Below are 144179 nucleotides of genomic sequence, written 5' to 3'. Positions count from 1 at the left end.
TTTTGTGCATCAGCACTTCCAATGTCTTTTCACTTATTTGGTGCCAAACGGAGTCCAAAGCCGCAATAAAACAGAGGCAAGTGGCACCTCAGCGCCACCCACAGGGAGTGCGGGGCCGGCCTAGTGCGAAGCACGGCCCGCGAGGGCCGTTCGATGCCGCTTGCGGCTTTAATTTATTATTATTAGGCCCGAGCCCCTACAGGGCGTAGGGCCTATTGCTTCCGCAACGATGAGTGCGAAGCACTCATCGTTGCAAACTGTCTTCACGAAGTTGCGCGCGAAGCGCGCAACTTCGTGGCAGCACCGCGACCTTGCACAGACTCCTGTGTCCTAGCAACCCATGCCGTAGGCATGGGACATGCATATTTGTTCTTGCTAGCATGTCAGCGTCAACATTGAGTCAATGGGCGAAGCCCATTGACTCAATGTTGACGCTGACGCAGCGCGAAGCGCTCATATTCCCAAACACACTCCTGGCATCGAGCCCTATCCAAGCCCCCATGCCGCAGGCATGGGCCATACTTATAACTGCTAAAATGAATGGAAGTCAATGGGAGGTCAATGGCGGACCCCGACGTCATGGCGAATGACGAGCGCTAACGCGCTCGTCATTCGCCATTGACCCCACGGTGACGTGGGGAAAGTTGAGAGCTTTCAAAAAACGTATAATATGCCATTGTAATGTTTTCGGATATATTGTTTTTGCTAAAAATATTATTATTATTTTTTTTTTTTATTCTTCTGCTCTTTGAGCAGTAATTTGACCCCCTGAACATTTTCAAAAACTCACCAAATTTTGCCCAAAATTCAGGTCTGGCGAAAAAATTATTTTTTTATGTGGTGCATCATTGGGCATAAAAAAATGGCGCGACAGCGCCCCCTGCAAAAGTCAAAATACATTGCGTCAATGGGAGACGTCCCGACGTCAACTTTGCCATAGAGCCACGAAATTCGGTACACGCATTCTTCAAGTGATGCCAAACAAAAAAGATTATTATGGCCACGCCCTCTGACACACCGGAAGTCGGCCATCTTGGATTGAAAATTCCAAAATGCCGACTCAGCGTTTTCGCTGACCTCGCATTTTCGTCAACTCCTCTGAAGGCGCTTCACCTGCAGGGCTGAAATTCACTGTACATCATCTAGACAAGTGGGGCATCAAAAGTTATCCAATTTATGATGATCCCTATTACGGTTTCCGTGCGGCGAAGCCGCAAAATTCCATCGGAATTTTTGCAATTTTCACATGTCAAAATTTGCTCCCGTTTGCGCAAGCAAAGTCCGATTTGCCTCAAATTCGAATCAGTTGTAAAACCTTCGGGCCTAAAGCTACTCATTATGATAGAAACTAAATTGGCGTGATAGCGCCCCCTACAGAACATCTAATATATTTGTATGGAAGGCCGAACATTTAGTTTTCCCAAATGTTACCAAATTTGACACAAAATTCCATTGGGTCATCCCAATCAATAAAGTCAATCAGACCTATGGCGTCTTTTGCACCGTGTTGCCATAGCGATGCGCCAAACTGCCAATGTTATCCTAATGGGAAACCTCCAAATTTTTCCCATTCATGGGAAAAATATTAGTTTCATGGAATAATGTGAAATTTGGCACCATGACTCTTCATGTCATCCTGATCAAAAAAGTCAATCAGACCCATGTCGTATTTTTCACTGGGTTGCCATGGCGATGCGCGAAAGCGCCCATGTTATCCTAATGGGAAAATTTCCAAAATTTAATGCATTTCAAAGTCTTATAACGACATATTACCGTCAACGACGAACATGAAATTTGGCACAGTGATTCTTCAGGTTGTCCCCGTCAAAAAAGTTCAGGGGGCCAAGTTTGTATTTTGCACGGTGTTGCCATGGCGATGCCTGGAAAAACCCAAATTTTTGCCTTTTTGTGCATCAGCACTTCCGATGTGTTTTGACTTGTTTGGTGACAAGTGCAGCCCAAAGCCGCAATAAAAAAGGGACAAGTGGCGCGTTAGCGCCACCCACAGGGAGTGCCGGGTCGGCCGAGTGCGAAGCACGGCCCGCGAGGGCCGTTCGATGCCGCTTGCGGCTTTAATTTCTTCTTTCTTCTGCACTTTGAGCAGGAATTTGACCCCCTGAACATATTCAAAAACTCACCAAATTTTGCCCAAAATTCAGGTCTGCCGAAAAATTTATTTTTTTATATGGTGCATCATTGGGCATAAAAAAATGGCGCGACAGCGCCCCCTGCAAAAGTCAAAATACATTGCGTCAATGGGAGACGTCCCGACGTCAACTTTGGCGTAGAGCCACGAAATTCGGTACACGCATTCTTCAAGTGATGCCAAAAAAAAAAGATTATTATAGCCACGCCCTCGGATGCACCGGAAGTCGGCCATCTTGGATTGAAAATTACAAAATGCCGAGTCAGCGTTTTCGCTGACCTCGCATTTTCGTCAACTCCTCTGAAGGCGCTTCACCGGCTGGGCTGAAAATCACTGTACATCATCTAGACAAGTGGGGCATCAAAAGTTATCCAATTTATGATGATCCCATTTACGGTTTCCGTGCGGTGAAGCCGCAAAATTCCATCGGAATTTTTGCAATTTTCAAAAGTCAAAATTTGCTCCCGTTTGCGCATGCAAAGTCCGATTTTGCTCAAATTCGAATCAGTTGTAAAACTTTCCGGCCTAAAGCTACTCATTGTGAAAAAAAATAAATTGGCGCGATAGCGCCCCCTACAGAACATTTAATAAATTTGTATGGAAGGCCGAAAATTTAGTTTTCCCAAATGTTACCAAATTTGACACAAAATTCCATTGGGTCATCCCAATCAATAAAGCCAATCAGACCTATGTCGTCTTTTGCACCGTGTTGCCATGGCGATGCGCCAAACTGCCAATGTTATCCTAATGGGAAACCTCACAATTTTTCCCATTCATGGGAAAAATATTAGTTTCATGGAATAATGTGAAATTTGGCACCGTGACTCTTCATGTCATCTTGATCAAAAAAGTCAATCAGACCCATGTCATATTTTTCACTGGGTTGCCATGGTGATGCGCGAAAGCACCCATGTTATCCTAATGGGAAAATTTCCAAAATTTCATGCATTTCAAAGTCTTATAATGACTTATTACCGTCAACGACGGACATAAAATTTGGCACAGTGATTCTTCAGGTCGACCCCGTCAAAAAAGTCTGGGGGGCCAAGTTTGTATTTTGCACGGTATTGCCATGGCGATGCCTGGAAAACCCATGTTTTTGCATTTTGTGCATCAGCACTTCCAATGTGTTTTGACTTGTTTGGTGCCAAATGGAGTACAAAGCCGCAATAAAACAGAGGCAAGTGGCGCGTCAGCGCCACCCACAGGGAGTGCGGGGCCGGCCGAGTGCGAAGCACGGCCCGCGAGGGCCGTTCGATGCCGCTTGCGGCTTTAATATTATTATTATTATTTTTATTTCTTCTTCTGCTCTTTGAGCAGTAATTTGACCCCCTGAACATTTTCAAAAACTCACCAAATTTTGCCCAAAATTCAGGTCTGCCGACAAATTTATTTTTTTATGTGGTGCATCATTGGGCATAAAAAAATGGCGCGACAGCGCCCCCTGCAAAAGTCAAAATACATTGCGTCAATGGGAGACGTCGCAACGTCAAATTTGGCGTAGAGCCACGAAATTTGGTACACGCATTCTTCAAATGATGCCAAACAAAAAAGATTATTATGGCCACGCCCCCTGACGCACTGGAAGTCGGCCATCTTGGATTGAAAATTCCAAAATGCCGAGTCAGCGTTTTTGCTGACGTCACATTTTCGTCAACTCCTCTGAAGGCGCTTCACCTGCAGGGCTGAAATTCACTGTACGTCATCTAGACAAGTGAGGTATCTAAAGTTATCCAATTTATGATGATCCCTTTTACGGTTTCCGTGCGGCGAAGCCGCAAAATTCCATCGGAATTTTTGCAATTTTCAAATTTCAAAATTTGCTCCCGTTTGCGCATGCAAAGTCCGATTTTGGTCAAATTCGAATCAGTTGTAAAACTTTCATGCCTAATTCTCCTGATTGTGAAACAAATAAATTTGGCGCGACAGCGCCCCCTATAGAATAACAAATAAATTTGTATGGAAGGCTGAAAATTTAGTTTTCCCAAATGTTACCAAATTTGACACAAAATTCCATTGGGTCATCCCAATCAATAAAGTCAATCAGACCTATGTCGTCTTTTGCACCGTGTTGCCATGGCGATGCGCCAAACTGCCAATGTTATCCTAATGGGAAACCTCCCAATTTTTCCCATTCATGGGAAAAATATTAGTTTCATGGAATAATGTGAAATTTGGCACCATGACTCTTCATGTCATCCTGATCAAAAAAGTCAATCAGACCCAAGTCATATTTTTCACTGGGTTGCCATGGCGATGCGCGAAAGCGCCCATGTTATCCTAATGGGAAAATTTCAACATTTTCGTACATTTTAAAGTCTTATAGCGACTTATTCGCTTCATTGAGGAATGTGAAATTTGGCACAGTGATTCTTCAGGTCAACCCCATCAAAAAAGTCCAACGGGCCAAGTTTGTATTTTGCACGGTGTCGCCATGGCGATGCCTGGAAAACCCATGTTTTCTCATTTTGTGCATCAGCACTTCAAATGTGTTTTGACTTGTTTGGTGACAAGTGCAGCCCAAAGCCGCAATAAAAAAGGGACAAGTGGCGCGTTAGCGCCACCCACAGGGAGTGCGGGGCCGGCCTAGTGCGAAGCACGGCCCGCGAGGGCCGTTCGATGCCGCTTGCGGCTTTAATTTTTTTTATTTCTTCTTCTTCTGCTTTTTGAGCAGGAATTTGACCCCCTGAACATTTTCAAAAACTCACCAAATTTGGCCCATAATTCAGGTCTGGCGAAAAATTTATTTTTTTATGTGGTGCATCATTGGACATAAAAAAATGGCACGACAGCGCCCCCTGCAAAAGTCTAATTTTTTATGTCAATGGGAGACGTCGACGTCAACTTTTTCATACAGCCACGAAATTCGGTACACGCATTCTTCAAACGATGCCAAACAAAAAATATTATTATGGCCACGCCCTCGGACGCACCGGAAGTCAGCCATCTTGGATTGAAAATTCCAAAATGCCGAGTCAGCGTTTTCGCTGACCTCGCATTTTCGTCAACTCCTCTGAAGGCGCTTCACCTGCAGGGCTGAAATTCACTGTACATCATCTAGACAAGTGGGGCATCAAAAGTTATCCAATTCATGATGATCCCTTTTACCGTTTCCGTGCGGCGAAGCCGCAAAATTCCATCGGAATTTTTGCAATTTTCAATAGTCAAAATTTGCTCCCGTTTGCGCATGCAAAGTCCGATTTGGCTCAAATTCAAATCAGTTGTAAAACTTTCGGGCCTAAAGCTACTCATTATGACAGAATTTAAATTGGCGCGATAGTGCCCCCTACAGAACATCTAATATATTTGTATGGAGGTCCGAAAATTTAGTTTTCCCAAATGTTACCAAATTTGACACAAAATTCCATTGGGTCATCCCAATCAATAAAGCCAATCAGACCTATGTCGTCTTTTGCACCGTGTTGCCATGGCGATGCGCCAAACTGCCAATGTTATCCTAATGGGAAATCTCCAAATTTTTCCCATTCATGGGAAAAATATTAGTTTCATGGAATAATGTGAAATTTGGCACCATGACTCTTCATGTCATCCTGATCAAAAAAGTCAATCAGACCCATGTCATATTTTTTACTGGGTTGCCATGGCGATGCGCGAAAGCGCCCATGTTATCGTAATGGGAAAATTTCCAAATTTTCCTACATTTTAAAGTCTTATAACGACATATTACCGTCAACGACGAACACAAAATTTGGCACAGTGATTCTTCAGGTCGTCCCCGACAAAAAAGTCCAGCGGGCCAAGTTTGTATTTTGCACGGTGTTGCCATGGCGATGCCTGGAAAACCCATGTTTTTGCATTTTGTGCATCAGCACTTCAAATGTGTTTTTTGACTTGTTTGGTGACAAGTGCACCCCAAAGCCGCAATAAAAAAGGGACAAGTGGCGCGTCAGCGCCACCCACAAGGAGTGCCGGGTCGGCCGAGTGCGAAGCACGGCCCGCGAGGGCCGTTCGATGCCGCTTGCGGCTTTAATTATTATTTTTTTTTCTTCCTCTTCTGCTCTTTGAGCAGGAATTTGACCCCCTGAACATTTTCAAAAACTCACCAAATTTTGCCCAAAATTCAGGTCTGGCGAAAAATTTATTTTTTTATGTGGTGCATCATTGGGCATAAAAAAATGGCGCGACAGCGCCCCCTGCAAAAGTCAAAATACATTGCGTCAATGGGAGACGTCCCGACGTCAACTTTGCCGTAGAGCCACGAAATTCGGTACACGCATTCTTCAAGTGATGCCAAAAAAAAAAGATTATTATGGCCACGCCCCCTGACGCACCGGAAGTCGGCCATCTTGGATTGAAAATTCCAAAATGCAAAGTCAGCGTTTTCGCTGACGTCGCATTTTCGTCAACTCCTCTGAAGGCGCTTCACCTACAGGGCTGAAATTCACTGTACATCATCTAGACAAGTGGGGCATCAAAAGTTATCCAATTTATGATGATCCCTTTTACCGTTTCCGTGCGGCGAAGCCGCAAAATTCCATCGGAATTTTTGCAATTTTCAATAGTCAAAATTTGCTCCCGTTTGCGCATGCAAAGTCCGATTTGGCTCAAATTCAAATCAGTTGTAAAACTTTCGGGCCTAAAGCTACTCATTATGACAGAATTTAAATTGGCGCGATAGCGCCCCCTACAGAACATCTAATATATTTGTATGGAGGTCCAAAAATTTAGTTTTCCCAAATGTTACCAAATTTGACACAAAATTCCATTGGGTCATCCCAATCAATAAAGCCAATCAGACCTATGTCGTCTTTTGCACCGTGTTGCCATGGCGATGTGCCAAACTGCCAATGTTATCCTAATGGGAAACCTCCGAATTTTTCCCATTGATGGGAAAAATATTAGTTTCATGGAATAATGTGAAATTTGGCACCATGACTCTTCATGTCATCCTGATCAAAAAAGTCAATCAGACCCAAGTCATATTTTTCACTGGGTTGCCATGGCGATGCGCGAAAGCGCCCATGTTATCCTAATGGGAAAATTTCCAAATTTTCGTACATTTCAAAGTCTTATAACGACTTATTACCGTCAACGACGGACATAAAATTTGGCACAGTGATTCTTCAGGTTGTCCCCGTCAAAAAAGTCCAGCGGGCCAAGTTTGTATTTTGCACGGTGTTGCCATGGCGATGCCTGCAAAACCCATGTTTTTGCATTTTGTGCATCAGCACTTCCCATGTGTTTTGACTTGTTTGGTGACAAGTGCAGCCCAAAGCCGCAATAAAAAAGGGACAAGTGGCGCGTTAGCGCCACCCACAGGGAGTGCCGGGTCGGCCGAGTGCGAAGCACGGCCCGCGAGGGCCGTTCGATGCCGCTTGCGGCTTTAATTTTATTCTTCTTCTGCTCTTTGAGCAGTAATTTGACCCCCTGAACATATTCAAAAACTCACCAAATTTTGCCCAAAATTCAGGTCTGCCGAAATTTTTTTTTTTTTATGTGGTGCATCATTGGGCATAAAAAAATGGCGCGACAGCGCCCCCTGCAAAAGTCAAAATACATTGCGTCAATGGGAGACGTCCCGACGTCAACTTTGCCATAGAGCCACGAAATTCGGTACACGCATTCTTCAAGTGATGCCAAACAAAAAATGTTATTATGGCCACGCCCTCTGACGCACCGAAAGTCGGCCATCTTGGATTGAAAATTCCAAAATGCCGAGTCAGCGTTTTCGCTGACCTCGCATTTTCGTCAACTCCTCTGAAGGCGCTTCACATGCTGGGCTGAAATTCACTGTACATCATCTAGACAAGTGGGGTATCAAAAGTTATCCAATTTATGATGATCCCTATTACGGTTTCCGTGCGGCGAAGCCGCAAAATTCCATCGGAATTTTTGCAATTTTCAAAAGTCAAAATTTGCTCCCGTTTGCGCAAACAAAGTCCGATTTGGCTCAAATTCAAATCAGTTGTAAAACTTTCAGGTCTAAAGCTACTCATTATCACAGAAAGTAAATTGGCGCGATAGCGCCCCCTACAGAACATCTAATACATTTGTATGGAGGACCGAAAATTTAGTTTTCCCAAATGTTACCAAATTTGACACAAAATTCCATTGGGTCATCCCAATCAATAAAGTCAATCAGACCTATGTCGTCTTTTGCACCGTGTTGCCATGGCGATGCGCCAAAATGCCAATGTTATCCTAATGGGAAACCTCCCAATTTTTCCCATTCATGGGAAAAATATTAGTTTCATGGAATAATGTGAAATTTGGCACCATGACTCGTCATGTCATCCTGATGAAAATAAGTCAATCAGACCCAAGTCATATTTTTCACTGGGTTGCCATGGCGATGCGCGAAAGCGCCCCATGTTATCCTAATGGGAAAATTTCCAAATTTTCGTACATTTCAAAGTCTTATAACGACTTATTTTCGTCAACGACGAACATAAAATTTGGCACTGTGATTCTTCAGGTCGTCCCCGTCAAAAAAGTCTAGGGGGCCAAGTTTGTATTTTGCACGGTGTTGCCATGGCGATGCCTGGAAAAAACTAATTTTGCCATTTTATGCATCAGCACTTCACATGTGTTTTGACTTGTTTGGTGACAAGTGCAGCCCAAAGCCGCAATAAAGAAGGGACAAGTGGCGCGTTAGCGCCACCCACAGGGAGTGCGGGGTCGGCCTAGTGCGAAGCACGGCCCGCGAGGGCCGTTCGATGCCGCTTGCGGCTTTAATTTTCTTTTATTTTTGTATACCCCCCTGGCATTATATATTCTGTGTTCTTTTGTTGTTCTGTACTTTCTATTGTTAACTTTTAATCTAATTGTATAATAATAATAAAAAAACAACAAAAAAAAACGCTCAGTTTTGTTAAGTAAAAGTCCACATATAGGAGCAAAGAAAGTACCTGTTCAAGATATACCTAAAGAGTAAGAAGTTATTTTGCGCATATGTTGAGGTCCTGCAAGTCTTCAAATGTATTGATTTTGATTGATAAAGATTTGTGCTGAATTTTGTTCAATAAAAACGACTCCATCTAGTTGTTTTTATTTGTATATTTTTGTTTGCTCAAATTATGAACGTGTTCAAAATAAACCCTCAACCTTTTCAGCAGGGCTCAAACAATAGTAAGCATACTTTTACTTTTCAGCTCAAATGTAGTAGAGTAGAAAGTACAGATACCTGCTCTCAAAGTGAAGTACAGGTAAAAAGTATGTACTTTAAACTTTACTTACTTATTTTCCACCAGTGTATATAACCCAAAGCCTGTTAAATATGATCAATAGCTCCTATTACATGGCATCATAGGCCGACCTGTCTCGATGTCGGGACAGCAGACTCTTTTTGACAATTTGCTGAATGTCCCTCTCTGTTCAAAGTCCACTAGCTTAAAATATCCAGGCTGAAATTAATAAATGTGTCAGATTTCTAATGTGGCCTGTTCATCTTTGTTTCCCAAACTAAAATAATCTAAGTTCCCTGTTAATACTACTGACGGATTGTACTTTGCTCCAGTAGAGGTGACAGCTGTGCAGATACCTGCTCTGATGTCCTCTGTGCTGTGGACACCTGTGCAGATGAACATGTGGACAAAGTTGTTGGTTCCCTTCGATAAGGAAGGTTGTCCAGACTTCTTATATACGTTTATTTTTTTAAATAGTTCTGTTGAAGCATGGTTGAAAACGCCCTTCGGGACAACTGTTGTTGTGATTTTGGGCGTTACAAAAATAAATGAATTGAATTGAATTGAATTGAAAAGTAATGTCTGACTTTCATTGGTTAAATTTCATAGAATTTTTATTTATTATTACTTTTGTCAGATTCAAGTTATTTTTGTGACCATTGTGAGTTTTTCTTTCATTAACTGCACCTTTCATTAACTTTCATTTTCATTAGAAAATGACAAAAGACCATTTTAGAAAACAAATACATTTCATTTAAATTTGAGAAAATACACAAAGAAACCATGTACAATCTATATAGTAGTAGATTTTTATTTTATTTTTTGTTTGTATCAAAATTACTATGTGTATCACTGATTAAGAAAATAAAATTGAAGGTTGAAGTAAGTACAGAGCAGTGGGTGTAAGCCAGTAGCGGTGAAAACGAGAGTTGATTGGCAAGATGGTGACAATAAATAATGAAAGTAAGAGATTAAAGACATGCACAAACCACTTCAAAAACAAATTTGAGAGGGGAAATGAGAAGGGGAAACAACTATAACATGATTAGAAGCTCTGAAAAAACTATTTTGCAGAATAGGTCTACTTTAAAGAACACTTTATTGTCCCCATAGAGAAATTTGTCCTCTACCTCTAACCCATCCATCTACACCTCTTATGCAAGCTTCCAGGAGCAGTGGGCGCACAGTGCAGCACTTGGTGAGCCATTTCCAGATCTCCAGAGTTAGTTTTCGTCAGGGCCTTAGCTGTGCATGTGTGTGCTCTGTGCTGATAGTCGAAACCAGAATCAAACCCATAACCTTCTTGTTGTGAGGCATGAGTGCGAGCCACTCAGCCACCATGACACACTACAGTTTGTCAGGCCGTGCTGTCAGAAACAGTCTATCTACAACAAGGGAATGTTCTGTCACTGGTGCAGATGTTAAAGAGGGGGTATTTTACTTCTGGAGAGTATTAACTGCTAACAGACGACATATTTAGATCACAATGTTACCTTTTATTGTTTTGAAAATGCTATATTCACAGAAAACAATGTATTAACATGTTAAATAAGTTTCAGTTTTGTTTGTGACGCTCAGAGTCTCCCCTCTCTTTGCTCTCTGCATCAAGTCATTCCCCCTTCAGAGCACTATCACAGCACAATCAGTGTGCACCCCGCTATGAAACTACACATCACATCAGGTTTGTCAAGTTATTGTGTACTGTTTGGTATCATGTTTTTGTATATTTGTGGACGGAGCATTGGACAGAATCGTTCAGCTAACTGTAAGGAGGGTTTGAACGGACTCAAACATACATGGATGACATTTAAAACCACTTGAGGCATGTTTTTGATGAGGGAACAACATTATAACAAGAAAACTCCAAAAAAGTCGATTTTGTATAATACCCCTCTTTAAGTAAATACATAATTACACACATAGACATAGATATTCTGATTATTTCAGTGAAATTCTATCATTGAAGAAACAAGGCCTGTTAGTTGTGTAGTTTTGAATCACCATACATTTTACCGTTCCACCATTCACCTGCATTAGTGAAGTGAATTCACAAACTAGGAGCTTGCATGGGTGAGGTGCAACATCAACACTATCTGACACTTTTCTAATGATACAGGCTCACAGACCTAAAGGCTGAATGTCACTCTGATTTTTACTGTCTTAAAAATGTGAAAAAACAAACTAGTTCATTTTAAATGATTTACAGCAGTCCAAAGTTATTCCTCATTGACTTTAAGCAGAGCATCCTAACTACTCACCACAATGAGTAATGTATGAAGTTTTGCAGTGATGGCAAAGCTAACAACTTGCATTTTTTTCTGATTCTCTGACAATAAAACACTATTATTAGAGCTTTTTGACCTCAAAGCCTGCTAAATCAACTTGCTTTTTTCTACTAAATTGTATATAAGGTGTTCTAATAGCATGGTCTACTGTTCTGACTCCTTTTTTCTATCTGACATCATACATCACTGCCCTGATAACAGCCAACAAAGTTTGAAGTGTGGAAGCCTGTTTGATGAATCATAGGCAGTGTCCCAGTTCGCCAAATGCACCATTCGAAGTACTCCCCCAAGTACCGATCGAAGTACCCGGCCGAAAATGTGTACTCCTCAGTGTAACCGCCATCTTGTCGAAATGGGACATGCCTACACCACGGACCGTACTTCCACCGGTGTCTTTGCGCGTACGTTACATACATTACGTACATTATTTTTTAATTATTTCGTCGCACCCGTTAATTTCTGTTTAGATTGAATATCAATGGGCAAATATAACGTTCGAGGTGATTTTTTTCTCAATTGTAGCTACTTCATAACTTTAACAAAATACACCTTGTGAAAACGTAATAACAGAGACCATTTTTACATTCATAGTCTATAAACCAGAGAACACTGATTAGTTGTACATAAAGTTGGGATATTGCAGTTTAAGATAACTCCTAAAAAGATTTACAGCTCAATTTAAGCGTGTTGAGTGCCTTCATGAAAAGCTCATCACTGTATTTGTCAGTTTGAATGGCTTGAAGTTACTTACGGTTCACTGGGATATGGTGGCAGCTCGAGGCTGAACTCTAAAGAAAGCTTTAGAGCAGTCGCTAGACACTGCTCTCACCCTGGAACAAAAGACATTTTTCTTAAAAGTTAAAGATAAAAAACAAAATCAGCCTGTAAATAATATTATTACATCCAGTTAAAAATCAAACCATGATATCAACTGAACCAATATCATTGAATCTGCACTGATACTGAATCACCTAATTCAGTATCAATGCAGATATTTGATACCAGTATCAGTAGCAAAAGACAAAGTTTACATCTGTTAACTGGACAAATCGTTGTAGGAGTGAAGAAATTTCTCTGCTCATCCATGCCGCTTCTTCAGTTCAGTTCAAAACTGATCTGCAGAGAGGAAATCAACTATACAGACTATACAGATCACATCTGGCACTAAAACTAAATCTTTTAAACAGTGTATTAATGCTAAATGGTGACATTTGTTTGGTTAGGAGTTTCATTGATTTATTCATTAATTTTGTGCATTTTTGCGCACACTCTGTTAATGGTAAAATCAATACTTATATCACAGCGTACGTAATATACCATAATAACACTATGGTTTTCCATTTTAGTCTTGGTTTTGCCTTTGTTAAGTTTTTATTTCTCTAGTGAATTAAAAAATGTACTGAAAATATTGATACCATAATCCTTTCGTGTATGCCATGGAAGAAATTCGTCTGAAATTTGTTTGAGAGGGAGGTCACATGCTTTAACCGATTTTAATATTGAGCCAACCTGGAATTTCCCCACTGCGGGACTAATAAAGGCATATCTTATAAAGGCATATCTTAACATATCAATATTTAAAATATCACATTAACACTGATATCACTGTTCTTAACAGTCATATCGCAAAATTTTCCAATATCATCCAGCCCTTTTTAAAGAATGTACTTCACAGGTCACATTTTAAAAAAAGTTCACAACTGAACTTTAAACTAATCCAAGAATCCAGCCTACAAAGTTAGCAGTTTTTACACAGAGTCAGACCCTATGGAAACATGGCGACAGCATCTGACACACAGGGACAGCATCTGATGTATAGCGATGTTAGGTGAAACACAGGGAGGGCATCTGACATACACAGGGAGGGTATCGGATACACAGTGAGGGCATCACAGGGACATTTCAAAACTTGTTTGTCCGTTAAAGTCCATCTAATTTTTTGGTACTCACTGTTTTTGAGTGCACTCTGTCTTGGAGCAAACAGGAGCTGCCTTCACTAGCCCTGTAACAAGTATGAGATCATCACGACCAGCTCAGGTGTCACCTTGTAGACCGTTCTTCATGACCAGCTCAGTTGTAGAACGTTCATCATGAGCAGCTCAGGTAGATCATTCATCATGACCAGCTCAGGTAGAACGTTCATCATAAACAGCTCAAGTGTAGAATGTTCATCACGAGCAGCTCAAGCAGAACATTCATCATGAGCAGCTCAGGTAGAACGTTCATCATGAAGAGCTAAGGTAAAACGTTCATAGTGATCATTCATGTGTAGAACATTCATCATGAGCAGTCAGGTAGATCGTTCATCATGAGCAGCTCAGGTAGAACGTTCATCATGAGCAGCTCAGGTAGAACGTTCACCATGAGCAGCTCAGGTAGAACGTTCATCATGAGCAGCTCAGGTAGAACGTTCATCATGAGCAGCTCAGGTAGAAGGTTCATCATAAGCAGCTCAAGTGTAGAATGTTCATCACGAGCAGCTCAGGTAGAACGTTCATCATGAGCAGCTCAGGTAGAACGTTCACCATGAGCAGCTCAGGTAGAACGTTCATCATAAGCAGCTCACTTAGAATGTTCATCATGAGGAGCTCAAGTGTAGAACATCTGTGTAATCCTTCAGTCATCCAGGTCTGATCTATAGCAAAAGATGAAGTTTAAATCTGTCAACTGGACAAAATGTTGTAGGAGTGAAGATGTTTTGCTGCTCATCGAAGCCACTTCTTCAGTTCTGGTCAGATTGCTGGAGGACACTGCCTTATATCTATCTAAAGGAAGGGGCGAACCACACTGGAACTGCAAATATATATTGTCTCCAGTTTCAGCTGAAACTACCCTAATCAGCCCTCAATGAACCTGCTATTTTTCTCATTGTTCTGGGTCTGAGGATGGAGTTGTAGATGGGGGAGAGATTATGTCTCAGGCCCCATTCATGTTTAAGGAAGGATTGTCTTTCCTAACAAAAATAGCTTCCTTAATTCCCATCTCAAACCATTTCTTTTCTCTGGCTAATATCTAAACTTCACTATCTTCAAAGGAGTGGTTAGTGGCTTTAAGTTGGAGATGTACGGCGGACTGTGGTTCAGAGGAACTCTCCCGCCGGTGTTGGTACATCCTCTTATGGAGTAGCTGTTTTGTTTCTCCAATATAATGCTCACTGCACTCTTCACTACACTGAATGTCTGAAAGTTTTTCAGACACACTCACTGTGTAAGGAATAGTTATGCCTCTCCTTCTAGGTTCAAATTCCCTGTTGTCCTGTTTTTTAGCTCGTTTAGATCTATTGAAGGCCCACTTTGGATCCACAAGCCAAGAGGACTTTCTCCATGTGTTGTTCCTCCTTCACTTTTCCCTCTGTGTTTGTGGGCACCACTTGAGCTCTGTGTTGTAGTGTACTGATCACTCTGAGTTTGTGCTGAAGTGGATGGTGTGAATTAAACAGCAGCTATTGGTCAGTGTGTGTGGGCTCCCTGAAGACTTCTACTAATTTGGATGTTCTGAATGCATAAGGTAAGTGAGGAATAACTTTGGACCACTGCAAACCGGTTAAAATTAACTAGTTCTGTTTTTGACAATTTTAACAGTAAAAAATCAGTTACAGCAAGTACAACAGTCTATATTTTTTTATTTGTGGTGTCACTTAATTTCAAATATACAAAATTCACAAATCTAAATAAACAAACCTCTGTCTTCATCACATCTACTGGCTGCCTGCACCTCCTCTTCCTCCACATGGCCACTATCCATATTGTGTCTCAAACAGCACCTGCAAAAAACAGTAGTGCTGCCGTCAAACTAAAGAAACACCTGTTGGACTAAAGTTGTGCTTAATTGGTCAACTAAAAGAGGTAAGAAAAAACTGTCAATACTGTCCATATCCCTGTGTACCTGACTCAAACTGCACTCACAAGACTACACCTGCAGGAGGAGTTTAATATTACTATATAATAATAATAAGACTTTTTATAGATAAATACCAGAAAATACCAAATCTTCAGCTCACTCACTCCTCCTTTCTGCTGTTGCCCCATAGAAATCCATCCATCCATCCATCCATCCATTTTCTTCCGCTTATCCGGGGCCGGGTCGCGGGGGCAGCAGTCTAAGCAGGGACTCCCAGACGTCCCTCACCCCGGACACGTCCTCCAGCTCCTCCGGTGGGACCCCAAGGCGTTCCCAGGCCAGCCGAGAGACATAGTCCCTCCAGCGTGTCCTGGGTCTTCCCCGGGGCCTCCTCCCGGTGGGACATGCCCAGAACACCTCCCTAGGGAGGCGTCCAGGAGGCATCCTGAGCAGATGCCCGAGCCACCTCAGCTGGCTCCTCTCAACGTGTAGGAGCAGCGGCTCTACTCCGAGCTCCTCCCGTGTGACCAAGCTCCTCACCCTATCCCTAAGGGTGCGCCCGGCCACTCTGCGGAGGAAACCCATTTCAGCCGCTTGTGTCCGCGACCTTGTCCTTTCGGTCATTACCCAGAGCTCATGACCATAGGTGAGGGTAGGAACGTAGATTGACCGGTAAATCGAGAGCTTCGCCTTTGGGCTCAGCTCCTTCTTTACCACAACGGAACAATACAGCGACCGCATCAGTGCAGACACTTCACCGATCCGCCTGTCAATCTCCCGCTCCATCCTTCCCTCACTCGTGAACAAGACCCCGAGATACTTGAACTCCTCCACTTGGGTCAAGAACCATGGCCTCGGATTTGGAGGAGCTGATTCTCATCCCAGCCGCTTCACACTCGGCTGCAAACCGCCCCAGTGCCTGTTGCAGGTCCTGGCTCGAAGAAGCCATCAGGACAACATCAACTGCAAACAGCAGAGATGAAATCCTGTGGTTCCCAAACCAGACCCCCTCCGGCCCCTGGCTGCGCCTAGAAATTCTGTCCATAAATATAATGAACAGAACCGGTGACAAAGGGCAGCCCTGGCGGAGTCCAACATGCACCGGGAACAGGTCTGACTTACTGCCGGCAATGCGAACACAGCTCCTGCTCCGGTCATACAGGGACCAGACAGCCCTTAGCAAAGGGCCCCGGACTCCATACTCCCAGAGCACCCCCCAAAGGACACCACGAGGGACACGGTCAAATGCCTTCTCCAGATCCACAAAACACATGTGAACTGGTTGGGCAAACTCCCATGAACCCTCGAGGACCTGATGGAGAGTATAAAGCTGGTCCAGTGTTCCGCGACCAGGGCGAAAACCACACTGCTCCTCCTGAATCCGAGGTTCGACTATCGGTCAGATTCTCCTCTCCAGTACCCTGGAATAGACCTTACCGGGAAGGCTGAGGAGTGTGATTCCCCTATAATTGGAACACACACAGCTAGCCAAACCACGGAGCTAAGTGTGTTGGCTGAAATGCAGCAGTCTTTACTAAAAGCCACGGAGGAAATGGGGAAAGTTGGGCAGCTTTTGACGAGTTTACAAGAAGAGGTGAACGAAGTGAAAGAAGCTAACAAGGGGATACGGAATGATGTTGACCAGGTCATGGTTCGGTTGGACGAAGCAGAGTGCCGTATTTCTGAGTTAGAGGATGAAAACCGCCAGTTACGCAAATCTGCAGACAAGAGTACCAAGAAATGCGAGGAGCTTCACCAGGCCATAGAAGATGCAGCTAATAGAGACAGGAGACAAAATCTGCGTTTGATCGGTCTAAAAGAAAGGATGGAAAACGGCAAAGTAGAAGAATGCGTGAGGCAGATAATAGCGGAGGCACTTGAGGTTGAGCTTGACCGCACGCAGTTACAGCGGGTGCACCGCACCTCAGGGCCGGTGCCGGAGGACGACAAACCACCCAGACCAATTATTATGCGATTTCAGAGCTACTTGGAACGAGAACGAGTGCTGGCGGCCGCTAGAGCGAAATATAAAAGTAAGGAGATCATCGTGTGGAGGGGATGCAGGTTGTCTTTTTTCCCTGACATGACAAGAGAAACCGCGGAGAAACGGAAAAAGTTCACCGATGCCAGACGGAGGCTTCACGAGTTGGATGTGCGCTTTACCCTGGCGTACCCGGCAGAGCTGCGCTTCACATGGAGGGGCAAACGGATGAAGTTTACTGATCATTGTCAGGCTCTGGCATTTCTAAATAGCGGTGAGCATGAAGATGAGGATCCCCAGGAGTAACGTGGCTTCTGGGCTAAATGGACAGACAACAGTGAGTAAAAAAAAAAATCACTCCAGAAAGCTATTAAGATAATATGATACCACTGATTCAGAAAAAGTAAGAAAATGGACATTATTTCATTTTATATTTTTTCTTTTATTATTATTATTATTATTATTATTATTATTATTATTTGATTAATTTTCTTTTGATTTATATATAATACAATTTTATTTATTTGTTTATTTTTTACTTATGTATTCATTTATTTATTTACTTTGTGTGTTGTAATTTTTGAATTTTAATTTATTTATATTTATTTTTACTAACCATTACCTTTATTGATGCTTAGAAGAAACACAGAGGGGGACGGGGGCATCAAGGGGTGATCATTCATGTGTCTCATGGGTCGTGTTTATGGGAGGTATTTCTCTAAAGTGAGAAGTAGGGGGAGGGTTGAGTTGTTCATGTTTAGGGGTTCATTTCGTTTTTCTGTTCCTAATGAAAGTTCTATGTTAGTTTTTTGTTTGGTGTTTGTAACATTATGACAGGGACACATTTGTTTTCTCTGGCAGTGGAGCTTTATTCAAACTGCAAATGTAGTATTAATGGCTAATTGTATAAGAATAATATCCTGGAATGTGAATGGGCTTCAAAATCCAGTAAAACTGAGGAAATGTTTGACCTATCTCAAATCTCACCAGGCTCAACTGGCATTTATACAAGAAACACATTTATTGGACTCAGAGGTGCGTAGACTTAAAAGAGACTGGGTGGGGCAGGTGTTTCACAGTTCGTACACTAGTAAAAAACACGGAATTGCCATATTAGTACATAAAAAATTGAATTTCACCATGGTGAAGGAGCAGAAAGACTCAGATGGCAGAGTAATATGTTTGGAAACAATAATTAATGGAGTGAAAGTTAATTTATGCAATGCAAGGTTTAAGAAAGCTTTTGGCATTGAAGAACATGGGAGGGCTGGCACTCCCAGATTTGGAATTATATAATATTGCTTTTGAAATGAACAAATTATCCAAACATTGGAAGAATCAGGTAACGGATAAGGGGTGGGTTGGAGTTGAAAGGTCATTGGTGGCTCCATTTAATATCATCCAACTGCTTTCACAGAAATCTAAAAGTGAATTACAGCAAAACCCGATCATACAACACTCTCAATGGGCATGGACCAGGGCGCATCAAAGAATGGGAATCTCTCCATATAAACAGTGCTACTCCTCGGTTTGGAATAACCCAGCTATACACATAGGCAAGTCTCCCTTTTTGTGGCAAAAATGGTTGATACAAGGAGTTCAAAAGATAGAGGATCTATACAGGGATGACAATTTCTTGTCATTTGTTATGCTGAAAGATACATTTAAGTTGATAGACAAAGGGGATTTCTGGAAATATTTACAAATCAGAAGCCGTGTGAATTCCGTTTTTAGTTTGAACCACCTGCAGAACGAGAATGCTCTACAGGCCAGGCTGAATTTACCAGTGAATATGCAAACTGCATCATTGTATTATAAGATGCTCTTAAATAACCAGGGTACAATATGTGAAGGCTTGAGATTAAGTTGGCAGAAAGATCTAAATATTAAGATGAGTGAGGAGGTGTGGGATGGGGTGGTTTCAAATGTAGGCTGGGCTACAAGAGATGCTAGAAGTAAGCTTATTCATTATAAAATTATTCATCGATTTTATTTTACTCCATCAAAGCTACACAAAATGGGCCTGTTGCAGAACAATAACTGCTGGAAATGTAAAACCGAAAGTGGTACTTATCTTCATGCCTTCTGGGAATGTCCTGTGGTGTCTCCATTCTGGACTGATGTTATTAAAAATCTGGAAAAGTGGATTGGCCTACCTATCCCAGCATCACCACAGATGTGTCTTTTGGGAGATAAGTCTCTCCTGCCCTCTGGATTTACAATGGACATGTACGGGTTGGTGGTGGCTGGTTTTACTGTGGCTGCGCGGCTAATTCTGAGGGTCTGGAAAAGCCCCCACGGGCCACGGATTGAGGACTGGTTTGGACTGATGACAGAGACTGCTGCATTTGAAAGACTGATCTCAAAAGTGAACAACACCCAGGACAAAACGAATAGGATATGGACTCGCTTTTTGTCATTTGTGGGGAGTAACAGCTCTGCTGTACAGAAGTAATAGACTGATTGATGTGATCAGCTGTCATATATTTTGTTTTTGGGTTTGTTTGTTTTGTTTTTTGTTTTTTTTTTATTTTGTATGTCTTTTGTTCTTATAATGAAAATAAATAAAAACTTTAATGACAAAAAAAAAACAGTGTTGGTGAAGCACTGCTTCCCCCTCCTGAGGCGTCGGACAGTTTGCCAGAATCTCTTTGAGGCCGTCCGATAGTCCTCCTCCATGGCCTCCCCGAACTCCTCCCAACCCCGAGTTTTTACCTCTGTGACCGCCCGAGCCACGGCACGCTTGGCCCGCCGGTACTCATCAGCTGCCTCAGGAGTCCCACGAGCCAACAAGGCTCAATAGGACTCCTTCTTCAGCTTGACGGCATCCCTTACTTCCGGTGTCCACCACCAGGTTCGGGGATTGCCGCCGCGACAAGCACCGCAGACCTTACGACCACAACTACGAGCGGCTGCATTGACAATAGAGGTGGAGAACATGGCCCACTCAGAGTCCATGTCCCCAGCCTCCCCCGGGATCAGGGAGAAGCTCTCCCGGAGGTGGCAGTTGAAGACCCCTCTGACAGAGGGCTCCGCCAGACATTCCCAGCAGACCCTCATGATGCGCTTGGGCCTGCCAGGTCTGTCCGGCTTCCTCCTCCGCCAGCGGATCCAACTCACCACCAGGTGGTGATCGGTTGACAGCTCAGCCTCTCTCTTCACCCGAGTGTCCAAGACACGCGGTCGGAGGTCAGATGACACGACAACAAAGTCGATCATCGACCTCCGACCTAGAGTGTCCTGGTGCTACGTGCACTGATGGACACCGTTGTGCTCGAACATGGTGTTTGTTATGGACAAACTGTGACTAGCACAGAAGTCCAATAACAAAACACCACTTGGGTTCAGATCGGGGAGGCCATTCCTCCCAATCACGCCCCTCCAAGTGTCACTGTCATTACCCACATGGGCGTTGAAGTCCCCCAGGAGAACAACGGAGTCCCCGGTTGGTGCACTGTCTAGTACCCCTCCCAGGGACTCCAAGAAGGCCGGGTACTCCGCACTGCTGTTTGGCCCATAGGCCGACACAACAGTGAGAGACCTGTCCCCGACCCGAAGGCACAGGGACGCGACCCTCTCCTTCACCGGGGTGAACCCCAACACGTGGCGGCTGAGCTGTGGGGCAATGAGCAAGCCCACACCAGCTCGCCGCCGCTCCCCACGGGCAACGCCAGAGAAATGGAGAGTCCAACCCCTCTCAAGAAGTTGGGTTCCAGAGCCCAAGCTGTGCGTGGAGGCGAGGCTGACTATATCTAGCCGGTAACGCTCAACCTCCCGCACAAGCTCAGGCTCCTTCCCCCCCAGCGAGGTGACATTCCATGTCCCCAGAGCTAGTCTCCATGTCCGGAGATCTGGTCGTCGAGGTCCCCGCCTTCGACTGCCACCCAGATCTCTCTGCACCCGCCCCTCATGGCTCCTCCCGCAGGTGGTGGGTCCACGGGAGGACGGCCCCACGTCGGTCCTTCGGGCCCCGTGGGGAAAGGCCCGGACACCAGGCGCTCACTGCCGAGCACCCACCCCAGGCCTGGCTCCAGGGTGGGGCCCCGGTAATGCCAGTCCGGGCGACGTAAACGGCCTTGTTGTGTTTTTCTTCATGAAAGGCTTCTGAACCGCTCTTAGTCAGACCCGTCTCCCAGGACCTGTTTGCCATGGGTGACCCTACCAGGGCCATGAAGCCCCCGACAACATAGCTCCCAGGATCATTCGGGTGCTCAAACCCCTCCACCACGTTAAGGTGGCGGTTTGGGGAGGGGATAGAAATCCTCATCATCTAAATAACATCATTGACACATTTTGTTTGACTGAGACGCTCACCTGAGATGGACTGACAAAGTGGAAAAGTGTGCTGTGGTCTGACGAGTCCACATTTCAAATTGTTTTTGGAAATCATGGACGTCGTGTCCTGTGAGCCAAAGAGGAAAAGGACCATCCGGATTGTTATCAGTGCAAAGTTCAAAAGCCAGAATCTGTGATGGTCTGGGGGTGTGTTAGTGCCCATGAGTAACTTGCAGATCTGTGAAGGCTCCATTAACGCTGAAAGGTACGTACAGGTTTTGGTGCAACATATGCTGCTATTCAAGCAATGTCTTTTTCAGGGACGTCTTTGCTTATTTCAGCAAGACAATACCAAGCCACATTCTGCACGTGTTACAACAGTGTGGCTTAGTAGTAAAAGAGTGTGGGTACTAGACTGGCCCGCCTTAAGTCCAGACCTGTCTCCCATTGAAAATATGTGGTGCATCATGAAGCGCAAAATATGACAGAGACCCCGGACTGCTGAGCAACTGAAGTTGTACATTCAGCAAGAATGGAAAAGGATTCCTCCTGCAAAGCTTCAACAATTAGTGTCCTCAGTTCTCAAATGCTTATTTATTGTTGTTAAAAGCAAAGGTGATGTAACACAGTGTTGCAGATATTAAATTGAAAAAAAAAACAATAAAGTTTATCAGTTTGAACATTAAATATCATGTATTTATAGTTTATTCAGTTCAATATAGGTTGAAAAGGATTAGCAAATTATTATACAACCCCAAAGTTTTACACTTTGGGGTTGTATAATCTCATGACTAGCATAGTTGTGTGAATGAGACAAAAACACAACTCCCGGTATGTTTTTGAGGAGGCAACAACTTTATAGCATAACTTAAAACTCACAAGAATTATTTTTGTGTAATATAGGACCTAAACTGCGGAGAAATGAGCATCACCAGCTCACAAGCCTCATTTTCACAAGATTATACAGTATTTAGAGAAACTGATGATGACAAATACAGAAACTGCAAAAATAGAAACAGGAAATGATTGCACAGCATCCTGGGTCAAAGAAAATCTAACAAGGAACTTACATCTTGGTCTAAACTACACTTTAAAGGGCTTATAATACGCTGTTCTCTCATCTATGTTATAATGTTGTTTCCTCAACACAAACATACCTGGAGTTCAAGTCAATTCAATTCATTTTATTTTTGTAACGCCCAAAATCACAACAACAGGGCGTTCATGTTTTGATTGAAGGGGAGTACCCAGAGGAAACCCATCCAGACACGGTGTTTTGTTTCATTCACACATGTTAAACACATAAACCCTGCAGTACTTGTACTTGTAATTGAGTACTGTATTTTTACTTGAGTACAAATTTGCAGTCCTCTTTCCACCACTGCCTATAGCCTGGACCAAATCTAAATACAATTTTACAGCAACAGAACGCAAGAAATTTAAATAAAATATAGTCTGTGTAAAATAGATGCTCTCTGTTTTCTAAAAACCTGTCTGAAGCAAATTCATATTAGGCCTAGTACACCCATAGTTTAATCACATCACCTCTGAGCCTGGTGGACTGATACACATCCTCGTACACACACGCATACACACACGCAGTGATACACACACGCACACACGCAGTGATACACACACGCACACACGCAGTGATACACACCCCTACACACAAGGCAAGGCAAGGCAAGGCAAGTTTATTTGTATAGCACAATTCGTACACAAGGTAATTCAAAGTGCTTTACAGAATAAGAAAGACATTAAAATCACACAAATCAAACATAAATAATCACAAATAATCATCATAAAATCAACATTAAAAGAGAAGAGTGCAGAATAAAAACCTGTCAGTCATATGCACAGCTAAACAGAACCGTTTTGAGCCTGGATTTAAACATTGTCAAAGTAGAGGCCTGTCTCACATCTTCAGGAAGACTGTTCCAAGTTTTAGCTGCATAAAATTTAAACGCTGATTCCCCATGTTTAGTCCTGACTCTGGGCACCAGCAGGAGGCCGATCCCTGAAGTCCTCAAATTGCGAGATGGTTCATATGGCACTAACATGTCGGAGATATACTTTGGACTTAGGCCATGGAGAGACTTATACACAAGCAGAGCTGCTTTAAAGTCTATTCTTTGAGCTACAGGAGCCAGTGCAGAGACCTGAGCACAGGACTTATGTGCTCATACTTCCTGGTTCTAGTCAGGACCCGAGCAGCAGCGTTCTGGATGTACTGCAGCTGTGTTAAGGCTCGTTTGGAGAGGCCAGTGAGCAGGCCGTTACAGTAGTCTAACCTACTGGAGACAAATGCATGGATAAGTCTCTCTAAGTCTGGCTTTGACAGTATACCTTTGATTTTTGCAATGTTTTTTAGATGGTAAAAAGCTGCAGATGTTATTGATTTGATGTGGCTGTTAAAGTTCAAGTCTGAGTCCATTATTACCCCTAGATTTCTAGCCTGATTTGAAGGTTTTAGAGAGAGAGACTGGAGGTGACTGCTGACACTTTCTCTATGTTTCTGTGGGCCAAAGATGATAACTTCAGTCTTGTCTGAGTTTAGCAGAAGAAAGTTGTTTTGCATCCACACACTGATCTGTTGGATGCAGTGGCAGAGTGAATCCACTGGTCCATATTCACCTGCTGCTAGTGAGACATAGATCTGAGTGTCATCTGCATAGTTGTGGTAAGACACATTATTGCTGCGTATTAACTGGCCTAATGGCAGCATGTAGAGATTGAACAGCAGGGGTCCCAGGATTGAACCCTGGGGCACCCCACAGGTCAGGGACATTTTATCTGATATACATTTTCCAATTTCAACAAAGTACTCCCTGTTTTCTAAATAGGACTTGAACCAGTTTAGTGCCGTACCAGAGATGCCCACCCAGTCCTCCAGTCTCTGTAAGAGGATCCCATGATCAACAGTGTCAAAAGCAGCACTCAGATCTAACAGGATCAAGACTGAGACTTTGCCTGCATCAGTGTTCAGGCGGATGTCATTTGTCACCTTGATAAGAGCAGTCTCAGTGCTGTGGTGGGGTCTAAAACCTGATTGGAAAACATCAAAGGAGTTGTTCATTTCAAGGAAGTTAATAAGCTGTTGGTAAACAACTTTTTCAAGGACTTTGCCTAAAAATGGCAGATTTGAGATTGGTCGATAATTGTTCAATATTGTGGCATCAAGACTGCTCTTCTTTAGGAGAGGCTTGATAACCGCAGTTTTCAAAGCACTTGGGAATGTTCCAGATTGAAGTGACATATTAACTATGTGAGTGAGTGGTGACAGCAAACTGTTGAGCACAGACTTTAAAAATTTAGTGGGTAGCACATCGAGGCAGCATGTAGATGAACTCAGACTGGTGACAATCTCTTGGACAGTTTTATCAGTTACAGGTGTAAAGTGAGTCAGCTCTAAGTGTCTAGGTGGGTGCTGAGTTGTTATTTGTGTTGTGGAATTTATGGCATTTTTAATACCCTGAACCTTGTCATTAAAGAATACTGCAAACTCATTGCACTTAGATGTGGAAATTAGTTCTAACGGCAGTGGAGCTGGGGGGTTTGTTAATCTGTTTACCGTTGCAAACAGGATACGAGAGTTGTTACTACAACTTCCAATAATGTCAGAAAGATACCTTTGCCTTGTTCTACATAAACTGTGGTTGTACATGTGCATCTTTTCTCTGTAAATTTCATAATGAACCTGGAGCTTTGACTTGTGCCATTCCCGCTCGGCCCTCCGGCACTTCCTTTTCTGTGCCCTGACCGAGTCATCATTCCTCCATGGCGCTTTCTGCTTATCTTTAACCATTTTAACCTTCATCGGGGCAATGGTGTCCAGAACATTCAAAACACTCGAAGTTACAGAGTTCAACAAATCATCAACATCAGAACATGAGGCATTTTCAAAGTGTATCATTTCCATGAACAGTGCACCTGTTTTATCATTTATGTGTCTCCTTCGAACAACTGCAGGACCAGCCGCTGGTTTGGGAATAACAGACAGGTCAAAGAAGACACAGAAATGATCAGACAGAGCAACATCCACCACATTGACATTTGAAATATTTACTCCTTTTGTAATGAGCAGGTCCAAGGTGTGTCCTCTGTTGTGGGTGGGCTCGCTGACATGCTGAGTCAGGCCAAAGGTTTCAAGGACAGAACTGAGCTCTTTAGCGTTCCTGTCAAACACATTATCCACATGTACATTAAAATCACCTGTAATGACTAAACCATCAAAGTCTGTGCATATGACTGAAAGCATCTCAGTAAAATCATCAATAAAACTCAGACAGTGCTGGGGAGGTTTGTATATGACTAAGTAGAGTATGGAGGGGGATTGTTTTAGCTCCATTTTGAATGAAACATACTCAAAAGATGAAAACACTCCAAATGACAATCTGTGAGTAGCTAAACTATCTCTAAAAAATGCGCACACACCTCCACCTTTTTTGTTTACTCGTGTTTCAGATTCAAATTTGAAGTTGGGTGGAGTTGATTCCACTAGAATTGCATTACCTGTGTTTTTGTCGAGCCATGTTTCAGTTAAAAACATAAAGTCAAGACTAAAAGAAGAAATAAAATCATTAATTAAAAAGGACTTGTTACATAAAGATCTGACATTGAGCACAGCAAGTTTCAGATTAGTTTCAGTAGGACTGGATGTTATCTTCTTACAGGGAATGTGAACTAAATGTCTCTGATTGGACAGTCTAGCTGTCCTTCTGTTAATCAGTCTACGCGGTGTAACTGTAGATATAGCTCCATCACAGGGCCTCAGCATGATATTATCTTTATCATGACTGTATGTCCTGAGACAGCAGAGGCCCTGTGTGTCCTAGCTCTTGTTGATAACAGCTCTGGGGGAAGGCAGGGAAGGGCGAGGAGGGGGGAGTTTAGGTGAGGGACCAGGTGAATGAGCAGGGGGGAGTTTGGGTGAGGGACCAGGTGAGGGCCGAGGAGGCGGAGCAGGGGGGAGTTTGCGTGAAAGACGAGGGGGGATAGGTGGGTACGGGGAAGAGTTCAGCATAGTTGATGCCAGAACTCTTGATCGCTCTATATTAGGTGTGAGAGGAGCCATCTTAATTCCTGATCTGATGAGACTTTCTAGATGGTCGGGAAGGGCCATAGGTGAAGGTGGGGAGGAAGGAGAGTGAGGAGTCCCTAGAGGGAGTGGATGTAGCAAAGGGGACCCAGGGTTGGTCTGTGGGCAGGGGTGATTTGTTCTCTTGGGGAGGTGGTGGTGCAGCTGAATCCTTCGCTGGGGGAGATGGTTGTGCTGCTGGTGGTGACTCCTTCGCTGGGGGAGGTGGTGGTTGTAGTTGTGGTGCTGCTGGTGGTGCTGACACATTGGCTTGGTCTGTGGTTGGTGCAGCAGGAATGCTTCTCTCATTCCTCTTTTCTCTCACTGGCCCAGGACCCTGTCCAGGCCGGTTTCTCAGAGCGTGGAGGAGGTTATCCGTCAACACTCTTACTCCACCTCTGCTCAGGTGCGGGCCATTTCCCTTGAACAGGTCCTCTCGTTTCCAGAAAAGATCAAAGTTCTCAATGTAGTGCAGTCCTCTGGCTGCACATTCGTTGAACAGCCATGTGTTCAGCTGAAGCAGCCGGGTAAATTTGTTCATCTTCCTTCTGTCTATGGTAGGAAGAGGTCCACTGATGAAAGTCTTAACCTTCACTTTATCAAGCTCCTCAAATAATTCAATGAAATGCTTTTTCAAGATTTCAGTTTCATTCATTCTGGTGTCAACTGCACCCACGTGCACAATCAGCTGTTTAACTCCTCGGTGTGTTGACAAAACTTTTGGGAGGAGTTTTGTAATCTCAGAGACAGTGTGACTGGGGTACGAGCAAGTTTGGATTCCTCTGTGAGTCACATCTCTGATAGCACCGTCTCCTAGCAGCAGCGTATCTCTGACCTTGACGTTTGGCACAGACCGCCTGTCTGCCGCCGCTCTTTTGCCAACTTCATTGCTCTTGTTTTGCGACAAAAATCCATTTTCTGTTTGTATGTTAACATCAACATCAGTCTGTGACAGTGGTAAAAATCTGTTTGTAAGTTGTATTTTGGGTGATGTAACTATATTAGCATTGTCTCTTATCACTTGTCGCGTTGGCTTGAAATTCTTGTCTTTACAAAGTTTTGGAAAAGACACCGTATCACTCAGGTTTAAGTTGAAAGTAGCAGATTTTTCACTCTCTTCTCTGAAAGTAACTGTGGGTTGCTTACCACTGGAGGTCACAGGAAGCGTTTGGTGAAGTCCTTTTTCAGATTCTAAAACAAATATCCGTGCTTGTAGCTCAATAATTTGTTGTTGATAGTTCCGACAGCGTTCGCAGAAAGAATTCCTTTTGTTTCTTCCCGCGGACATGTTGCTGGCTCGTCAAAAATTTTGTTAAAAAAAAAAAAAAAAAAAAAAAAAAAAGTGAAAAATGGTTTAAAAATCTTGGTCTACTTAAGAGAAAATCATAACTAAACAAATCTCCCAGCAATGGAAGAGGTAAAATGATTTAAAAAGCAAAGTAAGGAGGAAGCAGCAGGAGCAAGCAAGGTTTGCGTCTGCACTCTTCAGAAGCAGGAAGCAATAACACACACTGATCCACACACACACACTGATCCACACACACTGATCCACACACGCACTGATCCAAATACACACTGATCCACAAACACACAGATACACAAGCACTGATCCACACACGCACTGATACACACACACACACACCCCTCCAAACACACACTGATCCACACACACACACTGATACACACGCACTGATCCACGCACACACACTGATCCACACACGCACTGATCCACACACGCACTGATCCAAATACACACTGATACGCACACACTGATACACTCGCACTGATCCACACACACACTGATCCAAACACACACTGATACACACACGCACTGATCCAAACACACACTGATACACACGCACTGATCCACACACACACTGATCCAAACACACACTGATACACACAGACTGATACACACACGCAATGATCAGTTAGGGAACCAAAAGACACCAGCAACTGTCGGTTAATGGCCAAGCTCAAAGAACTGTCCAAGGCTCTCACACCACACCCTACCACCCACAGGGTAATGGTCAGGTGGAGATATTTAACCACCCCCTGCTGCCCACACCCTAGAAAAAAAGCAGAAAGAAGATGGAAAGAGTCACTAGCTGTTGTTGTTCACACATACTGTTGGACGAAAAGTGAAACAACAGGCTACGCTCCAGATTACTTTGTCTTTGGCTGTGCCCACACTTGCCAATTGACCTGTTGTTTACCTTAAGAATGAAGAGTCCCACGTAGACTATGATGACAAGCTGAAAGAAGGAGGCCTACGCCATTGCAGCAAAAATAGCTGACAAAGACCTACTAAGACAAAAAAATCAAAGGTAGATTGGTGGTAAGGTGACGGAGTCCTCCTCCAGAACCTTACACCCAGAGGTGGTCCTGCAAAGATTCAGTCCTACTGAGAAGATTAAGTCTACAAAGTGAAAGAGAGAAAAACACAAGATAGTCTAGTGTACTGGATAAGTCCTGAAAATGGTAAAGGAAGAGACAGAGTAGTGCACAGGAATCTTCTGCCCTGTTAAAAGCCACCCCCAACTACTCCAGTTATAGCCAAAAAAAAGGGCCGACCTCTGCGCAGAGACGACAGTGACACATCAGACAATGACTACAACAGCACCTACCAGTGGTACCTCTGACCCGTTACTACTGCAGAGGATGCTCTTGACTAAAAAAGTGAAATATTTAAAATTGCTTATAAAGGTCAAGGATACTTTAGCTAAAATGATGTATTGTTTTTTCCCCAGCTCCTTCTGGCAAGAACCAACTTGGAAGAAAAAACAAACTATAGTAAAAAAAAAGTCTGATGAATGACTTTTTAATCAAATTGCTTGAGACATTTTTTTGTAATTTCAGATTTCAAAAGGTGAAATTGAATTGTATTTGATTAAAAAAATAAAATAAAATACAGGCAAATATTTTGAAATCCATGCATAGCACTTTTAGAGCAGCTGGCTCTATGCAAAGTTTGCAAAATTGGTTGCCCAAATCTGGCGCATGCGGGTCCCTTTGTGTGCAAATTCAATAATGAAGATATCAGCAGAACTGATATAATAAAAGTACGTTAAACAAGAGTTTGAGCTTTTTAGTCTCCAACCAGGTTCACTATTAGCAAGTGAAATGTTTTAAAAACAGCAATACATAAAGTGTATAAAATCCTTGGTTGGTTGTTTAGACAGTAGAATTATAGAATGTAGTGGTGTATGTGCATTCACACTGATGGAGCCATTATGAGTTTATGATATTTTCAATACAAACTGCTGACTGCAGCAAAAACTAAGATTTGGACAGTAGACAAGTTTTTCGCCCAAACTGGTCTAGCTCATTGGATTTGGAAAGATTGATGTCTATGGCTCTTCCCGTGAAAACATCAACAGGTAAGACGAAAATCTTACCACCCATTCCATGGTTGCCAATGGTTACACAACATTCAAACAATAACAACATAATGTTATGGACAACATTCGAATTCGAAATCCACCATTTCGCTCTTGTCCTTGAGAGAGAAGCCACGCACTCATTCTCCACAGACTAAGCTAACGGCTAATAGCAGCTAAACTAGCACCACCGCAGCCTCACGCAGCTTTGTTTTTGTTCCCACAGCACTTAAACTTCATCAGCCTTCAAGTTCAGCAGCACTTGAACACCACCAGCCTTCAAGTTCAACTGCAGCATGATAAAGCAAATTTGTCTTTTTAAAAAGCATTTGCGATGATTATTAGCATAAATAACAACATTAGCTATAAGGCTACTTTCAGTATTTACTACTTCTACTTGGCATCAGTAACATTGACAAAGTAGCACTAGCTAACACACTGAAAATAGAAATAGAAATGGAAAATATAAACGTATACTTGTATAGGTTCTATAGGCTCCATGGTTAAATATTAAAAGGGCAAACTTTGAACATGGTTTAATACAGTTTAGCAACATGTTCACACTTAAATATATTGTTTGATAAGGCCATATTTGGCCCAAACACTGATTTTATACTAAAGATACTTGTACTATAGTTGTACAAAAAGAATGAATCCTCAATGTATATGAATGTTTTTAATAAATAAAAGGGATTTGCTTTGTAAATATATCATTAGAAGGCAAAATCTCTGAAAGTACAGTTGCGAGTTTCTTCTAGTAAATCTGCTCAATAGTTGGTGAACTTACAACAACCCAGAGTATTTTATTTAATGTTGCTTACTGAAAATAAGTGTTGTGTTTTATGGAATTTTATTGAATTTGGAGTGGATCAACACAAAGTGGCCAAATGGCTCACATTTATGCATGTTCAACAAAAATGTTTGATTCGAGTATAGACTGCAGTAATCAACTTATTCATGATTTATAAACTACAATACATTTACAACACTAGCCAAATAAAACATAGACAATGCACACATATATTAAAATAAGCATCCTGTTGCACTACATTTGGTTTTTGAAAAGTAACCCCGATTGCCCAGGTCTTTCAAAATTTGGAGATGCGGTGTATTATTCTTTTGATTACTGTTTATCCACCTTCCACAAACTCCTGTAGTGAGGTTTTGAAAGAAGACCTTACTTAGTTTGTCATTTAGATACTGTCTTTTAGCATACATCTAATGTTGATTATCTTCTGTCCAATAGGGCGGCAGGAAGAGGAAGAGGTCTCCGGCGCCTGCCCCTCGGACCACTCGTGCCCGCCGCGGTGACCCTTCAGCAAGGGGCAGCTCTCAACCCTCCTCTTCCACTCCGGTAGGCCTGGTCACACTTGCCCTTTGCTCTTTTTAAAATGTCTTTTATAAAGACATCGGTATTCACCTGTGTGTTCTGATGTTCCAGGTCCAGAGACTGCACAGCCCAGGGCCCTCCACCACTGGGACGCCCGCAGCTCCTCAGCAGGTAAGCCTCACACACTTAACTCAACTAAAATCTATCTCTTGGTGGTTTAGAATGTTTGTGGGAATTTTCACATGTTTTTATCCCTTTTGCATTTTTACCTCTTTTAAACCAAACTTAAACTTTTGCAGGCTGCCAGCAGCAGACGCCCTCTGCCTCGGCAGACTGGTCCTTCTGCTCATGTGCAGGTGAGTTTGACCTGTCTTAAATATTCAGTGACAATTAACTGCATGAAATGTCAAATGGCTCATGCTCTTTTTCTTGATTCCCAGCCTGTTGAGAGTCGCAGCCCTGGGCTCTCCACCTCTGGCTCCTCCACCTCTGGCCCCTCCACCTCTGGCTCCTCCACCTCTGGCTCCTCCACCTTTGGCTCCTCCCCCTCTGGCTCCTCCCCCTCCGGCTCCTCCCCCTCCGGCTCCTCTGTACCCCCTCACCCTGGTGCTCAGGTAAGTCTAATGTTTCTCTGAATGAGACATTGTGCCCTTGTTGCATTGTGTTTGACATATGTCTGTATATTGTTTGAGCAGCCTGGAGTTCTGCAGCTGTTCCCTCTCTGGGTCCATGTTTGGGACGAGTCCCTGTTCTGGGAGGTATACTGGACCCTACACCAGAATACTGTTGGCCACATGTAAAACGGACACAATACTCTAAAGTGACTGTGCTCTCTTTCAGCTCTTGTGGACTCTGCTTCCCAACCTGCACCACGTGGACCAGGAGGTTTGGAGGTACGTCTCTGGCTCAGACTCCATGCTGGTGACTACCCCCTTGACGTCTGCCTCCGCTGTCCGTGAGGTTGAGGAGACCCTGGAGAACTTGCACTCCAGCGACTGGCCCTACGGCAGCGAACTGTAAGTCCCTACGCTGTGGGGTTTAACCATTCATTTGTTGTTTGAGAGTGACAGGTACAGGTAGATATTGTCACAAGTTCTCAGGTGAGCAGTACTGTGTCTTTTTACTTGATAATGTCATTTTGAGTTTAAGAACACCTGCTTGTGCTCGCACTGGATCCAATGACCTTTTGGGACTACATTGGGTCCTGTCTCATGGAACAGTGACGCTCTATGACGCCAGAGTTTACAGAATGCATTTATTCACGACATACAGATGTCACAACCCTGCGTCTTTCCTCCTCTGTGCCTCAGGTATAAGCAAATCCCACATGAAAACACAGTGTAACTATTCACCATAAATGTCTCCTACAGTGATTTAATTTGATCCTTAATTGTTTAATGCAGTATACAGGTGGACTGTACTGCCAGCTGCTGGAGATGCCCTTGAAGCTAAAACAGGATGAAGATGATGGATCCTAACTGTTGTCATCATCATGCGAAAGCTGAAACTGTCAGATGTCTGGTAGGTTTAGTGACTATGCTGAAAATGTTCTTTGGTTTAGTAGCTTTTACAAAAATAATGAAAGCTGTTGTAAAAATGTGCTGCAGTAAGACTGTTGAAATCAAATCCTGATTTTAGGTTAATAATAATAATCTTGTTTTCTTAGTAAAAGGTATCTATGATGATGGCTGATAGGAGATGATCGTTCTGTCAGGCTGACCACGCCTGAATGACCAGACACATTACAGCATAGTTCATCTATATCAGCCAATAGGAGACAATAAGAGATATGTTGGAGTCCCTGACCAAACCTGGGAAGAACAGCTCTTAAGACTCGCCAAACCAGTCACCATGAGACGCTTCTGACAAAGACTGAAGGTGCCAACCAAACATCATCTATTTATATTGGCTTATATGGATAAACAATTAAATTTTTTTTTTTTTTCCAACAGATACTGTTTGGAGGAGGAGGAATGAATGAATTGTGACCATTAACAAATAGGTGTAAACCATTCTAAATCTAAATCTTCGGCTTCTGTGCAATAATATGTTGTAATTTAATGTTGTTGTTTTTTGTTCCCTCTTCCATCAGTCAAAACTGTTTGATTCTGAAAACGTTGTCCAGACGCCTACCTGTGAAGCTTTTTCTAAAATTCACCCCTCCTGGACGAATGAGGGACTACGCAGTCTGCCTTCCAACTGAGTTTATTTACACGTGATTGTAAGTCATTTTAGTATATATTTTATGAAAAAAATGTAATCTATGCAAAAAAAAAAAAAAATCTTAGAAATCAATGGAAAATGGATGAGTCAATGACAAAATGACACACCACCAACTCACATACTATACTCAACACATCAATCATCTTGAGTTTGTACTGATGGCATGGCTTCAGTTGACATGTGGTTTTCTGGTGATATTCTGACAGAAACACTGCCACAAATTAATCACTGCAATTGTGTGTTGTTAAATGCTGTTAAATGTTGTTTTTTTTGTTTGTTTGTTTGTTTTTTAAGCTTCAATGACCATGGCAAAGCAAGCAGAGGGTGATTAAAAGAAGTCTTTTAGATGTCAGTTAAGAATTCTGTGCAAGATGGGACAGATGGAACAAAATGAGCGATTCCACATGATGGCCTCTCATGTGGCTCATGGTGAGTGTTTGGGGTGAATGATGCATGCATGGTGTATGTGAACAAGAGTAAATTAAAGGAAACAGAGTTAAGTTTTGTGCTCACTGGAGTCGGTCAGCAGACCGCACTAACAGGTGAAAACGACTTAAGACTTAACATTTCTCTTCAAATGTTTTTTCAGTGCAGTAGAAGGATGGATGTTTCTGGACAGAAGAGTGAGATGCCTCCATAAGAACGCTGCAAGGTTTGTTGAGTAGCTCTTAAGGAGAATTCTGTTGAATTCTATTTTATGTTCGTTCCAGACAGATTAAAGTTAAGATATGGTGAAATATTCAAACTTGCTTATAAAGGTCAAGGATATTTGAATTAAAATCATGTATTGTTTTTCCCAGCAGCACTTTCATTTGATCCTTAATTGTCTATTGCAGTATAGAAGTGGACTCTACTGTCACCTGTTGGAGATGCCCCTGAAGGTAACACAGGATGAAGATGAAGAACCTAACTGTCGTCATCATGATGCAAATGCTGGAGTTATCAGATATCTGGTAGGTTTAGTGTCGGTGCTCGCTGGTTTAGTAGCTTTTACAAAAATAATCAAACCTACATTTTCTTTTACATTTGTGCAGTAATATGTAATTGAATAGATCCTGTTTTAAGATGAAGAATATTCATCGTGTTTTCGTAGTATTACAGTATAATTTGGTTGTTGATCTATATCAGACGATATAGATAAGAGATGTGTCTTGCTGACCACGTCTGGGAAGAACAGTTGTTAAGATGCGTCACACCACCCAAGACCCTCTAACCCTAACCCCCTAACCCAAACCCTAAACCCTAAACCCAACCCTAACCCTAACCCTATCCCCAGTCTCTGACATAGTAACCCTCTCCCTCACCCTAGTCTCTGACATAGTAAACGTTACCGTAACCCTAACCCTAGTCTCTGACACAGTAACCCTAACCCTCTAAACCTAACCCTAACCTTAACCCTCTAACCCTAACCCTAACTCTTGTCTCTGACATAGAAACCCTAACCGTAACCCTAACTCTAGTCTCTGACATAGTAAACCTAACCCTAACTCTCTAACCCTAACTTTAACCCTAACCTTAAACCTAACCCTAACCCCTAACCCTATATATATTAAAAATTTTAATACATATGAACTCTGACATATGGTTCAGAGGTCAGTCTTGTCAGTCTCTGTCATTGAAACCCTAACCCTTTTCCCCTAACCCTAAACCTATCCCTGACCCTAACCCTAACCCTAGTCTCTGACATAGAAATCCTAACCCTGACCCTAACCCTGTAACCCTAACCTAAACTCCCTGAGGGAGCAGCCGCTGGCGTAGTTACTGGGTTTATCCAGTTGTTCAGTGATAATATGGATGACGGCAGCCCTGTCTTAATCTAGAAATTTATTTGACAGTCTTTGCTAATCTGTGCATTGTGTCACCATGGTAACTGCTGAATATTCCACCACAGAGATACATAGCAGACACCTCAGTGTCCAGTAGGTTCATAGTGGTCCATGTATGTATGTATGTGTGTGTGTGTGTGTGTACACGTGTGTATCTGTGTTTATGTGTGTCTATGTGTAGGGGTGTGTGTGCGCGTGTATGTGTTTGTGTGTGCGTGTTTGGGGGTGTGTGTGTATGTGTGTGGGTGTGTGGGGGTGTGTGTGTAGGTGTGTGCGTGTGTATGTGTGTGCATGTGTAGGGGTGTGTGTGTATGTGTGTGTGTCTGTGTGTGCGTGCCTGTATGTGTGCATATGTATGCATGTGTGTATCTGTGTGTGTGTGTATATACTAGTCTGTGTTTTATACAAAAAAAATACAGCTCAACATCATTATAAACATTATAAACAGGAAAGGTTTATTTCTGTCATGTGAATGAGATTTTTTTGGTATCAATACCTCAAATAAATATCTCGCGTCTATTTTTGAAAATCCCATCACTTCTTCTTCTCATCTTTATGCAAAAATGTGTTTTTTGTTTTTCTAGAGGAAGTGTGGGCAGTGCCATTGTCACCATAGTGGGTGCTTCTGTCTGTGGCTTTAGACTCTTCCATTTATGTAACGACAGGGGTGTTACGTCTTTTCAGTTAGTATGACTTCCTTTTTTACATTTTGAGAATGCACTATTTCCTCTTTTGGCAGCCGAAGTGTAGTTTAGAACTGTAGAAACATTTAGCAACAACAAGATCACTGACAACGTTTTATTTTAATATATTTAATAGGACGATTTTTACGCAGGAATATTTTCTTTTTCTAAGTTTTGCGTTTCAGCTTGTGCAAACTGGTGAGTACATACATTCAGGTTCACAATACTTGAAAATCTTTCACGGTTAGTGGAGCGTGTTTGAAGGAAAGAAGGGCTTACCTTAGAAAATATTGAAATAGGATTCATAATTTGAAGAAGCCAAGATTTATATCATTTCAAAAAATGTTCTAATCTCTATTAATAAACACATAAATTGGTATTAGATGGTTCTGCATTTTAAACCAGATTAAAATAAACCAGATCGAACTAAAGTAGACTGAACTAAACCAGACTGAACTAAACCAGATCGAACTAAACCAGACTGAACTAAACCAGATCGAACTAAACCAGACTGAACTAAACCAGACTGAGCTAAACAACATCGTCTTTGGAAAGAAGTAAATTAGAACTATACTCTACTCCAAATCTAAATGTTTCAAAATGCACCTTTACCTGTAACTATTCAAATATAAACTGTTTTAGGTGTTTTTTTGTGTGGACATTTTAGGCACCATTTTCTACACTAATTAGCATTTACATTAAAGTGGAGTTATTGGGGACTTTTCAGAGCTTTGACCATGTTATAGTTGTTCCCCTTCACCATTTACCTGAAGTTGTATTTGGATTGACTCATGTCTGAGTAATCTTTAATCACTTATTTTCAAGATGCCATTTTGTGAAACAAAACCTTGGTTCTTATCTTCAAGAAAACTGCACCTAAACCCATAATGACATCTTATAATAAATGAACCAATCAAAAATCATGTCTGGAGTCAGCGCCACACTAACATGGAGAAGCATGTCCCCCACCTCCAACCAATCAGAGAGCTCCGTCCTGTCTCCCATGGCAACCACCTCCAGCCACTCAGAGCCCTCTGTCCAGTCTCCCACAGCGACCATGGTGAAGATCATCAAAGTGTGTTTCCTCAGCAATAGCCCAAACCTGGGGAAAAACTTTAAACTGGTGCGATGTGAAGACGGATGGACCATCAAGGTAGAAAACTACTATTCACTACAACTCCTACTACTGCTATACTACTAATGGTGCTACTACTGTTAGTACTCCTACTGATTCTACTATTACTACTACTACTGCTTCTGCTGCTGCTGTTTCTACTGTTTCTACTCCTACTATCATTACTGCTGTTACTACCAATAACTGCTATTGCTACTACTACTGCTACTACTCCTACTATCATTACTACTACTACTAGAATGTAAATTCTTTTGGTTTGGTCGTGGTTGAGTTCTGCTGTGGACATTAGTTCCTGTTTTGTCACAGTTTTGATGTTTGTCAAAGTAAAAGTGTGAAAACAAAATGAAAAATGAGACATTCTGACCAGAGACCTCAGACTGGACGTGATGTGCAGTTTGCCTTGTGGAGCCTTAGGATGAGACAAATTAAGCAGTCATGTAAAAGTATCATGTAGGACTGTAGGACTTTAATTGTGTAGTTGATTAATCAGTCGATGGTGTCTTAATCGACCAAGGATTTCAATGGGACAACAGCAGAAAGGGGAAGTGAGTCAATTAGCTGAAGGTTTGTTGGTATTTCTCTATAAAAGTCAAATTAAACTCATGATTCACAAGTTGAATCTGTCTTTATATAAACCCATTGTTTCCTAGTTCTTTTTTTTTCTAGATAAATAGTAGTTTTTGCATGAGCTCCCCCTGCAGGTGTAGTCTTGTGACTGCAGTTTAGACACACAGACATACAGAATAGCTTTGAGTGCTTTTGCCACGCCCCCTTTTTAGACGCCAGGACTTTAGTCTTAGTCTTTAGTTGACCAAAGATTTTTGACACTAGATAAATATATTTACCAGTAGTGAACAGCTTATTAGTAATTCTGTTTCTTTTCTATATGTAAAAATGTAAACAAGTTACAGTTCATGTTTGCATTAAAGACAAATAAATATAACTATGGGTAATATTGAACAATTTGTAGCCTACTACTACTACTACTACTACTACTACTACTACTACTACTAGGGCCAGCCCAGTCTATAAGCAGACTAAACAGCTGCTTAGGGCCCCGAGGCCAGGAGAGGACCCCCAAGAGCCCATGCATTTATATTGAAAATATTATAATATATCAAGTTTTATTGGACTCAAGGCTGGTGTGTTTACAGCAGCCTAAATATCCCTCTAAAACAATTACATTTGTTTTATATCTAAGTAGCAAAATATCTGCTGCTGCTACATTTGTTTTTGAGCCGAGCAGAGGTGAGGGCAGCTATGTGTTTACACCGGTGCAAGGACCCGACATAATGTAAATGTAATCCCACTGCTGGAGAAGATTTTGAACAGCGGTCAGACTCTACCATCATCAATGCAAGATCTTCTTGAAAAATTAACAACACTGGATGGAAATAAATCTTGTGACATTGCAGAAACTTATCGAAACAATGCCACAGTGAATGTGTGCCGTAATCGAAGCTAAAGGTGCTCCAACCAAATATTAGGTTGGAGCACCAAACATTTTTGGTGGCGACTTTTTTTGGCCAGGCAGTGTACAACTGGTCAAGGTGATGAGACCAGAGTCATAATATTGTCAAATGTGAATCACAAATAGCTGAGCCAGGTACATTTGCTGCCGGGGGCCCCAGAGACAAATTTAGCTTAGGGTCCCCTAAAAGCTAGGGCCGGCCATTCATCAGTCAAATTCCTGAGCGTGAGCCCGTCACCTTGTTATATCTGGCTGACTTTCTGTTTCATTGCAGTCCGTTCTGAAGGTGGTTCTGTCCAGCGGCTGTGTGGGCCCTCAGATCCAAAATGGCGACTGCTTTGGGCTCCTCCTTAAACATCTGAAATCGTCCGAGCTGCACTGGCTCCACCCCGACATGAGCATCTCAGAGCTGACGCAGCGGTACGAGCAGCACCACCTGGAGGCCGAGTGGAGGTACTGAGCTTAGAAATGAAATCAGAATTATTCAAATATGACCTTTACTTTTACCTCTGACAGTGACAGTGGTTCAGTGGTCCCCCAACCTGAAGGTTGGAGGATCGATTCCCACTCTGACCAAGTTCTGTCTCCCACATTGCCTAGTATGAAAGTGGAGTGTGCGTGAATGATTGGTGGTGGTCGGAGGAGCAGATTGGCATCCTAGCTTCCGTCAGTCTGCCCCAGGGCAGCTGTGGCTACAATAGTAGCTTAGCCATCACTAAGTGCGGAAATTAATGAATAATGACTATAGTGTAGAGCTTTGAGAGGCTTTGACAAGCCTGTAAAGAGCATTACAAGGGTAAGCCATTATTATTCATTCATCAAACACAGACTTTTTTTTTGTGCACCTTACTTGACACCATCATGCTGCTACAAGAACTGTCTCATGTTGTACTGAAGCCACACTGGGTCAATGTTTACACTTGGGTTTAAGGGGTATTTATTATTTATGGGTTTGCACTTTAAGGGATGTTCCAAACGCAATTTTGTTGTTCTTCTGTGACAATGACTACAAATAAATTGAATTGAATTGAGACATCTGTCAAAAGTGTGTGTTTAATTACCCTATTTTCTGATCTCCATTCTAATGTTGTTTCCTCATCACAAACAAGCCTGAAGTTGTGTTCCCTTTCATTCACATTCATATTCAGGCTGAGCTCTTTTCTCAAACAGAAAACACTCTGTTTTCTATTTGAGAAAAAACCTGAAATCAGCTGACCTGACACGTCACAGCAGACGTCTTAAGCATGGGGACACATCTGTCACAGCAGGATTTGAGTCCCTGGCGGCGTAGTGTGTTACTGGTGGTAGATTTTGTTACTCTGGTCCCAGTTCTCTGCAGGTCATTCACTAGGTCCCCCCGTGTAGTTCTGGGATTTTTGCTCACCGTTCTTGTGATCATTCTGACCCCATGGGGTGAGATCTTGCATGGAGCCACAGATCAAGGGAGATTATCAGTGGTCTTGTATGTCTTCCATTTTCTAATAATTGCTCCCACAGTTGATTTCTTCACACAAGCTGCACCTATTGCAGATTCAGTTTTTCCAGCCTGGTGCAGGTCTACAGTTTTGTTTGTGGTTCCTTTGCTCTTTGGTCTTGGCCATAGTGGAGTTTGGAGTCTGACTGTTTGAGACAGGTGTCTTTTATACTGATAATAAGTTCAAACAGGTGCCATTAATACAGATAACAAGTGGAGAACAGAGGAGCCTCTTAAAGAAGAAGTTACAGGTCTGTGAGAGCCAGGAATCTTGCTTGTTTGTAGGTGACCAAATACTTATTTTACCAAGGAACTTACTAATTATTCATTAAAAATCCTACAATGTGATTTCCTGCATTCTTTCCCCCCATTTTGTCTCTCATAGTTGAAATGTATCTATGATGAAAATTACAGGCCTCCATCATGTTTTTAAGTGGGAGAACCTGCATAATTGGTGGCTGACTAAATACTTTATGTATGTTTTATTCACTGTATGTAGACAGATAAAAAAAAGTTACTCAAACATGTGTGAATGAAGCAAAACTCAACTCCAGGTTTGTTTTTAAGGAGGGAACAGCTTTAGAACATTGTTTAAAGATCAGTCAATTTTGCATAACATAGAACCTTTAACTGCAAATTGTAACAAATACATAAATGATGTAGTAATCTAGCATAACATAGGATTACCTGTGTGTATATCTCGCTAACTGCCACTACCTTAGCCAAGCATAGCTTTTTACCTCAACCTGCCTCATACACTGTCTGTCACAGTTTTAACTATAGATTCATGCTGAGTACTTTATTGGCTGTATACAACTGCAATCTCTTTTTCACACAATATGTATTGTCACTGAAAAAAACAGGAATTTGTGACATGTTCATTGTTTTGAATCAGCTGATGGACTCGGGAGTGACATCACACATAACATCTCTAATGTGTTCCTCAAACATGACAACACACTCTTGAGTCAGACTATTTGATGTCTTAGTAAATAAATGATCATTTGTTGGACAGTCTTTTGCACAGGCTGACATAGACTGTGGTACTACACTCTGTATTGATACAGACATTTTTATATTCAACATAAGTGTTAAGCCATAATGAAAAAGTATTACATTTGTGACTTCTCAGGCTTCTGTTCCAACAACCGTAAAATACACTGCCTGGCCAAAGTCGCCACCTGGATTTAACTAAGCAAATAGGTACGAGCCTCCTCCTGTTGGTCCGGTCTAGGTTCAGCAACAGTCTGTGCTCAAAGAATGAGGTCAGCTGACACCTGAATATACTGAATGACCAGGTTATTCCCTCAGTGGATTTTTTTCTTCCCTGATGCCAGGGGTATATTCCAAGATGACAATGCCAGGATTCATCGGGCTCAAATTGTGAAAGAGTGGTTCAGGGAAAATGAGACATCATTTTCACACATGGATTGTCCACCACAGAGTCCAGACCTTTACCCCAGTGAGAATCTTTGGGATGTGCTGGAGAAGAGTTTGTGCAGCGTCAGACTCGACCATCATCAATACAACATCTTGGTGAAAAATTAATGCAACACTGGATGGAAATAAATCTTGTGACATTGCAGAAGCAAAATCGAAACAATGGCACAGTGAATGCGTGTCGTAATCAAAGCTAAAGGTGCTCCAACCAAATATTAGAGCGTGACCTTTTTTTTTTTGGTGGTGACTTTTTGGCCAGGCAGTGTACATGATAGTATACATTCATTTTATTTTATTTTTAAATGTATTTATTCATTTATCTGTTCTTGTGCAGGTATGACTTGAGAATCAGATACATCCCCAAAGATTTCATGGATAAATTCAAAGATGACCCAACGACAATGCTCTACTTTTACCAACAGGTAAAAGTCACTGTTATTACTGTGTCAGCACTTGTTGAATTCAGCTGGTCTTGTATGTGATGAGCAGTCGAATTGCCAGTTAACATTTAGCTATTTGAAGTGAATGGACTTAAGTTAACCAATTTAAATCATTTTGAATTAATCTCTCTTTATATTTGAAAAAGTCTAGACTCATAGCTCTCTGTATTTTTTATACAGCTTGATGTCAGTCTGGTCATCACTCCTTCCGTCATCTCGAGTTCAATCAAACATGATCATCCAATCAGATTAATATTGCTCATGGACACATGTGAAACGAGGGAGGCCATTGGCCACGCATCATTTACAAACAAAATGCCATTTCTCTCCCCTCAGAGTAATAGAGTTTAGTGCTTCAGTCATTGATTCTGCAGAAACACAGCATATTTTTCATTCAGCTGTGATTTACTCATAAGTAGCCATATTTGTTTTGATACTGACGGACTATGTGTGTCCCTGATTGGCTAATCCACCCGTCAATCATGCCCATCTGAATTTTGGGAGATTCAGTCACCAGACTCACATCTTTACAAAGTATATGAGAAGCGTGTGTTCTGGCCATGTAATAATCCCATTTCCTATAACGGCCTAGGAGCGTTGTGTCAGTTTATTTAAATGTCGTGTTGTGTGCAGGTGAGGAGTGACTACATGGTAAACTATGCCTCTAAAGTGAGTGATGGCATGGCTCTTCAACTCGGCTGCCTGGAGATACGGTAAACACAACATTTAAGAACTCACTTAGCCTGGATTTAGACATGGTTTAGTCCCAGTTAAGAACTCACTTAGCCTGGATTTAGACATGGTTTAGTCCCAGTTAAGAACTCACTTAGCCTGGATTTAGACATGGTTTAGTCCCAGTTAAGAACTCACTTAGCCTGGATTTAGACATGTGTAGCATGTAGTGCATGTGGCTTTGGGACTGGATGAGACTGAGCGAACTGAGAAACAGACCGGGAAGCAGTGAAAGCGGCCAGCTGCCGTTGTAGTTCTGCCACTTGGTTTGAGAGGGAGGAAATGGCAGCACCCACTCCATCTTCTACTGCGAACTGAGCTTGAGCAACAACTCTCTGCTTAGATGTTCCCAGATGTTGCTTCGTCCGTTGAACCTTGTTTGCGTCACGGTCTTCTTCAGTTCTCAACAGCATTAACAGTTCCGAAAATGGAGGTGGGGTTGTCTTCCTCTGCTTCAGCTGGAGCTCAGAGATGAGGCTGTCATCCCAGCATCCCCTGCAAAACTGACTGAGCAGGTGCCTGTTGAACTCACTCTGCTTCACTCCTCCCCACTTGACGGCTAGACTCGGGGCTACTTGCAGTCGGTGTAGATATGCAGATGGTTTTTCCCCAGAGTCTTGTAGAGTGCTCATGAATTTAACAGAGTTCTTCTCCATCTTGTACTGTCCCATACGCCGAGTCAAGATGTTGAATGTAGGTTTCTGCCGGCAAGTCTGTGCTGAGATGTTTCACTACATCTGCAGCAGGTGGCAGAAGACTGTCGAGAATGTACCTGGATTGCTGGGTGTCCGAAATGGCAGAGTCTTTCAGAATGAGGTCCACCCCTGAACGCCATGTGTCATAGTCCATCTCATGCTGTGGGCGGGGGACTCTTCCGGAGAATGTGCGTAACCTGTGTGAGCGCATGGAAATGTTGTCACTTTTCACAATATGTTCGACTACATATGTCTGCACTTCTGGTGGATTGAAGTCAGCAGATATGTTATTTGGATATCCTTCTCTCATTCCAGCAGCAGGTCCTGTGGATGGCAGGGGGGGAAGAAGCAGCAGGCTTGTTATATGTTGATAAAACTGGATCGGCCTCCATTTTGGGTTGTGTATCTGGAGCGGCAGCCATTTTGTGATGTGCAGGTGCAGTGACGGGGTTTTCCTTGGTGCCTTCTGATGAAACAGGGCACAGTTCAGTTACAGCTTCATTTATTTGAGTCATCAGCTCCTGTAATACTTCCGCAAAATCTTGACCAGATATCTTAGCCATTTGTTTTAAGTCAGCAAGGTAAGTCTTAGTCTTTGTGGAACCTACACTGGCAGCATGAAGTTTTGACAGGTTTTTAACACAGTATTCATTATGTGCAGGTTTATATTTGTACGGCAGTAATGGATTTAAGAAATTGAAAGCTGAACATGCTTTAAACTCGACAACCAACATTTCATGAAATTCAGAGTCAGGGGAGTTTATCATAACTGAACGCTCTATAGCACTGTATTGGAGCAGAAAATCTTCTACTTCATCAACTTCACATTTAGAACTGGCACTCACAATAACCACGTTTTGTATGTTAATACCGAGGGACTCAAAAATGTCCATGTTGAAAAGGGTTGGTGAGACTGCAAAACAAAACAAGTATTATTAACTGCTATACCACCTCTTGGCTAGCTCGCCACATTTTCTGTAGCACGCATGTAGCACATGTGGCTCAGAAAGGGGGTGAATTGATATTTTGGACTTGGATATTGAGTTGGGCTAAATCAGAAGAATTAAGTATCGGCTCACTGGGAGTTGGGAGAGCAGTGTAATAAACCAGACTGAAACAGATGTACTTTTGGTGGCTGGTGCCATGTATTGCAAGAAAAAACATAACACAATATTTACAAAATCTGCAGAATTTCAGTATCAGTCTCAGTATTTTACCTTTAGGTACCTTTACCTAAATAGGAAAAAGAGGCTACAATTTGCACGAGCTCACCAAAATTGGACAGTTGAAGACTGGAAAAATGTTGCCTGGTCTGATGAGTCTCGATTTCTGTTGAGACATTCAAATGGTAGAGTCAGAATTTGGCGTAAACAGAATGAGAACATGGATCCATCATGCCTTGTTACCACTGTGCAGGTGGTGGTGGTGTAATGGTGTGTGGGATGTTTTCTTGGCACACTTTAGGTCCCTTAGTGCCAATTAGGCATCGTTTAAATGCCACGGGCTACCTGAACATTGTTTCTGACCATGTCCATCCCTTCATGACCACCATGTACCATCCTCCTCCTCTACTTCCAGCAGGATAATGCACCATGTCATAAAACTCGAATCATTTCAAATTGGTTTCTTGAACATGACAATGAGTTCACTGAACTACAATGGCCCCACAGTCACCAGATCTCAACCCGATAGAGCATCTTTGGGATGTGGTGGAACGGGAGCTTCGTGCCCTGGATGTGCATCCCACAAATCTCCATCAACTGCAAGATGCTCCTCAATATGGGCCAACTTTTCTAAAGAATGAATCAGCACCTTGTTGAATCAATGCCACCTAGAATTAAGGCAGTTCTGAAGGCGAAAGGGGGTCAAACACTGTATTAGTCTGGTGTTCCTAATAATCCTTCAGGTGAGTGTATAACTCCATCTGCAATCCCAAATCAAACATGGAAAACAATAGGGATAGCCAGTGTGCTAATAGCCAGTATGCTAATAGGTGTGAGAGCACCCATTGGGGCCTGAATGATTATGCTAAATATGTCTGAGACACAGTTCACATTTAGTGTAGTTTAATAGTCCTAGTCAACAAACAGATATAAGGCAGTGTCCAGCAGTAATCTGACCAGAACTGAAGAAGCGGCTTGGATGAGTAGCCAAACGTCTTCATTCTAAAACTCTTGTTTACAGAACTGACATTGTTTCTTTCTATGGATCATACCTGGACGACTGAGGGATTACACCGACACTTGAATATGAACTTTGTTTTAACACAATCTGACCATATAGATCTGAACTGATCTATGCTGTTAAACAAGTCCCTCTCAATCACATTACAGTCACAAGCTAGGTAGCATTAGCCAACAGTTTTTCAGTTAGTCAATCTAATTTTTTTTTGCTGAAAATAGACCGCTTAAACAAGAGCATAAACGCTCGTATTGTTTAGCTCTAAACTGTGTCTACATTAACTGCACCATCGTTCCATCTTTTGCAGGAGATTTTACAAAGACATGAATCCTAACGGCCTTGAGAAAAAATCTAACTTTGAGCTGTTGGAGTGAGTATTTTTTTTAAATTCATTTGGTTGTTGTTCACCAGTATTCTAATTAAAATCCTTTTGGGTACGTTTGTTCCATAGATATGTGGTTTACCGACAAATAAAAAGGAAAAAACAGATTTCGTTTTGAGTCTCAGATGAATACATTTGAAACCACTTTTTTTCTCACTGTCTGACATGAAATCAGACTAAACTTCCAGTTTTAGGTCAGTTAGGATTAACACAATTACACACAAGGTCTTTTACTTTTGTTCTTGGGTTGATCTGCACATTTCAGACAAAAGCACATTCATCTCTGGGACACAGAACCCGTCTCCTTCCTGACCCGTGTGATGGCTGGATATTCCCAAGGTGTTTATATTTGTGTATAATTGTTTGTACAGATGAACATCAACTTCTGACTGAAGAAAGTCATAACAATTGCTATTAAAAAAATCCAAATAGAAATCATTTTGATAATCCTAATTCTAAATCCAGGAAAAGTTTAGTCTGATGTTATGTCAGACAGTGAGAAAAAAAAGTGTGTGTTTCTTTTTATATAGTGTATGCATACCATTCATCTGTAATAACTGTTCGAATTAGCGTGTGTCTTGGTTGAAGTAGCCATTATTATATAAATAATTATCTTTTTCTCTTTTCAGAAAAGACGTGGGCTTGGACTTGTTCTTCCCCATTGAACTTATCAACAGCATGAAGGCACGAAACTCAAGTCCTGGTTTAATTCCACTTCAGTCTTGCTTCAGTCCTAGTTTAGCCCTAGTTTAGTCCTGGTTCAGTCCTGGTTTAGTCCTGGTTTGGTCCTGGTTCAGTCTTGGTTTAGTCCTGGTTTAGTCCTGGTTCAGTCCTGGTTTAGTCCTGGTTTAGTCCTGGTTCAGTCTTGGTTTAGTCCTGGTTCAGTCCTGGTTCAGTCCTGGTTCAGTCCTGGTTTAGTCCTGGTTCAGTCCTGGTTTAGTCCTGGTTTGGTCCTGGTTCAGTCTTGGTTTAGTCCTGGTTTAGTCCTGGTTCAGTCCTGGTTTAGTCCTGGTTTAGTCCTGGTTCAGTCTTGGTTTAATCCCACTTAAGTTGTGACTGTTGTTCTTGTGTTCCTCAGCTGAAGCAGCTTCGCAGATTGATCCTTCAGACTTTTCAGGGGTACTCGACTCTGGGGCAGGAGCAGTGCATGGCCAAGTTCTTCTCTACACTGTCCCAGTGTTACTGCTTCACTCAGGAGAGCTTTGCCTGCCAACTCGTGGTGAGACAAACTCCATTTCCACAGAAATTAACAGACTTCACTATCAAGTACAACGCCACCATGATAATTTCTATAGACAAAACTGGAAAAACAAAACCTGCTAAACTGGAATGTACCTGGAAAATGAAAGAGGAGAGTGAGAGAGGAGGAGGGGTGAGGTCTGGAAGACTAAAAGGGAGAGTGAGAGAGGAGGAGGGGCGAGGTCTGGAGGACTAAAGGGGAGAGTGAGAGAGGAGGAGGGGTGAGGTCTGGAGGACTAAAAGGGAGAGTGAGAGAGGAGGAGGGGTGAGGTCTGGAGGACTAAAGGGGAGAGTGAGAGAGGAGGAGGGGTGAGGTCTGGAGGACTAAAAGGGAGAGTGAGAGAGGAGGAGGGGCGAGGTCTGGAGGACTAAAGGGGAGAGTGAGAGAGGAGGAGGGGTGAGGTCTGGAGGACTAAAGGAGAGAGTCAGAGAGGAGGAGGGGCGAGGTCTGGAGGACTAAAAGGGAGAGTGAGAGAGGAGGAGGGGCGTGGTCTGGAGGACTAAAGGGGAGAGTGAGGGGGCAGGAGGGGCGAGGTCTGGAGGACTAAAGGGGAGAGTGAGAGAGGAGGAGGGGTGAGGTCTGGAGGACTAAAGGAGAGAGTCAGAGAGGAGGAGGGGCGAGGTCTGGTGGACTAAAGGGGAGAGTGAGAGAGGAGGAGGGGCGAGGTCTGGAGGACTAAAGGGGAGAGTGAGAGAGGAGGAGGGGTGAGGTCTGGAGGACTAAAGGGGAGAGTGAGAGAGGAGGAGGGGTGAGGTCTGGTGGACTAAAGGGGAGAGTGAGTGAGGAGGAGGGGTGAGGTCTGGTGGACTAAAGGGGAGAGTGAAGGGGAGGAGTGGTGGGGTCTGGAGGACTAAAGGGTAGAGTGACGGGGGCTGAGGGGCGGGATTTGGAGGTATAATGCATGTGTGATTGGTCTAACAGGTATACACACTTCAAACTCCGCCCCCTGCAGCCAGTTTTTTGTTTTTGCTTTTAATCAGAACCACCTGTCTGTAACCAGGAAAGCCCTGTGTGATGCCATGTAGTACTTGTTATTGCAGAGACCACCTGAGACAGCACACACTCAGTTTTTTCAACACAAAGATGCCAGTGTACCTAGTCGAATGTCAAAAAGTGTTAGGAACAGTAGATAATGCTATTGAAACACCATATACATAATTTAGTAGCAAAAAAAACAGTTTGAAATATGAACTGATACATACATAATAATACAAGAATCAGATTTTCAGATCTGTACATGCCTGTACAGATCTGAACAGCAGTTTGGAAGCAGAATCAAGAGAGTTTGTTGTTTGTAAAGGGAATGCTTTTTCAAAAGCTGCATTTCACTTTCCTCTTATGAGCGTTATGGTTAGCATTTCCTGTCTGTGGTGTTGCATTGACACTACGTCAGGGCAGCACCGCTTCACAGCTCTGTAAGTGTTCATGGTAATTACATCAGAAATTTTACATTACAAGTTTTCAGTTTACTGTTCAAGACATCATTGCTCCAATCCACCCCTGTTTTCAGCTCCCATTCTCCCACCCCCCACACCCATTGTGCCCTACGCGCTGTTGTGGAATTTCTAATAGTAAAAAATCTTAAAGATATAAAAATCAACAGAGAAGTTGTCTTGAATCAAAAGTCTGGTTTATTGAATCAATTGTGCACAATTGTCAAAGAGCTGTGTCCCTAGCAGTGTCGTCTCACCCTCCGCTGAGAAATAAAATACATACAGAGTATTTATACCATCAAAACAACCTTGCCAGTTTAGTCTAATCAAAGTGGCTGGAGGCCGCTAGACGCATAGAAAAGACATAACAACATAACATACATAACAACAGATGGTATTACAAAGGTTAGGTCAAAGAGATCCACAACAATACAAATTTTTATGCTATTATATCTATCTGCCACATACTTTGCGTATTGGTACCAGTAATTTAATAATTTCGCCCCTGAACAAGACTCTGGCTGCCAAAGTAGACGGCTTTGATAGCAGAGCTCTCCGCACCATCAAAAATAACTCGCTGGTGGCCCCAGCGAGTTTCCAACCAGGGGCTCAGAGCTTGCACGCTCCAGCCCAGAGCATCCTGCCTGGCTGCGCAACGCCGCACCCGCTGGTTTGGCCATGTCCTCCGCCTTCCTGCTGACCATCCCACGAGAGCCATCCTCCAGTTTGACCCAAAGGCGGCAGGCTGGAAACGACCACGAGGCAAGCCCCGCACCCGATGGCTTGACGTCATTGCGGGCGACCTCCAACAACTTGGAGTCACCATAGAGGACGCAGAGCAGCTGGCCCTAGACCGCCAGTGTTGGAAAAAACTGGTTCACCTGGTCGGCTCAACGCGTGGGGACGGGATGCCCCCCTCCCCTTTGCTGGAGCCTTAGATAGATAGATAGACCAGTAATTTAGAGAATACGGGGTAGAAGGATTGTACGACTTCATCAAAGCTTCTGACCAGGCAGTATCATCCCCTGGCAGATTGCGTTTATTGCGAGTAGATACAGAGTGGAAGAAACCTGGAGCATATATGAGCCATAGGATGAACATTGTCAACACCACAGAAAACACAAATGCGTACCCTGGTACTGTGAGGGGGCTTGCAGCAGTCCATTTAAAATGTTTCAAACATTTAACCCTCAAGACTCCCCCCCTTAAAGAGGGAGAAGCAACAGTAGGCTCAGGAGCCATGTAAAAGCAAAACAATACCCGTGGATGTACGATGGGAGATCAATGGGTCAGTTCCGGTTACCACAAGGCCTCAGCACACGGTCAGTAGGTTCAGGCGTGCGGAGCCATGTCTGTGCACCAGGAGGTCTCCCTCGTGGCTTGCGTACGCTGGGACCCCCCAAAGGGTCTGGTCTCAGTGGTGGGGGCAGCGTTTGAGTCTACCCCTTGTTGCTCGGGAGTGGTGGTGCAGCCCTCGCCAGGGTCACACGATGGTTCCTCGAGTGGAGGAGGGACAACCCGGCAGTGGGATGCGTGAATCCAGGTGCCTCGCTCTGCAACTTCCACTGCCATGTCGGTGATGAGGAGAACCACATAAGGTCCCACCCAGCGTTGCGAGTGCCAGTGTTTGCGTCTGGTTTCCTTGAGCAGAACAGAATCTCCCACTCGGATATTATGCAGTACAGCCTCAGCTGCCGTTGGCAGGGCAGCTTTAACCTGTACAGAAATAGAAGACAAGAGTGCATTAAGTTCTTTACAATATGCCAAAACATTGTCATCGCACAAGGAGCTGTGTGGAAGTTCCCTTGGAGGTGGGCCCAGACTAAGATTTGGGGTCTAGCAAACAGTATTTCAAATGGACTCATCTTACAGCGGGATCTTACCTTCATTCGCATATACATGAGAGCAAGAGGGAGAGCTTTGGCCCATGAAAGTCCTGTGTCTTCACAGATTTTGGCAAGTTTGCGTTTCAGAGTGCCATTTTCCCTTTCTACCATACCTGCAGATTCAGGGTGATAAGAAGTGTGTTTGCGGAGATCAATATCTAAAAATCGGCCCACCTCCTCAACTATCCTGGCCACAAAATGCGTCCCATTATCACTTGATATTTTTTCAGGAATGCCCCACTGTGGCACAATCTCAGTTATGAGTGCTTTAACCACGGCATGACTCAAAGCATGTTTACATGGGAACGCCTCGACATGTCGTGACCAGGCATCAACTAAAACCAAACAAAATCTTACTTTTGCATGGAGTTAGTTCAATGAAATCCATTTGAATGTGTCCAAACGGTCTGTTTGGGGGCGGGTGTGCCGCTTCTTGGATAGGTTTAGTCCTACCTGGATTGTGTGCCAAACAAATAGCACATGACTGACAAAACTTCTGCACAGAAGCCCTTTGTGAACCAATTTTGTGTGAGCAGATGAACCATTGCCCCTGAGGCGTGGTCACGACCATGAGAAAGTATTGCCATGTGCCTGAAGAAGTGTTTGGGTAGGCAAGGCTTGTTGTCAGGGCCAAGCCAGATGCCCTCTCGCTTCACAGCCCCATGTTTAGTCCACAGAACGATTTCAGAAGATGTTGTGAAGCTCTGCATAGCTGATAAGGATGAAGGAATGTCAACATTAGTGGTTGAAGAAGCAAGACACAGAGAGTGTGTTGTATCAGACTGATAGGGCGCAGCCTTCGCAGCTGCATCTGCTCGCCTGTTACCTAAAGAAATGTGGTCATTGGAGTTAGTGTGAGCGTGACATCTGCAAATAGCCACCTCCTAAGGCAACAGAATTGCCTCCAAGAGGTCAGCAACCTGCGAAGCATTCAAAATAGGTTTACCATCAGATTTCAAAAATTTGCGGTGTCTCCACAGACCCGCCCAATCATGACACACACCAAAAGCATAACGTGAGTCAGTATAGATTGTCACAGATTGTCCAGCTGCAAATTCACAAGCTTTAGTTAGTGCCACCAATTCTGCAGTCTGTGCAGAAAAGTGTGAGGGCAGGGGTCCTGAAACCACTGTGTCATGGTCAGAACAAACAGCAAATCCCACCCTATTTCTGCCGGTGTGTGTGTCATGGGATGCAGATCCATCTACATAGAAAATCAAATCAGGGTTAGTTAAAGGCACTTCCCGCAGATCAAAGCGAGAAGCACATACCAAATCTATCCTGACACACAGCAGTGTGGCTCGCCATCCCCTTCAATGGGCAGCAGGGTTGCGGGGTTCAGTTGAGTACACCTTTTAACTTTGACATTTGGCAATTCCAAGAGAATGGTATTGTACCTCAACCAGCGAGCAGTGGACAAGTGAGAAGTTTTCTGTTCAAGCAAGATCAGAGAAACAGCATGTGGTACTAACAGAGTTAGGTCAGAGTAGCCCACGAGGTCACGTGATGTCAAAACAGCCTTTTCAGCAGCGGCAACAGCACGTAAACACCGGGGTAGACCAGCAGCAACAGGGTCAAGCTTAGCAGAAAAGTAAGCAACAGGCCGTAGGGTACCCCCATGCATCTGAAGGAGGACAGAAACCATGCATCCATCACGTTTATCCACTGTCTGAGTGAAAGGTCGAGTTGGGTCGGGTAGACCCAGAGTCGGAGGTGTCTGTAAGGCTAATTTCAAGTCACAGAAAGATGTTCCTGATTCTGACGATGACTCGTTTGTTACACAGCTTATGCTCCAGATGAGCAGAATTCAACCTCAGTGAGTTCCATTTCATGTCCTGGGTGGTGGCTGATGGCGCGGACACGTCCAGCAATGGCTTGGGCATGGAGTGGGCTGCTGAGCCTTTTGATAAAAAAAATAATAAAAAAAATAATAAAAGAAGAAAAAACTTGAATGTTTTCCATGTGTGATATTTGAATAAAGATTTAAGTTGAGTTGATTAAAATAAATGTGATTTATTATAATTCAATTCAATTCATTTATTTTTGTAACGCCCAAAATCACAACAACAGTTGTCTCGAAGGGCGTATAATCAAAAGGGGTGTATTGTTATGGCTTTATTTAGCATCAAAATGTGTATTGTTATGGATCTCTTCGACCTAACCTTCGTAATACCATCTGTTGTTATGTATGTTATGTTGTTATGTCTTTTCTATGCGTCTAGCGGCCTCCAGCCACTTTGATTAGACTAAACTGGCAAGGTTGCTTTGGTGGTATAAATACTCTGTATGTATTTTATTTCTCAGTGGAGGGCGAGACGACACTGCTAGGGACACAGCTCTTTGACAATAGTGCACAATTGATTCAATAAACCAGACTTTTGATTCAAGACAACTTTGTCATTGTGGCATTGAAAGCGTCTTTGTCTCTTTTGGCCTCTTTGGCACGTAGCTTCTCTTGGTGGGTAAGGTAAGCGTGGCGTGCATGCTTACGCAGCTCATCCAAGTCTGGTTCCTCAAGTCCACCCACATAAGTTTTGTCCATCGCAGCAGCAACCTCTGGGGCTCAGGCTTCTCCGAATGGCATGGCAGATATGAATATTAAATGCACATTTTTGAACAGGGTCGATGTCAGAGAAGCCACTGTTAACAGTAAAAGTCTCAATCATGCGATGTATGAATTGGTCAGTGTCCTCATCTGGTTTCTGTTTGCACGCTGTCACAGCAAGCATGTTGATTTTGGCAGGGAAAGCAAACTCAATGGCCTTGCACAAGCCCTCCATGGCCTGGATGTACTCGTATTTGTCCAAGAAGCGCGGTTCAGTGGCATGAATGCCCGAGTCTGGGAAATGGTCTCTGATTTTAGCTATATTGCTTGCTTTCATCAGATTCGACAGTATTTTTCTGCATTCTCATCCAGATGGACGGAACTCCTGATAAAAGGCATGAAACTCAGTCGAAAATCTGGTTCCATTCATTACAGGGTCAGGCAAGGTACGTGCGTTATTTTCCACCTCGTCCGTGCCCCAAGGTCGATACACAAACACGGGACCATCCAGACCGACAGCCTCCACCATAGGAAATGAGCTGGATGTGGTGGTTGTTTTTGTGGTGCTGCGCAGAGCTATTGGTGTCGTCCTGGTCAGTCTAGGTTTAGCTTTAGGTGGTGGTGGTGGGGGTGGCGTGCCTTCGTCGTCCGACTCATCCTCTGATTTAGGCTGCTGGGCTCGGCTGACAGGTGGGCAAAGGTCGAGGTCAGGGTCAATGTGCACAGCAGAAAGGGTGCCCAAATCTAGATAGAGACGAGAACCAACAGCAGTAACTCGTTCTTTAACATTGTGTACTTGTGTGTGTGTGCTGGATCCAGTGTTGTTTGCAGGTGTATAGGTCTGGTTTATTGAATCAATTGTGCACTATTGTCAAAGAGCTGTGTCCCTAGAAGTGTCGTCTCACCCTCCGCTGAGAAAGAAAATACATACAGAGTATTTATACCAAAACAATTTTGCCAGTTTAGTCTAATCAAAGTGGCTGGAGGCCGCTAGACGCATAGAAAAGACATAACAACATAACATACATAACAACAGATGGTATTACGAAGGTTAGGTCGAAGAGATCCACAACAATACAAATTTTTATGCTAAATAAAGCCATAACAGCGCCCACTGTGACGTACACGCCCACTATGATTTAAAATTTGTAAATTATAACATAATGAACTTTAGAACAAAGACAAGTACAAAATGTTTCATTAAGATGAATAAGGATTAAAATAATAACCCTGTTATTATTAAAAAGGCTGGAATCACAATGGCACAAAATGGTGACATTTTTAGGTCTTTTATACCTTCATAACTCAAAGCTCTTTACATCAAAGAACCACTCACACATTCACACACATGTTCACACACACCAGTGTACCCAGACAGTGACCACTCAACCAATGCTGTGTACGCTGAGAGGAGGACTGAACTGTCAGATCAGTGGACAAACGCTCTACCAACTGAGCCACTGTCGCCTAGTATACAATATTATCACAACATGGTGACACATGTGATAGATATCAGAACAAAACCAGAAATAAACCAGGAATAAACCAGGACTAAACCAGGAACAAACCAGCAAGCTTATATATATAGCACAATTCGTACACAAGGTAATGCAAAGTTATTTAACAGATTTAAAAAGACATTAAAATCACAATACAACAAAACTCAAACTTTGATTTCCCCATCTTTAGTCCTTGTTTAGTCTTGGTTTAGTTCTGGTTTAGTCCTGGTTTAGTCCTGGTTTAGTCCTGGTTCAAACCTGGTTTAGTCCTGGTTCAAACCTGGTTTAGTTTTGGTTTAGCTCTCAGTGTGTCTGATGGTTCATATGGCATGTGGGAGATGTTCTTTGGTGCTGGTCCATGGAGAGACTTGTTCACAAGCAGAGCTGCTTCAAAGTTTATTGTCTGAGCCACAGGAGCCAGTGACCTGAGCACAGGACTTATGTGCTTGTACTTCCTGGTTCTAGTCAGGACCTGAGCAGCAGTGTTCTGGATGTACTGCAGTGTCTTAAGGCTTGTTTGGAGAGGCCAGTGAGCAGGACGTTACAGTAGTCTAACCTACTGGAGACAAATGCAGGATCCAAGGCTGGTTTTGACAGTTTACCTGTGTTTTTTGCAATGTTTTAGATGGTAAAAAGTTTCAGATGTTATTGATTTGATGTGGCTGTTAAAGTTCAAGTCTGAGCCCAATATTACCCCTAGATTTCTAGCCTGATTTTAAGGTTTTAGAGAGAGAGACTGGAGGTGACTGCTGACACTTTCTCTATTTTTCTGTGGATCAAAGACTTGTCTGAGTTTAGTTGGAGAAAGTTGTTTTTCCTCCACACACTGATCTGTTGATGCAGTGAGTGAATCCACTGGTCCATATTCACCTGCTGCAGTGAGACATAGATCTGAGTGTCATCTGCAGAGTTGTGGTAGGACACATTATTGCTGCACATTAACTGGCCTAACGGCAGCATGTAGAGATTGAACAACAGGGTCCCAGGATTGACCCCTGAGGTACCCCACACTTCAGAGACATTTCATCTGAGACACATTTTCCAATTTCAACAAAGTACTCCCTGCTTTCTAGACAGGACTTGAACCAGTTTAGTGCTGTACCAGAGATGACCTTCCTGTCCTCTAGTCTCTCTAAGAGAATCCCATGATCCACAGTGTCAAAGGTATATCTCAGCTCTAACAAGATCAAGACTGAGACTTTGCCTGCATTAGTGATCAGGCGGATGTCATTTGTCACCTCGATAAGAGCAGTCTCAGTGCTGTGGTGGGGTCTAAAGCCGAACTGGAAAATATCAAAAGAATTGTTCATTTGGAGAAAGTTAATAAGCAGTTGGTTAACAATTGTTTTTAAGGACTTTGCCCAAAAATGGCAGATTTGAGATTGGTCGGTAATTGTTCAGTATTGTGGCATCAAGACTTCTTCTTCAGGAGAGGCTTGATCACAGCAGTTTTCAAAGCTCTTGGGAATGTTCCAGATTGAAGTCAAATGTTAACTATGCAAACGAGTGGTGACAGCAAACTGCTGAGCACAGACTTTAGAAATTTAGTGGGTAACACATGGAGGCAGCATGTAGATGAACTCAGACTGGTGACAATCTCTTGGACAGTTTTGTCAGTTACAGGTGCAGAGTGAGTAGCACTAAGTGTCTAGGTGGGTGCAGGGGTGTTATTTGTGTTGTGGAATTTATGGCATTTTTAATGCTCTGAACTTTGTCATTAAATAACACTGCAAACTTATTACACTTAGATGTGAAAATTAGTTCTAACAGTGGCCATCACTATGGAGACTGTAAACTGTAGTGACTTTGATCACTGAAGTATCAAAATTTTTGCCATATATAACAAAATATTGTGCATAAAAACTGCTAACCCTGTACTTAGATCTGTACAAACATGTTCTGAAATGTCCTATGCGTCAGATGCCCTATCCCGTGGGGTCTTATTGTGCATACAAACTGCTAACCCTGTAGTTTCAAATGTGATTGTTGTATCGGTTTTCAGTTCAGATTTCAGTGTTTTTGTCAGTTCTTCTGGATGTATTTAAAATGTGAACTTTGAACAAAATCTTAAGATTCAAACATAAACATAATCACAATATAATTTTGTGTCTGTAGCACGGCTGGAATTTAACCATCGACTTGGTGATTGACTCAGACGGGATAAGTCAGCAGACAGAAAACTCTAAGGTACTTAAAAAAAAAAAAAAAAAAAAAAGGATGCTTTTTGAAACTGATTTTTAACCAAACTTAAAGATTTGTTTGTTCTGCAGCCAGTTTGTTTGGCCAGCGTCAGTGAAATCTGCAGCATCTTCTGCTCCTCTGAGAACGATGGACGAGCCTTACTCACTGTGAACATCCAAGGAGCCACACAGGTGAGACTAAACCAGGACTGACCCAGGATTGAGCCAGGACTAAACAAAGACTAAACCAGGACTAAACCAGGACTAAACCAGGACTGAGCCAGGACTAAACCAAGACTAAACCAGGGATGAACCAGGACAAAACCACCAGTAGTAGCAAATGTAGCGTAGTACTAGTAGTAGTAGTAGTAGTAGTAGTAGTAGTAGTAGTAGTAGTAGTAGTAGTAGCAGTAGCAGTAGCAGTAGTAGCACTTGTAGCAGAAGTAGTAGCAGTGGCAGTAGTAATAGTAGCAGTGGTACTAGTAGTAGCAGTAGAAGTAGCAGGAGCAGTAGTCATAGCAGTAGTAGTATTTGTTGATATCTCTTATGCTCATCTCTTCCAGCCCCTGACAGTGAGGACTTCTTCTATGTCTGCAGCAGAAAACATGGCCGACCTGATTGATGGATACTGTCGTCTCCATGGAGCAGAGAAATCACTCATCAATCGACCAAGAAGTACTCAACTATTTACCATATGAAAACAGTCTGCTCTCAAACAATCAACTTTTTGTTAGCTGTTAACATCCGAATTTAAAAAGATTGGCTATTCTGCAAAATTGACTTTTTGGAGCTTTCTACCAGGTTATGTTGTTGTTTCTTCATCAAAAACACGATTGAAGAGGCCTTAGATATCATCCATGCATAATTGAATAATCTAGCAATCTCTCCCAGGCCCTATTCAAACCCTCCTTATGACTAGCAGTACGAGGCTCCGCCCACATGCCTTTGTCACCCATGCTCCCACGTGACAACTCTCTATAGATATACAATAAACAGGATACAAAACTGTACACAGCAACTTGACAAACCTGATATGATGTGCAGTAGTTTTATTAGCAAAAAGCACAAAACAAAAAAACAACAAATAAATCAAATTTTCAAAAAAGTAAAAGTAAACATGGTAAATTAACTAATAAAAGTAAAATAGCCCTTCTTTAATACCGCATAGTAGTAAATACCACCTCTTTAATACCCCATAGAAGTAAAATACACCATCTTTAATAGAAAAGTTTAAAGACAAATCACATAGACAGTGCGCCTTTTGCTAATATTTAAATGAACACAGTGAAACTTGCTTATTTCAAATCCTAAAAGTTATAAATTGTCATATTTTATTTATATCTAACAATTATTTTATTTCAGCCAGGGACATGAAGATAAAATTACCTGAAATTCCCCAACGGTGAGTATTGGATTTACATCAATCTGTAAAGTCTCTGTATCAGATTTTTTGTCTTAAAAATGAAATATTTCAGGGTTTTGTTTTTTTTTTTAATGTTTTTAATGTGTTTTTTTAAGTCCAAAGTTCTTCCTCACTGACCTTATGCATTCTGAACATCGTAACTATTCCTAATGAGTTTATAATAGTCTTTCACAACTCTCACAGGCCAGAGCAGAGTTTTTCTGCCACAGTAATGCTAACAACAACTAGCATGCTAACCTTCCTAATTCTGGGACAATAAAACCTAGATAGAACACAGCAGACTTATTTTGACCTCACAATCTGCTTATACCACACATCTGCTCTGGGGCAAGACATGCTTTGCCCAAATCACTGGAAAAATCAGGTACAGAGCCTTTAAATGTATTTATTTATTTTATTTTTTTTTATTTATTTATTTATTTTTTTTGTCATTAATAATGTTGAACTTTTTTTTTTTGCTCTGTAGTTCTGCCACACTTGTGCACAAGAGCAGCTATGGTAAAACATATTTCTCCTTTATCTTTATCCTTTATCTGCTCAAAAGCTTTTATTTTGAAATCTTTGTTGAACTTCCTGCAGGTTCAGACATCTATGCAGAGATCACAGATGGTTGTGTGGACATGAGTAAGTCAGATACATTTAATATCATATTTTAATACTTTATTCACTGTTGTAGTTTCATTTAGTTTAAATTCTTTCAGAGAAAAGGGAAACCATTTCCAGAGACGACGTGGTTGTGGGTCGAATTCTCGGTGAAGGATTCTTTGGAGAAGTCCATGAAGGACTTTACAAAAGTCCAGTGAGTAAACACATTTTTGAACTGGAAAAGTGTAATACATCCTCTTTAATACCCCATAGAAGTAAATACCCTCTTTAATACCCTATAGAAGTAAAATACCCCTTCTTTAAGAGTGGGCTCTACTGAGAATTCCACCACTTTCAAACCAGGTCTAAACCAGCATTTTAATCAGAACAAATCAAGGACATGTTTTCAGGAGAAAGGATCCGAGAGATATAATAAAAGCCAAAAGTAAAATCTGTAACTGGACAAAAAGTTGTAGGAGTGAAAACATTTGGCTGCTCATCCAAGGTGTTTCTTCAGTTCTGGACAGATTACTGACCAGAACTGTAATCTGCACTGGCCTCATTTTATTCTCCTTGGCCTCTTCCCATGTGAACTTGATGTTTGGATCCACAACATTAATATGTGCAGTAAAGGGTTCCAGATCTTGAGTTCTGATTTTAGTCCAGTGTCATCAATACCAATGTGTGGGAGGAGTGCCTGAAAATGAGGCCAGATTGTGCAGTACCTACAGGAGAGGACCGGTGTCTCCCGGTAGAAGTCTTCAGGAAACCCCCACACACTGACCAATACCTGCTCTTTGATTCACACCATCCACTTCAGCACAAACTCAGAGTGATCCATACTCTACAACACAGAGCTCAAGTGGTGCCGACAAACACAGAGGGAAAAGTGAAGGAGGAACAACACGTGGAGAAAGCCCTCTCTGCTTGTGGATATCCAAATGGGCCTTCAGTAGATCTAAGAGCTAAAAAATAGGACAAGGAATCTGAACCTGGAAGGCAATGTGTAACTCAGGGCTGTTCATCACATCGATCGCGATCTACCAGTCAATCGCAAAGGCATTTTGGGTAGATCATCCATCCAGTCACATGACTAATATACAGGACAACCAGTCAGATTCCACCTGACCCTAGGTCACATCATGGGCGCTGCACACGCATAAACAAGCGCGAGTTAGCTTAACCCTATAGCGTCAGATCCTATCATTGCTGATAGAGCGTGGTTGCGGACTTTCCAGCAGCAACTCCGCAACTAGTCGTGCTCTCATGTAAATTCAAATGGCGTCTCAAAGCGGAGACATGGGGCTGTCTAAATATTTTACCATCATTACAGTAATCTGCCTTTGTTGTCCCTCGAAGGTGCTGTGGGGATTTTCACTAATTTATTCGATGCGTAAAAGAAAAACTATGGATGGATGTGTAAAATAGAAGTCGTCGTGTGAAAAAATGCAGTAAATTCTGATACTTCGTTTAACATGATTTTTTTTGGCTATAAAAAAAGACAAAACCGTAATCAACATGATTAGCTCTGTTATCGCTTTCAAACGAAAAATGCAATTTTACTCCTGTCTGTCAGAAGCTACTGCCCGAACTATGCATCCCTCACTGATTCCATTCAGTGTCGTCAGAGCAGTAATCATCATTCAACTAATTATGAACATGTAGGAAGTTTAGTTGTGTTGTGCAGTATTATCTCATGGCGTTGTGCAAAGTACATGAAAATGCACTGTACATGTAAGAATTCATAATATATTTACAAATAAATATATGTGTAAAATTTTTGTATTAGGTGGTAGATCTTACAGACACGATCATTTTAAAAGTAGCTCACATACTGAAAAAGTCTGAGCACCCCTGGTATAACTACTCGTTACACAGCAGGTGTGTCTGAAAAACTTCAGAGAATTTTCAGGCAGGACAAGATTCGAGTTTATTTCAAACCTACAAACACACGCCGCAAACAAAGTAAGGTGGTCTACTCCATTCAGTGTAGTGAAGAGTGCAGTGAGCGTTACACTAGAGAAACTAAACAGCCACTGCATTAGAGAATGTACCAACACTGTCGAGAGACCAGCTCAGGACCCCAGTCTGCTGTACATCTACATCTCAAAGACACTAACCACTCCTTTGAAGATAGTGAGGTTCAGATCTGAGCCAGAGAAAAGAGATGGTTTGAGAGGAGAGTTAAAGAAGCTATTCTTGTTAACAAAGACAATCCTTCCTTAAACAGGAATGGGGGCCTTGGACATTATCTATCCTCCATCTTTAACTCCATCTTCACACCCAAAGAAAACAAAGAGAACAATAGAGCTAGCCTGGATGCTAATAGGTGTGGAAAAACAACCATTAAGGGATGTATAAATATGTTAAGTATGACCCAGGCACACTTCACACTTAGTGTAGCTCAACAGACCTAATCTACAAACAGAAACTTAGCTCCTCTCTTCAGACAGATATAAGGCAGTGTCCAGCAGTAATCTGACCACAACTGAAGTGGCTTGATTGAGCAGCCAAACGTCTTCACTCCTACAACTTCTTTTTCCAGTTGACAGATTTAACTTTTGGTTTTTACTCTGGATCAGCTCTGGACAACTGAAGGGTCACACAGACATCCCAGTGATGTGTATGTTTCAGACGGGACAAAAGATCTGAGTGATGTGTATGTTTCAGACGGGACAAAAGATCTGAGTGATGTGTATGTTTCAGACAGGAGAAAAGATCCGAGTGGCTGTAAAAACCTGTAAAGATTTTTCACCTGATGTCAAGGAGAAGTTTCTCAGTGAAGCAGGTATGTTTTTCTATTGTTCCCCACAATGAATTACAAAAAACAAACAAACAAACAAACAAAAAAATAATAATAATAAAGATCATATCTAAAAAATTTGTTTTAACTTTTTTTTATTTTGATGGGTTTATATAAAATTAAAGGAGCACTATGTAATGTTTTTCTGCTTGTCTTCATAGAAATGTATACATTGCTTGGAATGTTCCAGAGTATGGTATTAAACATCTATCTTGCATTTGTTCAATTGCAGCTGTTTTTATTCCACAAAATAACATGAAAAGCATGCATTCTTACAGTGAGCAGGCTCTCCTATCTACAGATCAGACCTGTAACTTGGCCTAGTGGCACCACCTGCTTTTCACCAATGGTCATGGAAATGGATCTTGTATACTTTGGAACATTTCAGGCAACGTAACATCTGTATGTGGCGGCTCTCCTCCAAATCTTATAGGGCAGGAGTGGGCAAACTTTTTGACACACTGTCCACACGGGGTTCTAAAATTTGACAGAGGGGCTGGTCCAAGATATATGTATTACATTAGAAATTTGGCCTGTAACATGTAGCAAAGCATGAATATGTAAGGCAAATTGTACAAATTGTTTTCCAAATGTATTAATTAAATCTGTAAATTAGGTGTCAGCCTCTGAGCCGTAGCTGCCTGATCCTGTGTTGACTGCTTGCTAGTGTTGTTGGCTTTGTAGCAAAGTGACAACTGATATTGTACTCTTTGAAAACCGCAACAGTTTCTTGGCATTTTAGGCATACAGTCTTTGACTTTAGTGAAAAAAATATTTTGTTATCCACTCTATATTAAACCTTTAGAGCTCACTATCCACTTTTCTTTGATAAGCTCATTTTTGCAGAAGGGCTGATAAGAGAATAAGAGAGTAATAATACACACGAACAAGGTTGATGTAGCTGAAGTACACTATCTTTTGGGAAAACATTGGCATTACAGGGAAAAGGTAAATTGTAGTATAATTTGGTCACGTTCGGCGGGCTGGATTAATAACCCCAAAAGCATTAGCCCATGTCTGTTATAGATATAAAGGCTCTGTACAGTTTTGTTCCAGGCATTTGCACAAAACTGATCCTGCCCCAGTACAGATACAGTATATATAATAAAAGCAGTAGTAGTCGTTAGCATTACTGTGGCAAAACTCCGCTCTGGTCTCTGAAAGCTGTGAAAAGTGCTTATAAACTCATTGCAGTGAATCATTAGGTTGCTCAGAATGCATAAGGTCAGTGAGGAAGAACTTTGGACCACTGCAAACCGTTTAAAAAGTTTTTGATGTTTTTATGGAAAACTCAGGTACAACACCTTTAAACGTGCAACTTTAAATGTTTGCTAGCATTTTTGTCTTAATTGCCCTTGTGTTTTTGTTCAGATTTGATGAGGGATCTGGAGCACCCTCACATCGTGCGTCTGATCGGGCTCATCGAGGTGGACCCTGTCTGGATCGTCATGGAGCTCTTGGAGCACGGAGAGGTCTGTTTAAATCTACTGTTTGAATTCAAAATATAGAGGAAGTTTATTTGAAAACTGCCCCTCAACCATCTGTAGCACAACAACAAGAACAATAACAACATACATGTTTCTTTGCTTTTTACTGTCTCATTTTTGTGTATTTTGTATATTATTTTTAGCTCAAATTATCTTACAGTAAATGGAAACTGAAACTATTTTCTCAGTTGTTGCTGTGTGTGTGTGTGTGTGTGTGTGTGTGTGTGTGTGTGTGTGTGTGTGTGTGTGTGTGTGTGTGTGTGTATGCGTGTCTGTGGTAAGCTCTGACCTGTCTCCAGCTCTGACCTGTCTCCAGCTCTGACCTGTCTCCAGCTCTGTCCTGTCTCCAACTCTGACCTGTCTCCAGCTTTGACCTGTCTCCAGGTCTGTCCTCTCTCCAGCTCTGACCTGTCTCCAGCTCTGACTTGTCTCCAGCTCTGTCCTGTCTCCAGCTCTGTCCTGTCTCCAGCTCTGTCCTGTCTCCAGGTCTGTCCTCTTTCCAACTCTGACCTGTCTCCAGCTCTGACCTGTCTCCAGCTCTGACCTGTCTCCAGCTCTGTCCTGTCTCCAGCTCTGACCTGTCTCCAGGTCTGTCCTCTCTCCAACTCTGACCTGTCTTCAGCTCTGTCCTGTCTCCAGCTCTGTCCTGTCTCCAGCTCTGTCCTGTCTCCAGCTCTGTCCTGTCTCCAGATCTGTCCTGTCTCCAGCTCTGTCCTCTCTCCAACTCTGTCCTGTCTCCAGCTCTGTCCTGTCTCCAGCTCTGTCCTCTCTCCAACTCTGTCCTGTCTCCAGCTCTGTCCTGTCTCCAGCTCTGTCCTGTCTCCAGATCTGTCCTGTCTCCAGCTCCTTCCTGTCTCCAGCTCTGTCCTCTCTCCAACTCTGTCCTGTCTCCAACTCTGTCCTGTCTCCAGCTCTGTCCTGTCTCCAGCTCTGTCCTGTTTCTTGGTCAGTCCTGTCTCCAGCTCTGTCCTGTCTCTTGCTCTGTCCTGTCTCCAGCTCTGTCCTGTCTCCAGCTCTGTCCTGTCTCCAGCTCTGTCCTCCCTCCAACTCTGTCCTGTCTCCAGCTCTGTCCTCCCTCCAACTCTGTCCTGTCTCCAGCTCTGTCCTCTCTCCAACTCTGTCCTGTCTCCAGCTCTGTCCTGTCTCCAGCTCTGTCCTGTCTCTTGCTCAGTCCTGTCTTTAGCTCAGTTTAAAGTCGACCTGTTGTAGACATACGTGTTTCTGAATGTGTGTATTTTTGTGTCTTTTGATTTTTAGCTGGGTCAGTTTCTGGTGGAGCAGCAGCGTGTTCTGTCCAGTGCCACACTCACTCTGTACTGTCTGCAGATCTGCAAAGCTCTGGCGTATTTAGAGGGACTCAACATGGTGCACAGGTAAATCACACAACTATCACAGTATAACACACTCAACTGCTTATTAGAGTTTATTTTAAAGGCCCTGTACCTGATTTTTACTGTCTCACAAATGCACAAAACAGAACTAGTTTCATTTAAAACAGTTTTCACTTGTCCAACGTTCTTCCTCACTGACCTTATGGATTCAGAGCATCCTAATGATTCACCACAATGAGTTTATAAGAGCTTTTCACAGACCAGAGCAGAGTTTCATTCATTTCATTCATCCATTACAGCAAAGCTAATCAAGATGCTAACAATAGATTTCCTGATTACTGGACAATAAAACACTTCACAAATTCGAGGTAGACAGAACACAGCAGACTTATTTTTGATCTTGGGCTGTTTATACTCCTATTTGCTTTATTTTCACTGAAACTTTCATTTGTGGAACTTCAGAGTTTAAAATCAGCCACAGCAACAATACAACATGTGTTTTACAATCCTAATACAGAGCTCTGGGTCAGACCGTTCTCCCTAACAGCCTACATACTCAGGACTTAAGCCAGGCGCATCTGACAGCTTGCCTTTCCATAGACCCAGGGATAAAAAACAACAATCATGAATATGCAAATAATATATTGAGCAGGTTCACACCTTCAAACATCTTTGACTTCTCTTCGACACCCCCGGCTGCACCGGTCTGTTTTTCCACAAATAAGTCCAACATGGAGACATTTTTGACTGCCTTATCTCTTTAAAAGAGTTCCTGCAAAGCACACAGCTGCCTCTCATTAGTCAGATCAATGTGTGACTTCATTAAAACAGTATTCAAACAAATATATAAAGTCAATGTTTTGATAAATGCACCTAAGAAGCTTTATAACTTGATATATCCTTCAACCCAAACAGCACATAAAGATGTGCAACACATGATCCCAGAATACAAGAAAAATCATCTTCTTTAAAGCTACAGTGTGTAACTTTCTGGAGATGGCACATCACCTGCATGATTCCATGGAAATGGACAGTTAAAACCATACTTCTGAACATTCTCCATGGAGATAACTTTTATGGCATACTGTGGAATATTATAGCAAAAAAAAGGAATAACATTTTCATAGAAACAAGCAGGCCTCCAGGCCAAATAAGTGTCAGGTCTTTACAATTTAGTCAAGACAACTATATATATATATATATATATATATATATATATATATATATATATATATATATCTCACAAGTGGAAGAAAGATGGACTGGAGGTGTCACATCAAGTTTTAAAAAAATAGGTGGCGAAATTATCAAAAAAATCACTGAAGGGGAAAAAACTAAGTATTTTTCAAGTCATTGTGACAAACCAAGAGTTAGTTTTAAAACAATTGGGTCTATTTTAAATCCCACTAAATCCTCCACTCTGCAGGCTACAGCAGACGTAAAGGCAGGGTGAGCAGACCAAACAATGCAGCACTCGGGGAAGTTTTACGGTGTTTATTTACAGTTTATTAAAAATGAAACAAAACAATGGGTAGATCTAACGAGGAACAGGGGGCTAGGAGCGGGCCAGAGTCCAGAGAAGCTGCCGAGCGTGAGCCGGGATCCGGGAGCGGGGTGAGTAGAGGAGGAGTCAGGACAGGGTGCAGCAGGGTGCGGAGCGGAGACCAGAGATGTAGGGAGCAGAGTGCAGAACCAGACAGGACTATACCAGGACTTGGAGGTTGGATGGGGACGAAGGCGCGAAGCTGGGAGCCCGGGAGCCCGGGAGCCCGGGAGCCCGGGAGCCCGGGAGCCCGGGAGCCCGGGAGCCCGGGAGCCCGGGAGCCCGGGAGGAGCCAGGTTATGTAATGTTGACACGCAGACGATCTGGCACCGAGTGTCTTGAGCCGGTCCATCTTATACACGGCGGCAGGTTAGGGGAGGGAGAAACAAGGCAAAACCAGTTATGGAAAAGTGCGAATTGTGACAACAGCAGCTGTTTGTAACAGTTTCTTAAAGTTCTTTTGTGATAAAGTTGCCACCATTAGGGCCAGTATCACTGTCACATCCTTTATTCCAGCAATAGCACATACGTGCATAGCTGTTTTTGACCAATTTACACCTGTGTCTCTTTAACTTCTCACTACTATAGTGAAGAATTTAAAACCCTCATGCTGTCCCTCTGACAGTGTCCCTTCACAGCTCTTTAAAGAGGTCTGGCAGTCAATCGGTCCTGATGTAACAATGATTGTGAATAGTCGTCTGGTCTCAGGAACGGTTCCTATGTTTTGCAAACCTCTTATTAAAAGGCACGTCTTCATAGTTAGGTTCTCTTGAATTATAGGCCTATATCTAAGCTTCCTTTTATGTCAAAAATCTTAGAGAAAACGTCCTTAGCTCAGCTACAAACATTTCTGGATATAAACAGCATTTTAGACAGCTTGCAGTCAGGATATAAATCTTTTCATAGCACAGAGTCTGCACTTTTAAAGGTTTTTAATGACATGTTTTTAATGAATGATTCTGCCATTTTAGTGTTTTTAGACTTGACTGCTGCTTTACACCAAGCTGCTTATCTGCAATAGATAAGCAGCTTGGTGTAAAGAAATCAACTATGGGAGCAATTATTAGAAAATGGAAGACATACAAGTCCACTGATAATCTCCCTCGATTTGTTGCTCCAAGCAAGATCTCACCTCGTGGGGTCAAAATGATCACAATAACAGTGAGCAAAAATCCCTGAACCACATGGGGGGAAATAGTGAATGACCTGCAGAGAACTGGGACCAAAGTAACAAAGACTTCCAACAGTAACACAGTATGCCGCCAGGGACTCAAATCCTGCAGTGCCAGACGTGTCCCCTGCTTAAGACAGGACATGTCCAGGCCCATCTGAAGTTTGATAGAAGCATTTCGATGATCTAGAAGAGGTTTTGGGAGAATGTCACATGGTCTGATGAATCCAAAATAGAACATTTTGGTAAAAACTCAACTTGTCGTGTTTGGAGGAGAAAGAATGCTGAGTTGCATCCAAAGTACACCAGACCTACTGTGAAGCATGGGGGTGGAAACATCATGCTTTGGGGTTGTTTTTCTGCAAAGGGACCAGAACGACTGATCCGTGTAAAGGAAAGAATAAATGGGGCCATATATCGTAAGATATTGAGTGAAAACCTCCTTCCATCAGTGAGGGCATTGAAGATGAAATGTGGCTGAGTCTTTCAACATGACAATGATCCCAAACACACCGCCCGTGCAATGAAGGAGTGGCTTCGTAAAAAGCATTTCAAAGACCTGGCGTGGCCTAGCCTCCAGATCTCAACCCCACAGAAAATATTTAGAAGGAGCTGAAAGTCCATGTTCCCCAGCGACAGCCCTAAAACATCACTGCTCTAGAGGAGATCTGCAGGAGGAATGGGCCAAACTACCAGCCACAGTGTGAGAAAATCATTTGACCTCTGTCATTGCCAACAAAGGGTATATAACAAAGTATTGAGATGAACTTTTGTTACTGACCAAATACTTTCCACCATAATTTGCAAATAAATCCTTTAAAAATGTGATTTTTTGGGGGGATTTTTTTCTCATTTTGTCTCTCATAGTTGATGTGTACCTATGGTGAAAATTACAGGCCTCTCATCTTTTTAAGTAGGAGATTTTTTTTTTTTTTGCCCCTCTATATTTTAAATCACAATATTCATCTAAAATGGCTAAATAGAAGAAACAAATCCGCTGACTCCAATGGGAGCTGACGTTGCCGTAAACGTCATCACAACAAAGCACCGCATGCTATTGGCGCCCCCTATGGATGGCTGCACGTCACACTAGAGCAGCACATTTTTTTCATTTGTACCAGAATGAGTACGCGACACTGCCGAATCTTATCACCGAGTATCACTGATTAAGAAAATAAAACTGGAGAAGGAAGTTCTTGCGTATGTTACAGTGGGCGTGTCACAGTGGGCGTGTACGTTAAAGTGGGCGTGTTCATCACAGTGTGTGTGTACCGGTGGAGGTTAAACAGGGGCAGATCGTCTAAATGAAAATAAGAGATTAAAGATTACTCATGCATCAATCACTCCAAACAGAATCCAGAGCAGGTCCGCTTTAATATGTCAAAGTCAGTTTTATGTCTGCAGCACCGACCCCTGACCCTCTGCTGTGTGCTTGTTTCAGAGACATCGCTGTGAGGAACATTTTAGTGGCATCTCCTGAATGTGTCAAATTGGGGGACTTTGGTTTGTCCCGATACGTCGACGAGGAAGAGTATTACAAAGGTATTATTATTATATCTGTGACTATATCTGTTGCTGGGTACTACATGATGTCTGTTTCCATGGTGACACAATGCACACATTAGCAAACGCAGCCTGATAAATGTATGGATATAGCTATAGGATATAGGTCCATGGTAATGTTTAGATGTTGGCTAATGCTAGCTAGCTTGTGACTGTAAGAAATCTGCTCATCTGTTGTAGTTTCAGCTAAATCAGTTCTTTCTGGTCAGATGGGGGTCTAGTCCTGGTCTAGTTCTGGTTTTATCCTGGTTTAGTCTTTGTCTAGTCCTGATCAGACTGTGTTTAAACAAAGCTCAGGTTAAAGCCTAACTTGTGCAGAGGTTAAGACAGGGCAGTCCCTCTAGTTAGCACAGTTTGAGTCTAAACGTGTTGTGTCTATGCCTCAGCATCGGTGAGCAGGATGCCCATAAAGTGGATGGCCCCAGAGTCGATTAACTTCAGGAGGTTTACTTCAGCCAGTGACGTGTGGATGTTCGGTGAGCTCAGGCTTTACTCATGTTTAAAGGGCCCACATTACATAGCCCATATGACACTGTTTAAAGGGCCCACATTACATGGCCCATATTACTCATGTTTAAAGGGCCCACATTACACGGCCCATATTACACTGTTTAAAGGGCCCACATTACACAGCCCATATTACACTGTTTAAAGGGCCCACATTACACGGCCCATATGACACTGTTTAAAGGGCCCACATTACATGGCCCATATTACACTGTTTAAAGGGCCCACATTACACGGCCCATATGACACTGTTTAAAGGGCCCACATTACATGGCCCATATTACACTGTTTAAAGGGCCAACATTACATGGCCCATATTACACTGTTTAAAGGGCCCACATTACACAGCCCATATGACACTGTTTAAAGGGCCCACATTACATGGCCCATATTACACTGTTGAAAGGGCCCACATTACACAGCCCATATGACACTGTTTAAAGGGCCCACATTACACAGCCCATATGACACTGTTTAAAGGGCCCACATTACATGGCCCATATTACTCATGTTTAAAGGGCCCACATTACACAGCCCATATTACACTGTTTAAAGGGCCCACATTACATGGCCCGTATATGACACTGTTTAAAGGGCCCACATTACATGGCCCATATTACACTGTTTAAAGGGCCCACATTACATGGCCCATATTACACTGTTTAAAGGGCCCACATTACACAGCCCATATGACAGTTTAAAGGGCCCACATTACATGGCCCATATTACACTGTTTAAAAGGCCCACATTACATGGCCCGTATTACACTGTTTAAAGGGCCCACATGACATGGCCCATATTACACTGTTTAAAGAGCCCACATTACATGGCCCATATGACACTGTTTAAAGGGCCCAGATTACATGGCCCATATTACACTGTTTAAAGGGCCCAGATTACATGGCCCATATTACACTGTTTAAAGGGCCCAGATTACATGGCCTATATTACACTGTTTAAAGGGCCCAGATTACATGGCCCATATTACACTGTTTAAAGGGCCCATATTACATGGCCCATATTACACTGTTTAAAGGGCCCACATGACATGGCCCATATTACACTGTTTAAAGGGCCCAGATTACATGGCCCATATTACACTGTTTAAAGGGCCCAGATTACATGGCCCATATTACACTGTTTAAAGGGCCCATATTGCACTGTTTAAAGGGCCCACATTACATAGCCCATATTACACTGTTTAAAGGGCCCACATTACATGGCCCATATTACACTGTTTAAAGGGCCCACATTACACGGCCCATATTACACTGTTTAAAGGGCCCACATTACACGGCCCATATGATACTGTTTAAAGGGCCCACATTACACGGCCCATATTACACTGTTTAAAGGGCCCACATTACACGGCCCGTATATGACACTGTTTAAAGGGCCCACATTACATGGCCCATATTACACTGTTTAATGGGCCCACATTACACAGCCCATATGACACTGTTTAAAGGGCCCACATTACATGGCCCGTATTACACTGTTTAAAAGGCCCACATTACATGGCTCGTATTACACTGTTTAAAGGGCCCACATGACATGGCCCATATTACACTGTTTAAAGGGCCCACATTACATGGCCCATATGATAGTTTAAAAGGCCCACATTACATGGCCCATATTACACTGTTTAAAGGGCCCACATTACATGGCCCATATTACACTGTTTAAAGGGCCCACATTACATGGCCCATATTACACTGTTTAATGGGCCCACATTACACAGCCCATATGACACTGTTTAAAGGGCCCACATTACATGGCCCGTATTACACTGTTTAAAAGGCCCACATTACATGGCTCGTATTACACTGTTTAAAGGGCCCACATGACATGGCCCATATTACACTGTTTAAAGGGCCCACATTACATGGCCCATATGATAGTTTAAAAGGCCCACATTACATGGCCCATATTACACTGTTTAAAGGGCCCACATTACATGGCCCATATTACACTGTTTAAAGGACCCACATTACACGGCCCATATTACACTGTTTAAAAGGCCCACATTACATGGCCCGTATTACACTGTTTAAAGGGCCCACATGACATGGCCCATATTACACTGTTTAAAGGGCCCACATTACACGGCCCATATTACACTGTTTAAAGGGCCCACATTACACGGCCCATATTACACTGTTTAAAGGGCCCACATTACATGGCCCATATTACACTGTTTAAAGGGCCCACATTACACGGCCCATATTACACTGTTTAAAGGGCCCACATTACACGGCCCATATTACACTGTTTAAAGGGCCCACATTACATGGCCCATATTACACTGTTTAAAGGGCCCACATTACACGGCCCATATTACACTGTTTAAAGGGCCCACATTACACGGCCCATATTACACTGTTTAAAGGGCCCACATTACATGGCCCATATTACACTGTTTAAAGGGCCCACATTACACGGCCCATATTACACTGTTTAAAGGGCCCACATTACACGGCCCATATGACACTGTTTAAAGGGCCCACATTACACGGTCCATATTGCATTATTTAAAGGGCCCACATTACACGGCCCATATTACACTGTTTAAAGGGCCCATATTACACGGCCCATATTACATTATTTAAAGGGCCCACATTACACGGCCCATATTACACTGTTTAAAGGGCCCACATTACACGGCCCATATTACACTGTTTAAAGGGCCCATATTACACGGCCCATATTACACTGTTTAAAGGGCCCACATTACACGGCCCATATTACACTGTTTAAAGGGCCCACATTACACGGCCCATATTACACTGTTTAAAGGGCCCACATTACACGGCCCATATTACACTGTTTTCTGATCTGTTCTGATGTTGTTTCCTCATCACACACAGACCTGGAGTTGTGTTTTGTTTCATACACACATGTTTAACACACTGCGTATTTAGGCTGTGTTCTTCTCTCAAACTGAAAACATTCTGTTCCACCTTGTGATGTCATGTAGTAATACAGGAAGTGCTCCACTCTGTTGTTAAACTCCATACGCCTTCAGAATCATTTGAATGAGTTCAATTACTACTGAACTAAAGGTAAAAGGAGCTGTTAACTTGAAAACTACCACTTCATGACATCACAAGTTGGAACAGAGCATTTTGCCATTATTTCATCTTTATACTGTAGTACTTAATTGAAGTATATTTTGTTTTTGCTAGTTCTTTTTTTAAATTGTAGTTTCAATTGGAAGATTATTGTGATCTTGAAATATTAATATCAAATTATATTTTATTAATTTTTGTAGCTCAAAATAAGTGTTACACTCGCAGAAGCAGGTTTAACCGCCAAAACACTGTGCATTTATCAAGAAATGTGCATTTAGAGTCCTGTCAATGTTCACATCCACATACGTCTGTGAGCAGCTTTTCTCCACCATGAACTATGTTAAAACCAAACAGCCTCACGCCTCACAGACGACAGCTACAGTCCTGCAGAAAGATCAAAGTGACTTCAGACAGACGCCGACGCTGTGCAGAGGGTCAGGAGCAGACGTCTCTGAAGCAATTCATGGGTTTCATAAGAAACACACTATAGTGGTTTATACAAAGCGTAAAAGTATTTATTTTAAAAAAAACAAAAAAACAATATATACAGTCTTATCTTCATTTTAGACGTGAAAAAGTATTTGTAGTTCTCAATGTTTTTTTTCCCTGGAAACCAGGTCCAAATGGCTCTTTGGGAGTTAAAGGTTGCCGACCCTTGATGTAGACAGACTAATAATAAAGTGTTACTCAAACGTGTGAATGAAACAAAACGCAACTTCAGGTCTATTTTTGAGGAAGTGACGATATTAGAACAGCTAAAGCTATAAGAGTCCATTTTGCATAATATAGGACCTTTAAAGCTGCACTATGGATCTGTCCATCACCTGCTCCACTCAGGGAAATGTTGTTAATTCATTTTGCTGCAAGATAAAAAATAAATAAAAAAAATTCTAAATAAAATTAGAATTTGTCTGGGCACAATTAGCATATCACAAACTCTGCAAGTGGAAACAAGAACATCTTCTGTCTTATTGGGCATAAAAACTGCCACCCCTGCAGCTCTGTACAAACATGTCAGACCCCTGTGTGTCGGATGCTCTTCCTGTACAAACATGCTCTGATGTGATTCTTGTATTCCTTTGTCAGTTCAGATTTCAGTCTTTTTGTCATGTGTGAAAATGTTTCCTATTATTAAAACATAGATTACAAATCCAAACCCAATGCTTGTCAGACAAATTGCAATAAGATATTTTTCCCAAATCGTTCAGTCCTATTACTTGGGCTGGAACCTGGAACTTTCTACAGATAGAACTGATCGACATGTTGTTCAGTTACAGGTGTTTTATAGCCAAAAAAACCCGAACAACAACAGCTTGGTTTGGTGGAGTGACTTGCTCATTTCCATGGAGACTGCTTGTTTAATGCCATTCTATATTGAACAATCTGGTGGAAACAATGACATCTCCTTGGAGACAATTGTTTTAGTGTCCGAGAATCAGGAACTGTGAGTTAGCATGCTAGTTATTACCAGTACAGTTACAGCAAAATGTCGCTCTGGTCTTCACTCTCGGACAAGTGCAAAGTGTTTAAAATGAGATACAAAGCAAAAGGTGAAATATTATGACTTAAATGAGACTTGAATGAGCTGTGTCCCTCCAGGAGTGTGTGTGTGGGAGGTCTTCTCTCTGGCACAACAGCCCTTCTTCTGGCTGGAAAATGGACAGGTCATAAATCAACTGGAGACTGGGGTTCGACTCCCGAAGCCCGACATGTGTGCCCCGTTCCTATACTCTCTGCTCACCCACTGCTGGGCCTACGAACCACACAAGAGACCTACCTTTAAACAACTGGTCTGCTCATTCAGGTAAGACCGAGGATACACCTGGTTTAGTCCTGGTTTAGTCCTGGTTTAGTCCTTTTTTAGTCCTGTTTAGCCCTGTTTTAATTCAATTCATTTTATTTTTGTAACGCCCAAAATCACAACAACAGTTGTCTCGAGGGGCGTTCATGTTTTGGTTGATGGGGGAAACCGGAGTACCCGGAGGAAACCCATCCAGACACGGGGAGAAACATGAAAAACTCCACATTACACGGTCCATATGACACTGTTTAAAGGGCCCACATTACACGGCCCATATTACACTGTTTAAAGGGCCCACATTACACGGCCCATATTACACTGTTTAAAAGGCCCACATTACACGGCCCATATTACACTGTTTAAAAGGCCCACATTACACGGCCCATATTACACTGTTTAAAAGGCTCACATTACACGGCCCATATTACACTGTTTAAAGGGCCCACATTACACGGCCCATATTACACTGTTTAAAAGGCCCACATTACACGGCCCATATTACACTGTTTAAAGGGCCCACATTACACGGCCCATATTACACTGTTTAAAAGGCCCACATTACACGGCCCATATTACACTGTTTTCTGATCTGTTCTAATGTTGTTTCCTCATCACACACAGACCTGGAGTTGTGTTTTGTTTCATACACACATGTTTAACACACTGCGTATTTACACACAAAAACAAACAGGAAAATCAAACAACAGTTTTAGTCCTGGCTAGTCCTGCTTTAGTCCCATTTAATCTTGTTTAGTCCTGTTTAGTCCTGTTTAGTCCTGTTATGTTTCCACAGTGACCTGTACAGACTTGAACAGGAGGCTGCAGTGACTCAGGGCAGGACTCAGTTTGTTGCACCGTTTGGCTCAAACTCAGAGCCTCCTCCAAAGGTAAAAGAGCAAACACTGTAAATACAACAGAATGTTTGGACTGGAAAGCTTCACTTTGGATTTTTGATTATGAAGTATTTATGATGAGTTAATTATAATGAGTTGATCATAATAAGTCAATTATAATGAGTTAACTATAATGAGTTAACTATAATGAGTTAATTATAATGAGTTAACTATAATGAGTTAACTATAATGAGTTAACTATAATGAGTTAATTATAATGAGTTAACTATAATGAGTTAACTATAATGAGTTAACTATAATGAGTTAATTATAACGAGTTAACTATAATGAGTTAATTATAATGAGTTAACTATAATGAGTTAATTATAATGAGTTAACTATAATGAGTTAATTATAATGAGTTAACTATAATGAGTTAATTATAATGAGTTAACTATAATGAGTTAATTATAATGAGTTAACTATAATGAGTTAATTATAATGAGTTAACTATAATGAGTTAATTATAATGAGTTAACTATAATGAGTTAATTATATTGAGTTTAACACATTCTCGTCTCTTTTCAGCCGTCCAGGATCCAGGGCAGGACACTTCCTCGGGGCATATACACACAGGTCAAATAAACTTAAAATATATTAAAGCAGCACTACGTGACTTTTATGGTGGAGGGTCAGCCACTTTATTGTCACCATGGAGATGTTATTGGTTGTGTGGAATGTTCTACAGCGTGGCATTAAACACATAGGTCTTGCTATTTTCAATTACATGTTTAAAATACCTTGAAAGTCTCGCTTTCTTTTAAAACAGCTCAACAAATCCAACCAGTAATGTGGATGGAGGCTTGTAGGGAGATATGTGCGCCTAATGCCACACTGTGGAACATTTTAGACAAAGCAACAACATTCCCATGGAGACAAGCATAGAGACCCTCCACCAGAAAAGTTACATAGTGCTTCTTTAAACCCACGGTGGTGTTTCTGAACTATAACTTTAATGTTTTCATTCAGGCATCGACGTCGTCACAGGCCAACAGCCTGCCCCGAGGACTGCACCTACTACAGGTACTGCAAATACTACTACTACAGGTACTGTGAATACTACTACTGCAAATACTACTGCAAATACTACTACTACAGGTACTGTGAATACTACTACTACAGGTACTGTGAATACTACTACTACAGGTACTGCGAATACTACTACTGCAAATACTACTACTACAGGTACTGTGAATACTACTACTGCTACTACTACTGCAAATACTACTACTACAGGTACTGCGAATACTACTACTACAGGTACTGCGAATACTACTACTGCAAATACTACTGCAAATACTACTACTACAGGTACTGTGAATACTACTACTGCAAATACTACTGCAAATACTACTACTACAGGTACTGCAAATACTACTACTGAAAATACTACTGCAAATACTACTACTACAGGTACTGCAAATACTACTACTGCAAATACTACTACTACAGGTACTGCAAATACTACTACTGCTACTACTACTGCAAATACTACTACTACAGGTACTGTGAATACTACTACTGCAAATACTACTGCAAATACTACTGCTACAGGTACTGCAAATACTACTACTGAAAATACTACTGCAAATACTACTACTACAGGTACTGCAAATACTACTACTGCAGATACTACTACTACAGGTACTGCAAATACTACTACTGCTACTACTACTGCAAATACTTCTACTACAGGTACTGTGAATACTACTACTGCTATTACTACTGCAAATACTACTACTACAGGTACTGTGAATACTACTACTGCAAATACTGCTACTACAGGTACTGTGAATACTACTACTGCAAATACTACTGCAAATACTACTACTACAGGTACTGCAAATACTACTACTGCTACTACTACTGCAAATACTACTACTACAGGTACTGTGAATACTACTACTGCTACTACTACTGCAAATACTACTACTACAGGTACTGTGAATACTACCACTGCAAATACTACTACTACAGGTACTGTGAATACTACTACTGCTATTACTACTGCAAATACTACTACTACAGGTACTGTGAATACTACTACTGCAAATACTACTACTACAGGTACTGTGAATACTACTACTGCAAATACTGCTACTACAGGTACTGTGAATACTACTACTGCAAATACTACTGCAAATACTACTACTACAGGTACTGCAAATACTACTACTGCTACTACTACTGCAAATACTACTACTACAGGTACTGTGAATACTACTACTGCTACTACTACTGCAAATACTATTACTACAGGTACTGTGAATACTACCACTGCAAATACTACTACTACAGGTACTGTGAATACTACTACTGCAAATACTACTACTACAGGTACTGTGAATACTACTACTGCAAATACTACTACTACAGGTACTGTGAATACTACTACTGCAAATACTACTACTACAGGTACTGTGAATACTACTACTGCAAATACTACTACTACAGGTACTGTGAATACTACTACTGCAAATACTGCTACTACAGGTACTGTGAATACTACTACTGCAAATACTGCTACTACAGGTACTGTGAATACTACTACTGCAAATACTACTGCAAATACTACTACTACAGGTACTGCAAATACTACTACTGAAAATACTACTGCAAATACTACTACTACAGGTACTGCAAATACTACTACTGCAAATACTACTACTACAGGTACTGCAAATACTACTACTGCTACTACTACTGCAAATACTACTACTACAGGTACTGTGAATACTACTACTGCAAATACTGCTACTACAGGTACTGTGAATACTACTACTGCTATTATTATCAAACACTCATTTAAAGCTACAGTATGTAACATTTTATTAGTGGCAAACTTGGAACATTCTCCATGGAGATAGGTATGTCGAGATGTTTTTTTCAGAACAATAACCACAGAAGCACAGAAAAAAAGGTACATTCTGAGGTTTTAATGAAAAAACAGTCTTTGGAGCAGACAGGTCAAATACTCAGGGAGGACTTTTTGCTGTATATATTTCCAGTTGAGCGATGATCGTCCTTCGTGGGAGAGAGAGAGGGAGCAGGTGGAGGAGGCCATCGTGAGGCAGAGGCTGGAGATGGTCAGTGACGGACAGTGGCTGGAGCAGGAAGAGCGCCACCTGGTCAGACACGCTTGCTACTGCAGGGTTAAGAGTACACACATATTGAATCACTCATGCTGTCTGCACATTGTCTGTTCTCAGGACCCTGTTGTTCGACAAGACTCAAACCGACAAACCCAGGTATTTTTAATTTCATTTTTTAAAGTGACATTCAAAGTGTATCTGACAGGTTGTTTTACAATGTTTTACCAATTCTGCCTTGGCTCGGTGGGATAGTACCATAGACTGTATAAATAAATGGACATAGCTAACCCACTGGTCACCGTGTTCTAAACAGGAAGTGATCGTGGGCGCGCTTCCCGCTCCATCGACTAGGCTCCATTTCACTTTGTATTGAGAAACAGTTGCTATGATACTCGTGGTTGGAATTCCAAATATTGAACTCAGCTCCAGATTGGCCCCTATAACTGCTATCCTCGATGGGCTTCATTTGACTGGAGCCAAACGCTGGGGGTGACGTCACACTCCCTCCACTTATTTATACAGCATGGATAGTATCTGTGGTAAATGTTTATCACAGTTTTACCACTCGGAGACTCTAAAGTGTTCCAAAGATCAGAGCAAGTAGATTCACTATCATAGGAAGTAGTCACTATCACAGAAAGTAGAGTCACTATCACAGGAAATGGAGTCACTATCACAGCAAGTAGAGTCACTATCACAGCAAGTAGAGTCACTATCACAGAAAGTAGAGTCACTATCACAGGAAATGGAGTCACTATCACAGAAAGTAGAGTCACTATCACAGGAAGTAGAGTCATTATCACAGAAAGTAGAGTCACTATCACAGGAAGTAGAGTCATTATCACAGGAAATGGAGTCATTATCACAGAAAGTAGAGTCACTATCACAGGAAGTAGAGTCACTATCACAGAAAGTAGAGTCACTATCACAGCAAGTAGAGTCACTATCACAGAAAGTAGAGTCACTATCACAGCAAGTAGAGTCACTATCACAGCAAGTAGAGTCACTATCACAGAAAGTAGAGTCACTATCACAGAAAGTAGAGTCACTATCACAGAAAGTAGAGTCACTATCACAGCAAGTAGAGTCACTATCACAGAAAGTAGAGTCATTATCATAGGAAGTAGTCACTATCACAGGAAATGGAGTCACTATCACAGGAAATGGAGTCACTATCACAGAAAGTAGAGTCACTATCACAGGAAGTAGAGTCACTATCACAGGAAATGGAGTCACTATCACAGAAAGTAGAGTCACTATCACAGGAAGTAGAGTCACTATCACAGAAAGTAGAGTCACTATCACAGGAAATGGAGTCACTATCACAGGAAATGGAGTCACTATCACAGAACGTAGAGTCACTATCACAGAAAGTAGAGTCACTATCACAGGAAGTAGAGTCACTATCACAGAAAGTAGAGTCACTATCACAGGAAATGGAGTCACTATCACAGGAAATGGAGTCACTATCACAGAACGTAGAGTCACTATCACAGGAAGTAGAGTCATTATCACAGGAAATGGAGTCACTATCACAGGAATTAGAATCACTATTGCAGAAAGTAGAGTCACTATCACAGAAAGTACAGTCACTATCACAGAAAGTAGAGTCACTATCACAGAAAGTAGAGTCACTATCACAGAAAGTAGAGTCATTATCACAGGAAGTAGAGTCACTATCACAGAAAGTAGAGTCATTATCACAGGAAGTAGAGTCACTATGACAGGAAGTAGAGTCACTATCACAGGAAGTAGAGTCACTATCACAGGAAGTAGAGTCACTATCACAGAAAGTACAGTCACTATGACAGGAAGTACAGTCACTATCACAAAAAGTACAGTCACTATCACAAAAAGTACAGTCACTATCACAGGAAGTAGAGTCACTATCACAGGAAGTAGAGTCACTATCACAAAAAGTACAGTCACTATCACAAAAAGTACAGTCACTATCACAAAAAGTACAGTCACTATCACAGGAAGTAGAGTCACTATCACAGAAAGTAGAGTCATTATCACAGGAAGTAGAGTCACTATGACAGGAAGTAGAGTCACTATCACAGAAAGTAGAGTCATTATCACAGGAAGTAGAGTCACTATGACAGGAAGTAGAGTCACTATCACAGGAAGTAGAGTCACTATCACAGGAAGTAGAGTCACTATCACAGGAAGTAGAGTCACTATCACAGAAAGTACAGTCACTATGACAGGAAGTACAGTCACTATCACAAAAAGTACAGTCACTATCACAAAAAGTACAGTCACTATCACAGGAAGTAGAGTCACTATCATCGTCAGTAGAGTGACTGTCGCTAATCTGCAGGAGCTTCAACCAATCTTCACTTTGTGGATGTAAACACACACAGGAGGCTCTACCCTCACCTTTCTACTTTTAAAGACAATTTCAAACTGAATTCTTAACTCTGTTTTGTGGACTGGGTGTGATTAATCACCTGGAACAAATTCCATGGGATAAGGGAGAATGCTGCAGAATGCTGGAGAGTGAGATAAGTCACAAAGTGTCCTCATAATTTTGTCTGTTTCCTGAGCTTGTATCTGGTGCCTCTGTGTCAGCCACTCCATTGGCCCCAGATGCTCTGTTCTATTGGCTGTTGCCATGGTGATGTTTTGTGGTTTGCGATGACAGAGCTCAGAGTCTGACAGTGCATATGAGGAACGCAGCCTCCCTGAAGTCGGGGAGAAGCAAATGTAGATTTAATGCTGAAGTATGAAATTAGTAGCCTAAACCTGCCATGTGCACTTTAAATGATGACCTGTATCTGGAAACACTCTTATCTAATTCTACATGTCACTTATTCTTGTCTGTTTATTTGCAGGCTCCAGAGAGTCCATCTTCCATCGGTGAATGAACATTTTTCTCTGCTGATTTTCTATACAATTTCTGTCTAAATAAATACATTTTTGCTTTATCAGGTCCTCCATCAAAACGACCCACACCCCCTACTCCCACACAGGTACTCAAGTTTATTTAATCTTGGTTTAGTCCTCGTTTAGTCTTGGTTTGGTCCTGATTGAGTCCTGGTTTAATCCTGGTTTAGTCTTGGTTTAGTCCTACTTTTGTCTTGGTTTAGTTCAATTTCAGTTTTGGTTTAGTCCTAGTTTAGTCCTGGTTTAATTTTGGTTTAGTCCTGGTTTAGTCCTTGTTTAGTCTTAGTTTAATCCTGGTTTATTCCTAGCATAGCCGTGGTTTAGTCCTAGATTAGTCCTGATTTAGATCTGGTTTAGTCTTGCTTTAGTCCTACTTTTGTCCTGGTTTATTCCTAGTTTAGTCTTGGTTTAGTCCTAGTTTAGTCCTGGTTTAGTCCCTAACCTATTTGAGATGTGTTTCCTTTTAGCCGTTACCAACTGCTGAGTTGGACCGGACCGAGGACCAGGTGTACATTGGAGTCATGGAACTGGTCCGACAGGTGGTCCAACTGAAGAACCAAATCCACAGCACACCCACCTCAGAGTACCCCACTGCTGTCAAAGTGAGTTATTATAACTTTCAGAGTACCCCAAAGTGAATTATTATGACACAGAGTACCCCAGTACAATCTAAGTGAGTTTTATTAACTTTAAATATGTATTGTGTAGGGCTGCAACTAACAATTATTCTCTCAATCTATTTGAATAGATTTGTTTGCATGTGATTAGTGTTTAGAACATGAAAGGCCCCATGAGATTTTTACTCATGTCTGCCCAGATACAGCTGAAGTGAACACCCTATTGGAGTGTATTTACAGGCTGAAAATCTGGGTGGTTGTTTCAAAACATTGTACAGATGAGTACCTCTGAAGCCCGACAATTTCAACAGAAACACAAAATGTACCTCATTTTAATACTCTTTTTTCAGACTCAAGGTTTATTTTGGTTTCACACCTGACAGTTTGAACTGCTCACTAGCGCCTCAGAGTGGTCAGGTGATGTGCTATGACGTGTCCTGTCAGCTGACTTAAACAGGTTTTGGTTCTGTCTACCGGGGGGGAGGCAGTCCGATTTGTTTTGTTTTTCGGGCTGTGTATGTTTCAGGGTTGTGTGTGTTTCAGAGCGTGGGTTTAACTCTTCGTGGTCTGATCCAAAGTGTGGATGAGCTGCTTCCTTCTCTGCACGGCTCTGTCACCACTGAGGTAAGACACATCTTCTGAAATCCCCTTCTTTCATGGTGCACTGGGTACCTGTTCTTGCTTGTCTCCATGGAGATGTAATTACTTTGCCCAGAATGTTCCATAGTATTGCAATGAATACATCTCCATGGAGACAAGGCCAAGTTACAAGTGAGATCTGTGGAAAGGCACACCTGCTCACATTAAGAATACATGTTTGTCAAGGTATTTTTGCAACACTGTCAGTCAAACCTGTCGCTAACACTAGCGAGAGCGACCTCGAGAAAAGAAGACACCTGATTTGTTATTATTGTTCATATCTTTATTTATGTATAGCCAAATAATAAATACCAGGAGCGGGTTAATATGAACATTTTAAAACCAAAATGACGAGAGTCAGTGCAGCAGTTACAGAGAGAGAGGTGGCAGTTTTTCAATGTAAAGTGAATTGGAGCCAGAGTTGAAGCCGCCAGAAGTGTGCCCATGATCACTTCCTGTTTGGAAGGTGCTGGCTAGCGCAGTAACCATGGGCTGTGTTATTTCAGATCGAGGGCACAAAGAAGCTGCTGAACAAAGACCTGGGGGAGCTCATCACAAAGATGCGTTTGGCCCAACAGAACTCTGTCACCACTCTGAAGCACGACTGTGTGAGGAGCATGTTAGCCGCCGCACACACGCTCGCCATGGACTCTAAGAACCTACTGGACGCTGTGGATCAAGCCAGAGTCCGCGCAGACCTCGCAAAAACCAGACCGGACCAAAAACCAGATCAAGAAGAAGGATGAGACCAGGACTACACCAGGATTAAAGAATAAATGAACCATGACTAAACCAGCACCAAACCAGGACTAAACCAAGACTAAACCAGCACTGAACCAGGACTAAACCAAGACTAAACCAGCACTGAACCAGGACTAAACCATGACTAAACCAGCACTGAACCAGGACTAAACCATGACTAAACCAGCACTGAACCAGGACTAAACAAAGACTAAACCAGCACTGAACCAGGACTAAACAAAGACTAAAGTGGACTGAACCGAGACTAAACCGAGGAGCAAAGTCCAGGATTAAACCAGAACTCTGATATGTCAAATTTAAATTGTGTTTTGCCTGGAGAAGACTGTTCAGTTTTGTTTTTTGTTTTTGACCCAGTTCCAATGAAATGAAATGTTCTGTGGGGCTTTGACGCTGTTCTAATGTAGTGTCCTCCTCAGAAACATCCCTGGAGTTGTGTTTTGTTTCATTCACATGTTTCAGTAATCCTGCACTTTTAGTCTCCCTCTCCACAGCTCAAATGCTTGTCCCACTGGATGATGTCATCGTGTGGTATCTCTTGGTTTAACTTGTTTTTTACTGTAGGTCTCACGCTGGCTGTGACACCAGGCTCTTTGTTCTAATGCTCCACATGTACAAGTTTTACACTGTTATTAAACAGAAGCTTTTGAATCAATGCAACAAATGTTGCATTATTTTTTAAATTGTATTCTTATTGCATTTATTCAGCATTAGATTTCACTTATAAGTCTAATAATACTATTACTACTACTACTATACTACGACTGCCATACTATTGCCACTAATATAGTACTACTGCTTCTACTATACTAGTACTATACTACCACTACTACTCCTGCTACTACTACTACTACTAATAATACTATTAATACTACTAAAGCTGCTGCTGCTGCTGCTACTACTACTACATTTATAAGCTTGTGCAAGCCACGTTATAAGTCCTAGTTTAGTCCTGCTTTTGTCCTTGTTTAGTCCTTGTTTAGTCCTGGTTTAATCCTGGTTTAGTGCTGGTTCAGTCCTGGTTTAGTTCTTGTTACTGCTCTCAAACGATGGGTGATGTACATTTTAAGATGGCCATATGTCTAAATACAAAGGCATCTGCAAAGGTTTTAAACCTGGGTTTAGACCTGGATTTTAGATCTGGGGTTTAGGCCTGGGTTTAGACCTGGATTTTAGACCTGGGTTTGGTCCATGGCGAGACTTGTACACAAGCAGAGCTGCTTTAAACGCTGAGCCACAGGAGCCAGAGACTTGAGCACAGGACGCATGTGTGAAGTACTTCCTGGTTCTACTCAGGAGCTGAGCAGCAAAGTTCTGGATGTACTGCAGCTCTGGCTCATTTGGAGAGGCCAGTGAGCAGGACCTTACAGTAGTCTAACCATAGGAGAAAAATGCATGAATAAGCATGTAGAGATTGAACAACAGGGGTCCCAGGATTGACCCCTGAGGCACCCCACAGGTCAGGGGCATTTTATCTGAGACACACGTTTCAATTTCAACGAAGTACTCCCTGTCTTCTAGATAGGACTTGAACCAGTTTAGTGCAGTACCACAGATGCCCTCCCAGTCCTCTAGTCTCTGTAAGAGGATCTCATGATCCACAGTGTCAAAGGAAACACTCAGATCTAACAGGATCAAGACTGAGACTTTGCCTGCATCAGTGTTCAGGCGGATGTCATTTGTCTCCTTGATAAGAGCAGTCTCAGTGCTGTGGTGGGTCTAAAACTGTTTCTCTGTAAATCTCATAATGAACCTGGAGCTTTGACTTGTGCCATTCCCGCTCGGCCCTCCTCCCTTTTCTGTTCCCTGACCAAGTCATCATTCCTCCATGCCACTTTCTGCTTATCTTTAACCATTTTAACCTTCATCGGGGCAATGGTGTCCAGAACATTCAAAACACCTGGCTGTAATCAGGGCAGTCCTGTGTGATTTCACCAAATACCTGAAATTGCAGAGGATAGTGGAGCCAGGAGACACCTATTTTCATAAAGGTTTGACCAGAAAGCTGCAAATGAACCTAGTTTTACATTTTATTTTATTTTTTTAATGTGTTCTCATTCCAAAAATTAAGACATTTGACTCACTGCTCATCTCCTGCAGGTCTGAGTTATTGAATCTTCCCACTCTGTGCAAGAGCCTCAGGCTCCGCCCTGCTCTGGATTTAAAAGCATGCCTCGACTGAGAAGAGACTAAACTAAAGCAGGACTGAAGCAGGACTGAAGCAGGACTGAACCAGGACTGAAGCAGGATTGAGCCAGGGCTGAACCAGGTTTGAACCCAGACTAAACCAGGACTAAATCAGAACTAAAGCAGGCCTAAACCTGGACTCTTTACACCAGACTGATGAGGAAGTAACTCTAGAATTGTCAGTTTATTTTTGCACCATTTCCTTTGTGCAGATGAAATGCACCATGATGGTGACACAGGACTGCTACCTTTTATTTATTCACTTTTACTCAAGAGATTTAACTGTCAACTGTTAAACTGTGTTTTGGATGCATGACCTGTTTCCATAGAAATAGCTGTTAAAGCCACTCTATGAAACATTCCGGAGGTTGGAGATAATGGCAGCCATTATCTGGTGTGGCACATCACCTTCATTATTCCATGGAAATAGATAAGTTTCATGCCATTATGTTTTACTGTGGAATATTATACAGCGTTTCGATGGAAAAAAGCAGGAAGAGGCCCTCCGCTAGGTCAAGTATGAGTTAGGTTTGTGGAGATGTGAATCTGCTGTAAGGACACATGTGCGACACAGTGCAATAAAAAAAGTCTATTTTCTGCCCAAAAATTTACATACTGTGGCTTTAAAGAATGTACCACAAATGATTTCACTAAATATATATATATATATATTTTTGCTAATCTCTAAATATGAATATTCTGATACAACAATGACTAAAAAAACAAAACAAAAAAAACCTCAAGGTTACTAACCCCCGTAACCCCAGTTCTCAGAGATAACAGAGTGAGGTGTTTCACTATGGGAATCGCCCTAATCATCCGCAGAAGCTCCAATGGCACCACATCTGTCTCAGACAGACAGGATGACTGTATTTCAGGCTCCGCCCCCTCTCCTGATACAGTCAGCGTCCTCTGAAACACACTTCAGACGACGAAATAAGAAGCAAAAATGTCTGAAAAGTCTCACGTTTCAAACAAACAGCCTCCAAGGCTCAAGAGGACAAAGACAGGGCATCCAGTATGACCAAGCAGGACTAAACCAGGACTAAACCAGGACTAAACCTGGACTAAACCAGAACTAAACTAGGACTGAACCAGAACTAAACCAGGACTAAATCAGGACTGAACCAGGACTAAACCAGAACTAAATCAGGACTGAACCAGAACTAAACCAGGACTAAACCAGGACTAAACCTGGACTAAACCAGAACTAAACTAGGACTGAACCAGAACTAAACCAGGACTAAACCAGGGCTGAATCAGGACTGAACCAGGACTAAACCAGAACTAAATCAGGACTGAACCAGAACTAAACCAGGACTAAACCAGGGCTAAATCAGGAGTGAACAGGACTAAACCAGTTCTAGACCAGGTTTAAACAGGCCTAAACTAGGTCTAAACTAGTATCAACAGCAGCAGTAGTACTTGACCCCACCTTTAAACACTGTTTTTTGGTAAAGGTTTGTCCTCGTAAAACCTGTACGACTCTGTAAAAGATAATGATACGTCTCAGACTGAAGCATTTACCTGTTTGACCAGTTTAGACAAACACAGCCTCAGTGTACAAATAAGAGTATAACTATAGAACTAAATGAGGACAAAATCAGGACTAAACCGGGATCAAACCAGGACTAAACCAGGACTGAACCAGGACTAAACCAGGACTGAACCAGGACTAAACCAGGACTGAACCAGGACTAAACCAGGACTGAACCAAAACTAAAATAGGACTGAACCAGGACTAAATCAGGATTAAACCAGGACTGAACCAGGACTAAACCAGGTTTAAACCAGGACTAAATCAGGATTAATCCAGGACTGAACCAGGACTAAACTTTTCTGTCCAGTTTACAGATGAAGCTGTGGGTGGACGTGGACACGGGGGTGGACGATGCTCAGGCCATCATGTTGGCTCTGTCCCACCCCAATGTCGACATCCTGGGCATCAGCTGCTGCCATGGCAACACGCCCCTCCACAACGTGCTGGAGAACACTCTGACTGTGCTCGGTGTCTGTGACCGCCTCGATGTGAGTGTGAGGAGGGCATTTGACACACAGGGAGGGCATCTGACACACAAGGAGGACATCTGAGACACAGGGATAGTAGTAGAATCTAGTTGCTTTTAATAATAGTAAATGCTTTCATTACTACTACTGCTGCCACTTACTATCACTCCATCTAGTACCACTATTGATACTACAATTACTGCTACTGATCTGCCCTGAAATATTAAAAAAGGCTGTTTAATATATTCTTAACCCCTCCAGTGCCTCTGTCCTGTTTTTAAAGTACCTCAAAGACGTCTTTATCCATCCATCCATTTTCTTCCGCTTATCCAGGGCCGGGTCGCGGGGGCAGCAGTCTAAGCAGGGACTCCCAGACTTGCCTCACCCCGGACACGTCCTCCAGCTCCTCCGGTGGGACCCCAAGGCGTTCCCAGGCCAGCCGAGAGACATAGTCCCTCCAGCGTGTCCTGGGTCTTCCCCGGGGCCTCCTCCCAGTGGGCCATGCCCAGAACACCTCCCTAGGGAGGCGTCCAGGAGGCATCCTAAGCAGATGCCCGAGCCACCTCAGCTGGCTCCTCTCGAAGTGTAGGAGCAGCGGCTCTACTCCGAGCTCCTCCCGTGTGACCGAGCTTCTCACCCTATCCCTAAGGGTGCGCCCGGCCACTCTGCGGAGGAAACCCATTTCAGCCGCTTGTATCTGCGACCTTGTCCTTTCGGTCATTACCCAGAGCTCATGACCATAGGTGAGGGTAGGAACGTAGATTGAGGTAAATCGAGAGCTTCGCCTTCCGGCTCAGCTCCTTCTTTACCACAACGGACCGATACAGCAACCGCATCACTGCAGACGCTGCACCGATCCGCCTGTCAATCTCCCGCTCCATCCTTCCCTCACTCGTGAACAAGACCCCGAGATACTTGAACTCCTCCACTTGAGGCAGAGACTCACCACCCACCCGGAGAGGGCAAACCACCTTTTTCCAGTCGAGAACCATGGCCTCGGATTTGGAGAAGCTGATTCTCATCCCAGCTGCTTCACACTCGGCTGCAAACCGCCCCAGTGCTGCAGGTCCTGGCTCGAAGAAGCATCAGGACAACATCATCTGCAAACAGCAGAGATGAAATCCTGTGGTTCCCAAACCAGGCCCCCTCCGGCCCCTGGCTGTGCCTAGAAATTCTGTCCATAAATATAATGAACAGAACCGGTGACAAAGGGCAGCCCTGGCGGAGTCCAACATGCACCGGGAACAGGTCTGACTTACTGCCGGCAATGAACACAGCTCCTGCTCCGGTCATACAGGGACCGGACAGCCCTTAGCAAAGAGCCCCGGACCCCATACTCCCAGAGCCCCCCCCCCAAAGGACACCACGAGGGACACGGTCGAATGCCTTCTCCAGATCCACAAAACACATGTGGACTGGTTGGGCAAACTCCCATGAACCCTCAAGGACCCGATGGAGAGTATAGAGCTGGTCCAGTGTTCCACGACCAGGACGAAAACCACACTGCTCCTCCTGAATCTGAGGTTCGACTATCAGTCAGATTCTCCTCTCCAGTACCCTGGAATAGACCTTACCGGGAAGGCTGAGGAGTGTGATTCTTCGTCTTCTGCGTCTTTAGTTCATTCCAAATATTTGAAACAGGTCACATCAGGTTAAAGTACTGCAGTCATTTTACCCTGAAGTACAGTGTGTACTCCAAAATGTACGAAGAAACATCCTGTACAACCCATATATGGCGTGGATCAAGTTTGGACAAGTTTAAGATCAGGTTTAGTCACTTCTTTGTTTAGACACTGTGATGTTCCACATTATATGTTGTACTTGGTGTTCTATTCCCATGTGTCTTATTTGTGTGTGTGTGGGTGAGTGTGTTGGTGTGTGTGTGTTCTGGATTGGTTCATTTCTGTCAAAGGGACTAGTATTGATCCGGTGAAGAATGAGGATTTGGTTTCAATACTAGTTTTAGTATGGATTAGTGTCTGATTTCATGTGACATTCAGCTGTGTATCCTCAGATCCCGGTGTACAAAGGCTGTGAGCGCCCCCTACTGGCTCGTAAGCAGCATGCCAGTGACTACCATGGGAAGGATGGACTCGGAGACGTCCCGGATCTGGTCCGTCCCAGTTTGGAGCTGCTGCAGAAGAAGAAAGCGCCGCAGGCCATGATCCAAGCTGTGAAGAAACACCCAGGAGAGGTCAGAGGTCACAAATCTTGTGTCTTCTTGAGGTCGTTCCCACTAGCTTCAGCAACAGGTTTGACAGCGTTAAGTGGCTGCAGCACTGGTTTAGTGGGGGGCCCCGGGGCGTTACCTTCAGCAGCCTCGCTCCAGATTGGCTTTTTGGTTGCTATGATACACAGTCGGAATTATAAATATGGAAGTCAGCTCCAAATTCTCCCAAGACATTAAATAAGACACAAACCGTGACGTAGCTTTCCTCCGAGTGCTCCGGTTGCGTGTTCTGCTTGTGACGTAGCTTTCCTCCGAGTGCTCTGGTTGCATGTTCTGCTTGTGACGTAGCTTTCCTCCGAGTGCTACGGTTGCGTGTTCTGCTTGTGACGTAGCTTTCCTGAGTGCTCCGGTTGCGTGTTCTGCCTGTGAGGTAGCTTTCCTCTGAATGCTGCGGTTACCTCTAGCACTAAAATCATGTCCAACAGGCTCCTCCCCTCTGGGGCCAGGACTCTCCTGAAAGAAACATTCTTCCCTCAGCAGGACGATTCTGGGTAAAGAAAGGTAAAAAAATAACTCTATTTTCTTGCACACTTTCAGGTGACACTTGTGGCCACCGCGCCCCTCACAAACTTGGCTGTGGCTGTGCAGCTCGACCCCTCCTTCCCCAAGAAACTCAAGGCTCTGTTTCTGATGGGAGGAAACGTCGACTGTGAGTCTGAACAGAGGGAGGGCATCTGGCTTATATCTCATGTATTGTAGCTTGTGGTAACACTAAGGTCTGTGGCGAGGGGAGGGTATCTGGTTTACATGTTTTCTCTTGTAGCCCGCGGTAACACTACAGTCTGTGGAGAGTTTAACTTTGTGGCTGACACTGAAGCAGCTTATATTGTTCTGGACCGCTTCACCTGCCCCACCTACATCGCAGCCTGGGAGTTCAGCTGTGCATCCAGCCTGCCCTGGGTATGACTTTTGACCTATACACCTACACCCTATAACCTTTAACCCTAAGCTACACATGGAGACACACTACATCTCTGCCCTGTACCCTACATCTAAACCCTAATAACTAACTTCATGTAGGGATTGTTAAGCGTGTTCTATAAAAAATGATGACTGGAATCGATCAGTTAAAATCACAAAAGTTTATTTCCTGTTCAATACAATCCTAATACAGAGCTCTGGGTCAGACCGTTGTTCCTAACAGCCTATATACGCAGGACTACCAGTTTTAACACCGATAACTCCAACCTGGAGACATCTCCCACTGCCTTATCTCTATAAAGAAGTTCCTGCAAAGCACACAGCTGCCCCCCGTTATTCAGATCACACAATGTTGCCTTTAAAGGACATTATTATATTGGATCTATGATTTCAGTGTTTAAGCATTAAAACAGTGTTCAGATCAGTGTGTGATTTCATTAAAGAGAATTCAAACAAATGTATGAATTCATTGTTTTGGTATACACCTGCGGTGCACCTAAAAAGATTTATCACTGGATATACTCTTCAGGATGCACAGTCCAGCTTTTTCAGTTCCAGTATGATACGCCCACTGTTATGTACACGCCCACTGTGATGTACACGCCCACTGTGATGTACACGCCCACTGTGACACGCCCACTGTGATGTACACACTCACTGTGATGTACACGCCCCCTGTGATGTACACGCCCATTGTGATGTACATGCTGTGATGTACACGCCCACTGTGATGTACACGCCCCCTGTGATGTACACGCCCACTGTGATGTACACGCCCCCTGTGATGTACACGCCCACTGTGATGTACACGCCCACTGTGATGTACACACCCACTGTGATGTACATGCCCACTGTGATGTACACACCCACTGTGATGTACACGCCCACTGTGATGTACACACCCACTGTGATGTACATGCCCACTGTGATGTACACGCCCACTGTGATGTACACGCCCACTGTGATGGACACGCCCACTGTGACACGCCCACTGTGATGTACAATCTCACTGTGATGTACACGCCCCCTGTGATGTACACGCCCATTGTGATGTACATGCTGTGATGTACACGCCCACTGTGATGTACACGCCCACTGTGATGTACACGCCCACTGTGATGTACACGCCCACTGTGATGTACACGCCCACTGTGATGTACACACCCATTGTGATGTACACGCTGTGATGTACACGCCCACTGTGATGTACACACCCACTGTGATGTACACGCCCACTGTGATGTACACGCCCATTGTGATGTACACGCTGTGATGTACACGCCCACTGTGATGTACACGCCCCCTGTGATGTACACGCCCACTGTGATGTACACGCTGTGATGTACACGCCCACTGTGATGTACACGCCCATTGTGATGTACATGCTGTGATGTACACGCCCACTGTGATGTACACGCCCACTGTGATGTACACGCCCATTGTGATGTACACACCCATTGTGATGTACACGCTGTGATGTACACGCCCACTGTGATGTACACGCCCACTGTGATGTACACACCCATTGTGATGTACACGCTGTGATGTACACGCCCACTGTGATGTACACACTCACTGTGATGTACACGCCCACTGTGATGTACACGCCCACTGTGATGTACACGCCCACTGTGATGTACACGCCCACTGTGACACGCCCACTGTGATGTACACACCCCCTGTGATGTACACGCCCACTGTGATGTACACGCCCACTGTGATGTACACGCCCATTGTGATGTACACACCCATTGTGATGTACACGCTGTGATGTACACGCCCACTGTGATGTACACGCCCCCTGTGATGTACACGCCCATTGTGATGTACATGCTGTGATGTACACGCCCACTGTGATGTACACGCCCCCTGTGATGTACACGCCCACTGTGATGTACACGCCCCCTGTGATGTACACGCCCACTGTGATGTACACGCCCCCTGTGATGTACACGCTGTGATGTACACGCCCACTGTGATGTACACGCCCACTGTGATGTACACACCCACTGTGATGTACATGCCCACTGTGATGTACACGCCCACTGTGATGTACACGCTGTGATGTACACGCCCACTGTGATGTACACGCCCACTGTGATGTACACGCTGTGATGTACACGCCCACTGTGATGTACACGCCCACTGTGATGTACACGCCCCCTGTGATGTACACACCCACTGTGATGTACACGCTGTGATGTACACGCTGTGATGTACACGCCCACTGTGATGTACACACCCACTGTGATGTACACGCTGTGATGTACACGCCCACTATAACGTGCATGCTTCTGTCTCCAGTTTTATTCAAAGTATATATTTATCAGTGATACACGCAGGATTCAACAGGGCTGTGTAGTCATTTTGGTACAAATGAAAAAAATAAAAATTTCAGCTGTTCCCTCACGTGATGTGCAGCTGTCCATTTGAGGTGCCGTCTCTTTGTTGTGATGATGTTTACAGCGACATCAGCTCCCATTGGCCACCGCAGTTTTCTAACACAAAAGTCAGTGGACGTGTTTCTTTTATTTAGTCTTTTTAAATTAATACTGTGATTTATAATGTTCAGATTATAACATAATGATTCATGTCATAGATCAGAGCTGACCAGCATTTTATTTCCATCAAAACACAAAACTGACCCAATTCTGTTATTCATTCAGCAAGCAACTACACAACAGCTTTGTATAAAAAAGTTGAAACATTATGAAACATTGTGTAAATTGTCTTACTACATCAAACACCGATACTGGATGAATTAATATCACCCAATCGTCAATTTTCCGGGATGAGCACCAATATTCAATACCAGTATCAGTGCATCTCTAACGTCATGCAGTTATTACACACAAAAACCTAATTCCACTCATTTATTTGAGCAAACAATTTAGTCAATTAGCACAATATAGAGTTATCAATAAGAAGTGGGTAAAGTGTTTGATTGGCACATTTGGGTGGTTTGATCTGTGTGGTTACATGAGTCTCTTATATAATGTTCCTGTGCAGTAAGTGAATGACCATAACTTTATGTCCTCAGTCATTCTGTGATCAGTGGCTGAGCCAGTGCACACCCAAAGCCCAGTTTATGAAGAAGATCACGGCGGTCTCCAGAAATGTATGTAAACATGCACTTCACACCATTCAGAGTTAAAAATGTGTGTAAACATGCACTTCACACCATTCAGAGTTAAAAATGTATGTAAACATGCACTTCACACCATTCAGAGTTAAAAATGTGTGTAAACATGCACTTCACACCATTCAGAGTTAAAAATGTATGTAAACATGCACTTCACACCATTCAGAGTTAAAAATGTATGTAAACATGCACTTCACACCATTCAGAGTTAAAAATGTATGTAAACATGCACTTCACACCATTCAGAGTTAAAAATGTATGTAAACATGCACTTCACACCATTCAGAGTTAAAAATGTATGTAAACATGCACTTCACACCATTCAGAGTTAAAAATGTATGTAAACATGCACTTCACACCATTCAGAGTTAAAAATGTGTGTAAACATGCACTTCACACCATTCAGAGTTAAAAGAGATGTACCTGATTTGTAACTGTTTTTGAAAGGTCAAAAACTGAGCTAGTTCATTTTAAACCATTTGCAGTGTCCAAAGGTAATCCTCACTGACCTTATGCATTCTCAGCATCCTAATTCGTCACGATGAGGTCATATGAGGTCACAACTCAGAGAGAGTAAAGCTAACAACAAGTAGCATGCTAATCGCACACTTGTTGATTCTCAGACAGTAAACATCTTTATAATTAGATGCAGACAGTACACAGTGGACAAGAGGTGCTTATAGAGGATATGCACTGAAATAATTGTATTTGAAAAATCCCCCTCAACATTTTAGAGGCAGAGCAGAGGGCAGCACAACAAACACACTGACAAAACAAAATGTGTCTCTGCTTGTCTTGCCTCATTTTTGTCTTATCTTGATACAGCAAAATGGAAACTGGAAGTAGTACGTAGTAGATAAAGGACACTTCAGCCCCACAATAATGAGCCCCCCCCACCCCCCCCCCCCCCCCCCCCCCCCACACACACACCCACCCCCACACACCCCCACACACCCCCACACACCCCCACACACCCCCACACACCCCCACACACACCCACACAGATAGTTTAAATCTGTAATAATGCTCCCTGTGTCCTACAGAGGGCGCAGTCTGAGGATTACCAGAAAGAGATTACAGCAGGAAAAGGGTTCAACTCCTGTGACTGTTATGCTATGGCCGCCGCACTGGACCCCACGCTCATGCTGGAAAACGAAGAGGTTGGCTCCTGGTTTAGACCTGGTTTAGTGCTGGTTTAGTCCTGGTTTAGCCCTGGTTTTGCACAATGAACCTTTGGACAATTTAACCTTCTAACACAAGTCCAAATCAGCTCAGTACTACTACTGTTGCTACTGCTGCTGCAGTAGTAGTAGTAGTAGTAGTAGTAGTAGTAGTAGTAGCTATAGCAGTAGTAGTAGCAGTAGCATTAGTAATAGTAGCAGTAGTAGCATCTGATCTGTCACTGTTGTTGTTGATGCAGGTGGCGGTCTCCGTGGAGCTAGAGGGCGCTCACACTCGGGGCATGATGGTGGTGGACTACATGAAGCTTCTGAACAAGAAGCACAAAGTGTCTCTGATGAAAAAATTTGATCTGACAAAGTTTCAAGTCATGCTCCTGAAATCACTCCAGTAAAAAGTGGCTTTAAAGTCTCTGGACCTCATGTTTTTTTTTCCTTAAAATGTAAAAACTGGTAAACAAGTTCATTTGAAACTGTTTGCAGGCCCAAGGTTTTTCCTCTCGGACCTTATACATCTGAACATCCTAATTATTCACCATGATGAGTTTATAAGCACTTTTCATATCTCAGAAAGCTAAAGAGAAGCAGAAAGCGCCATGGAGGAATGATGACTCGGTCAGGGCACAGAAAAGGGAGTGCCGGAGGGCCGAGCGGGAATGGCACAAGTCAAAGCTCCAGGTTCATTATGAAATTTACAGAGAAAAGATGCACATGTACAACCACAGTTTATGTAGAACAAGGGAGAGGGATTTTTCTGACATTATTGGAAGTTGTAGTAACAACTCTCGTGTCCTGTTTGCAACGGTAAACAGATTAACAAACCCCCCAGATCCACTGGCGTTAGAACTAATTTCCACATGTAAGTGCAATGAGTTTGCAGTATTCTTTAATGACAAGGTTCAGGGCATTAAAAATGCCATCAGTTCCACAACACAAATAACACTTCAGCAGCCACCTAGACACTTAGAGCTACTCACTCTGCACCTGTAACTGACAAAACTGTCCAAAAGATCATCACCAGTCTGAGTTCATCTACATGCTGCCTCCATGTGTTACCCACTAAATTTCTAAAGTCTGTGCTCAACAGTTTGCTGTCACCACTCGTTTGAATAATTAACATTTGACTTCAATCTGGAACAGTCCCAAGAACTTTGAAAACTGCAGTTATCAAGCCTTTCCTAAAGAGGAGCAGTCTTGATACCACAATACTGAACAATTACCGGCCAATCTCAAATCTGCCATTATTATTAACTTTCTCCAATTGAACAACTCCTGTGATGTTTTCCAATCAGGTTTTAGACCCACCACAGACTGAGATGCTCTGATCAAGGTGACATATGACATCCGCCTGAACACTGATGAAGGCAAAGTCTCAGTCTTGATCCTGTTAGATCTGAGTGCTGCCTTTGACACTGTGGATCATGAGATCCTCTAATCTGACTGGTAGTCAACAAACATGACCTCCGCCACATAGAGTACTGTTACTGTAGGAGAACAATTAATTAATAAAAAATGTTACTCAAGTAGGAACAAAAGTATGCTTCAGTTTCTTTAAAAAGTTACTAGAGTAAATGTAACTGAGTACTTCCCACCTCTGAGAATCATTCATAAATCAGTCACCATAGTAAAATCTATTTTTTATTGTGTCCGTGTATCATGTCAAAATGACATTGCATTTACATCTTTTGTAAATAAAAGCGTTTATTCAAAGTGCTTTGGAATGTACACGGCCTTTACAACAAAACTGAGTCAAAGTCACTCCCATGTTTAATACTTTACAACCTTCAGGATCATATTTACAAAACAATTTACAAAAACCACATTGTCCACAGCTCAGAAAACAAGCACACAGATTTTGTCCTAGTCCAGAGCCAAAGTCCAGATGCTTCATCGCACTCGGAATTTGTAAAAGTCGCAGAGTCCTCGGGTGAAGTTCCATCCCAACGAGACAGAGAGGATGTAAACGAGGACGAGGAGCGCAAATGGATACAGAAGAACCACGGTGTTTCTCAAGAAAGGCAGCACTGCGGAAAAGGAGAAGGAGAGAAGGATGTTTAGAGAAACTGTGGAGAGAGGAGCCATTTTACTTCTACTCAGCTGACAAATAACAGATTTAGATCACCTTTTATTGTTTTGGGAAAAAAAATGCCAAAAGCGACATATTAACATGTAATATGTTTCACGTAGTCTGAGTCTCCCCTCTCTTTGCTCTCTGTGCTAAGTCCCTCCCCCTTCAGAGCACTATCACAACACACTCAGCTGCATCCCACTAATGAACCTACTGCACATCACACCAGGTTTGTCAAGTTGTTATGGACAGTTTTTCATCATGTTTTTCAATTCAATTCATTTTATTTTTGTAACGCCCAAAATCACAACAACTGTTGTCTCGAAGGGCGTTTTTGTATATTTATAGAGAATTGTTGTGTGGAGCATGGGTGATGTAGGCTGGTGGGCGGAGCCTTGTACAGGCTTGAACTGCTAACCATAGAGGGTTTGAATAGGGCCGAGGAGAGATCACTAGATTACTCAAACATGCATGGATATTTTGGTGAGGGAACAATGTTATAACATGGTACAAAGCAAAAAAAGTATGGGGGATAATGCCCCTCTTTACAGGCCATAGGGCAGATTAGACTCATTTAACTAAAATTTCATTGCATTTGACAGATTTGTATCATTTTCTCATTTTGACTTCATTTGGTGGGATAAAACTGCTATAACTGTTGTAAATATAAATTACAGAAGCAATTTGTGAAGAAAAGTTGAAAATCTTTTGAAAATTAAAGGGAGTAGAGCGTTCTATTTTAAAGAGTTCCACATTGATGACGTCACGCTGATGACGTCACGCTGATGACGTCACGCTGATGACGTCACGCTGATGACGTCACGCTGATGACGTCACGCTGATGACGTCACGCTGATGACGTCACGCTGATGACGCCACCATGCTGACGACGTCGCGCTGACGACGTCGCGCTGACGACACCGTGCTGACGATGTAATCAGTGTGATCTCATCAGAACGCTGATGTGATGACATCACGCCGAAGACATCACACCAATGAGAGAATTCTGTCCAAAAGTTTGGCACAATTTATACAAGAAACAAATGTTTCTAATACTTTAAACATGATTTTTTCTTTTATCAAATAATAACTTCTGAGTTTTGACCCAGTGTACTACATGGTTGCTTGGTAACAGTTATGGAATTCCTCAGTGTCATTTGGCTGGATGTTTCTGTGTTGACAGAGGCAGAGGGATGTTTCTGTGTTGACAGAGGCAGAGGGATGTTTCTGTGTTGACAGAGGCAGAGGGATGTTTCTGTGTTGACAGAGGCAGAGGGGGGCCTCTGTCAACACAGAAACATCCAGCCAAATGTCAGAGTTTATGTAAGCACAAGGAAGACATTTTCTGGCACTTTAAACCTTCATTTAACTGGATAAAGGAGTTGTCTTTTATTTTTATTAGTCTAATCATAACTGGGTTTACATTATGAATCTCAGTATGTCACATCTGCCCATGTCCAACCAGCAAGTGCCTGTGGCAGGTAAGACCACTCACAGAAGGATGTTTCTGTGTTGACAGAGGCAGAAGGGTTATGTTCTTAAACTCAGAGCTACTTCCTGTATTTTTGCACTTTTCTTATCAACTTTATTTCCACAAACTGCCATTTAACTTCTGTAAAACTCTGATAAATATTTAGCAGATGTAGTATCTCACCAAACCAAGTCAGAATTAGAAAAACATGAAAACCTGTCATATGCACTTTAAGAATATGACAAACATCTTACCATTGTAGCCTAAAAAGGTGATGTAGAGATAGTATCCGATCGCTATGAGCCACAGTGTGTTTCCTGTGAAATAACCCACAAACCAATCGGAATTTATCACCACGATATCTGCAACAAAGAGTCAAAAAATTCACAAAACGTTAGGGGTTTGCGCTCACCTTCTAGAAAAGGAGTGTCGAACTCAAATTCACCGAGGGCCAAAATTAAAAACTGTGACTAAGTCGTGGGTCAAACTAAATATTTATTGAAAAATTTCAACAAAAACTGCATGTTTTTTTCAGAAGGGGAGGATTAAATTTGAGTGAGGCGACAGGTAGCAGATGCTAATAAGTGTCAACAGAAGTGGTGAGGCCGGCACCAACACATTTGCAAAGCATTCTGGGATTCGTAGTATTAGAGGTGCCTGCGGGCCAGCCCTAATACATATTTGATATGATCTTGCAGACAAAATGTATTTATATCGAGGGCCAAATTTGACCCACGGGCCAGAGTCTGACATGTCTGCTCTAGAATGTGGGTGTAGGTGATGTCCTAGTTTCAGATGGAGCAGGGGCCCATATAACTCTATGGGACATTCACTGTTAATAAATCTCCAAATGTCTAATCTGCAAATGGTGAAGCTTCTCATTATTTATTTGGGATGGGCTCTGCAAATTTGTCATATTAATCTCATGGTTTAAAGTTCTTTCAACTGACAACAATCACAACTTTGGTACTGAATAATGGCTCCACTTTCTGAAGCATCATGACTTTTGTTTATTTACACTGACAGAGAGGATGTTTTGTTTCATGCGCATAGGCCCAGTATTTACAAAGATACTAACTATAAACCAAGTCAACAAATCTAGTGGAATTTTCTGTTTAACTGTCAGATTCTATAGACTTCTGCCCTGTCCCAGCTCAAGTTAAACCAGAAAGAGTATAAATGTGCTGATGTCACAGGACCATAGCCGATATAAAGGTAAACCTGAACACACAAACTCCTTACGGTTGATGAACAGAAGCTGTAGAAAATGGAGGATGACTAAAAGTGGGTAGAATGCGTTTAGGTGCACATCGAAAGCATAGCCCCACTCCACATCAAAGTCCCGGCTCGGCTGTTTAAGGAGGTACTTATTTGTGATAAACCTGGGAAGAGAAATATTATGATTGATCAAACAGGTAAATCAAATAAAACAGTTATGGTTCAAGTTGTAATGTGTAATACGGCAGCAGCGGGAGGAATGTGGCTGTTGTAGCAGCTGTAGTAGTAGAAGTAACAGTGGGAGCCGTAGTAATAATCCTAGCACTAGTATCGTAGTATGAGTATAGCATAGAAATATATTTTTTATAGTAGCAGTAGTAGTAATAGTAGTAATAATAACAGCAATAGTATATTAGTAGTAATATCAGTCTCACCACATAAGTGTAGAGATGAGCAGTCCGACTCCAATACAGTCGACAAACACAACCCACAGCAGCAGCTTCATTGTCTCCAGAATGCCCATGTCCAGAACCAGCCCGAAGCCCACTGTGGAAACTGAAACCAGAGACACACATCAGCCCACTGTGGAAACTGAAACCAGAGACACACATCAGCCCACTGTGGAAACTGAAACCAGAGACACACATCAGCCCACTGTGGAAACTGAGACACACATCAGCCCACTGTGGAAACTGAAACCAGAGACACACATCAGCCCACTGTGGAGACTGAGACACACATCAGCCCACTGTGGAAACTGAGACACACATCAGCCCACTGTGGAGACTGAGACACACATCAGCCCACTGTGGAGACTGAGACACACATCAGCCCACTGTGGAAACTGAGACACACATCAGCCCACTGTGGAGACAGAGACATTTACATCTGAATCCATTAGAAGAACCAGCTGCATATAGAGCCTGGGAGCAGGAGCATATTTATGCTCAAACACACACCACACCTCCTATTGTGTGACTGACAGGTTCATTTAACCAATTTTCAAGTGTGAACTTTCCGCAGAAGCAGATGACTTGCCTCTTAAAGGCAACATAAAGGCACACAGTTTGTGTAAATAACTTGAATTGTGTTAAAATCAGAATGGTGCTCTGTCTCTGTTTTTACCGCATAGCTCCCACCCTGTTTCAGAAGTCCCAGTATTTGGTTCTTACCGCAGAGCCACACACTGAGCAGCACCAGGAAGGCTGGGTCGTCCCGGGCCCACTGGTCCTTGGTCTGTTTCCTGTAGTGGAAGTTTCTGTAGACCCTCTGAGGAGACGTGAAGAGGTAAAACATCTGCCACAGAGCAAACTCAAAGTCCATCTGCCTGAAGTGGAGCAGCCTCCTCAGGTATTTGTAACGCTTGGCCCCCGCAGTGTGGCGTGCCGCATCCCGGGAGCCCAAGGACCCATTACTGCTGGAGGAGGACAGGGGCAGCATGGTGCTGAGGGACACAAACACCAGGATTAGAACCAGGACACTTTAAATATTCTGTATTACACCATTTTATGATGTATGTTCTTCTCTCAAACAGAAAACACTCTAATAATACAGGAAGTGCTCCACTGCGTTTTTAAACTCCACACCTTCAATAGAATCATTTGGATAATTTCAGTCCTGGAATTGCCCATCTCTACTGAACTAAAAGTAAAAGGAGCTGTTAACTTGAAAACTAAGACTTCATGACATCACAAAGTGGAACAGAGCATTTTGAGCTTTGGAGATGTGACAGACTAATAATAAAGTGTTACTCAAACATGTGAATGAAACAAAACACAACTCCAGGTCTGTTTTTGAGGAGGCGACAGCATTAGAACATTTTTGCGTAATATATGAGCTTAAACTGTGAGAAAGAAGAAAAAATCTGAAGCTGGGGTTTGATCTGGGTTTAGTCCTAATGTCACTCACAATGATACTGTCTCTCACAACGATAATGTCACTAATGTTACTCACAACGATAATGTCACTAATGTTACTCACAACGATAATGTCACTAATGTCCCCCACAACGATAATGTCACTAGTGTCACTCACAACAATAATGTCATCCACGAAAATGTCACTCACGATGATCACTAATGACAATAATGTCATTAATGATAATGTCACTCGCGATAGTTTCACAACGTCACTGTCACTCATGACGATAATGTCACTTACGATGATAATGTCATCCACAATGATTGTCACTAATGTCACTCGCAACGATGTCACTAATAGTGATAATGTCACTAATGTCGCTCACGACGATGTCACAACAATGTCGCTAATGTCACTCACAACAATGTCACCCACGACGATAATGTCACTAATGCCACTCACGACGATAATGTCGCTCACGACGATAATGTCGCTCACGACGATACTGTCACTCACAATGATAATGTCAACGAGAGACAGGACTAAATGTATAAACGCATTTTGATACTGATGTGAATACCACAGCTACAATAAAACCAATCAAAACTAAATAATAGTATGTTCTATTGATACTTTGCAGCTGATGTCATCAACATTCCCTGGGGGTGTGATAAAGGCACTGCTCTGTCTGAAATTCTGTTAAAATAAAGGTCAGATTAAAGTCTTAACACAATCTGGAAAAGAAGAGACAAGTCCCTCTCAAATAGCATTAGACAACAGAAGACTTCAAAACTGGACTCTTGCCATTAACTTCAAACGAGAAACACTGAACACCATCCTTTTGTTTACACTGCTCTTAGACAGTTTGGTGAATTGCAAAAGACTCTTACAAACCTAAAAATAAAGCCAGGTTAGGCGGTGAATCAGGCATAGACACAGCAATTCAGGGCATTTCTTAAGTTATTATTATATTACATGTTTTAAAACTACGAGATCCTGAGCAGAAATGGCAGGAGGAAACAAGCAGCCCCAACAACTGCATTTTAGGACATTTCAACAGCATTGGAAGGAAAATGTAGACGTTTTATGGGTAAACATTTGTCACATTTTAAAAAGACTAATTTCAGACAGTTTAAGAGGCTTGTGTTTAGTAAATGGTCGTGATATGGAGTAGCAGCCGCTGTAGCCTGAAGCTAACACTTGAAGCTAACACCAAAACAGAGCCAAAACAACGACATTATGCACGGCTTTTTCAACATCTGCGACTAAACACCATAAAACACGTTTCAAATATAATGTCACAGTTTGATACTGACCTGATGAAGCAGCACTTTTTATGAGAAAAGCGCCACTTCACGTTATTTCTGCAGATATTTCTGGCGTTTCCGGGAGTGTCACAGAAATGAACACGTAAGAACTTCCGGTATCAGCGATGCACCATGGGAAATGGAGTTAAGCCTTACAGAAAACTTTGACATTAGTTATGATATATAAAGTATTTTAAATTATATCATATCATGGGCATTAAAATATACCCTAAAAAGAATATATTACAACCATAAAATGAACTTTTTTGTTTTGTTACATAACCCTACTCCACTGCTAAAACCAGAGCCTTTTGTATTATGACATTTATTTAGTTGCATTTTTGATACACTATTACAATTATTCATGGGTTTCAGAAGGATAAGAAATTAGGACCGTTGCTATAGTGATCAGTAGTGGAAAGAGTGCTGAAATTTGTATTCAGGTAAAAGTAGAGTTACATGGCAAAAAATATACTCAATTACAAGTACTGGATACAAGTACTTGCATAAACTTAAGTTAAAAAGTATACATAGAAAAAAATAAAACACTAGTATTAGTTACAAGTTACTTTTTCACAGATCTTAGCATTTTTGATCGGTGCTTTATATCAACGAAACCATTCAATTCAATCATGGTTTGAATTGACCATTAGTCAATTCAAACCACGATCTGCTACTGCCTAAGCTCTGTCCAATCAGAGCACGAGAGGCACAGCAGTTATCAGTTTGTCGCTTTAGAAAGAAGCAGATGCAGAGGGGCTGAGACAATTTGAACTTGTGCTGTAGTCAGTATTCATATGATTTTAAATGTACTAGAACTTAGTACAATTCTAGCTATGCAATTGTAGTTAGTTACAAGTACAGGTTTATAATCGATTCATTAAAGTACACTTACCCAAAAGACCCACTCAATTACCAATTGCCACTTTCCTATCTTAGGAATATAATTTAAATTGTGCATGCATTTATGTTAAACTTGTAATGTTTTATCAGAAAATCAGAACAAACTGGTGTAAAGACATAACATTTTATTCATACTTACAATTATCTAAGCTTTATTCAACAAAGCAGCTCCCAGCTGTAAATAAATGCAACATTTTAAATTAGACACACCAGGAACAACAATGATCATGGAGGAGCGTCAGCCTCAAGCACTGAAGGAACGGAGTACTCTGGTATTGTAGTACTGTGACTATCTGTGCAGTAAAAGTACATGAAGTGTGTATTTTAAACCGGTCTCTAACAAACAGAGGGTTCTTCCACTGCTGCTGCTCCTTCTGTCACCGCTTTGACACATTTGGCCATAGTCTGCGACGCACGAGAGATCGAGTCTGGAGGAAAACACAAAGATTAAACATGACAATTCAAGCATCATAGGGGGGGATGATTCAGAAAGGTGGAAATATCCTTCAGCATTAGCTACATGAAAAGCAGCTCTGACATGTGCACATAACGGGTTGCACGACTCATTTCACTAATGTACAAGTAATACCATTATATTTATGATCTTGCTAGGTTGTTTCAATTTTTTTATTTAGTTAAATAAAGGCTTAAAGTGTCAGTAAAATGCCTTCCTCGTGCATGTCTCTGTGTTGGATGGAGTTTTCAAAGTTGATGACATAAGTCGAGGGATTCTGATTTGCCACTCAGCGCTACTTCCTATATTTCTAACTTTCTTGTTAACTTTCTCTACAAACTGCCACTTAACTGGTGTAAAACTATGATAAATATTTGCCACAGGTATTATCCCACCAAACCAAGACATAATTGTTAAAAACTTTCTTGGCCAAGCCCTGTTGCCTCGTACCTGTCATGTAGAAGTCTTTTACAGAAACCTGAGGAGGGATCAGAGGAGCTGAAATCAAGTCCTGGTTCACCGTCTGTCAGAGGAAAAAAACAAAACAATCACCATCTGCTCCTAAAATTCATGTTACAGAATCTGATGATGTGATGATTTCAGTTGGAGGGCAGGGGTCTATATAACTCTGAGACTGACTTTTTTTTAAAGAAATCTCCAAATTTATGATCCACAAATGTTGAACTTTCTCATTATTAGTTTGGGATCAGCTCCACAAACTCGTCATAGTAATCTTATGGCTTGAAGTCCTTTAAACTGACAACAATCACGTCTCTGGGGTTGAGTAATGGCTCCACTTTCGGACACTATTGTGACAAAATCATTCGACTTTTGTTTATTTACACTTTCAGAGAAGATGCTGAACTTTGTGCTGATCTTTGTTTCATGTGGATAGGCTCAGTGTTTAGAGAGATATGAACCAGGTCAACAAATCTGCATCTGACAGTTAAACAGCAAACTCCAACATATCCTCCTCCTGCCCTGTCTCAGAAACTAGAGGGACTGTGTAGAATGCTGTGTGAGTGTGGGCAGGTGTACGTCTCACCTGTGAGAGCTCGTTAGCCTGTCTGAAGTAGTTGGCCTCTTCTACGTCATCGTATCGGACCAGGTTTGGGGACACTTCCGACAGTCTGCTCCGCACTTCCTCCAGAGTGTCATAGGGCAGTGGTACACCGGCCAGCTACAGCAAGAAAATATATGGGTCTAGATTTTAAAAGGTCCTATATTTTTACTCAGAATGAACTGTGGTGAGCTTTAAGCCATGTTAGAATGTTCTTACCACCTCAAAAACAGACCTGGAGGTGTGTTTTGTTTCATTCACACATGTTTGAGTAACACTTCATTATTAGTCTGTCCAAAGCTCAAAATGCTCTATTCCATATTGTGATGTCATGAAGTGGTAGTTTTCCAGTTAACAGCTCCTTTTACCTTTAGTTCAGTAGAGATTGGCAATTCCAGGACTGAAATGATCCAAGTGATTCTAGTGAAGGTGTGTGGAGTTTAAAAACACTTCCTGTTCTTTGTGATGCAGGATTTGTGTGTCAAACGTGTGAATGAAACAACAATGCTATTTTTTGTATCTATTTTCTAATGTTGTTTATCCATTGTTTTATTTAGATTAGGATTTGTGTGGGACAACAGAAGAAAGGAGTGAGCTCAAAATTTGGCTTTTTTTTAATTTAAATATAAAAAGGCAGATTAAAATGTATTATTCACAAGTTGAATCTGTCTTTGTATAAATCCAATAGTTTTTGCATGAGCTGCCCCTGCAGGTGTAGTCTTGTGAGTGCAGTTTAGGTCAGATACACAGAGGTACAGAATAGCTTGAAGCGCTTTTGTCACACACACATACATATATACATATATACATATATATATATATATATATATATATATGATTAGTCCACCGAGAGTTTTTCTATTACAGCCCAAATCTGAATGATCTGATAAGATCATTCAGAAGTTATAAAGACGTGGAAATACCTCAGACACGGCTCTGATGATCCTCCAGTCTTCGCGTGCCATCCCCGGAGGAGTGACGGCCATCTTTGTGTGCTGGCTTCGCCCTTCTGTGTTGACATAGGTGGCATTCTTCTCGGTGTACGCTGCGCCGGGGAGAATGATGTCGGCCATCGGGGCTCCTACGTCGCCATGGTGACCTGTAAGGGAGTCAAAGACATGTGAGGAATATACTATTTTGTACCGTTTCTAAAGTAGGGCTGTCAAAAGTATAAAAAAAAATCAGATACTAATTGATACTAAAGCTAGTATTGAAACTAAATACTCATTTGGTATGGTATGCTTTTATTTGGACAGGGACAGTGCACAACATTACATTGACTTTAAACAAAAGAGGAAAGATGTATGGTGCCAGATTAAATCCTAATTTCCACCTGTCGTCCCTGGACAGGCTGATGTTGAGTAAGAGTAACAGTTTTGTGTAGGTGGATGAAAGACCAGTAAATATATAATACATACATCTAATACAACACATCTCGTCCCTCAAATACACCATTTCTATAAACATTCAGTTCACTCACACACTCTCACACTCTCTCACACGCACACGCACAATCACTCAACCTCAGATATACAAATACTCTTTCTTTCAAACACATTCACTAATGGGTGATATTAGCCATTTCTTTGTCACATGTGCAAACTTTTAAAAACTTGTGCATGTTATAATCTCATTTGACAAACTATTGACTCATAGTAACAATAGAGAAAGTCAATTTAGTGAAAGAAGTCCTACATTTTGGAACGCTACACTCTCCTCTAGAGGTTGCCCTAGTGACTCGAGTAGTTTTTTCTGAGCTCAGTGAGACAAACCCTCTTAGGGGAGGACTAGCAATACCATTAATAATTTTAAATAGCAGACACATGTTCGCATATATTAGCAGTTTATCAAAATTTTGAAAGCCGTATTTGGAGAGGATATAACAGTGGTGATACTGTCTGGGGTTCTTGTTGTGCATCTTTAGCGTGCATTTATACATTGATTCAAGAGGCTTTAAGGCTGTTTGGCAAGCCTGTGACCAGCTTGTTATGCAGTACAGAAAACCAGACAAAATCAGAGTATTTAAATACATGTGCGATGCCTCAATTGTAAGAGACTTGTATGTACCTAAAATTTGAGCACATATTGATACTGAAAAATCCAATCCACTTTATTTATATAGCACATTTCACAAATGCAGTTTCCAAAGTGCTGCACATATAAATAAAAACAACTAATTAAGTAAATCAACATAGACTAGAATAAAATAGCAAAATTAAAATAATAAATATGTATATAAAAGCAATATAACAATTACCAATAAAACAATAAAATCTAATAAAACAAGCAAATAAAATCAAAAGGAACAAATCCATAAAAGACAACAGAGGACCATACGACTCATGCGGAGTTAAAAGTCAGAGTGTAAAAGTGGGTCTTAAGACGAGACTTAAAACACTCCACAGTGGGAGCTGTTTTGACGTGACAAGGCAGAACATTCCAGAGCTTTGGACCAGCCACAGAAAAGGCTCTGTCTCCTCTGGTTTTAAGTCTCATCTTAGGCACCACGAGCTGGAGCTGGCCCTCGGACCTCAGTGCGCGCGCCGGAGAATAAATTTGGATGAGGTCCGAGATGTAATCTGGGGCCAGTCCATTCAAAGCTTTAAAAACAAACAATAAAATCTTAAAATCAATTCTAAAATGAACAGGAAGCCAGTGCAAAGACGCAAGAATTAGAGTGATGTGTTCATGTTTTTTATTTCCTGTTAAAAGTCAGGCAGCAGCGTTTTGGACTAACTTCAAGTGATAAAGTGCATTTTGGTTAATTCCTACATAAAGTGCATTGCAGTCGTCCAAACGAGAGGAAATAAAAGCATGCATCACGCGCTCAAAATCCGAAAAAAGATAAAATAGACTTAATTTTAGCTAAAAGACGAAGATGATAAAAACTGGATTTCACAACCACGTTGACCTGTTTATCAAGTTTAAAATCAGAGTCCATAATGAGTCCCATGTCTAAAGAGGAGCTCGCACCGACACTGGGCCAAAACACTATCACCTCAGTTTAAGTTTCATTGCAGCAGTCAAGTCTAAAAGCACTAAAAAGGCTAAATCACCAGAATCATTCATTAAAAACATGTCATTAAAAACCTTTAAAAGTGCAGACTCTGTGCTATGAAAAGATTTATATCCTGACTGCAAGCTGTCTAAAATGCTGTTTATATCCAGAAATGTTTGTAGCTGAGCTAAGGCCGTTTTCTCTAAGATTTTTGACATAAAAGGAAGCTTAGATATAGGCCTATAATTCAAGAGAACCTAACTATGAAGACGTGCCTTTTAATAAGAGGTTCAACTACAGCCTGTTTGCAAAACATAGGAACCGTTCCTGAGACCAGACGACTATTCACAATCATTGTTACATCAGGACCGATTGACTGCCAGACCTCTTTAAAGAGCTGTGAAGGGACACTGTCAGAGGGACAGCATGAGGGTTTTAAATTCTTCACTATAGTAGTGAGAAGTTAAAGAGACACAGGTGTAAATTGGTCAAAAACAGCTATGCACGTATGTGCTATTGCTGGAATAAAGGATGTGACAGTGATACTGGCCCTAATGGTGGCAACTTTATCACAAAAGAACTTTAAGAAACTGTTACAAACAGCTGCTGTAGGCTGCAGAGTGGAGGATTTGGTGGGATTTAAAATAGACCCAATTGTTTTAAAAAGAACTCTTGGTTTGTCACAATGATTTGAAAAATATTTAGTTTTTTCCCCTTCGGTAATATGACACCACCTATTTCTTAAAAATTTGATGTGACACCTCCAGTCCATCTTTCTTCCACCTGCGCTCTGCTCTTCTGCACTCACGCCTAGCCTCTCTAGTTATTTCATTAAGCCAGGGATCTTGTTTAGCTTTAGGGTGCACAATTTTGAGTGGCACAATAGTGTTCATAATGCTATTGCAAGTTGATAAAAAAGGTAGATACAAGTTGCTCTGTGCCCTGTGCAACAGTCAGTGGATTGCAAGTGAAAGAATCACAAAAACTTGCCGCAGATGTCGGCTTTAGCTGGCGCCGATAGAGCACAGAAGGACTGTGTTTGCATGGGTCATTCAACATAAAATCAAATCAAAAAACACAGCATCACCCTGAACATTATTGATATCCAGACCGTGCGACAAAACCAAATCCAAAGTATGACCATGTTCATGAGTGGCGCCAGTAACATGTGTGAAATTAAAAGCATCAATCAAATCAAAAAACTCCGTGGCCAAAGGTTTGGAGGGACAACAAACATGTATATTCCAGTCACCCACAATTAAAAGACGGTCATACTGTGTCACAACAGTAGATACAAATTCAGAGAACTCTTTCAGAAAGTCTTTGTTGTGCTTAGGTGGCCGATAGATAAGAGCGCACAACACCGGATCAGATTGCCCCAGTTCAAAGCAGCACAATTCGAATGATGCGTAAGACAGTGGCACGGTGCCTTTAAACTTTAAACTGTCTTTAAAAATCGCAGCTATGCCACCACCACGACCCGTCTTTCTTGGCACATTAACAAAGCTGCAGCTCAGTGGTACCAGCTCCGAGAAAGCGGAAGACTCACCTATGCGTGTCCACGTTTCAGTCACAAACAATACATCCAGCGATTGCGCAGAGAAGTCCCGCAAAATAAAAGTCTTGTTCATCACTGACCGTGCATTCACAAGCGCACAGTTAATAGGAATCTGGATGTTGTTCACCGTCGGATCTGCCCTGGTTAGCTATCGGAGATTAGCACAGTTCACAGCAACTAATGCCGACAGTAGCGCAGACCTGCCGGCTCCTCGGCGTGCGTCACAGGGACCAACCAGGTGCCAACGGGGACCAAAGCGCGCCGCAAGACAAGGCGCTGAAAGTGGTTCCGATATTCACCTGGAACATCAGCGGGGGAAGATCCAGAAGAATGAGCCAGCCAAAACTTAAGCTTGACGAGCAAGCCACCGTGGATCCCGCGGCGTCTCCTTTTTCGGGAAGGTAAATGCCCGTGCGCACCAGGAATGCTGGAACAGTAGCCAGATGAGGAAGGCCAGTGCCAGGGCCATTGTAGCAGAATTACTCTAGCAAGTCCACTTTGTTTTATGTGTATCAACTCCTGACGATTATAACTAAGAGTCAATGGTCCTCGTCATCAATAGCATAATCAACACAAAATAAACAATAGTTGAGAGCGCAAGACGGCCCATTGACAGAAACAAAAGCTGTTTACAGTTTCAGTGTAGTTCGCTCTTCCCTTCAGACAGCTATAATGCAGTGTCCAGCAGTATGCCAAACATCTTCACTCATTACAACTTTTTGTCCAGTGACAGATTTTATGTTTCTTTTGTTATGGATCAGACCTGGACGACTGAGGGATCACACAGATGTCTACAGAAACAGTGTTTTTATTATAACTGTGGAATCAGAATCAAGTCTACAGCAGTAACAGCAGTAGAACTAGTAGTAAGTTCTGGCAGCATTATTAGTATTAAATACCCAGGTATATCAAAAGTAGTATATTAAAGTTAGCAGTGGTAGCAGTAGAAGTAGTAGCAGTGACAGTAGCAGTAACATTAGTATTCCTCTGGTATCAGAATCAGAATCATTAGACTTTTATTGCCATAGTCTGTGAACACAGTTCACAAACTAGGAACTTGCTTCGGTGAAAAAGTGCAACATAAACACACTGAATAAATACAAATACAAATAAGGGCATGCACAAAGTTAAAAAGATATGCTTAAAAAAAATCAAGTGAAATACTTAAAGGGAGAAAAATATATACAACAGCAGCATCAGAACAACAGTGCAAAGTGGCTTATTAAAGTGACCGGTGTTATAAAGTGTCCGGTGTTGTAAAGTGTATGGTAACAGTAGTATATTCTCAGTAGTATCAGTATTACCCTGGTATATTATCAGTAGTAGCCCAAAAGTAACTGACGGCTGAAAAAAATCATAACTCTTTTGTTTCTAAATATTTTTCTTTTATTTTTTCAGAGCATTTAGAACGACCCTTCCGACATTATATGAGCAAATATAGCACTGAGGAACGAACCCTCATTGTACAGTGGTACTTTGAGTCACATGGGTCAAATTCAGAAACCCAAAGGTGTTACCATCAACATTTTAATCCCAGAGATGCCCCAAGCGTTATTAAAGGAATAATAAGTCGTGGTGCAGTATGTGATCTCCACAGACTGGACTAGTCCCGATTTCTTCCTGTGGGGCTATCTTAAAGAAAAGGTGTTTGTGAATAAACCCCAGATAATAAACAACTTAAAATGTAATATCGAGGATCAAATGAGAGCCATAAGCCTGGAAATGCTTTCGAATGTTAGGTAAAGTGTGTTGGATCGGGCTATTCAGTGCCAAACTGAAAATGGTAGACACTTAAAAAACATTATTTTTAAAAACTAGGTCATTTTTACTTCCTCTAGTTTAAGTAGTGATAAGTTCAAGTGTAAGTGAACAATTATAACCGTATATATTGCCAAAAATCTCGGAAGGTTCAGTTTATCTACTGCTAAAATTTGATGAGTATAACTTAAGAATTAAAGGAGCTATTGAAGATTTAAAAGTGTCAGTGACATTTGTATATTCTTAGTAGTATTAGAATTACCCTGGTATATGACGAGACAGTTCTTGGGCAGGTCGGCTCGGGTCACACAGCCTCCATCTGCTCCCAAAAGGAACAGGACCTGGGGAGGGTTCCTACGGATCGGGTCTACACCGGGTCTATACCCCAGATCCAGAGCAGCCACCTGACTCGCAACTCTTGAGGAGAAACAAAACACAAGGTTAGACAACTCATTTCAATAAACATATATTTAAGATTTTCCTAAAACGTTGCCTAGTTTTTTCTGCTGTTTTCATTTTGATGAAGTTTATAATTTTACGTAGGATGTGACATGCAGCTTGGCTTTCAGATGAAAACACCACATTACATTGGCCAGTAATAGATAAAAAGACAGAGGGCGCTAAAGTGCACATTTTAAAGTGCACATTTCTGTTGTAACACTGAGTTCTTGGATTCACTAATCGAAACCATCAGGTTCAACATTTGTGAATTTACCTTTAGAATATTTCAGGGCAAAGAACAATGTAATCAAGTGATACTTTGCAGCTGATGCCATCCACATTCCCTAGGGGTACTAACTGAAGGCACTGCACTTCTACTCAAGTTAGACTTAAATATGAGCTTTATTTCAACACAATCTGTCCATAAAGAACTGACTGAACTACAACAGGTGAGCAAACTAGCAGTAGCATCAGCCAACAGTTTTGGTTAGTTTTTGTTGAAAATTTAAGCCATAGAACCATATGGCTCATACTGATCACATATTCCTGAAAATATGCGGTTTAACTAAATTTTGAATTTTTTCTTCAGTTTTAAGATGATCTTCAAATGTGTGCATTGTGTCACAATGGTAACTGCTGAACATTCCGCAGGCAACAGGCAAACATGTAGAACACCCCTAGCATGATGTCACCGCAGAGTATCAATAGGAAAACGGTTCTATTATTGTTTTGTAACCGTGTTACCTGTGCAGTACATTGAGCACCTTCCAGCCGTCCTCCACGCCGCTGCTGGCCCGGGCGTTCTGTGCAATGGTGGACACTGCGCTCAAAATGGCCGCCCCATCCTCCCTCTGCAGAGCTGAACTGCCTACGACCACCATGGGCCGTTTGGAGGAGGAGAGGACCTGAAAGAACACAACAACACCAGAATGAACGAGTATGAATGAGAATGAAAGGGTCAGAACCAGAGGGATTTAGCTGTTTGTTGTACAAGTTATTATGCAAAAATGACTGAAGCGATTGTGTGGTGACTGGACATTATTATGGGTCAATTCTGGATCCACGCGTGTAAACTGTGTGCCTGGATTGGCCACATCAGCCTGACGATTAACACTGCTAGAGAACAGTAGCTCCTGGGCTGTGAAGGCACTAACCCCTCCTGATACTCAAAACGTGTCAAATCAAACGATTGTTTCACCTCGTCGTCAGAGGCAAATATATGATTAATAAAGGTTAAATAAAATGTCACCACAGAAATTTCATTCATTTACAGTTGAATGTCCGGTAATTCTCATGAATGGGATTTCCACAGTCTGACGGCCCAACATGACCAACAAAGAAAAAGTGTAACCTCTGGCTCCAAGTCTCGCCTCCCTTTGCTCCCTGCATTAAGTCACTCCCCCTTCAGTGCGACATTACAGCACAAACAGCTGCATCTTACTAATGAAACTACTGCACGTCATATCACATTTGTGAAGGTGTAGTGTACAGGCTGCAGTAAGGAGGGCTTGAATACCGCCGGGAGAGATCACTAGATCACTCAAACATGCACGGATGACATCTAGCACCTCTTCAGGCATGTTTTCTTTCTTTATTTGTCAGAGACCATGTACAGTTCATTAATCTTACAAAAGAGAAGACGATCTGTACCAGAAGAAAAGATGATTCCTCTTAAAAATCAACTTTAAAAGTCAGCCCCAGGGGTGACGGGTGACAGGTGAGCGTGTTCTGAGCGTGTCCCGAGCGTGACCCGACAGAACGGTTGTGTGTCCTGACCTGACAGAACGGGTGTGTGTCCTGACCTGACAGAACGGGTGTGTGCCGTTGGCAAGATCCCTCAGCACCACCGGCTCCTCCCCCAAATGATCATACGAATAACTCAGGTCCACACTGTGTCCCACCAGCGCCACCTGCAGCTCATTATGAAGCCAGCTGAGAAACAAGACAAGAAACCAGGAACATTATCCTTCATATAATTTATATCCACAGTCCCTCTGTACCATATATTCACTCTCCCTCCTCTGTACCGTATACTCACTCTTTCCTCTGTTCCGTATACCTCCTCTGTACCATATACTTATTCTCCCTCCTCATTTCTTTCTTACCTCTTTCTAATCCTTGCGTTGAAAAGTGGGGCTTCGTATCTCGGGTTGGTCCCCACGAGCAGAAGGAGGTCACTCTCCTCTATTCCAGCGATGGTGCTGTTCAGAAGGTAGTTTGAACGCAAGTCAGTGCTGTGGAGAGAAAGAAAACAAAGGATAACCACTGTGACACAGTAACACAGAGACCAGGAGTCTAACCCACAACCTCCTTACTGACAGGAGGAGAGGCTAACCACTCTGCCAGTCTCACCCTGCTCCTGCTGTGGGAAACACCTCCTCCGTGCACAGGTTTTCTGAGTCCAGACGGTTGAGCAGATCTTTGAGGGAAACCAAAGCTTCAGCATCGGCCATTCCTCCGGCGATGGCAGCGACCTCACTGCCCTTAACGCTCTGGAGCTGAGCACAAAGCACAACGGGTCAAATAAACATGTGTCAGACGCCCTCGCGTGTGTCAGTGGGGTGTTATTCTGCATTAAACCCTATGGTTTAGACTTCTACAGATTAGTTTGAAGTTCATCTTTTAGTCTCTCAGATGTGAACGCTCCTGGTTAAAAATGTGAACTGTCTGAAAGGATTCAAAACATGTCATCATATTACACAGTCAAAAAAAAAAACAACCCAAAAAACAAATGATACTGTTTATCGATCTGGTATTTTAAAAGTTGTTGTTTTTTTTTTGTTTTTTTTACAGCAGATATAAATAAGCTATGTTATGTTTTTGTTTTATAAACCATGTTAGATTTAAACCATCATTTTTGAGGAACAATATTTACGGTGAGGACTTTTTCTTAGTACTAGTGGGGAGCTTTGTTATTTTTCCTGTTCTACAATTAGATTTAAGCTGTAGAGGGATGAACACATCATTTCTATGACTTGTAGATATAAAAGTGTTTCAGTCTATTTATTGATCTTTTTTTTCCTCCATATTTTGCATTTAGAATAGTTTTTGGGGACTACTTTAAAGTTATTGTCCATTTTCTCCATCCATTTTTCTTGTTATTGTGTCAGTGACATAAATTAGTCTCAATATTACCGTTTTTCTATAGCAAAAGATGACGTTTAAATCTTAAACGTCATCTTTTGCGATGGATCAGACCTGGTGATTACACCAACGTTTATTATCTATATTTTCTTAAGCAAAATATCATAGTACAAAATGAGTGATAGGCCTAATGGTACAGAGTGTAGGTGACAAACATACAGCTCCTGCCACTCTGGTCAGAGCATCCTCCCACGTGGTTGGGCTCAGCTGTCCAGACTCGTCCTTCACCAGAGGCTGAGTCAAACGCTGCCTCTTCAGACCATCATACGCAAACCTGGAGGAGCAATGCAAAAGACTGTCTACAACATCTCTGTCAGAACTGGTTTCTGGCCCCTAGTCACAGCCCCCAATCTATGCCCTAATCCCAGCCCTACTCCGGTATCTGGTTTTGTCTGAGATCCTCCTAGTTGATGTCTTCGTTGAGCCGTGGTAGGTCCCAGCCCCCAGTCTCTAGCCCCAACCCCCGGTCTAACTCCTGATCCCAGTCCAATCCCTAATCGCAGCCGTACTCCGGTACCTGGTTTTGTCTGAGATCCACTCCTCGTTGATGTCTTCATTGAGCCGTGGTAGGACTCTCATGACCTCTCCTCCTCTTGTGCTCACGATGATGTTTGAGCCCACAGCGTCCAGAACATCGATTGACTCAGTTTTCCTTCAAAACAATAGCACCAAATATTAAAATGAGAAGGAGCTGAAGCATTTATCTGCACTCTTCTTTCATGTATTGTAACGTATTCTGTATTTATATTACTGGGCCTCATTATCAGGAACATTTTGGAATTATTCTACTCTACAAAAATGTATTGTTACTATAATAAAATCTAAAAAAGAATTACACTGGAAAATTCTTCAACATATATTTATGGTCAAGTCCACAAATGTTTTCTCTGATCATTTCTATGACTAGGTCTGTTCTCCTGTATTTATCCAACACACCACAACATCTGCCCCCATCTCGCTCTAAAACTACAGGGCTATAGGAGGGTGTGAGGGCATCTGACACAGCCATACCTCGTCTCCCAGGGCCGGGCGGTAAAGGCATAGGGTTTGGAGGTGAGCGCGCCCACAGGACACACATCGATGACGTTGCCAGATAACTCAGACATAAACATCTTCTCCACGTATGTGCCAATCTGAAGGTTATTCCCGCGGCCGGTGGTGCCCAGATCCTCCACGCCAGCGATCTCACTGGCAAAACTGAGCAAAAACCAAACAAGGTTTTAAAACGAAATTTGAAGTGCATATGACAGGTTAGCCTACTACTTTCACCAAGGCACAGTTCAATATACCACTGTCAGTGAGAATGAATTAATGCTCACTTATATTTAAGATTTTACTAAAGATCTTGCCTCGTTTTTTTTCCAAGGTTTTTAATTTGTGTGAAGTTTATAATTTTACTTCCTGGTTGGACACGGGTAGCAAAAGAGACCACAGACTGTATAAAGAAGTGACTAAGTGAGTCTGATGTCACCCACATTGTTCGGCTCCAAATGGAGCTCATCGTGGCTAGAAGTTATTGCGGCCAATTTGGAGCAAAGTTCCATATTTGGAATTCAGACCGAGAGTATCATAGCAACCAAACAGCCAATCAGAAGCAAAGCTGTTAAAGGTAAAGCCCCTTCCCGCACACACCACTGGTTTAGCAGGGAGTGTCAACCAGAATGTAAACAATCATAATGTAAACATGGGCCCACACATAGTTGTGATTAGACCAATGAAAACCTTTGTTAAATGAAAGTTTAAACAAAAGTGGCATGTAATGGTCAGTTATCAGCTTGAGTCTTTTTAATGGTCCTATCCCTGGGTCCTGTCTCCCATCCCCGGTCCCGTCCTCACCGGACACAACGGGTGCACTGGATGCATCGTGTCATAATGGTTTTGATGAGTGGCCCGATGTTCTTGTCCTCCACAGCTCTTTTTCCTTCAGTGAATCGACTTCGGTCTGAGCCAAACTGCATCGACTGGTCCTGAAAAAACAAAACAAAAATCTAAATACTCAGCAAAGTGCCACCTTCAGGCTTTTTAAAGCCTGTTGTTTTACCTGCAGGTCACACTCTCCTCCCTGGTCACAGATGGGACAGTCCAGAGGATGGTTGGCCAAGAGAAACTCCATCACTCCCTCTCTGGAAATAACACATGATTCACAACAGAAACGACAAATATTTTGGACTTTTATTTCAGAATCAGAAAGAGGTTTTTTTTTTAGCATACCTGGCTTTGCGTGTTTTTTCTGAATTTGTGAGAATGTTCCATCCTTTCATCACTGGCATCGCACATGCGGCCACCGGCTTCACAAGCAAAAAGGAATTACAAAACCATAAATTTCACCAAATGATGATGGTATTCTCACATAAACAGTCCACGTGTTTATACAGATGTGAGTGTACCTTTGGCGCCTTCTCGATCTCCACCAAACACATGCGGCAGTTTCCGGCCACAGACAGGCGCTCGTGGTAACAGAACCGGGGGATCTGGATTCCCGCTTTCTCACATGCCTGAAAACAACAATATTGTAGCGTTCTGGTGTAAGAAACGCATTGAATTCTGGTAGTTAATTTTCTGAACACAAGGCCTACCGTGGGCCGCAACCCCTCCACGCCAAAACAAGAGCAAAACAACAGCAAATCTCTATAGCCAGTCTCCAAAAACACACCAGTAACTGACCAAAAGAACCTTCACATCCTTGTTGGCATAGCAACCATGTAGAAAAGCATTAACAACACATAAACAGCTACAAGAACAAAATAGCAGATCAATGCAGTATGACTAATCATTCAAGCTTCATGATATGAGAAAAAGATCTAACAAAATACATAGTTATCAAATATTGCAACAATATAACTGTGATATTTTAAGATTTTTTGGCACAAGAAGTTCAGTTAAATTAAAACAAAAATTGTAAATGCTTTCATTTACTACTAGTACTAATAATAAACTGAGTCAAAAAAACAAAAGACAAAGCCAAGACCAACCCAAGTCTAATGTAGAACTAAAGAAGAAAAATCCAGTTCAGTCCTGGTTCAATCCTGGTTCAGTCCTGGTTCAGTCCCGGTACAGCACTCGGACAGCACTCGGACAGCACTCGGACAGCACTCGGACAGCACTCGGACAGCACTCGGACAGCACTGGCTCAGTCCATTTCCATAAAATTGTTGCAATGTATTTATTTTCTTGTGATACCGATTAATGAGTCAGTCAATATTGCGCCGATATATTGTGCTGCCTGGCCAAAAAAAGTTGTCACCTGGATTTAACTAAGCAAATAAGTACGATCCTATAGGTACGGGTCATGTCTAGGTTCAGCATCAGTCTGTGCTCAAAGAATGAGGTCAGCTGACACCTGAATATACTGAATGACCAGGTTATTCCATCAATGGATTTTTTCTTCCCTGATGACACAGGCATATTCCAAAATGACAATGCCAGGATTCATCAGGCTCAAATAGTGACAGAGTGGATCAGGAGCAGGAGACATCATTTTCACACATGGATTGTCCACCACAGAGTCCAGACCTTTACCCCAGTGAGAATCTTTGGGATGTGCTGGAGAAGAGTTTGTGCAGCGTCAGACTCGACCATCATCAATACAACATCTTGGTGAAAAATTAATGCAACACTGGATGGAAATAAATCTTGTGACATTACAGAAGCAAAATCGAAACAATGTCACAGCAAATGTGTGCCGTAATCAAAGCTAAAGGAGGAACGACCAAATATTAGACAGTGTGACCTTTTTTTGGCTGAGACTTTTTTGTTGGCCAGGCAGTGTAATAATGATAAACAAAACTATTTGGTTGCAGATTTGTCTACAGTGCACTGCTTAGAAAACTCTGGAACAGTCCTCCAAATCAGGCCCTCCAAACTACTTTATCCGACCCGTGGCCCATCTTCCAAATATTAAAAACTTTCTTTTCTCCTGTTTAATGGTTTAGTCCTGGTTTGGTCCTGATTTAAACATAGTTCAATTCTGGATTATTTCTAGTTTATTCCTGGTTAAATGTCTGGTTTAAGTCTGAGATAGTCCAGATTCAGACCTGGTCAGTACTAGTCTTGTCCTAGTTTAATGCTGGTTCAGTACTAAATAGGAAATTTTGCAAAGCGATGTTGATGCCCTTTGACCTTCCGAAAAATCTGACCCTCGGGGAAAAAATGTGCTGAAAAGCCCCGGAATAAACCATTTGATTTTCATATACAATGCACTGTATTTGTAAATATTCTCTGCCTTCAGTAACCAAATTTCAACCTTTATTCGGTCGATAATGTATTTAAAGAGTCACTAATCGTTTCACTAGTCAACTACTAAAATAATAGTTAGCCCTACAAAACCTCTACCAAAAATATCTGAATTTTTAAGAAGCTGTTGAAACCAATATGTTTGTACTGGCTTTTAACACAAGCCAGGCAGAAAACATGTATTATTTTGTTTTTGCATGTCTAGTAAGATTCATCAGACTGCTTTTTATATTTACTCTATACCACATGTGTCAAAGTCAAGGCCCGCGGGCCAAATGCGGCCCTCCACATCAATTTATGTGCTTTATAAAACATTGAGTAAAACCTCACCTGTAGCACTGTGGTCCCAGGCTCCACCTCGACCGGTTTCCCGTCCACAAACACCTCGACCAGAGAGCTCGCCGAACGCACGGGCGCTTGCATGGGCAAAAGGATACGTTTAGATTACACAGCTTTAAAGCACATTCAGTTTTTCCCGTTAATACAGGAGACAATGGTGCACCCCATTTCAGACTATGACTGTCACCCATAGTCTGAAATAAACTGGACTATACAGTGGCATAGAAAATTTTAACTTTGTTGTTCATTGTTTTAAAAATTACTGGTTAAAAATTAAATATCTGCAGTGCATGACATCATTTATACTTCACAAATTGAATGAGATGAAATTATCCAAATAAAAATAATTTGTACCACCATAATCTTAACAAAATCTCTGGGAAACACTGCACTACTAACACCAAATAAAACAATGAATGTCAATGTAAATGTGGTTCTCAGACCATCAGACTTCACATAAGGACTTCTATTATACAGTTTATGGAACAAAGAGCACTCACCAGAGCTGCTCGGGCCCCGGCTGTTCTTGGCGGCTCCAGCGAGAGCTCGGCCCACAGTCGGCAGGCGCAACATGACGCTGTCAACATACAAAGAGCAAAAGAGTACTTTTAGAAATGACATTTGATACATAAGAATCATGCAAGATATCAAGGCTAATGAAGCGCATTATGCAAATACTTAATGTAACAATATGAATGTATATTGAACATTTGTGTTTATTGCACTTCTCCTTCAGATATAATTTAGCTTGTCTCATTTCTGTGTCTATTCTTTGAAAATACCAGGCTTGGTGCATTATTTAATGTTTTGTCATTAATCTCAAATTACAAATGACATTGTCCAGACAGTTTGACCTTATGGTTTTGTAGAGAGATAATTTTACCATCTGTCCAGGAGCAAAGGATGAAATATAGTGATTAATGTTGATTACTGCACTCTGTCCCAGTCAAACACATCCTAACTGTGATTCCTGTTGCACTGCTTTTTATTTCTACTTGAGTATAGTAATATTTTGCCCTTACTGGAGTGCATTTTGTGGCTACATTCTCAGTGATGATAAGCAGCCTAATCTTTCATTTATGTCCATATATGTGACATAATCGTGAGTAATCTGTAGATAAATCTAAATCTGTAACAGCCATGTAGCCACGATGCTAACAACAAACTAACAGCAAACAGAACGAGTTATATCAGGTCAAACCTTTTATCTACCGGGGACAAAACACATTATATACATTTAAAACACATTATGTATATTTAAAACACATTATGTATATTTAGAAGTGCGGAGAGGAGCTGACACACTCTTAATCTGAACCCTTTGGTGATGTGTAATCCTTAAACTCTGCAGTGCGTAGCATTACTGCTGTTAGCTCCAGGACCAGTCAAGGACACGGCTCTGGAGGGCTTCAGTGACCGACAAACAGCTCCTAAACGCGGCCTGGACAGGGGCCCGGCTCAGTGTGCGTGGCTTTGGATGTCTTACCTGGCGCTATTTGGCCTTCTGGACCAGAACAGCAGCGGATTCTTTCAGATAAACACCAAACTCCAGTACAAAGTGCACCAGAGGCTGCGGAACACGCAGCAGAAGTGACGCACACCAGAAACTGTGCTCCTCTGAAGTAACACAGCGCCCTCCAGCGGCGGGAAGAGGCACAGCGCCCTCCAGCGGCGGGAAGAGGCACAGCGCCCTCCAGCGGAGAGAAGAGGCACAGCGCCCTCCAGCGGCGGGAAGAGGCACAGCGCCCTCCAGCGGCGGGAAGAGGCACAGCGCCCTCCAGCGGCGGGAAGAGGCACAGCGCCCTCCAGCGGAGAGAAGAGGCACAGCGCCCTCCAGCGGAGAGAAGAGGCACAGCGCCCTCCAGCGGCGGGAAGAGGCACAGCGCCCTCCAGCGGCGGGAAGAGGCACAGCGCCCTCCAGCGGAGAGAAGAGGCACAGCGCCCTCCAGCGGCGGGAAGAGGCACAGCGCCTTATCTATATCTATCTATCTATCTATCTATCTATCTATCTATCTATCTATCTATATATATATATATATATATATATATATATATATATGATCAATATGAGTGAAGATAAGAGTGACTGAATCACTGTTGACTAATGCTAGCTAGCTTGTGACTGTGATGTTATTTGAGGCCTCCAGTGCCTACAGTTAGTGTCACACCTCTAGAGAATGTAGATGATATCAGCTGCAAAGTATCAATAGTACAGCTTACTCCTTCATAACACTCAGGCTAGAGCACCAGTAGTAAGTTTGCATTTTAATATCTGAATAAAATAACAAAATCCAAATGTACAAAAGTTCAACATAAGTTTAATTTTTCTTATATAAATATATATTATCCATACACAGAGATACACAATAGTTTAGAGAGATTCTGGCAGGTCTCCATTTTAGTCGACAAATCGAGCAGCACGTCTTTAGTCAACTACATGCCTCCTCTTCACTGGAGCCACCAGAAGAGTAGGCCTGGTGTACACCTGGCGTACACCTGGTGTAGACCTGGTTTAGTCCAAGTTTAGTCCTGGTGTAGACCTGATTCAGTCCTGGTTCAGTCTTGGTGTAGAACTGGTTCAGTCCTGGTTTAGACCTGGTTTAGTCTTGGTTCTTCTTCACTGGAGCCAGAGGAGTAAGGGATGGGTTCAGAGCCGGGTCCAAAGCCGGGTTTAAGGTCAACAGGTTACGGAGGTCAAAGGTCACAGGGTCACCTACAAGAGGTCAAAGGGTGAGAGGAGCAGCAGAGGAGCAGCAGATAGTGCAGAGGATGACTCACGTTCTTCTTTCTCTAGTCTCTTCAGTGAAACTCGAGCTGAAGCTGTCAACTCCTGAAGGAAGTCCTCCTCTGCCCCCTGCAGGACACACACGACACACAGAGGACACACAACACCACAGATGTTTTATTTACTTTAAACTTTAAAAACTTTAATGTTTTATCTTGTTTTGTCTTTTATGTTAGACTCAGAGTCCTCAAAGAATCTCTTCTCTCATTATAGATCCTGAATATGAAAATACTTGACATTAGAAAACAGCTCTGTGCCTCAGTCCCTCAGATGTGCAGTTTAAACTAGAGTCTTTATTCATCCCCACAGAGCGACAGAGAAACAGAAAACAGGTGTGTTCTTCTGCTGTGCATATGGGTTTATATTCTGCACTCTGCTCTTTGAATGTTCATTTTAGGATGATGGAACAATGTTCAGAAAACATAAAGATTATTACTAGTATTAAGTCTACGTCTGATCGTGTGCAGATTGTGCTGCAGGTGTGATTGCGCCTGAGGTGCTATTTCTGAAATGAGATGCTAGAGTGTTTGGGTTTTGTAATATGCACTCCTTTAGTCAGGGACTCTAAGCACTGTTTTATAAATGAGACCCTTGATCTCTGGTCTCTGGTCCGGTCTCTAGTCCGGTCTCTGGTCTGGACTCACCATGATCCGGTCTTTCGTCTGGTCCAGGTTTATTTCTGAGTTGATTTTCTCAAGTCTGAGTTTTTCAAATAAACTCTGAGTTTCTGTGTGAGTCTGAAGCAGCAGCCTCTGTTTGGCCTGCTTCACTCTAATGTAAAGAAAATAAAAAATAAAAAAAACATGTAAAATAAACACATGCTCCACTGTAATAAACATGTAAATAAACACACTCCACTATAGTCGTGTGGCTGATTTCACGCTCACTTAGTCCACTTCTTTATACAGGCTACGTCTTAGACCAGGGCTGGGCAAACTATCTGACACATGGGCCACAATGGGTTCTAAAATTTGACAGAGGGGCCGGGCCAGGATATATATATATATATATATATATATATATATATATATATATATATATATATATATATATATATATATATATATATATATATATATATATATGTGCACCTTTCTATAAACAGTCTGTCTGTATTTATATAAACATTTTTTTGTCTTAACTGCATTTTAAACATTACATTTTGACGTGTTAACTGTCTGCATGTACATGAGGCTCAGAGCTTTAGCTGTGTAAACTTTGACCTGCGCTACCTAGGGTGACCTTTGACCTGTGGTACTTGGGGTGACCTTTGACCTGTAGTACCTGGCGTGACACTCTGCAGATGTCAACGTCCTGCTCCAGATTTCTAACTCTTTGAGAACACTCTGCAGGGACTCGCTGCTCTGCTGCTCCTCCTGCTGGTCTGAGGAAAAAAGACCAGTGTAATAACATGAGTAATAAACTGAGGGAAGGGGTTTAATCCATTAATCCAGTAATTATTCCTTGGACTACTCAAACAGTTGCTTAAATCATAAAAGGCAGTGAAAAAAAGATTGGACCCGATAAAGCTGAAGTGAAGCTGCTGCTGGGGTTAGGGGTCAGAGTCAGGGATCAGGTGCTCACCGTTGCGGTTCGTGGCTGCCTCCTGCTGTAGTCTCTGAAGAGCGTCCTCTAGCAGTGAGTAGTACTTGTGCACCAGAGTGGTGAGAAAGGGTTTGGTCAGATACACACTCTCCAACGCAACCTCAGCCAGATGCTTCTGCAGGGCATCAGGGTTAAACTATAGTCAACAACTGCAGGGCATCAGGGTTAAAAAGAAGAACCTACAGTGTTTATACTGTGTGCAGGGGAGTGGTTATCCATGTGATAGAGTGGTTAGTCTTAATCACCTTTACATCATCTGTTCCACTCTCCTCCTCCAGGGGGAGCTCCTGCTGGAGGGTGAGGCTCAGTACGTTTCCGATGATCGTCTGAAGGTGGCGTTGCAGCAGCTCCACTCCACTCTCCCACTCTGCCCCCTCCTGGTCAGAACATAGAACAGTCACTGCTCTGACCCTCTCCCATGCTCCTCTGCCCCTCTCCTCTGCTCTTCTGCTCCTCTGACCCTTTCCTCCGCTCCTCTGACTCTCTCCTCTGCTCCTCTGACCCTCTCCTTCTCCTCTGCTCCTCTCCCTCTCCATTGCTCCTCTGACCCTTTTCTCTCCCTTCTGCTCCTCTCCCCCTCTCCCGTGTATTGTCTCTTGACTCACATTTACAGGTGTCACAAATGTCCTCGTGGATTGGACTTGGTCTGTACTGAGCACACTCAGTTTCATCTCCTTCAGCAGGGTCAGACTGACGTGTCTGAGAATAAACAGCCTGTGCAGCGCCCCCTGGAGGTGCAGGAGCTTCTGCGCTAGCAGCCGCCCCACCTGACTGCAACAACATACAACACACACTAATATATATATATATTAAAAAATCTCCTCCTCACCATCTGTGTGTGGTCTCATCCCCTCTTTTTCCATGCTCGGGACCTCTACCAGAGGCCTGGGAGCTCGAGGGTTCTGTGCAGTATCTTTGCTGTTCCTAGTGCTGCACTTTTCTGGACTGAGATGTCTGATCTCAGGGGCCTCTTTGCACAGCCTACACCTTGGGAAGGTAGTCCACATAGAAGGAACAATAGCAGACATTGAGGACAGTTACAAGTACCTTGGTATCCCACAAGCAAATGGCAACCTTGAAGAGGAAACAAGGAAAACAGCCACAGCCAAATACCTCAGACGAGTAAGGCAAGTCCTAAGGAGTCAGCTCAATGGCAAAAACAAGACCCGGGCAATAAACAGCTACGCCCTGCCAGTAATCAGATACTCAGCACGAATCATAAGCCAAAAGAGGAGATACAGACCACAGATGTTAAACCCCGAAAGCTCATGACCATGCATGGTGGGTTCCATCTGAAATCCAGCCCCCTGAGACTGTACGCGAGTCATAAGGAAGGAGGCCGAGGACTAGTGAGCGTGAGAGCCACAGTCCAGGATGAAACATCCAAGATCTATAAGTACATCAAGGACAAGGCCCTAACAGATGACGTGCTCAGCGAATGTCTCAGACATTGGAGTGTAGAGGAAGAGGTGCTGGAGGTACCATCATGAGAGGACAAGCTGGACAAAAGGACAGCACAGAGACACTCATCCTGGCTGCACAGGAGCAAACCTTGAGCACCAGAGCAATAGAGGCCCAGATCTACCACACCAGACAAGACCCAAGATGTAGGCTGTGTAAAGAGACCCCTGAGACAATCCAGCACATAACTGCAGGGTGTAAGATGCTGCAAGGAAATCATACATGGAGCAGCATAACCAAGTGGAGCCATAGTGTACAGAAACATCTGTGCAGAGTACGGACTGGAAACCCCAAGATCAATGTGGGAAACACCTCCAAAGATAGTGGATCGAGCAAAGATTCCGTGGGACTTCAGATACAGACTGACAGAATGGTAATGGACCAAACGGACCTTGAGATGGTGGATAAACATGAGCAAAGCCGTTGTGGTGGACATCACAAAACCAAGTAATGGGAACATCAGGAAATAGGAACATGAGAAACTAGAGAAATACCAGGGGCTCAGAGAAGAGCTGGAGAAGGCCTGGGAGGTGAAGGCATCAGTGGTGCCCGTGGTCATCAGAGCACTCAGGCAGTGACCCTCAAACTGGAGGAGTGGCTACAGCAGATCCCAGAAAAAACATCAGACATCTCAGTCCAGAAAAGTGCAGTACAGGAACAGCAAAGATACTGTAGAACCCTCAAGCTCCCAGGCCTCTGGTAGAGGACCAGAGTGTGGACCAAGAATGAGAGACCACTCGCAGTGGCGAGTATATATACACTATACATTTAATTACACACACACACACACGCACACACAGAGCTCCTTTTAGTGCTGGTTATGAGATGGTAAAATAAATAAAATACATGTAAAATACATAAATTTAAGTTTGTGTATTCAGATTGGAGACAAATGTCCTTCGCATTTTACACAGACAGAAACATGGAGGATTTAAGATTTATGTGGGATTTGTTCGGATTAAAAACAGAATTACACTGGAATAAGAGAAATATATATATAACTCAGATGAGCTCACCTGTCAGAGAGGCTCAGTCGGTGCTCCAGGCTCTGGAGGATCTTCGTTTGCTCTTCACAAAGACGTTTGAGGCAAGCCTTCAGTAGAGTCCGGTCCTCTGTCCACATCTGTACACAGACAGACCTGGTTTATTCTGGGTTTAGTCCTGGTTTAGTCCTGGTTCATTCCTGGTTTAGTCCTAGTTTAGACCTGTTTCAGACCTGGTACTGTGCTGGCTTAGTCCTGGTTTATTCCTGGTTCAGGCCTGGTTTAGACCTGATTTAGACCTGGTTTAGACCCGGTTCAGACCCTGGTTTAGTCCTGGCTTAGTTGTGGTTTAGTCCTGGTTCAGACCTGATTCTGTATGCAGAGTCTTTCTCTGGTCTTCTGTAGCTGCTCCATGGCGCCCTCTTCAACCTGTCGCAGGTGCAGACTCAGGTCACGCTCCAGATCAGACCAGAGTCTCAGAGTCTGGTCCTGGTTCAGTCCAGACTCAGAACAGACCGAGAGGAGCAGGAGTCGGCAGCGAGAGGAGCACCGAGAAGAGCAGGAGGAACGAAAGGACTGAAAATACACAAGAACATGAGGAAGAGAGGAAGAGAGAGAAAAAAGGGGAGGGGGGAGGGGTCACACTCACCCTCCACAGATCTGACACAGCATGTAGGAGCTCCTGTTGCTCTTGTTCCTCTGTCTCTGAGCTGAACTGTTTCAGAATCAGCTCCTGTAGAACCTGAGGAACACAGGACTACTATTATTATACTGACTATGGTGACTGTGGTTACAGGACTACTATTATTATGGGATGCACAGGGTTACTATGATGACTGTGGTTACAACACTCATTACTTTAAGTGAGTCGATTTTTGGGCCATGGTTAAAATTGTCCCCTGCCTGAACTGCCACCTTAACGTGGTGGAGGGGTTTGAGCACCCAATGATCCTGGGAGCTCTGTTGTCGGGGGCTTCATGCCCCTGGAAGGGTCACCCATGGCAAACAGGTCCTGGGAGACGGGTCTGACTAAGAGCGGTTCAGAAGCCCATCATGGAAGAAAAAAACAACAAGGCCGTTTACGTCGCCCGGACTGGCGTTACCGGGGCCCCACCCTGGAGCCAGACCTGGGGTGGGTGCTCGGCAGTGAGCGCCTGGTGGCCCAGCCTTTCCCCACGGGGCCCGGCCGGGCCCAGCCCGAAGAAACGACGTGGGGCCGTCCTCCCATGGACCCACCACCTGCGAGAGGAGCCATGAGGGGCGGGTGCAGAGAGATCTGGGCGGCAGTCGAAGGCGGGGACCATGTCCGGATCTCCGGACATGGACCTGGGCTCTGGAACCCAACTTCTTGAGAGGGGTTGGACTCTCCATTTCTCTGGCGTTGCCGCGGGGAGCGGCGGCGAGCTGGTGTGGGCTTGCTCATTGCCCCACAGCTCAGCCGCCACGTGTTGGGAGTTCACCCCGGTGAACGAGAGGGTCGCCTCCCTGCGCCTTTGGGTCGGGGACAGGTCTCTCACTGTTGTGTCGGCCTACGGGTCAAACAGCAGTGCGGAGTACCCGGCCTTCTTGGAGTCCCTGGGAGGGGTACTAGACAGTGCACCAACTGGGGACTCCGTTGTTCTCCTGGGGGACTTCAATGCCCATGTGGGTAATGACAGTGACACCTGGAGGGGCGTGATTGGGAAGAACGACCCTGATCTGAACCCAAGTGGTGTTTTGTTATTGGACTTCTGTGCTAGTCACAGTTTGTCCATAACAAACACCATGTTCGAGCACAAGGGTGTCCATCGGTGCACGTGGCACCAGGACACTCTAGGTCGGAGGTCGATGATCGACTTCGTTGTCGTGTCATCTGACCTCCGACCACGTATCTTGGACACTCGGGTGAAGAGAGGGGCTGAGCTGTCAACTGATCACCACCTGGTGGTGAGTTGGATCCACTAGTGGAGGAGGAAGCCGGACAGACCTGGCAGGCCCAAGCGCATCGTGAGGGTCTGCTGGGAACGTCTGGCGGAGCCCTCTGTCAGAGGGGTCTTCAACTCCCACCTCCGGGAGAGCTTCTCCTTGATCCTGGGGGAGGCTGGGGACATGGACTCTGAGTGGGCCATGTTCTCCACCTCTATTGTTGATGCGGCTGCTCGTAGTTGTGGTCGTAAGGTCTGCGGTGCTTGTCGCAGCGGCAATCCCCGAACCCGGTGGTGGACACCGGAAGTAAGGGATGCCGTCAAGCTGAAGAAGGAGTCCTATTGAGTCTTGTTGGCTCGTGGGACTCCTGAGGCAGCTGATGATTACCGGCGGGCCAAGCGTGCCACGGCTCGGGCAGTCACAGAGGCAAAAACCCGGGGTTGGGAGGAGTTCGGGGAGGCCATGGAGGAGGACTATCGGACGACCTCAAAGAAATTCTGGCAAACCCTCCGACACCTCAGGAGGGGGAAGCAGTGCTTCACCAACACTGTTTACGGTGCGGGTGGAGAGCTGCTGACCTCGACCGGGGATGTTGTCGGGTGGTGGAAGGAATACTTTGAGGATCTCCTCAATCCCACTGTCACGTCTTCCGAGGAGGAAGCAGAGACTGGGGACCCGGAGGCGGACTCGTCCATCACCCTGGCTGAAGTCACTGAGGTGGTTGGCAAGCTCCTTGGTTGCAAGGCTCCAGGGGTGGATGAGATCCTGAGTACCTCAAGTCTCTGGATGTTGAGGGGCTGTCTTGGCTGACACATCTCTGCAACATCGCGTGGCGGTCGGGGAGAGTACCTGTGGCATGGCAGACCGGGGTGGTGGTCCCTCTGTATAAGAAGGGGGACCGGAGGGTGTGTTCCAATTACAGGGGAATCGCACTCCTCAGCCTTCCCGGTAAGGTCTATTCCAGGGTACTGGAGAGGAGAATCCGACCGATAGCTCTATACTCTCCGTCGGGTCCTTGAGGGTTCATGGGAGTTTGCCCAACCAGTCCACATGTGTTTTGTGGATCTGGAGAAGGCATTTGACCGTGTCCCTCGTGGTGTCCTTTGGGGGGTGCTCTGGGAGTATGGGGTCTGGGGCCCTTTGCTAAGGGCTGTCCGGTCCCTGTATGACCGGAGCAGGAGCTGTGTTCATTGCCGGCAGTAAGTCAGACCTGTTCCCGGTGCATGTTGGACTCCGCCAGGGCTGCCCTTTGTCACCGGTTCTGTTCATTATATTTATGGACAGAATTTCTAGGTGCAGCCAGGGGCCGGAGGGGGCCTGGTTTGGGAACCACAGGATTTCATCTCTGCTGTTTGCAGATGATGTTGTCCTGATGGCTTCTTCGAGCCAGGACCTGCAGCAGGCACTGGGGCGGTTTGCAGCCGAGTGTGAAGCGGCTGGGATGAGAATCAGCTCCTCCAAATCCGAGACCATGGTTCTCGACCGGAAAAAGGTGGTTTGCCCTCTCCGGGTGGGTGGTGAGTCTCTGCCCCAAGTGGAGGAGTTCAAGTATCTCGGGGTCTTGTTCACGAGTGAGGGAAGGATGGATCGTGAGATTGACAGGCGGATTGGTGCAGCGTCTGCAGTGATGCGGTCGCTGTATTGGTCCGTTGTGGTAAAGAAGGAGCTGAGCCCAAAGGCAAAGCTCTCGATTTACAGGTCAATCTACGTTCCTACCCTCACCTATTGTCATGAGCTCTGGGTAATGACCGAAAGGACAAGGTCGCAGATACAAGCGGCTGAAATGTGTTTCCTCCGCAGGGTGTTTCCACCCTTAGGGATAGGGTGAGGAGCTCGGTCACACGGGAGGAGCTCGGAGTAGAGCCGCTGCTCCTACACTTCGAGAGGAACCAGTTGAGGTGGCTCGGGCATCTGCTCAGGATGCCCCCTGGACGCCTCCCTAGGGAGGTGTTCTGGGCATGTCCCACCGGGAGGAGGCCCCCGGGGAAGACCCAGGACACGCTGGAGGGACTATGTCTCTCAGCTGGCCTGGGAACGCCTTGAGGTCCCACCGGAGGAGCTGGAGGACGTGTCCAGGGTGAGGGAAGACTGGGAGTCCCTGCTTAGACTGCTGCCCCCGCGACGTGCAAAAACGCAGAATATGGCAGTGAAGAGACCGTACACCACAAGCTAAAAGTCATGAGCTCACCTGGCGTCAGCTGTTTCCTGTCTACAGTAAAACAACTCACTCTGAGACTCTAAAATGCTCCAAAGATCAGACCATTGAACTACTTTAGATAAAACCCAAAACTGTGTTATTAGTAGTGAAATGTGGTGCAGTAGTTCAAATAAATGCTTTTAATGCATGAAGTCATATCATATCGCCTGAAGTCAGGTCATGCCTCCTGAAGTCAGGTCAGTCCTCCCTGAAGTCGGGTCAGGGAGGGTGGCCCCTCCTTGAACTGCCACATTAACGTGGTGGAGGGTTTTGAGAGCCCAAATGATCCTGGGTGTTATGTTGTTAGGGGGTTCATGCAACAAGGCCAATTACATTGCCTCAGATTGGCGTTGCCGGGGCCCCACACTGGAGCCAGGTACTGGCGTGCCAAGCATGCAGCAGCTCGTGCGGTCACACAGGTAAAAAGTCTGGGTTAGGAGGAGTTCGGGGAAGCTATTGAGGAGGACTATGGGTCAAGCTCAAAGAAATTCTAGTGGTTAAAGCTCCTCGATGACAAGGCTCCAGGGTTGGATGAGATCTGTCCTGAGTATCTTAAGTCTCTGGATATTGTGGGGCTGTCTTCGTTGGCACGTCTCTGCAACATCACGGGAACAGTACCGCTGGACTGGCAGACTGGGATGGTGGTCCCTCTGTTTAAGAAGGGAGGGTGTGTTCCAATTACAGAGGAATCACACTCCTCCTCCTGGTTTAGTCCTACTTTAGTCCTTGTTTAGTCCTGGTTTAGATCTCTGGTCCTAGCCTCGCCTACGGTCATGAGTTTTGGGTAATGACCGAAAGGACAACATGGCAGATACAAGCAGTTAAATGAGTTTCCTCCACATTGTGGCTGGGCGCTCCCTTAAAGATAGGGTGAGGAGCTCTGTCACACGGGAGGAGCTCGGAGTAGAGCCACTGCTCCTCCACGTCGAGAGGAGCAGGAGAGGTGGCTCGTACTCTGTTCCGGATGCCTGGTGTTCTGGGCATGTCCCACCAGGAGGAGGCCCCGGGGAAGACTCAGGCACGCTGGATGGACGATGTCTCTCACCTCCACTGGGAACACCTTAGGGTCCCACCGGAGGAGCTAATAATAATAATAATACATTTTATTTGTTAGGCGCCTTTCAAGGCTCTCAAGGTCGCCGTACATCAAGACACCAAAATAGTACAATACAAAATGAAACAGTGTAAAATGATTAAAAATACATTTAAAAAACAAATACAGATTAAAGCAAAAATAGATTAAAAGACAATGCAGTTATGGTCAGAGAGGTCAGGGTGAGAAGGCCTTTCTAAACTGCTGGATGAAGCCGCCTCCATGACCCGGCCCCAGATAAGCGGAAGAAAATGGCTGGATGAACACCTGTATAACCTCTTCCTCTCTGTGCCTCTGCACCAGGACAGTGTTACTATGGTCACTATGGTTATTGGGGTATTATTTGATGTCAGACCTGTATAACCTCCTCCTCTCTGTGTCTCTGCTCCAACACTCTCCTCCTCTCTCGGCTCTGGGTCCTCCTCCTCTTCCTCCTCTTCGTCTCCAGTCTCTTCATCGTCTCTGAGACCAAGAGCCGAGTCTGTGTCACACACTCTAGAAACATACAGTAGAGATATAGGAGACAGCTAAAGCGTTTAAGGAAAGGTTCATTTCTATCTTGTGAATGGGACTTTTTTAGTATTGATACCTGCAAACAATGAGCATCAAATTTCAATTATTTTAGTATCTGATTTTCAGTACTTTTGACAACACTGCTCTCTGTGTGTTTGTGTGTGGTGTGAGCTGGTGACCATAGTCTGTATAAAGAAGCAGATAAAGTGAGTGTAGTGTTCAGCTCCAAATGAAGCTCATCCAGGCTAACAGTTACAGGGAAAATTTGGAGCTCAGTTGCTTATTTGACTGCAAGTATCATAGCAACCAAAGACCCAATCAAGAATGAGGCTGTTGAAGGTAATGCCCCTTTCCCACGCACACCACTGGTTTAGCAGTGAACGGGCACTTAGAAAGGCTGTCGCTAACGCTAGCGGGAGAGACGTCGGGGAAAGAACGTGCCTGACTGGTCTGTTAATTAATGTTCATATCTTGATTACAAAATAGTGAAACAAAAAACCCAGGAGCAGGTTAAAACCAACATTTTAAAGTCAGAATTCAATGGAAAATGACTGGAGCCAGAGTCGATGGAGCCAAATCACGCTCAAGTTCACGTCCTGTTTGGACTGCAGTGGATTAGCTATGTCCACTTATATATATATTTATATATACAGCACACTGCATATATATTGCCCCTGCTGTGTGTCTTACCCTGGTGGAACTGGTCCAGCTCAGTGCTCACACTTCCTTGTATCTCCATCATAACGTTCTTCATTGGAACGCCGCTCTGCTCCAAACGTTGGGATGCCAGAGACTGAAGAAGAAGAACTTCCTGTTTGAGTAACGCAGGTTGAGTCTGAAGGACAGAAAGGACCTCCTCCCACCACAGGACACCCTGCAGGATCCTCTGAGGAGAGACGACACTTTAAACAGATACAGAGAGAGGTGGAGAGAGGAGGAGGAGAGAGGAGAGGAGAAGAGAAAGGAGGAGAGGGGAGAGGAGAAGAGAAAGGAGGAGAGAGTAGATAAGAGAAAAGAGGAGAGGAGAAGAGAAAGGAGGAGAGCAGAGAAGGGGAGAGGAGAGAGGAGAAGAGAAAGGAGGACAGGAGGAGAAGAGAAAGGAGGAGAGGAGAGAGAAGGTGAGAAGAGGAGGAAGGAGGAGAGGAGGGAGGGAGAGAAAGAAGAGAAGAGGAGGGGGAAAGAAGAAAGAAGATGGTGCAGAGGATGCAGAGGAGCAGAGGTGCACAGGGTGCAGAGGAGAAGAAGGTGCACAGCAACAGAGAAGCAGAGGGTGCAGAGAAGCAGGGAAGCGAAGGATGCAGAGAAGGGAGTAAAGGGTGCGGAGGTGCAGAAGAGCAGAGGGTGCAAACAAGCAGAAGAGTACATTGAGCCTGGTCTCCTGGAGGTTCTGTAGGTGTTGCTCCAGGTGAAGGAGACTCTTGTGGAAGGAGCTGAGGATCTGAGGAGCAAACTCTGAGTTTGACAGATGTTTGGACAGACGCTCAAGATGCTCACTGAAGATCTGACTCTGGGACAAACACAAACACAGAGATAAACACAGACAAAAAAACACACACACACACAGATAAATAAACAAACAAAGAGATAAACAAACAACGAGATAAACACAGAGCAGACACTAAACACAAACTCTAACCTTAAAGGGGGTATTTGAGTTCTATGGGGTATTAAAGAGGGGGCATTTACTTCTATGCGGTATTAAATAGGGGGTATTTACTTCTATGCGGTATTAAATAGGGGGTATTTACTTCTATGCGGTATTAAATAGGGGGAATTTACTTCTATGGGGTATTAAATAGGGGGTATTACTTCTATGGGTCTATTAAAGAGGGGGTAATTTACTTATAAGGGGTATTAAAGGGGGTATTTTACTTCTCTGGGGTATTAAAGGGGGTATTTTACTTTTATGTGGAAGTAAAGAGGGTTCAAATAGGGCCTGGGAGAGATCAATAGATGACTCAAACATAGATGTAAAACCTCTTCAGGCGTGTTTTTGATTAGGGGACTACATTATAACATGGTAAAAACCTCTAAAAACTCTAACAGTGAGAGGTACCTTCTGAAGCTGGTTTTGGTGCAGCTCTTTCTGCCATTGCTCCACCTCCTCCACGGCAACTCTGTCCGCTCTCTCCTCAAGGTCACAGGTGGGGTCAAAGGCGGGGTTAGAGGTCAGGCTGCAGCAGGAGGAGAGGGGCTGGTTCCACTCTTTCAGCTCCTACAAAAGGGCAGTTATAAAAGGACATGGAGGAGTCGAGGCGCTCCTGATATAGTTTGAGTGATCTGCTTCCTGAGAGGAACACGTCACTGTGATTGGTTAAACCCAAATGTCACTCAGAGCAGGACAGAGGCTGACCAACCAGAGGAGCAGCTTTTATGATGACTTTTATGATCACTAAACAGCAGATAGTCCAAGATCTAGATCATCATTAGATTTGTCTTAGTTTAATAATTTTACATTAGAAACAAGAGTCTATGATATTACACAATAGTTTTGCTGATATATTAATATATTCAAATGTAAACTCATAAACTGTGTCACCTGCAGCAGATCTGTGCACAAGTCTGAGTCCTGTTTGTTTTTGGAGAAATGGCCAAAAACCTGCTTCAGAATCTGAGAGCAAACCTAAAAACAGAGAGACTGAGACTGTGGACCATGTAAAACAGTGAGTTTAAATCATAATGTAAACACATAAATATAAGGTTTAAATAAGCCACATGTGACTGACCTGAGACTGCTCCTCCTGCTGCTGCACACACAGCTCCTGCACCTCCCCCAGAGCCCAGAAATACAGACTGGCCCGACGCTCCGCTCTGAACACACACACACATAGAGTTACACTGAACACACACACACACAGTTACACAGATCACAAACACAGTTACCCTGAAAAAACACACACACAGTTACACTGAACACACACACATATACACCCCCCCCCCCCCCCCACACACACACACACAGTATCACACACACTCTCAGCACTGTACAAGCACACAGAGAGTTACTAGTAGTAGTACTAAGTAGCAGTAGTAGTAGTATTAGCAGTAGTAGTAGTAGTCTAGTAGGAGTAGTAGTAGTAGTAGGCTAGCAGTAGTAGTAATAAGCAGTAAGTAGTAGTAGTAGTAGTAGACTAGCAGTAGTAGTAGTAAGCAGTAAGTAGTAATAATGCATTAGTCTTCTATAGCACTTTTCCAGACACTCAAAGTCGCTTTACAGTTTTGTGCATTATTGACTGACTCCACACTCAGTGTTAGTGAGATACTACTGTAACCACAGATGCCCTGGGGCAGACTGATAGAAGCATGACTGCCAATCTGCGCCATCACCTCCTACCCGGTCAGAGTGAGTGTGAGCAGAGGACAGGATACAGGAGTGAAACTGTGAACAGTCTGAGGGTCTGAAGACACAAAATGGTCGCCTCCGTTCTGCCCCTCGCTGTCCCTGTCTTCATCATCAATGTCATCATCATCATCATCATCAGAGCAGGAGGAAGGCGAGGAGGGGGGCGGAGCTGTGTGGACGGGGGACACTCTGGCCTCATGGAGGGAGGGATTTGAAGCGCCGTCTGCTAAAGGCTGTGGGCAGAGATACAAAATACAAGACATTATACTCCTACTCAATAGGGGCCTGAATCCAATACATACACTATATATATATATATATATATATATATATATATATATATATATATATATATATATATATATATATATATATATATATATATATATATATATATATATATATATACTATTAATGGTTTGCTGAGTATTTGGACTGTTCTCACTCTGTACTTCTGGTTGATGGGGTACACCACTCTTGCTCTTGTTGCAAACGCAGCGATGTCACTGTTCACTGGAGCCTGAAAAACATATTCACTCAGATAATTCTGTTTAAATATTGATGCTAAAACTGTGCTGTGAACACATCTGCACACATGTTCACATGTGTGCAGATGTGTTCACAGGATCACAACATGAACTTTTTTTAAAATTTGAAAGCCCCAAAGCGCTACCTAGCGTTAGCTTTGTAAGCCTTAGTTCCAGCCCTGGTCTGTCATCTTTTATTCACTGTGAGTACCCTGTTTTAGACAGTACCTTTTCCGTGGTGCTGACCTTTAACCCTGGGTTCTTCCCCTGGCTCCGCCCCTCACCTGGCTCCAGCACTTGGAGGCTTGGACCCTGAGGAGGAGGTCAGCTTCAGTGACATCACTGTTACAGGTAGGGTTGTCAAAAGTATTGAAAATCTGATAATAATGTTAAAACTAGTATTGAAACCAGATACTAATTTTTCACAGGTATCAATACCAAAAAAGTCCCACTCAGAGGAGATAAGTGAACATTTCCCAAATAGCTTTATAATGATGTTGAACTGCATCTTTCAAAAGTATAAGACACATAGACTAGAATACACACACAAACGCACACATACACACACACACATGGACCACTATGAACCTACTGGACACTGAGGGATTACACAGATATATGGACACATGAGAATATAACACCAAGTATTACATTCAATGTGTAAAATCACATTCTATTGTCTGTAGGAAGGAACTGGTCCTCCATCGTGGTATCAGAATAAGTATTGAGTCTGTTCCGAGTTTGACATTTTAGTATTGTGACAACACTCGATCTAAAAGTGTCAGGATTAAGAGCATCAGGAGAAGTTTTATGTGTCCCACAGTGATGATTCATATCATTAAGAATCATTACTGTGTTTATAAAGATTATATGTAAGGCCTTTGGTTTTCTTATTTGTACCTGATTTTCATTTTACCTGTCCGATGAGTATGATTGCTCTAAAAAGCAGTATCAATTGTGTATTTGTTGTCTTATAGTCTTATAAAATGTGTGTGCTGGACACAGTGTATATGTTGTGTATGTGTTATATTATAGTATTATTACCTGTCTATTATGTGTAAAGCGCCTGACACAGTGTATGTCATGTATTTGTTTTCTTATAGTCTTATTATTACCTGTCTGTGTGGTATAAAGCACCGGACACAGTGTATATGTCATGTACAGTGTATATGTCATGTATTTGTTGTATTTGTTGTCTTATTACCTCTCTGTTGAGTGTAAAGCACCGGACACAGTGTATATGTCATGTATTTGTTGTATTTGTTGTCTTATTACCTCTCTGTTGAGTGTAAAGCACCAGACACAGTGTATATGTCATGTACAGTGTATATGTCGTGCATTTGTTGTATTTGTTGTCTTATTACCTCTCTGTTGAGTGTAAAGCACCAGACACAGTGTATATGTCATGTATTTGTTGTCTTATTACCTCTCTGCTGATTGTAAAGCGGCGGACACAGACTCGCAGCAGCAGAACCGCGGTTAGGGCGCCGCTCAGGACTCCACACGCCGCAGAAAGCAGCAGGAGCCCGGTGTAGAGCTGCAGCGGCCCCGGGGACCCGAGCCCTGAGCCGGGGAAGCTTACCAACACGTCCGCCCCGCACTCCCAGGAAGAGTCAGACATCTGAATACCAGGGTTTACGTGTAGAAACGGGAAATAAAGTGAACTAAAGTGGAATAAAGTTTGTTGTTTTAGCTTGTGTCTGTGGTTGTGCGCATAACGTAACGGTCTAACTCTCCCGGACAAAAGCGCCTCTCACGGGCCCGTTACCGACCCTCCCCCGGTGCTCCTCTCACGGTGTAACTGAGGCACAAATCATTACAAACGTCTCCACGCGGCTTCTAATCTTTGTAAAGAGTTTGTTTTGTTTTTTCTCTCCGCAGCAGAAAGTTTCAAAGTTTGGCCCTGAAAAAGAACAAAGCGGAAACAGCGGACGGAGACTTCAGCGTAAGTTCAACATAAACATTACCGTCATAAGCGCAGGGCTAATCTGCTGTTTTATCGTAAATATTCAGTGACAGTTATTTTCCGGATAAACTGTGGATCAAGCGAGACAATGTTTTATTACATATCATTTATTTTGCGGTTGGTGTGGAAACGTGATGCTTTTATTTTGGAACTACAACCGGAAAAGACACACACATTCGGTACATACATGTTAATTCACTATTTTATTACAAACAACGATTTCCGTGTAAATAAAGGACCGTCACCTTGGAAACCCCATGCAAAGAATGTCCAGTTGCAGCAGACAGTTTGAGAGTGTAGAATTCTGCTCAAGAACTCTGACAAACTGATAATTTTAATGTTCCCTTTTAAGACTTATGAAAAATGATATTATGGCCCCACCCTAAACTCTACAGGCCCCGCCCTAAACCCTACAGGAAGTCGACTGTATTGAATCAAACCCAGGATCACTCATTGTAAACTTTGCACATCTCCTCCATCAGTTTTCATCAAAAACACTTTAAACTTGGACAAAAGACACAAAACCCATGTGCAATAAAAAGTTATCAATTAAATTAAAAAAAAAAAAATGTGGGGTGGGGTAAATGTTAAGGTGGTTTTTCAACAAAATGTGAATTTATGAAAAAAAAAAAATCTTTTATAAACATTTATGTTTAACATGTTTAACATGAACATGTAACATAAACAATGAAGCATGCACATGTTTGAGCTGGATGTAAAGACATGCAAATTATGGCTCTGTCTTTAAAGATGGCTCTATAGCACCCACTTCAAAACTTTTTTTTATTTATTAAAAAAATCATAAAAGTCAATCTGTTGGTTGTGGACTTTACAATGAGGTTCTTCATAACAGAGAAGCACAAAGAAGAGCAAATCACGGTAACTTTGTCTATCACTGTCAGATACAGACAAACTTGATGTAGCATTTCTGTATTTTGATGATCTAGATAAAATGATATGTGAATTAAAAGTATCTTAAAAATGGCTTACATATTCACATATTCACATATATTCACATATTGTCACGTCACAACCACACATTTAAATACATTTTCTTAACATTTTATGTGAATGAGCTACACAAAATGGTACACAAGTGTGAAGTGGAAAGAAATATTTTACAAGATTTCCAATTTTAAAAAAAATAAAAAACTTAAAAGTGCCGTGTGCAGAAATATTCCCCTTTTTCTTGAATACAACCAGTTGCTTTTAGAAGTTGCCTGATGATTTTTGACAGATTGAATGTTGACATAATGACTAAAAAGAGTCCACCTGTGTGTAATCTTGTCTCAGTATAAATGCAGCTGTGCTGTGAAGGCCACACAAGTTTGTTAAGAGAGTGTTGGGGAGCAAACTACAAAATGAAGTCAAAGGAGCACCAAACAGGTCAGAGAAAAAGTTGTGGTAAAGTTTAAAGCGGGCCTTGGATCTAAAAAGATTTTCCAAGCGTTGAACATCTCAAGGAGCACTGTTCAATCCATCACCTGGAAATGGAGAGAGTATGGCACAACTGCAAGCCTACCCAGACATGGCCGTCCATCAAAACAGAACGAACAAGAAGAGCACTCATCAGAGATGCATCCAGGAGGCCCATGATGACTCTGGAAGAGCTACAGAGACCTACAGCTCAGGTGGGGAAATCTGTTCACAGGACAACTATTAGTCGTGCACTACACAAATCTGGTCTTTATAGATGAAAGAAAGCCATTGTTGAAAACCATCCATAAGAAGTCCCGTTTACAGTTCGCTAGAAGTCATTTGGAGGACAGAGCAAACACGTGGCAGAAGGTCCTCTGCTCTGCTGAGACCAAAATCAAACTTTTTGTCCTAAAAGCAAAATGCTACGTGTCGAGAAAAACTAACCCTGCACATCACTCTGAACACACCATCCTCACAGTCAAACACGATGGTGGCAGCATGATGCTGTGGAGGTGCTTTTCTCCAGCTGGAACAGGGAAACTGGTCAGAGTTGATGGGAAGATGGATGGAGTTAAATACAGGGCAATCATGGAAAAAAACCTGTTGGAGTCTGCAAAAGACTTGAGATTGGGGTGGAGGTTCACCTTCCAGCAAGACAACAATCCTAAACATAAAGCCAAAGCGACAATGGAATGTTTTAAAGTAAAACATATTCATGTGTTAAAATGGCCCAGTCAAAGTCCGGACCTAAATCCAATTGAGAATCTGTGGCAAAATCTGAAAACTGCAGTTCACAAACGGTCTCCATCAAATCTGACGGAGCTTGAACTGTTTTGCCAGAAAGAATGGGCAAAAATTGTTTTCCAAAAAAGGTTTGGAAAACTGGTGGAGACATACCCCAAAAGACTTGCAGCTGTAATTGCAGCAAAAGGCGGTTCCACAAAGTATTGACTTAGGGAGGCTGAATACTTTTGCGCACTACACTTTTTTTTTTTTTTATCTGGAAATGATGTATAATTTTCTTTCTACTTCACAATCATGTACCATTTTGTGTTACTTATTCACATAAAATGCAAATAAAAAAAATACTTAAATTTGTGGTTGTGACTTGACAAAATTTGAAAAAGTTCCAGGAGGATAAATATTTTTACAAGCCACTGTATGAGAGCCCTTTATCACTGCTTGCCATTTTAATAATAATAATAATTATTAGATTAGTCACTCTTGTGGTGAGACAGAAGCACATTTTGTCTGTGAAAATCGTTTGACAGGATTTTCAGTGATATCACAGGTCAAAGGCCAATGCTGTAGCTCTTGTGTTCAGATCAGAGACCGTATATATAAATGGACATAGCTAACCTGCTAATCACCGCGTTCCAAACAGGAAGTGATCATGGCCGTGGTTCTGCTTCGACTCTGGCTCCAATTTGCTTTACATTTAAAAAAAACAAAACTGTGTCCCCTCTCTCTGTACCTGCTGCTTCAGACTCATTCTGGTCTTAAATGTTCGTATTAACCTGCTCTACATGATCCTGGGTTTTTTATTTCAGTATTGTGTTCAAATCAAGATATGAACATTAATAACAGACAAATCAGGCGCCTTCTTTCCCCCATGGTTGCTCCTGCTAGTGATCATGGGGAAAGAAGACGTTACCTTCAACAGCCTCGCTATAGATTGGCTCCTTGGTTGCTCTGATACTTGCAGTTGGAATTTCAAATATGCAGCCTGCCTCCAAATTCACACCTCTGGCCTCGATGACCTTCATTTGGAGCTGAATGCTGTGGTGACATCACACTCACTCAGTCACTTCTTTATACAGACTGTAGTTAAGACCAGTCCAGAGTTTAAAGCTCCACTGCGGAACAACCTCCACGTCACACGTTCATAAACTGTTCTGTTTTAGTCCAGTCCACTGGCCCTAGCTGTGGCAGAGTAGTTAGCCTCTGACTAAGGAGCTGTTCCACTTCATGACATCACTAAGTGGAACAGAGCATTTTGAGCTTTGGAGCTGTAGACAGACTAATAATAAAGGGTTAAACATGTGTGAATGAAACAAAACACAACTCCAGGTGTGTTTTTGAGAAGGAAACAGCATTAGAACATGGATTAAAGCTCACAGGAGTTTATTTTGTGTAACCTTTACTATGCACTGTTACAACTAGCAGCACTACAACTACACTGCTATTACTAGGGCTGTACTACGACTACTACGATTTTTTTGAGTCTGTTAAGGTTACTTATAATACTAATACAAATACTAACACTAATACTAATATTAATACTAATACTAATGATAATAATACAATAATACAATACTAGTACTTTGTTGGCCACCAGAGGGAGCCAGAGCCCTTCTGCAGAGCCTTATCTGTTTGTCTCATTTCTTTCTCTTATATTTGTGTGATAAATGCCTGTCTGTATGACGCCTCTTAGTGAACACATCTGCGGCTAAATTCATCTCACCCAATCCGTGCCGAGTCGTGCTACGGAGGCTGGGCTGGGACATTTCTCTCGCAGCTTGATGCTTGAATAAACTGAGTGCAGCTCAGGGAAGTCTATTTAGATAAAAGATGCTGGGCTCGCGGCGTGAAAAACATCTTTACCCGAGATTTATAACCGTCTGCCAGGGACTATTCCTCTAAATGTTCCGCAGTACAGAGAGAGAGGAGGGACAAATCAATGCAAACTCCCTGCAGCGTCTGTAAACACTTTTAACCACAGATAAATGTGTGGATTGAGTTTTTATAGAAAAAATATGAAAATTACTATATATATATATATATATATATATATATATATATATATATATATATATAAATCTGTATATATAGAAACCCCAAGGTCAAGGTGGGAAACACCTCCTCCAAACATACTGGAGAATGATCGAGCCAAGATCCCGTAGGACTTCAGATACAGACTGACAGAATGGTGATGGACCAACCGGACATTGTGGTGGTGGATAAACAACAGAGCAAAGCCGTTGTGTTGGACATTGCAGAATCAAGTGATTGGAACATCCGGAAATAGGAACATGAGAAACTAGAGAAATACCAGGGGCTCAGAGAAGAGCTGGAGAAGGCCTGGAAGGTGAAGGTATCAGTGGTGCCTGTGGTCATCAGAGCACTCAGGCAGTGACCCTCAAACTGGAGGAGTGGCTACAGCAGATCCCAGAAAAAACATCAGACATCTCAGTCCAGAAAAGTGCAGTACAGGAACAGCAAAGATACTGTAGAACCCTCAAGTGCTAGTCCTCCTTTAGTCCTGCTTTAGTCCTGCTTTAGTCCTGGTTTAGTCCTGGTTTAGTCCTGGTTTAGACCTGCTTTAGTCCTGGTTTAGTCCTCCTTTAGTCCTGGTTTAGTCCTGGTTTAGACCTGCTTTAGTCCTGGTTTAGTCCTAGTTTAGTCCTCCTTTAGTCCTGGTTTAGTCCTGGTTTAGTCCTGGTTTAGACCTGCTTTAGTCCTGGTTTAGTCCTCCTTTAGTCCTGGTTTAGTCCTGGTTTAGACCTGCTTTAGTCCTGGTTTAGTCCTCCTTTAGTCCTGGTTTAGTCCTAGTTTAGTCCTAGTTTAGTCCTGGTTTAGTCCTAGTTTAGTCCTGGTTTAGTTCTGGTTTAGACCTGCTTTAGTCCTGGTTTAGTCCTGGTTTAGTCCTGGTTTTGTCTTGCTTTAGTCCTGCTTTAGTTCTGGTTTAGTCCTGGTTTAGACCTGCTTTAGTCCTGGTTTAGACCTGCTTTAGTCCTGGTTTAGTCCTGGTTTAGTCCTGGTTTAGTCCTGGTTTAGTCCTGGCTTAGACCTGCTTTAGTCCTGGTTTGGACCTGCTTTAGTCCTGCTTTAGTCCTGGTTTAGACCTGGTTTAGTCCTGGTTTAGACCTGGTTTAGTCCTGGTTTAGACCTGGTTTAGTCCTGGTTTAGACCTGGTTTAGTCCTGGTTTAGACCTGGTTTAGTCCTGGTTTAGACTTGGTTTAGTCCTGTTTTAAACTCTTAATTAAACTGTCCTTCTCAAACTCGGTCGATTGTTTACATAAAGTCATTGTTTATTGATCTGCTGCAGACGGCCTGCTCCTAAACAGGTCTAAATAAGAGTATTAGCCGTTAGCTGTTAGCAGTGGGGTTGTAAACATGGTGACCTTTGCCTTTTGTAGTCCTGGGAGGCTCTGACAGAACTACAAATCGATGCCTCTATTGCTTTAATTAATTCTGCTTTTGTTGTTAAGTGAGTGGGATTTCCCTGTGAACGAAACCGCCGCCAGAAAAACCAGAGCAGCAACACGAATGTTAAACTACACACAACTACACTATAACTACAACCCAAACCCAAATGCTCTAACTCCAACTCTCGAACCCCAGCCCCTAACATGCTAACCTCTAAGCATATATCCCCAACCCTAACCCTCTAAATCCAGTCCTAACCCCAAATCTACGCTTCTAACCCTAACCCCATAACCCTCTAACCCCAACTCTAACCTTATCCCCCTAACCCCAACCCTCTAACCCTCTAATCCTCTGACCCTCTAACCCCAACGCCTAACCCAATCCTAACCTCAACCCTAATCCCTATCCTAACCCCAACCCTAAACCCAGCTATAACCCTAATCTTGTAACCCTAACCCCTAACTCTCTAACCCTTTAATCCTCTAACCCCAACCACTAACCGTAACCCTTAACCCAACCGTAACCTCAATCCTAACCTCAACCCTAACCTAAACTTAACCCTAACCGCAACCCTAACTCACTCACCCAAACCCAACCCTCTAAATCCAATCCTAACATCAAATCTAAGCCTCTAATGATAACCCCCTAACACCAGCC

General features: G+C 42.8%; 5 protein-coding genes across 5 annotated transcripts; 2 read left to right on the top strand and 3 right to left on the bottom strand.

Annotated features, from left to right (window-relative positions):
* Positions 1-36225: 36225 nt before the first annotated feature.
* LOC117381480 (protein-tyrosine kinase 2-beta-like) lies at positions 36226-83777 on the top strand. Its single transcript, XM_033978462.2, has 31 exons — positions 36226-36389; positions 37017-37344; positions 39072-39250; positions 42046-42133; positions 42785-42864; positions 46067-46129; positions 46771-46825; positions 47220-47360; positions 56860-56931; positions 57015-57116; positions 57488-57599; positions 58287-58326; positions 58814-58845; positions 58927-58971; positions 59049-59146; positions 61639-61720; positions 63107-63207; positions 64480-64595; positions 68709-68809; positions 69217-69306; positions 74008-74212; positions 75003-75096; positions 75631-75678; positions 76072-76125; positions 78111-78230; positions 78312-78350; positions 81032-81056; positions 81129-81169; positions 81551-81685; positions 82244-82324; positions 82846-83777. Exons 2-31 carry the CDS (start codon positions 37096-37098, stop codon positions 83083-83085), a joined length of 2928 nt encoding a protein of 975 aa, XP_033834353.1. The 5' UTR covers positions 36226-36389; positions 37017-37095; the 3' UTR covers positions 83086-83777.
* Positions 83778-85287: 1510 nt separating this feature from the next.
* Positions 85288-96231, top strand: LOC117381470 (inosine-uridine preferring nucleoside hydrolase-like). Its single transcript, XM_055228050.1, has 8 exons — positions 85288-85367; positions 87133-87313; positions 89307-89486; positions 90060-90171; positions 90286-90422; positions 93484-93561; positions 94629-94745; positions 95006-96231. The coding sequence occupies exons 2-8, from the start codon at positions 87140-87142 to the stop codon at positions 95156-95158; spliced, it is 951 nt and encodes a 316-aa protein (XP_055084025.1). The 5' UTR covers positions 85288-85367; positions 87133-87139; the 3' UTR covers positions 95159-96231.
* A 215-nt stretch (positions 96232-96446) lies between these two features.
* Positions 96447-102784, bottom strand: unc50 (unc-50 homolog (C. elegans)). The gene is made up of 6 exons (XM_033979477.2): positions 102697-102784; positions 100693-100964; positions 99955-100075; positions 99545-99684; positions 98557-98664; positions 96447-96787 (listed from the first exon to the last, which is right to left on the bottom strand). Exons 2-6 carry the CDS (start codon positions 100958-100960, stop codon positions 96651-96653), a joined length of 774 nt encoding a protein of 257 aa, XP_033835368.1. The 5' UTR covers positions 100961-100964; positions 102697-102784; the 3' UTR covers positions 96447-96650.
* Positions 102785-103704: 920 nt separating this feature from the next.
* On the bottom strand, positions 103705-121191 carry ndufs1 (NADH:ubiquinone oxidoreductase core subunit S1). The gene is made up of 19 exons (XM_033979489.2): positions 121062-121191; positions 120076-120152; positions 119567-119652; positions 117391-117498; positions 117215-117291; positions 117045-117126; positions 116840-116970; positions 116015-116200; positions 115521-115655; positions 115163-115277; positions 114212-114357; positions 113965-114093; positions 113662-113791; positions 112604-112764; positions 111681-111835; positions 106028-106203; positions 105090-105224; positions 104495-104567; positions 103705-104018 (listed from the first exon to the last, which is right to left on the bottom strand). Exons 2-19 carry the CDS (start codon positions 120146-120148, stop codon positions 103927-103929), a joined length of 2190 nt encoding a protein of 729 aa, XP_033835380.1. The 5' UTR covers positions 120149-120152; positions 121062-121191; the 3' UTR covers positions 103705-103926.
* A 683-nt stretch (positions 121192-121874) lies between these two features.
* Positions 121875-137902, bottom strand: LOC117380801 (evC complex member EVC-like). Its single transcript, XM_055226873.1, has 20 exons — positions 137414-137902; positions 136216-136299; positions 135906-135980; positions 135452-135693; positions 134844-134928; positions 134657-134740; positions 134174-134332; positions 133481-133624; positions 132808-133003; positions 131960-132099; positions 127059-127151; positions 126776-126985; positions 126443-126549; positions 124571-124736; positions 124211-124342; positions 123945-124080; positions 123645-123744; positions 123005-123131; positions 122354-122429; positions 121875-122288 (listed from the first exon to the last, which is right to left on the bottom strand). The coding sequence occupies exons 1-20, from the start codon at positions 137606-137608 to the stop codon at positions 122176-122178; spliced, it is 2664 nt and encodes an 887-aa protein (XP_055082848.1). The 5' UTR covers positions 137609-137902; the 3' UTR covers positions 121875-122175.
* Positions 137903-144179: the final 6277 nt, after the last annotated feature.

This window comes from Periophthalmus magnuspinnatus, chromosome 2 (assembly GCF_009829125.3).
Source record: "Periophthalmus magnuspinnatus isolate fPerMag1 chromosome 2, fPerMag1.2.pri, whole genome shotgun sequence".
NCBI classification, from domain to species: domain Eukaryota; kingdom Metazoa; phylum Chordata; class Actinopteri; order Gobiiformes; family Gobiidae; genus Periophthalmus; species Periophthalmus magnuspinnatus.
Note: the sequence above shows the minus strand (reverse complement) of the source record. Positions and strands in the feature narration are given on the sequence as shown.

What these genes read in the sequence shown, in the direction of transcription:
- LOC117381480 (XM_033978462.2), top strand. Translation starts at nt 37,096, where the DNA reads ATGAACCAATCAAAAATCATGTCTGGAGTCAGCGCCACACTAACATGG. An exon ending in TTACCTGAAATTCCCCAACG is followed by an intron (nt 58,327 to 58,813) that starts GTGAGTATTGGA and finishes TTTGCTCTGTAG; the next exon opens with TTCTGCCACACTTGTGCACA. An exon ending in AGAGAGTCCATCTTCCATCG is followed by an intron (nt 81,057 to 81,128) that starts GTGAATGAACAT and finishes TTGCTTTATCAG; the next exon opens with GTCCTCCATCAAAACGACCC.
- LOC117381470 (XM_055228050.1), top strand. Translation starts at nt 87,140, where the DNA reads ATGAAGCTGTGGGTGGACGTGGACACGGGGGTGGACGATGCTCAGGCC. An exon ending in GTGTCTGTGACCGCCTCGAT is followed by an intron (nt 87,314 to 89,306) that starts GTGAGTGTGAGG and finishes GTGTATCCTCAG; the next exon opens with ATCCCGGTGTACAAAGGCTG. An exon ending in TCATGCTGGAAAACGAAGAG is followed by an intron (nt 94,746 to 95,005) that starts GTTGGCTCCTGG and finishes TTGTTGATGCAG; the next exon opens with GTGGCGGTCTCCGTGGAGCT.
- unc50 (XM_033979477.2), bottom strand. Translation starts at nt 100,960, where the DNA reads ATGCTGCCCCTGTCCTCCTCCAGCAGTAATGGGTCCTTGGGCTCCCGG. An exon ending in GCTCAGTGTGTGGCTCTGCG is followed by an intron (nt 100,076 to 100,692) that starts GTAAGAACCAAA and finishes CTCTGGTTTCAG; the next exon opens with TTTCCACAGTGGGCTTCGGG. An exon ending in ACAGCTTCTGTTCATCAACC is followed by an intron (nt 98,665 to 99,544) that starts GTAAGGAGTTTG and finishes TCTTTGTTGCAG; the next exon opens with ATATCGTGGTGATAAATTCC.
- ndufs1 (XM_033979489.2), bottom strand. Translation starts at nt 120,148, where the DNA reads ATGTTGCGCCTGCCGACTGTGGGCCGAGCTCTCGCTGGAGCCGCCAAG. An exon ending in CTGGGACCACAGTGCTACAG is followed by an intron (nt 117,499 to 119,566) that starts GTGAGGTTTTAC and finishes TGTTGTTTTCAG; the next exon opens with GCATGTGAGAAAGCGGGAAT. An exon ending in AAAAGACTTCTACATGACAG is followed by an intron (nt 104,019 to 104,494) that starts GTACGAGGCAAC and finishes GTTTTCCTCCAG; the next exon opens with ACTCGATCTCTCGTGCGTCG.
- LOC117380801 (XM_055226873.1), bottom strand. Translation starts at nt 137,608, where the DNA reads ATGTCTGACTCTTCCTGGGAGTGCGGGGCGGACGTGTTGGTAAGCTTC. An exon ending in GAGAGGAGGAGGTTATACAG is followed by an intron (nt 127,152 to 131,959) that starts GTCTGACATCAA and finishes TGTGTTCCTCAG; the next exon opens with GTTCTACAGGAGCTGATTCT. An exon ending in TCTGCAGAGTGTCACGCCAG is followed by an intron (nt 123,132 to 123,644) that starts GTACTACAGGTC and finishes TCTTTACATTAG; the next exon opens with AGTGAAGCAGGCCAAACAGA.